The sequence below is a fragment of the Oreochromis aureus genome, linkage group 13, assembly GCF_013358895.1.
Source record: "Oreochromis aureus strain Israel breed Guangdong linkage group 13, ZZ_aureus, whole genome shotgun sequence".
NCBI classification, from domain to species: Eukaryota; Metazoa; Chordata; class Actinopteri; order Cichliformes; family Cichlidae; genus Oreochromis; species Oreochromis aureus.
This window is the reverse complement of record NC_052954.1, coordinates 1,473,090-1,607,105: the sequence shown is the minus strand read 5'-3', so window position 1 is coordinate 1,607,105 and position 134,016 is coordinate 1,473,090. Positions and strand designations below refer to the sequence as shown.

General features: G+C 40.8%; 2 protein-coding genes and 1 long non-coding RNA gene across 4 annotated transcripts; 2 read left to right on the top strand and 1 right to left on the bottom strand.

The window, feature by feature from the left end:
• The first annotated feature begins 28,678 nt into the window (after nt 1-28,678).
• Nucleotides 28,679-40,704, top strand: fgf8a (fibroblast growth factor 8a). Of its 2 annotated transcripts, none has more exons than XM_031727201.2 (5): nt 28,679-29,026; nt 29,130-29,166; nt 29,996-30,143; nt 31,883-31,989; nt 39,701-40,704. In XM_031727201.2, the coding sequence occupies exons 1-5, from the start codon at nt 28,995-28,997 to the stop codon at nt 39,965-39,967; spliced, it is 591 nt and encodes a 196-aa protein (XP_031583061.1). In that variant the 5' UTR covers nt 28,679-28,994; the 3' UTR covers nt 39,968-40,704. The 2 variants fall into 2 exon arrangements, with proteins under 2 accessions (XP_031583061.1, XP_039477968.1); XM_039622034.1 differs by having other exon boundaries at nt 29,963-30,143.
• Nucleotides 40,705-52,604: 11,900 nt separating this feature from the next.
• Nucleotides 52,605-109,534, top strand: fbxw4 (F-box and WD repeat domain containing 4). Its single transcript, XM_031727204.2, has 9 exons — nt 52,605-52,949; nt 55,563-55,658; nt 55,926-56,111; nt 57,051-57,183; nt 60,714-60,799; nt 87,473-87,538; nt 100,676-100,816; nt 108,704-108,845; nt 109,306-109,534. The coding sequence occupies exons 1-9, from the start codon at nt 52,765-52,767 to the stop codon at nt 109,438-109,440; spliced, it is 1,170 nt and encodes a 389-aa protein (XP_031583064.1). The 5' UTR covers nt 52,605-52,764; the 3' UTR covers nt 109,441-109,534.
• LOC120443325 lies at nt 83,778-84,493 on the bottom strand. Its single transcript, XR_005615351.1, has 3 exons — nt 84,456-84,493; nt 83,931-84,019; nt 83,778-83,836 (listed from the first exon to the last, which is right to left on the bottom strand). It is a non-coding gene; the product is annotated as an uncharacterized LOC120443325 (long non-coding RNA).
• Nucleotides 109,535-134,016: the final 24,482 nt, after the last annotated feature.

Sequence of the window (134,016 nt, the reverse complement as noted above, 5' to 3'; positions counted from 1 at the left end):
GAGCTAGAATACCTGAAACATCAGGTTTCAGGTATTCCCTGAGACAACACGATATTATCCAATTGGTTTCGAAGTCTATAGATTATCAGATGTTTCCCCATAGGTTTGGAGTGTTTTGAACTAGACCTTCAACAAGAAGAGCTTTTAAGTCCCATTTTAGAATTTCATATTAAGCTGATTTCTTTGCTGTTTTATTGCATTTAGGCACCAAAATCACATGGTTAGGTTCAGGAAATCTAAATCTGTAAACAGTCTATGTAAAAACAATTCCAGGCTCGAAAGGAGTGAAACAAAATGAGTCTTTCAAACAGACTTTGAGTCCAAATACTCAGTAACATTCAAATCAGTCTCTTGGAAAATGTTCTTGTGAACAGATAACAAAGTATCTGATCAGGATCCTGGGATGAAAGGCAATGAACAGCTGGTTCATAATCCAAATCAGCTGGGTATGGCTCACGTACAGCGCCAGGGTTCGGACAGGGCACAGGGCCACCAGACACTGAGCTGCCTGCCGGTCCAAGCCCTCAGTGGGAGCTGACCACAGCTTGACCAACTGGGAGAGGTGGAAGTCGGAAAGGGCTTTCAGCAAGAAGGCAGTGTTGAGCTGGAGGACCACCCTCTTCCCATCTAGCAACCACCTGCAGCAGTCGCTGTGGACTGACAGTGCCTGGATTTCACTAACCCTTCTGGCAGATGTTATGGCCAGTTGGAAGGCGGTTTTGAGTGATAGCCATTTTGAATCAGTGTCCTCCAGAGGCTCAAAGGCAGGGAGCTGAAGGGTGCCAAGGACCAGGGGACCCTGGCCTGTAAGCTGAAAACGGCTGAGCAAATGGAGTGACAAAAATGGCCACCGAGTTGGCCAGACAGGCCTAGGTTGCCCTGTACAGCCTCGCCATCACCCTAGCATCCCTGCTAGGACATGTGGCCCTCCTGAGAAAGGAGCCCGGGAGTGCGACCAGTGGGGCCAGGGCTGGATCCACCAGGGAGAGGGGACCGCAGGCAATTTGCTCCCAGCCATGCACAGCAACAAACCGTCTGCAGGTAGGGGGCCACCGGTGCAAGGCGGCAGGTGTATCTGATCCCCACCAGGTCTCAGAAATCAGGCAGCAATGGCACCTGCAACAGAGGACGCCTGCGGCTGCATGATGTCCTCAAGCCTAGAGGTCACTGTCGCAGGAACCTCGGGGAGGGCCAGATCTCATTTCAGAGAACCCACCTGACCCGACACCGTGCCTGGGGAGCCAGCCAGAGGCTGTCCACAGGAGAGGTAGGACTCATCAGAGAAGAGGACGGACCCAGCGTCAGCATCCTCCTCCTGATAGTCACCCTCCACCAGCCCAAGCCCAGAAGCAGGGCCAAGGGAGGGGTCGCTTAGGGAATGGCCTGGCGCCTCAGCAGGAGAGGGAATGAAGTCTGCCCACGGGTCTGGAAGCTCTACCATTGCCTGTGAGGCAGTCACTCTCCCTGCTTTAGCCTTAGGCACATCGGTGAGCAGGGTCCGGCACGCTTAGAGGCAAAAAACAGAGCACGGGTCTCTCCGGTCCCGACTGGCAAAATAAAACAGTTTAAGCAGGACTGTGGAGCTTCCCTGGCTACACTGTTAAAAGAAAAATCCTAGAAAAACAGTAATATTCCGGCAGCTGGGGCGCCAAAATAATACCAGAAAATAACAGAAAATAACTTTCTCATAAAAATACGGTTATTTTCAGTAATGACAATACAGTTTGTTGCCCTAATTTTACATGGGATTTTGCCTTTTTCAAGTGCTTTTAAACATTAAATTAGGAACATTTTAATGTGATTAAACAATGAAATTACCTATAAACAAGGTCAATGAATGTGGCAATATGAATGATAATACTTAAATGCACAGAAATATACAGTTAATAGTTGGTTTAAATGATAACAGATTGCATGCCCTGGGACAGAAGCAAGGCTGCCATATCGCACCATCCGCCCCTCACCAGTAGGTGGAGTGTGTTGACCAAGACCGTCTGAGCTGGGGCTTGAACCGGCAACCTTCTGATTACAAGGCGAACTGCCAACGCTTGAGCCATGATCGTCCTAAACAGCAATAATAGTGATAATTATTTGATGTTAAAAAAGTTTATAAGAATCATTTCATATATTTTTCCATAGCATTACATTTGAATTTAACAGTTCAATCTTTCAAATAATGGACAAATATTTGTGAAATCATGATACATTTGTGAATGTATTTTAACAATCTAAATATGCATATGTACAGACAGATACATTTAAAAAACAAGGAAATTATGTTTTATTACATTACAGTGATTTTACGTTAATTTACATTTGAAATGTGAAATCACAGTCTATTTATGTAAATTTAATGATATTCTAGAAGAACAGAACAAAACTGTAAAATACACAGTAACATACTTTTATATTAGGACTTTTTCTTACAGTGTAGTATGGCATGTTGAGAGCTCAGGCATAAAATGCATTTATCATGCCTGTCCTCCAATGGCATGGAAGTGCAGCACTCAACACAATTATGGCACTTTAGGGCCGCCATACTCTGGTGTAACACGGGGCAGGGCCAGCTAAATCCAGAAGAAAACAGGCACATGTATTATCACATGTATTAGCCTACATGTATCATCACAGCAGGGCTGCTGTACTTCGAATGACCAGTAGATGTCAGTACATCCAAATGAGTTGTCAAACAGGTGATTCCGAATGCCTGATTCAGAATCAGGAATCAGAATCAGAACTACAATACTTTATTAATCCCTAAGGAAATGATGTGGGTTACAGTTGCTCCAATACAATATAATACAATATGTTACAGAGTTCACTCAATTATAAATATCAAGAATACTGACAAAGAATATTACAGAGGTGAGAATATATTTGATTGGCATTTGACTCTAACCTGTGAACTTGTGGACTCATTTTCTATTTTAATGTAGAGCATGTGCAAAAAGGGTGTAACTATTGCAGGTGAGATGGAGGCATTGTAAAGGAGTTGGAGGAGTTTGGCAAAGCAATTGGCTGGAAAGATTCAACACATTCACAGGGCTTCATCACACCATCACTAGCAAGAACCAATAGGTGGAATCTATAAGCAGGCAGTGTCATGGTCCCTCAGTCCTACTTAGCTTCTGCTCTAGGTTTTTGTCTTCTATCTGTTTCTGACTTGTCTCTTGGCAACTGGTTCCCAGTAGTGATGATTCCCTTTCTCTTTCTCTCATCTATATGTCAGCAATCATTTGAATAAGAAAATATTCATTTAATTACAGTGGTTAATTGAATAGTCTACATTGGTCTTCACAATCCACAGTGAAAATAAATGAGATGGGGATTTAAATGTCTGGGACTCTCCACCATTTGGTTTTAACTAAGGAAGCTTCTCTGATGTGAGATGAAATGAAACTTGAAGTCCAGAACTTAAAGTTCTTTCCAAGTTCCCCAGACTGATACCAAAACATTAATTTGGCAATTACAAGGCCCAGCCCAAATGAGACTAATGACTAAATGAGTGGTGTATAAACAATTAGTGAGTAAGAATGAAACACTAAGTTCATTATGGAAAGCCCCAACATATACATGTTGGTCTGTATGTTATAGGTGCTGTTCTGCAAAACTCTGCGATGCATTGGATCTACAGTGAGTTGTGTTACCTTTCTGTTAACTGGTCCTGGTTCAGTTTTCAATGATAATCTGCACTGCCTTTGCCCCCGGGCTACAGACAGGGCTGACATGTTAACAAGGCTTCCCAATAAACATCTGAGGGCTGACTCCTTCACTACTCACATGTTTATTCTCCTGCATCATCAAAGGCAGTCGTATATTGACTGTAGCCTTTCATTCCTCAATGTGTATGTGTTAGGGCCTTGTTCTACCTGTTAGCTTTGATGTCTAGTGTTGTGAGAGTGAAGATGTAAGGTTATTGTCAGGGTCAGTTTAATGATTAACCATTTACTGGTTTCCCGAAAAAAAAAACTCCTGTTCTGCTTTCAAGTGTATCATTTGTCAGTTCTATTACACTGCTAATAAATAATTTACATAGAAATATTTGCAGGCCATAAAATTTGGCTTCATAAATTAGTTTAATTAATAAACTATTTCAGAAATAGTCCTAGATAACATTATTGGTCTTTTCAATCAAAATCAGTTCACATCCCCACGTGTGTTTATACTGCAACTGTGTTCTTAAGAAGGTTTTGTTAATTTCATTATATTTGCTAATCTAAAATGAATATATAAATATTTCCAAACATAAGTTCTCCAAGTGCCTAATGACGCTGTGGTTCAGTAGTGCAGAGTTGTAGCAAACTCCAAGGTGCAGTCACAGAAATCCTCAATCTGGCAAACAGCATTTCCTGTTAGCGATATCAACGTGTGGAAGTTCTTACGTATAAAACTGGACCCTGAATGAAAGTGAGATTTTCTTTAACCCCGTCATGAAAAAAACTGCTGTAACTTGTTTTATTGCACTCCAGTCAGTGTCCTGTGCTATTTTGTCTGTATATGTGTATTTATTTTATAGAGTGAATCTAAGGATGGGCATTGCAAAGCAGTTTAGAGTATGAATGCTGTCGAATGTGGCATGGTTCATTCAACACATGTCCCTAAACAAATAAAGTGTAAGAGGTTTACTGTGAAGCCTATTTCAGGAATGTTGTAAATATGAGTTTAATATTTGAATGTATATTTTTATAAGATACATACACTGTATTTTGACCAACACACATTTTTTCCAAATGCAAATAATTCAGTTCACAATAAGTAGTCTGCATTAAATATACTATTTTTGTATAATCATACTGAAGCTACTTTGGGTAATTACTGAACCCTAAAAAAGAAAACTCTATATATGAGCCACAACATTAAAGAAAGTGCTATTTGTCCAAACTTAGTCATCACCACAAACATAATTACATTATATATCCAAACTCTCACCCTGTATGTAGTGGTATAATGACTGGAGACAGAAAAAAGAGCTGACTTATCCTGAAGTACACCTCACTGCCACTAGAGGCCGTTAATGACACAGTGTGTGCTGCTAGGACAAAAGAGCAGCAGGTGGAAATGAAGCGTGTGACAACAACTACTCATCTTTACAGTTCAGTCATGCTGCTGGCCCATCCACACTTTCAACTAACTGCACCAGGCTCTCAGGCAGCTTCCCAGCATTAGTTCACGTCGTTATTGTCCTGCAGGGTCGCAAAAACATCACCAGAGCCACCTCCATTCACTCTTCTTTCACTAGTAAATGTGGCACAGACGTGCTATTATTTTGTTCGTTTACAGCATTAAAAACCCAGAGAACAACAAATCATCAATATACAGTTCAATACCCAAAGTGGCTGAGTGTCTGTGACTTGAAGTGTCTCAGCCCTCCTATTGTGCAAGGGGAGTTTGCTTTAAAGTGTATTTGAAGTCATTGTGCCCTTCAGCACTTCATTGTATTCTAAGTTCTCATCTCAACAAGTAGTAGTTCACAACTACCTGTAATGTTGGATCCCCCAACAGCCCTCAAAAAGAAGACCTGAGTGTCAGCCTCTATGAATAACAATACAGTTTCACAGTTGTGACCCCGTGTAAGGAATCCAGCAGTGGGTCTATTGGGCCCTCTGAGAGCTCTTTATGGTCACTAATACACAAAACACAACAATAGCAGCCTCTCTAGTTTCTGCTATGATGCATGTAAAAGTACACTTCCCTCCTTGGGTCGACGGGTGTTAACAGTGGCTTCTTTGCATGTTTAAGGCTAACATCTAAATGTTTAATATCACATTCAAACTCAACTAGTCAGCCTCATCACAACCTTCAAAGCAGATATAGTTCCAGATTTGTTTACACTCATGTACTGCAGCCTCGAAATGTTCAAAACTTTACCTGACAGATAAACCTGTCAACACACTGTGTTCATGACATTTACATAGTGAATGGTCTTCTCAGGACAAAGTCTGTGTGAAGTAAAATTACAGCAATTTCCACTGATGTGAGAATATTGCAGGTGAAAGCGCGTTGATGACAGGCAGAAGGTGGTGATGTTCGCAGTAGCTATGATGGTGTTTGACAGTACAGCTCTCACAAAAAACAAAAACATGAGCTCTTATTCAGGGACACTGCATTAATATGACATTTTTTAAGACACACACAAGAGTTTGTTGTCTAGAGAGAAATAGTCAAATGTAATATGAGCTCTATAGCTCTGAAGAAACTGCACAGCAGAGGACATTGAAGCTTAAATGAATAAAAATTCACTGGGTCTCATTTTGCAAGAATTCTACTTCGAGGCAGCTTTTTCCAGGAGTTTTAGTTGAGACTCTTGAGACAAATTATCAAAACTTAATAATAGTCAAATAATTTATTAACTTGTGTTTGTCAATGACATGGTCTGTACAACAGCACAACAAAGGCAAAAACAGTTTGTGTGGGTTTGGCCCGAAGCGCTGCGGTCAGAGGTGTGTCCGACCTTGTTGGGTGCAGCTCGGTCCACGTAAAGGCCAGCACAAACTGACCAGGTCTAACCTATGATTTCAACAATGGCCACATTCTGAACCTGGCCAAGATGATCTGTGAGCTTGACCTAGGTGAACTTTGAAGCCAGGATTCTATCATAAAAAAACAAAGTTTTTCTGGATGAGCTCCCAATGTATGCTCTGAGAAATGTGAGAAACATGAAATGAGGAACACAAACACCCGGTCAAACGCTCAGAAACAAATCAAATACACTGCTATGGACATCGGACTTGGCTGTAACTCCTGTTGTCGAACTGACTTGGATTTAATAACAGTGAAAACATTAAATACAGTAAAGTAACTTAGAAGGATGCATCCAGGAGACTGGTTAGATGACTTTTTATGATTGTGTCTCAGTTTGAGGAGTTTTTTCAGCAATAAAAACACCAAAGTGTTCAGCACAACTTCCATTAATTGGATGTTTGTTCATTAGTTGTCTTTGAATGTGATTTCTTCCAGTAATTTAAATGACACCCCCCCCCCCAGGTACTCAGGCGTCACCCTGTCACATGGCTGCACTTCAGCAGGAATCTATCCAAAAACAAGGACTTAAGTCTAAAATGACATTCTCGGTCGTTCGCTGACAAAAAAGATATTTCTCTTCCCTTTCTAGTCTATATTCTTTTTTCCTGATCCAGCTTCATGTGTTCCAACCAGTGTTTTTTACCCTTGGAAAAGAGAAGACATCTCATCACAATTTGTCCAAATCACAGCGCAGCCCTTGTGTAATGAGCAGGCCACCACAGCTATGATGATTACAGCGTCAGCAGAGGCTAGGAGGCCACAATAATGACTAGTGGGAGCTGGCAGGATTGGTAGGAAGAAAATGAGAGCAGAAGAGAATATGAAAGCTAAATGAAGGAAATGTGCTGCTTGTCACTGTATTTTCTATACTTTTGTAATAAAAATCCAGTGACATCATTGTTCATGTCATCAAGGCTAATGTAAGCTGGAAACCAAAGGTTACCACATGATGCCAGCAGTGGGAGGATGGAGTGGACAGCAGAGGGAAGATAAAGAACTGAATTAATGCTTTTTTCATTAATGCAGAATTCTTGTTTTCTGGTGCTGGAACGAATTCTTATGTGGCTTTGACCATTTTTAATCTGTCTTGTGCTTAGACTGCAATATGATGTCAGTCCAGTTTTCATTTACTTTGTGAAAGCAGTAACACCCGGCACTAAGTAGCAGTACTCCTTAATTGTACAATGAAATTCAAAGGCATGATTTAATTTTCCTCAAAATGTTTTTTACTGATTCATTATTGTTGCAAATAAATCAATAAAAAATGGCCAAAGTTGAAATACTCAAGGGACATATCTGAAGAGGAAGACCTGGTGAGTTATGGGAATGAAGATGAGCACACTGAGAGGCTGGCAGGGCTCTGCAGACGATGGCGGGGTTCCACAGACTGGAGACAAACAGCACAGTGCGGCTGCAGAGCAACACAAACACATGACCACACACACATATGTCTATGCAGCGTTTCCGACTCTACAAAACTGACATCACCTATTTCAACTATGTATGCTCTGACAGTCACACACAAGCACACACTTTCTGCTGATTTTCTTATGCACCGATTCACAATTCCACTTTGTTGACACACTGTGCCAATTCTATTCACTGTTATAAGCTATTGAAAAACCTTTTTCTCGCCATCAGAGGTGGACTTGCTGCTGTGTTTCAGATCTTGTCCCGCCCTACTCCTGCTATAAGGAGTAGAGATAACAAAGGTAGATGAATTTAAATACTTTAAAACAACTGACAGTAAATGGCATGAACCAGTACTTATATAGCACCTTTTTACTCAATCTAAGCTCTCACAGCACTTGCTACTACAGCAGTTTTATCTAACATTCATTCATACGCCAGTGGATACATCTGGGGCTACTCAGGCTTCATTTTCTTGCCCAAGAAGGATACAGGGATCAATCCACCAAACTTTTGATTGCTAGACAACCCACTCTACAACCTGAGCCACAGATGCCCGAAACTGCACACGAGAGGGGAAATAGAGAGTGTAGACAGCTTAAGTAGGTGGAGACAAGTGTCAGGGGTGATTTGTTACAGAAGGGTAGCAGTGAGATTGAAAGTGTGGTTTACAAGGTTGTGGTGAGACCTGCTATGATGTATAATTTGGAGATGATGGCATTGACAAAAAGGAGGCTGAGCTGTCAGTGGCAAATCTGAAGATGTTAAGATTTTCACTGGGAGTGAAACGATGGACAGGAATCAGAAATGAGTATATCAGACACAAAGCTCATTTTGAGTGTTTTGGAGACAGTTAGAGAACCAATGCTGAGGGGGTTGGGACATGTATGGGTAGTGGCTATACTGGACAAACAATATTAAATATGGAGCAGCCAGGCGGAAACGAGAAACACCAAGGTGGACATGAAAAGCGGTTGCTGTGACAGAAGAAGACAGGGGTAGGGTGAGATGGGTACAGTCATAAAAATGTTATGATCCACTGTGGCGACACTAAAGTGAGTAGCTGTAAAAGCACGGAGAATCATTTATAGAAAATGAATAGAATTTATTGAAATACAGAGTGTGAATAATACTTCAATGATGGTAGGAAGTAGGACACTGATGGTGGCAGAGGTGAAGTAGATAATTGCTATAAGGCTTGGATTAGGTGGATAGGAAGGAAGGGAAGAAGGCAGCATGCATGCATTGTTCTGTTCATCCTATAGCTGACTGATATATACACATCCTTCAAATATAGACCTTTGCTGGCTAATGGTTGTCCCCTAGAAGACCACTGTGTGTGTGTGTGTGTGTGTGTGTGTGTGTGTGTGTGTGTGTGTGTGTGTGTGTGTGTGTGTGTGTGTGTGTGTTTGTGGTGGGCTCAGACTCAGCTGGGGTTCTTTCAGTTCTCTGATGAGTTCTTTTTTACATATTCATTCTGCTGCAGTTCAACAAAAGGAATAGTTTGCCTCTCTCTCTCTGTTACTGCAGTGCAGTGTTTGTGTGTGTGTGTGTGTGTGTGTGTGTGTGTGTGTGTGTGTGTGTGTGTGTGTGTGTGTGTGTGTGTGTGTGTGTGTGTGTTAGAGAAACACACTGTGTAACACTTTTTTTAAAAACTGTGCAGTGTAACAGAGCCAAGGTAAAACAACTTCAACCCAGTTTGCAGTTTTTAGTGCTGTGATGTCGATGAAGAGTAAAACTTTTTCAAACCTGTACTGCAACGATAACGATTCTTTATGACTTCAAATCCTTGTGTGCAAAGACACAGGGATTTGAAAAGTTTTTTTTATTAATTCTATTATGACTTTGGGAACAAACAAAACTAAATATTGCCAAATATTGTGAGGCTACAGGTCAATTTAATTCTATTGTTTTAAATATGTACACAGATGAAGGAAACAGCCCAAAGATATATTTATGTTGGCTTCTCCTTTAACAACCATGCAGCTTTATGCACTCTCTGAGTGTTTGAGGGGTCTCTAATGAGATATGGTGGGAAAATAAAACTTTTCCCAGTATTGTGATTTAGCCTTTTCACATTTAGATTCATAACACTGAGAACAAAAAGACACATTTATTATGTCAGGCCCAGAGGGACACTGTCCCATCCCTGACTCATTTGCATCATTCTTCATGTCGGGCAGAGAGAGGGCTGACAGCTGTGTAGATAACAGGTCCCTAGTTGCTGTAGTCAAGGGATTTGATTGGCAGCTAGGGGGAGGGTTGATTGATAAGGACTATCCCCTGCTATTCCTGTGACAGCTCCTGTCAGAGACGACTCATCCCAAATCAAATGTATCAACTAGTACAGCCCACTTCCTTCCCCAACAAACACATATGAACACACACACACCAAGACAACAGCCAAAACATTTAGCTTACCATCACATAACAAATCCTTTATCTTCTGTCTTATAGTTATAGAAAGATCAGTGAAATCATTCCTACCTCTTTGCCAGAGCACGGGTGTCGTTAGTCAAACTTTGGATCAGGGAGGAACAATGTGGAACACTGGACCAGTTCTTCTTTTTTGAGAGATTGAGCGAGCTCGGTCCACATTTCATCCACCATTTATTACTTATTTATTACCATTCTTTGTCACCAATTTTGTTTATAATTTTTAGTTGTAATCATTTTTAGCCATAGCTGTAAAAAGTGAAAGGTTTGGTGGTCTTTTTGTTGGCTTCACCGAGGAACATCTTTCAGCTCATACCAAGAGTTTGGATGAGAATTAGAACCTCAAGGTCTGAAGCCATGGTTTTCAGCTGGAAAAGGGTGAAGTGTCCACTTGAGATTGGCAGAGATGTTGTACTGGTTTGTTGTGGTGAACAGAGAGCTTAGTGTAAAAGTAAAGCTGTCGATTTATGTTCCTACCATCACCTATGAATCACAGGCTGTTAATAGTGACCCAAAGATTGAGATTACAGATACAAGTGGTGGAAATGAGCTCGTAGTGAATGGGCTCAGCCTTAGAGATAAGGTGAGGTCGTTATCTAAGGGCTAGAGCTGCTACTCAACCACATAGAAAGGACACAGTTGGCGTGGTTTGAGCATCTGACTAGGATGCCTCCTGACCACCTCCTGGGTGAGGTGTGCGTATGGAAGGTGTCAAGGGCCAAAGTCTGGATCTAAATGCACATACAAAGGACAACATTTTCTTAAGAACAAGGGTTTAATTTAACTCTGGAATCTTAATGAGCAGAGTTTTGCAAGGAGCGAGTGCCAAAAATGATGAGTCTGCTGTAAGAGGGGAAAAGGTGGGTTAATCCAGTGAATGTGAACAGGAATGTCGAGGTGAGAATTTTCAGAGGAGTGAGAGAAACTGAATCACTTACTTCTAAAGGCAGAGAACAGTGACTGACTGAGTCAGAGGGAACAGAGTAGCCAAGAAATCTGACCTCTTCTGTTTCCACAGTCCAGATGATTGTTGTAATGATGAAGAGGGCAGACAGGTAAGTGTCCAGCAAGGAATGTGGAGACTGAGTCAGCCAGCACTGAAAGACCAGGCAAGGTCAGTACTGGTCAATACTATAGTAGTGTTGACCCAGTGAAGACACAAGGACATAACCACATTAGTACGAGGAGGAACAAGAGTGCTAACCAATATCATTAAACCCGATTTACCACCATGAGGAAGTAGACAATCTGGCAGAGACTGGAAGCTGCTTTATTGATCCACAATGGAAATTGATGTGTTACAGCAGCATGATACAGAGTGAAAACACTACAGCCTACAGTAAACAACAAATAAACAATACTGTTAAAAGTCCCAAAATGCCTAGTAAAGTCTTATACACACCAGTGATACAAAACAAAGAAAAGTACAAATCAATTTAGCTGCTATCTGTATTGGCCAGAACACTTCTGCCTCTAGATGTTGGGTCCTGGATCTCCTCCATGCCTGCTTCATGTCCTGGGGGGCAGGGCTATGGCTCTGCACACCTACCTACTACACTTACGTGGAGAAACCTTGTGAATACAGTACACACAGGTGTGCACTCTACTTTTCTCTACTTAACAGCACCAACGTTCTCCATGCCTGCTCAGCTTTCCAGCTGACTCTAACACTCTTTCCTGTCCTGGTGTCACTAATAAGGGAGTAAAGGAACAGCTGTCCCGTCAGCCTCGCTGGCCCTGCCCCTCGAGCCCACTGCTCCACCACTCCACATCCCTGCCACACACCGCCCGACTGAGGCAGGGGAGCCTCCCGGCCAAACCTAGTTAGGTGTGTGGAGCAGCTGCTCCCCACAGAGGGCCTTATACACTTGCACAAACACTGCCTGGCACTGCTCTGTCCACTGGACCAGATCCGGGGCACCATTAACTCATCAGCCTAGGGGCTGATCAGGTCCACAAAGCCAGGCATGAAACCCTGCCAGCCCAAGGAACCGCCTCACCTCTATTTTGGTCTTGGAACGCAGGCACGATGCGATGGTTGTCATTTTGACCATCTGTGGCCACACTTGCCCGCCTCCCAAGTGGTATCCTAGATACTGTACTTCCCTCCGTCCAACACTTCTTCAGGTTGGGAGTGAGCCCCGCCTGGACCGCAGCGGCCCACTGCTCATCCTCCCCACAGGTGTCACTATGGATGATCACATCATCCAGATAGGCGGCAGCATATGCAGTATGTGGACTCAGCACCCAGTCCATGAGTTGTGGCTGGAGTTTTAATCAAGCCAAACAGAAGTGTGACACATTGGTACAAACTGTATGGAGTGGAGAAAGCCATTTTTTCCTTGGACTCTGCAGCTAAGGCATCTGCCTGTAACCCTTGGTTATATCATGAAAAACTGCAGGAATGTTTGAATTTGGCACCTCCAGCCCCATCTCGTCTCTTTCCGTAACCAGGCTCACCAGAGAAGCGGTTTCAGCCTCTCTCCATGCTTTAAGAAGATTGAGGTGATTGAGTGGCTCCTCCAACTGTATTACCCCATAGTCGACATTGCATCCTCGCTATGTGACCATGAAGGTTCCTTGCCACTTGGCCAGTAATTTCAAGCTGGAAGAGGGAAGTAACACAAGCACTTTTTCTCCCAGTGAAAATTTCCCAAGTCTAGCCTTTGTGTTGTACAGGTGCTGCTGACGTTCCTCGGCCTGGAGCAAATTCTCTTTCAATGACAAAGTGTGTAACTTTGCTCTCAGGTCCAGACCGTATTGAATCTCATTTTTGGCTGTGCTTGGACCTTAATCCCAGTTTTTTTTTTTTAATCAGGTCCAACACCCCACATGGCTTCCTGCCAAACAGTAACTCAAAGGGAGAAAATCCCATGGAGGTCTGGGGTACCTCCTGCACTGCAAACAACAGAGGGCGTAACCAGCGACGTAACCAGAGACGACGCACTATGAGCAAGCACATGGTGACAGTGGGAAGGAAAAACTCCCTTTTAACAGGAAGAAACCCATGGCAGAACCAGGGTTCTGTGTCACCATGTACTGTGACACACTGGGGATGATGGGAAAAGAAGCTGTGGAAGACAGCCAGAGATTGATAATAACTAGAGATTGAATCCAAAGTAGTCTATAAAGATATGGAAAGTAAAAAGAGGTTTTCAGGGAGTTTGTAGGACAACCTGATAATAATGAATTACAATACTCCAGCCCAGAAATAATAAACACATGAAGTAATTTTTCAGCCACACACAGAATTTTGCAACAAAGTTTGTAAGAAAGCAGTCCTAATTATTTGTTTAATATACGTCTGGAAGGACATATCCTGGTCACAAATTACTCCAGTATTCCTCACAGTGTTACTGGAGGCCAAGGTAATGCCATACAGGGTAAGTATGTAGGTAGACACCATATTTCACAGAGCAGTTTGACATCTGATTTCTTGAATAGATAAAGCTGGGTATCATCTGCATAGCATTGAAAATGTATGCTATGCCTCCTTCCAGGGAAGGATGTATAATGTAAATAGAAATGGTCCTTGCAGGGAACTAGCGTAACCGTTTTTCCAAAGTATTGACTATAGGCTAAAATAGGCTCGGGGGTTCAGTCGTTGGACCTTCTTTCTGCAAAACAAGGTTATATTCTTAAAATTCATATGATAATAACAATAAGTAATTGATACTTTTATTAATATTTTATCAATATTCAATTATAATCAATATTTTAGATGAATTTAGACTAATTCATTTTTTTTTTTTTATTCGGTCCGGTTGGTTAGCCACCACCATTCTGTCCGTCTGTATCTGGAAGTCCCACAGGATCTTAGCTCGGTCATTCTCCACCACCCTTGGGGGCGTCTCCCATTTTGACCTCAGGACGTCCAGGCCATACTCGGCACAGATGTTCCTGTACACTATGCCGGCCACTTGGTTATGGTGTTCCATGTATGTCCTGCCTGCTAGCATCTTGCACCCTGCTGTTATGTGCTGGATTGTCTCAGGGGCATCTTTACACAGCCTGCACCTGGGGTCTTGCCTGGTGTGATAGAATACCTTTACTTTTCTTAAATGTAACTTATAAAACAAATAAAAGTACAAGTGTGTACAAGTTACAGACTTCCTCAGTAAATTTACACTCTTTCAGAGTGATTTTAATCCTGTGTTAAAGAAGATAGAGATTAGGCAGTAGAGGATGCACAGTCCATCATCACTGGACCACCAGCACCTGGACTACATGAAGTCCAGGTGCTGGTTTTCCTGTGTGGCTGTCTGATGCCACAAAGCTGACTCAGAGCTGTAACACCCTCCATGACTGTGGTATGGAACAGATGTGGGTGTGTCCTCATCTCCCAGAGGAGTCCAAACTATCATCAAACAGACCTACGGACACACAAAACATTTAAAAATGTTTAAATGTTTAAAAACAATCAGACTATCAGCAGTGATTTAGCTACTTTAAGACCTCTATGAAAATTATTTCAACAAAATATTTTTTTTAATTTGGAATTCAAAAATGGTTTTTGGAATTAGGTTTTTATTGAGAATTTAATTCTTTTTTGTGAAGTATTTATTAATGTATAATTCATTTTGAAAAATTGACTTAAAAATAGTGTTTTAATTTTAAATTAAATTATTAAATAATAAATTAATTAAGTAATGTTTGAATAAATAAAATGATTTAATAAATTTCTAAATAAATTTATATATATATAATTTATTTTACAATTCATTATTTAAGCACCAAATTCTTTATTTCGAATCATGTGGTCCTCTATATAGATGAGCCCGGGACAACAGAAACCATTGCTGAAATGGCTGCATATAGTTGCTGCTGCAGGGTGGTTGGTACCTGTTGTAGTGATAATCCTTGAACTAGGGGACACATGGCATGAAAATGGTTATCAAGCTGAAGAAAAAGCTAAACAATCGCTGTTAGCCTCTGGGAAACCAGAGGTGTGGGAGCTTGGTTTGTATGCTGGCAGGAAGTTACAATAATTCCAAGTACAATTCCAGCAGGAGCCAATTATGAACAGAAGTTTTAGGTGCTCCTCTCTGCTATTTGCAAATTATGTGGTGATTTTGGCTTCATCAGGCAGTGACCTCTAGCTCACACTGTGTCAGATGCAGCTGAGTGTGAAACAGTGGGAATGAGAATTAGCACTTAGCACCAAGTTTGAGGCCATAGTTCTGAGCAGGGAAAGGGTGGAGCAGCCACTCCAGGTTGGAATTGTCCCAAGTGGAGTAGTTTGGAAGATTGGAATGGGACATTTACAGACTCACTGTAGATTTACTGGTTAATTCCTGTGCTCACCTGTGACCACAAGCTTTTTTCCCCCTTATTAACAACTTGTGTTTTCCTTATTCACAAGCTGAAGGTCTAAAGTGGAAGTGATTGGGTGCCTTGGTATTGGGATCTTCCATGTCCTCGTCTTCATCTGGCTTCCCATTTGCACACTGGTAAACCATAGCTCTGAATCAATGAACAGTATATGTGCAGTTGAATTAATGGCTCTTTTAGTTTGATGTCTGTTTGAAATTGATGTCAATAAAGTGTATTTTACACTCTGAACCGCACCTCTGTGGTATATGGGAGCTGAGTAGTTTTTTTGGTAATTAGCATAGTTTTGAACTCTTTATTCTCTGGGTGACACCCAAAGGGTAGTGTTGTCAGGTTTTTCCTTGTAATCCAGTCATCACATCACCATTCTAGTGTATGTACATGTGCCTTCGCCACTGGTTTCTCCATTCTTTCCTCATCACCCCCCTCACTTTGCCACATGTGTAAGCCAGTTTTAGTTTTTATTCTGCCGGCTATAGCACCAGTGATGTTTAAACTTTAAGACTTAGGCTTAGTCTGCATGCAAATTTGACATCAGGCCAGCAAGTACAAATATCATAGGGTGTCCGCTTCACAATAAAATATTTATGCTTATGGAAAAGAACATTTTTATATTGTGAAATTGTTTGTTGCCTAAAGGAAGAAAATCAGGGAATAAATCTGTGCCTAAGAATCTTTCATTTTTACTCACGCTCATCAGAGAAACACAAAAAACTGTTATTAAAAAACCAGACCCTCTTACTATCCACATAAAGAGGTCTCAGATATATTGTGAATTGCTTGTTTATTAGATGGTCATTTCATACTTATTGATCTCTAATCTTGAACACAATCTGCTCTCATCAGGTCAGGTTAGGTCTGCAGCTTAAGTTGTCATGGTAAGAAATGAACTGCCTTCATAGTGAAAACCCAGGATTAACGCTGAAGTTATCTGGATAAGATGAAATCCTACTTCATCGTACACAAATAGCTCTTTTCCATTAGTGCCTACTCAGATCTCGACTCGGCTCGACTTGTTCTTCATTGCCATGGAGTACCACATTCATGTGGGTAGGTCATTATAGCAAGGCGACCTGAATGTCATGTGACGTCATTTGTACGCGACATGGAGGACATCTCCTGGTCAGTCTGTATGTTTTTCAGACTCAGAATAAAGGAAGAGAGCCAGAGAAGGGAGGGAGCAGTGAGACAAAACACTCTAAAAAAAGGTACAGGCGAGTTTGTGAAGCCATAGAATACTATCAAAGGCAAATGATGGTTAGCTAATGGTATCTTATGTTAGTTTGCTCTAATCAGTAGGGATGGGTACCGGTGTCCGGTGCCATGATGGCACCGGTTCTGACATAAACGGTAGTAACCAGAAAAGCAGCGCACATTTCGGTGCTTTATTTCGGTGCTTTTTTTTTCCTGACCCAATTCTAGCCAATCATTTTACGTTTCCAAGGATAGTAGGCGGGCCCAGGTACGTACGTTCTTTTAGAGCAGAGCTACAGACTAAAAATGCCCAAGGCGAAGCGGTCAAAGTCTGGCTGTACTTCACAGCAAAACATGCAAACTCAGCAGCCTGCAACAAGTGCTTTAAGCTGATACTGTGATACTGTCAAAGGAGGTAACACCTCAAATCTGATGAAACACCTGGCGACACATAGCGTTTTTTTTTTAAAGCCGAGAAATCCGCCGTGTTTGATAGCTTGCTGCGAGACCTCACACCGAGCACATCTACTGCGGGTGTGGTGCCTGTTATCGGACCCGGAGTTAGCAACATCCCCCAAAAACCCGAAGAGGAGAGTCCTGGCCCCTAGCCCTGTCAGTGTAGCAGAAATGATGAGGATGATGATGGCGGCAGCAGCCGTTCTTCTCTGCGTGAGTAGCTTAATGTTGTTCGTGTGTAACGTTGAGTAGGCTAACCACATTATTACATTAATGCATGTAAGGTGAACTAGCAAACACCGTCGTAGTTACATGCGGCTGTCTTCTTGTTTGATGGCAGATACTCCCTTCACCCTGGCCAAAAAGGCTAAAATGACCAAAGAAAAAGTGGAAAACAGTTAAACATGAGAGGTTTTTGGACAAAGTTTGTGTTTTTTCCATTTTTTAAGCACTGCTTCCAGCCAAGAGTGAGACCATATATCCCCTATAGCTGCAGAAAAGGCTAACATTGTTATCTTTTTACAAAAAAACAGCTAAACATGAGAGGTTTTTGGACCAATTTTGTGTTCTCCATTCTTTCAGCACCGGTTTGAGCACCGTTTAAGCACCGGCACCGTTTCAAAAGTACCGGTTTGGCACCGGTATCGGATAAAACCTAAACGATACCCATCCCTACTAATCATCATTTATGTCCTAAGTCCTGCATAGAAAGTTTAAGTGGCTGAAGGTTATTGGTATTTGGTGCTCTGTGTGTGTTTCAGATTGTTCTCTTGTTCTAAAATGATCACTGCAAACGATCGGTCTGGTCATCCAACCAAACTTCCAGTGGTGGGATGTTATTGTTCCAGTCTTCATTGACGCTCATTGGTTGCACAACTTCAGGATGTAAAGAAATCTTTAGCTTCTAGAAATCTCTGGCTTGACCTTCGGTGAGTGTGTGCATCTAAGGAACTGAGTGGTTGTTGCGCTATGGAGGCTTGCTACTGGCCCAGAATACAGAAGTATTGGATATCTTTTTGGAGTAAGCATCACAACTGTGTACAGGTCTGTGCAAGACAAGACTCAGTGGTCCTTCTTAACATCAATAAAACACAAGTTGTGGCATTTAATTTCTCTCCAGATCAGACACTATTATCAAAATTCAAGTTTAAATGGAAGGCAACTACTATTAAATACTTAGGAGTGTTTCTACCTGAAGACTTGTCACAACTATACGATGTTAATTACAGTCATACTAATAGAGAAATATACAGTGACATTAACATTTGGAGCCTGCTCCCTCTTGACTCCGGCAACAGGATGCAAATAATTAAAATGAGCATTCTTTCTAAACTACTGTATCTCTTTCTTGCTTTACCCATACCGATTCCTGAGAAGCAATTCTCATCAATGTATCTGGGATGTTTTGCAGAAGATTTAGTTACAGATGATGTTTATCTCCTGAGAATTCTTTTGGCATCTGTGAAAAAGGCTATAACAAAATGCTGGCTTTGTAAAGCTCCTCCCACTATAAGTTTTTTTATTTCCATTGTGGAAAACATCAGATTGATGGAATGTATGACTTTTACCCTGCGACTTCAGTGGGACTTGGGAAGGAGACGTTGGAGAAAATAGCTGGGTTTTATAAACTGTGGCAATATTCTTTAATTCATAGAACTCGCAATACTATAGTATGTATGTATGTATGTATGTATGTGCAGATGTATATGCGTGCATATATTTGTCTTCTCATGACCTCATAATATTTTGGGGTTTTTATTGTTTCCCCTTTTTTCCCTTTTGCTGTAAAAAAATGTTCCTAAATAAAAAGTATCACAAAAAACAAGACTCAGCAGTCCATCTGCATCTAAAGGTCAAAGGTCACTCTTTCGAGGATGCCAATGTTCACATTTTGGACAGAGAGGACAGATGGTTTGAAAGAGGAGTAAGGAAGCCATTTATGTCCACTGTGAGCGACCATCTTTGAACAGAGGCGGTGGTTTACGACACCACCTGTCTGCCATCTATAATCCAGTTTTGAGTTCCCTCCCCAGACGCCTTAACGCCCACTCACATCCTGGGCCATCTGACCTCAGGAAATCACATGATAGGGTGGGGCCAGGTTTCCCAATGAGCTCACCCGAAACCCTGGCTGATTGTGACCCACACCCGTTTTCACACCTTGGCTCATGTGATTAGGCAGAGGATCATTAGGGGGTCCATGACCCTCTCGGGGGGACACTCCCACAGGGCTTAAATCTGGGACTCTCCACCATTTGACCCTTAGAACTGAAGAAGCTTCTTGGATGAGACTTCTTCAAGCAACTTAAAGAAGTCCAGACGCTTTTCTTTCCAAGCTCCTTAGACTACAATGACCTGGATGACTGAGAACCTTCACAAACATGTCTGTGCAAGAGTTTTGTTGGTGCCAGAACAAATCTGTTTTCCTTTATAGGGGAGGCTCAGAGGAATAGCTATTTGCATCCACCCTTGTGCAGTCAGGATTTTGGAGGGCCATAAGCTACTCTTCACCTACAGCTGCTAGAACAAAAAGGCATAAGTGGACAAGGGATAAGAAAAAGGGAGATGCCAAAATGTTACTGAGCATTTAATCCCAGTGAAAGGGATCCATGAAGAGGATTTGGGACCTTTGGATTCTTTGATACCCAACATCCAGAGCAGCAACAGACATTCAGAGATTGTCGCTTCTGATTACACTCATAGGTCTGCTGGGGACTGTGCCTCTCCCTTATATACAACATTGCAGCCATTAAAGTGAGCATACAGAGAGAGACTGATGATTGTTAGCCAGGCTACTGTTAGCCTCTGTGCTAGTGTTACAGTGTAGCTTCATTTAGCAGATGTTAGCCAGTCCTAGGTACTCAGAGACAACTGTTAGCAGGCTTAATTCATCTGGGAGACAGCCTCATTTTACAAGCTGGAGCAAGCTGCAGCTCTCAGTACAGAGTGAGTCTTATAGTTACTGTCTAAATTTTCTGTCACACTGACACTTTAATCTTCACTCATCTGTAAGATTCTACTGAAAAATGCAAAAACTAGAAAATATTAGAACATCTTAATAGAACATTCTGATGCAGTCTGTTTAGTTGCAGACATATACATGCTTTCACTCTTTTATTGAAAGTTGTAGTGGGCAGAATGTGGATGGTTAATCCAATCTTCCCAACATTTCAGTCTTCTTTCCTAGCGGTTCATGTCCCTCAATGTGCTCGATGCAGGGTCTGCTATTTTGCATGCCTTCCTCCACTTCTTCCTATCCAGAGCATCTTCTGGTGTGACATTCACAACCTTCATATCAGCTTTGATTCAGTCCATCCAGCTCTTTTTTGGTCTTCCTTGTGGCCTGTTGCAGCCCCGGTCTAATTCTTTGGGCTGTTTTCGCAATGGAGTTCTTATTGCAACGGACAACATGGTCGAGGCCTCGACTCTCGCACCTTGTCCATGATCGGCACCACTCCCCATCGTTTCCCAACGGCTTCGTTCATCACTCAGTTGAGTCGTGTGAGACCAGGAGCCACCTCAGCATCTTCATCTCCATGGATGAAGAGCTTGCTCGTGCTTGGTCATTGCAAATTCTTAACCATCCACATTCTGCCTACAACAACTTTCAATATATTAAGTATTGGAGAAAAAACACATGCACTTCTAATGAAGTCATTATCTGCAATATTTGACTATTATTTATTACGTCTTGATGCATTCTCAATCATCCAGGAAAGTAAATCTCCAAAAGTTGAATCTGTTCATCTGGATGTAGCGTTTTGTGGGAGAAACGTTTTGTCACTCATCCAAGTGACTTCTTCAGTCTCAGCTGACTGCAGGTTTCCCCAAACCTTATAAACAGGACATTTGCATAATGACTGAAACCAGCCCACTGAAGGAACAATGGGCTGTGAATGGTACTCATGGCCATTGATCAGTGTTCTTTGATCAGTGGGTTTTGGTCAGTGATTGTTGATCAATGGTCATGGGAATTTGCATAATTATGATTAAGGAACTGACCTCACAGCCCATTGTTCCCTCAGTGGGCTGGTTTCAGTCATTATGCAAATGTACTGTTTATAAGGTTTGGGGAAACCTGCAGTCAGCTGAGACTGAAGAAGTCACTTGGATGAGTGACGAAACGTTTCTCCCACAAAACGCTACGTCCAGATGAACAGATTCAACTTTTGGAGATATTATTTATTACCTTTAATGGTAGTTTTTGCTCAGTGTCTAAATTGTTTCCATTCATGAAAATATTCATATTTTCCTCTGGTTATTATCATTAAACATTTGTTACATCAAGGTTGAAATTAGAGTTCTTTGGGTGTGTTTTAAAGCTAAAATTTATTTAATTTAATATTCTCGTCTTTAACAGAGGAACATCATAAAGAAAAGCACTCCCTTTCATCTGCTTGTGGGCACCTGCTCTTTGATTTATAGTTTTTACACATTTCTAAAAGGATGCACATTTATGTACTGAGGGTTAGGGTAAGCTTCATATTATTATTGGACTCCACTAGAGGATATTGTACACAATGTGTGGTGGCACTGAGACATCCAATAACTCATACATAATTATTATGCTGAAATAATTTGCATGAAATACCAATTTAAAGGTTTGTCTTCAGTAAACCAATTAAAATATGACTACAGTACCTGCTTTGGTTGAAATTGGTGGGGGTCTGGTTAGGTCAAGATTAGCAACCAAACTGGACGCAGTGATTATCATACAGTATGCAGTACAGGTAATAGCCTTGTTGCAGAGAATTTTTTTAATTAATTATATTGCTGAAGATATTCAGTCTGCGTTTTATATTACAGGACAAATCAGAATTTTGTTAAATCTGAAATTTGTGGAATTCTTGAAAATACATTTTTGAGTAAGTTTTGTGTTGGTAAATGAATTGATTCTTATATAACCTCTCTCCTCACAACGATAACAACAGAGTAGATTAATTAGAGGAGTGTAGTTGATGTGATTTGATCATTATTATTATTATTATTATTATTATTATTATTATTATTCAATTCTGCTTTTGCCCCTGCGGCAGACTGGCGACCTGTCCAGGGTGTACCCCGCCTCTCGCCCTATGACAGCTGGGATAGGCTCCAGCGCCCCCGCGACCCTGGAAAGGATAAGCGGAAGCGAATGGATGGATGGATGGAATTCTGCTTTTGCTTTCCTTCTGCTAAATTTTCTTAATAAAATGTCCTCCAATTAAAGTCTAAATTGTGGACTTTCACTTTTAACCATTTGGGAAACAGTAAAGGTAAAAATGGACCAGCAAAAAGAGAACAGTGAACCATGTGAATACCAACATAACACGGGAAGCAGGAGGTGACACCCCCGTCTATAACTCGTATAGACAATCAGAAAAAACAGCTTCAGTTCACAGTTAATAGAAGACAAATCTAACACAAGTGAGCTAAAATGTGCACAACCTTAATACACCAAATACACTTGTTATCTACGCAGATGCACTCCCTGGGTGCCCACCTGGGCCCGCTCTTCTGCACTTGTCTCTCTCGGGGGCTCAGCTTGATTTTTTCTTTCTAATTCTGAGTTCTGAGTTCTGCATTTGGGTCCTCAGCCTGCTCGCAACAAAATCACATGACCTGTGAGGAGCTGAGCTGTTTCCAGTGCTGTAGGTGGTTTAGTTAGGGCAACAAAGTGTGCAGTTTTAGAGAAGTGACTGACCATTGTGAGGATTACTGTTTCCAGCAAAGGGAGGCAGACCGGTCACAAAGTCGAGGGCAATGTGAGACCAGGGACGTCCCAGAGTTGGAACGGGTCTGAGCAGGCCTGTAGGAGGGGAATTGGAAGACTTATTGTGCACAGGTTAAACAAGCAGAGACGTACTCCCTAGTCTCCCTAATTGGCTTTGGACGCCAAAAGAGATGTTGCAGGAAAGTGACCTGAGGTCGTGGAGGCGCAGGAACGAAGAGCCAGCCAGGCGGGCTGTTACCCAATTCAGCTTCTGACCACTGGGGGTCAGGCTTAACGCTACAGGTACCGGGTCTGTTAATTGGAAACGGGTTTAAAAAATAAAAAATAAACAAGGCTCACTTGGCTTGTCAATCGTTAGCTGTCTGTAGGTAGGCTAGACACTCTAACTACCAGAAACCTCGAAGCACAGGCTGAGGGGGCGGTGTGGCAGCAATTTTTCACACCAGCCTATTAATCAACCAAAGACCCAGACAGACTTTTAATTCATTTGAAAGCCTGATGCTTAGCCTCGTCCACCCCAGCTGTAAAACTCAGAAACCAGTCTTACTTGTTATCATCTATCGTCCACCTGGGCCTTACACAGAGTTTCTCTCTGATTTCTCAGACTTTTTATCTGATTTAGTGCTCAGCTCAGATAAAATAATTATTGTGGGTGATTTTAACATCCATGTAGATGCTAAAAATGACAGCCTCAACATCACATTTAATCTGTTATTAGCAGAGATGGGCTGTAATCTGATTACTTTTTTCAAGTAACGAGTAATGTAAGGGATTACCATTGCAAAAACGGTAATTAGATTACCGTTACTTTCACGTAGGAACGCTGCGTTACTGCGTTACTAAAACCGTGATTTTTTTGTGAGAATGTCTCATGACAGTGACGTAAGCGAGTGCGACGTTCCTGACAACAGCTGTGTGCAGATCAACAATGGATAATATATCGAGTGCGGGAGAGAGTATGAGCGTGCAGCGTTTAAAGCGTGGAAGTACTGACCTTACTTTGAGTTTGATTCCATAAAAAGTGACAAAAACATTAGTGTCCGTTGTGCGTGGGAAGAAAACTTCTTTTTACAGCGAAAAACAGCCATAAACTTACTGTAGACTGGAATGGGAAATTCACAGAGAAACTCGCAGATTCTTCCACTGACCGCTGCGGCACACCTGCACCAGGGCAAACCTCCGCCTACCCCAGTCCTGCTTTACAGGTGAAAATAGAGCAACAGGACCGCTAGTCTTTGATTTTATTTATTTTCTGCTGTGTTTTACTTGCATCTATTTGAAAGAGTGAGTGTAAACACAAAAAAATATTTTATTTTATGTGCTGGAATGTGCAGAAAATAGGTTTAAATGTTAAACAAATTTCTTCCAGTCAGAGAATGTTGCATATAATTTAATTTTTGCTTGATGCATAATGTTAAAAGATTAAAACTAATAAAACAAGTTTTAAAAAGAGACTTTTCCATTTGATTACATTTTGTATGATGAATTATGCAGAAAAAGTAGAATTGGGCTGAAAGATCTATCGCTTTATCACCTATTCAGGTTGTAAATCGTGTTTTTAAAAAGTAAGTAAGTAACTAAGTAATTAATTACTTTTGAAAATAAGTAATCAGTAAAGTAACGGGATTACTTTTTGGGGGAAGTAATCAGTAAATAGTTAACTAACTAACTAACTAAGTTTAAGAATATAATCCACCCACTGTTATCATCTTCAATGCCCTGTACCAACACATAGCAGAGCAGCTACTTGAACGCTACTCCAACAGAGGTCGATTATCTTTTTAATAACTTTGCCTCCTCACTACATTTGACACTGGATACTGTAGCTCCTGTGAAAACTAAGGCCTCAAATCAGAAGTACTGGAATAGGTCTTGCATCCTCCGACACGCCCCCATATGATCATCAATCCTAATACATAAAGACATCAGAGAGTCGAAAGAGCAGGCAATTCTCTAACTACTAGTTCATCCTTTAATTTATCACACACGTTATTTGTGTGCTTAATTTGCTTGAGGTTTAACAGACAATGGGTATTTTTATCAAAAATACTCCCGAACTTAAAGAGAAACTCGTCATAGAGAATTGTTGTTCCAGTGGGGAGGCTGGGAGCAAAGGGAAGAAGTGGGGGATTAGCTGACGATGGTTTCAGGGCTTACCAGAACTGTGCACTGGTGAGCCTGTGTGATTGTGGTGAGTTTTCCATTTCATGCTAGCCGAGCTGAGCTTCATGGGCGACAAGAGCACAGCAGACTGGGTCAGAGACCGCTGAGTCCATTATTTAGCTGGATCATTCTGTCATGGATGCCAGGTAGGACCCAAACGCAGGACTTGAGACTTTCACAATTAGAAGTGCATTTATTTACAGTGCAACCACCAGGTCCTATATGCAACAGTGAGGGGGACACGGGGCTCCGGGGATCCAGGTAACAGGTAACAAGCATCCAGTCTCCAGCACTCTTCACCCTCACAGAACACACGCTCACCGCAGTCCAAGAGGGAAGGGAATAATCCAGGGAGAGGAAAAATGCGTTAGCACACAGAAGCACAACAATGAAAGCACGAGATGAGTACTGGAGCCGGGGCTACACTAACCAGAGTGAGTACAATGATGCAGCAAAGACTGCAGCTCAGCCATCACCTAAAGTAGTGGCCGCGATGATGAGGTCATGAGTTGCAGGTGGCTGATTGTCAGCGCACATGATTGCAGGTGCGTTGACCAAGACAACGACAGAGAGAACAAAAATAAACAAGGAGAAGACCAAGAGGGAGAGAGGACCAGAAGGATCAAACTCCGACAGGGAGCCGGGGAGGGCCATGAAACTATAGGCATATTACAGCATAACTAAGGGAGGATTCAGGGTCACCTGGTCCAGCCCTAACTATATGCTTTAGCAAAAAGGAAAGTTTGAAGCCTAATCTTGAAAGTAGAGATAGTGTCTGTCTCCTGAATCCAAACTGGAAGCTGGTTCCACAGAAGAGGGGCCTGAAAACTGAAGGCTCTGCCTCCCATTCTACTTTTAAATACTCTAGGAACAGCAAGTAGGCCTGCAGTGTGAGAGCGAAGTAATCCATTATTGTAAATTTAAATTTTATTAGTAAATGATCAGACAAAAGAGGGTTTTGGGGGAATATTGTTAAATGTTCTGTTTCTATGCCACATGTTAATTCTCACAGTTGGTAGGACTCAAGGGTAACCTGCTGTAAGGCAGAGTGAATCAGTATGTTGATCAACTATTAATTCATGTACTAACAAGGACTTACCTAATGTTAATGGTTGTTTTGTTTTGTTTTGTTTTGTTTTGTTTTGTTTTGTTTGTGATTTTGATAACTGATCCTGATCACCAATGTTAGAGGAAGTCAATCCACATAACGGAAAGATCCCTGCATATGTTGAACACAGACACTGATCTGATTACTGGAAGATGCTCAGGAAGGCACTCATCTGTCATGGCTGGTTAAATGTTGAAGGGAAGAAGAGAACAGGGATGCCACAAACTTTGGCAAATAATAGACAAAAGTTAACAACATCTAATAAAGGCAAATGTTTGGGAAGTGAAAAGGAGAGAGTGGATGATAGGGGGTCCTTGAAAAGCCTGAGACTTCCTCATCTTCTTTTTTGGGCTGTCTTCAGGGGTCACCACAGCATCTGCTGCCATCTCACCCTATCCCTAGCATCCTCCTCAGTCAGACCACTACCAGAGTTTCCCTCTTTTCTTCTTGGCCAGCAGCTCCATATTTCTCTGACCAAAATATTCGCTATCCCATCTTTGTACATGTTCAAACCATCTTCACCTTGGCTTTCTAATTTTGTCTCCAAACTCCTCAACCTCCCTTCTACATACTCGTTTTTTATCCTGTCCTCTCCGGTCTCTCCCAATAAAAATCTTAGCATTTCCAACTCCACCTTCTGTCTTTTGTTGGTGCTACTGTCTCCAAACCACAGCGCTTTCATAAATCCAATGGTGTATCTGTGATCACAAGTGGATGAAGAGGAGAGAGAGGAGGAGAAAAGGGGGAAGGGTGTTTGCCCCCTGCAGGGCTGCTGATGGATGCAGGGCCCCCAGGGTTAAGGGGAGGGCAACAGGACCCTGAGCCAGGGCACAGAATAGCAGCTACCTGCCACTCATCTAACACACACAGTGACACAAATACTCGTAAGGACACATGCAAAAAGTTTTATTACAGTTTTCAGCCATAATACACACATTACCTCACACACTGACCTACTTAATGTTTCACCATGTTTAACTTGTCACTTCACACAGATGTATGTCCACATGTGCGCACATCCACGGAGCAGAGGAGACTAATGAGAGGGAGGGGAGGAAACAGAAAAACAAACTATGTGCCAACATGAAGCCTGTCAGCAGAGCAGATAATAGATGAAATGTGACTCTCTTTTTAAACTGTCATTCAGTATAATGTCACTAAGAACACTGGGGGCAACTAGTGTTTTCCTACACCTAATAATTTCTGCTGCAGCACCCACTGGTGGCTTCAGTCTGTATGACACGCTTCACTGAAACCCTCTTCTTTCAATGGCTGGGGGGCTTTGGTTTAATGAGGTATAAGGGGGTTCTTAGCAAAACAAAGTATCAGAGCAAACCTGGACATTACTTATAGTCTAAAAAAAAGAATGAGTCCACCTGATCTAATTAACCTGCACCTCCTCATCGAACCACTTCTTTTCAGACATCAAAGCAATATGAAGTTCTCAATGGCCATTTTAAGTCTTTAAGGGCTTTTTTAAATATAACTTGGCGGCTGTGAGCTGTGAATGTCACATACTGCTGTCTGCTTTGCCTTAATGAGCCAATGTCTCCCTTTGTCATGAGATTAAGGCTTTAAAAGCCAGATAGTCAGTGTAGTTTAGTTAAATGTTGCTCTTATTATTGTGCGATCTCCTGTACAATATAAAGCGCCTTGAGGCGACTTTTGTTGTGATTTGGCGCTGTATAAATAAAATTGAATTGAATTGAAGAAAGGCTGTGGTCTTTATCAAATTTAGTTTTCTTTTTTATTTGTTTGTATTTGTATTTGGGTGTTTTTTTGTTTTTTGTTGTTTGTTTGTTTGTTTGATGTTTGCATCCCAGAACTGAAGAAACAACGCGAGCGTCGGTCATCAAATCGCCTTTGTGACAAACAGGTAAAGCCCTCAGAAAAGTGTTTATCACCGTGATGCCATTTTGTAATTTTCTGTATTTGTTTGGTCGTTTTAATTTTTCATGCAGTCCCTAGGGCAGCCCGGGCTCCTCCTCGCCTCTTTGTTCCTCAACAAAGTCCGGAGCGCTCCTCAGGTAAAGAGATGTTTCGCATCAAGGCAAGGGAGGGGAGAGTGGGGCTGGGGGTGTGGGGGGGCCGCTTTTGTTCTGTAGAAAAAGGGGGCTTGTTCTCAGTCTGCCATTTTTACCGGGGGTGTGTGAGCACTGAGCGAGAGGCTTTACACGGGAGCGTTGCGGGATGAGAGCAGAGAGAGGAGAGTCCTGTCTGTAGTCCAACCATAGCCGAGCGGAGCTGCAGCATCGAGCCAGTGCAACAACACTGAGAAAGCTCACTCTGCAAACACACCTGAAGGCCGTAGAGGACCCACGAGGATTTATAAAGCAGGAGGAATATAGTGACAGGGTGTACGTAGAAACAAGAAAAAAACTTCATCGCAGAGCTTTTCTTCTCCAAGTGTACTTTGCGTAGCTCTGTGACAGACGCGGGCAGCTATACCTTAATGACAAATTAACTGCCGTTTCAACTGAGCAAGATTTTGTCGGCGAAGGTCACAGATGTAATGAAGAATGTGTCCCTTGTGCTTTTTTAAACCTGTGTGTCAGCGCATCTGACCGTTTTCTGGTCTTTGAAATCTTTGGACTTGGTGGCTTATTTTGTAGATCGTGTGCTCTTATTAACGGATCCTAGTAAAAATTGACTTCATCCAACATGCGACCCATCCCATCCAGGCTCAGCTGTGTGTGAGTGCTGTCCTGCTTAACGTCGACTCTTTATGCACTATTAATGTTTTTCCACGCAGCCCCGTATTAAGTCACTGAATGCACGGTATTCTTTCTTTTGCAGGTTTCTGCACTTATTTGCATTGTTCTACTATGCGCAGGTATGTCATTCCAACAATTTGTCTTTAAAATACTGCTAATTATTTTAGTTGCAAAAATAAGAAATAGGTTAAAAACCATCAGTCGAAGCGAGCGCTGCGCAGCAATAATAAAGAGAGGGGGAAAGGTAACATAACATTTTGTAATACTACAGTATCGAATGGCTCCCACGGCGCGCGGCCTGCTGGCAGGTTGCTGATGAACATATTGGCCCTGGCACAAGATGCTCGGGCACAGATTGGGGTAGGGGGTTGAAAGATCCAACGTTTCCATTAGGCTACCTCCACTCATTCCATCACAGCGGAACGCGACGGAGAGAAAGTGCAGTGAAAGAAAAATACAAAGTCACATTAGGAACGAAGTTAAAGTAGTTTCATATTATTTCACGCCATGATGAATGAGTGGTCGAGCTTTTATTTCAATCATATGACGTCTCTTTTTTTTTTTCTTCTGGGCATTGCGGCGCACATTCTCCTGTAAGCACAACCTGTTATCACACCGTGCGTCTTTTTGGAACCTGTTAATTTCATCTGGCAGCCGCTCTTCTGGAACTTGTTACAGTCCCCCACCACCACCACCCGACCACCCCCCCCAAAAAAAACCAAAAAGAAAGAAAGAAAGAAAGAAAGAAAGAAAGAAAGAAAGAAAGAAAGAAAGAAAGAAGGGAGAAAAACACGCGTTTTCTCTCAGTTTCAAAGCGCTTCAGTCCCGTCAACAGCCCGAAGCCACGCGATCGACCTCACTCTCCCTTGTAAATTTTAAATAAATAAGTAAGTAATGCCGTCTAATTTCTGACAGGTAACCAATCAGTCCCCGCCTAATTTCACGCAGCATGTAAGCGAACAGAGCAAGGTGACGGACCGCACGAGCCGCAGGTTGATCCGGATCTACCAGCTTTACAGCCGGACCAGCGGCAAACATGTACAGGTCCTGCCCAACAAGAAGATCAACGCCATGGCGGAGGATGGAGATGTGCACGGTAAGAGAAACCCAGTAACTCCTTCTGTAATAACTGCACCTACAACTCTCCTCTGAAAATCGCTTTTACGCTCCACACAGCGCAGATACGGCGAAACCTGGTTTATTTGTGTTCATTTCGCTTATTTCAGAAATGCGGTTTTAAACATTACCATAATTTGTGCTTATCAAACTGTAGTCTTACAAATGTAACCTGGTTCACTCTTTTTTAAGCTTTCGAAGTATTTGGCGTATTTCACAATTGTTTGTTGTACTTCACTGTAATTCAAAGCCGGTATTTTAACCATATTAACAGTTAAAGGTGGACCACTATACTATATGGAAATTAAGAGAGAACATTAACATAGTTGCAAAATCACCCTTTGTATTTAAATGTTTGAAATTATTTTAATAGAGCAACATCTTTTAAACATGGACGATGATCCCAAACACACATTTGTCCGTAGAGTTCAGTTTGTTTCAATCACTAATGTGTATTTCTGTCCTGTCTGAAGATGCTTAAATTTCCAAAGAAAAGCAACGATATCAATATCATCTTCTCTCTTTTGTTCTCTCTTTTTTTAAACTCAGTCCTAAGTATCTTACTTATAGCCTCTTTGCACTCTGAATTCAGTCTGTCCTATTCGAGGGGAAGAGACCTAGAAAAATTGTCCAATTGGCTGTGGATGGTGCTGGAGGTGATCCTCTAGAGATCATGCAGATCTGGAAGAGCTATTAGAAGCCATCCTACTTATGCCTCCTGAACATTTCCTGCATAGTTCTTGCTCCCATGTCAGCCCCCACCTTTAACCCTTCTCTGTCCTGCCTCAGAATCTAATGGGCCTCATCGAGCTTTATAGTCTTTGTTTTATTTCGAGCACAGTCTTCCATTGAGCTGATCTACTCATTCTTTAAGGATCAATAGTGTTTAGTGTTCTTCTTACTAATGTCTGTACAGGAGCCTAAAATGTTGCTGCTGCAGAATGTACATGTGTGTGGTGCCTCAAACAGAGTGTCCGAACTAGGATCACCTAAAGTAAATTTCTGAATGAAAGAGAAAGTGAGAGAGGGGAAGTCTGTGTGCATCCTCTCTGCCCATTATTCAGCTCAGCTGTAACTGCTGATTCCCAATAGTTAATCTATTTAAAACAATGTGAGTGTTAAAATGTTATTTATTTAAGGTTATAGACAATCTGCTGTTGTCTTAAGGTGCTCTGAAATAATATCTGTGTGGATGTCAGATGAATGCTATGCAAACACAGGAGATATAAAAATACTGTGTACTGTCTAAACAGGAGAATTTACTAATATTTTTCGTATCTGGGTAAAAAGTACATAAATATGAAAATTCTGTATTTCTTATGTCTTTCAGTACTTTTCAGGATATAGAGATAAATGTGCCGCTCTATGCATGAGGTCAGTGCTGAATTATTTGAAAAGGAAGTCTTAATGAGACTGCCAGGATCGCCTCTTTAGGTTTCAAAGGCTCAGGAGACACGTGGTTTTATCATTTTGCAAAAATTCCAACTTGCATGAATCCCCAGGAATGGTCCCATAGGCTTCACTGTGAATGAGAGTATGAATGCTTGGAAATACATGCAAGCATTTCTATGTGTATTGTTGATTCATTTTTGTCTGTTTGCATACCCTGCAAAGACTTTTATTCAGAATTTAATGTTTAAGCAAAATTTCTAATAAAAGCCACAGAAACCGTCTCTGTGTTGTAGTTGCTGACTGAACTCTTTTGTCTGATCTCTGTAGCTAAACTCATTGTGGAAACAGATACTTTTGGAAGTCGAGTGCGCATCAGGGGAGCTGAGACTGGCCTATACATCTGCATGAACAAGAGAGGGAAGCTCATTGGCAAGGTGAGGCTCAAAGCTGATCTCAGCCAGCTCATGGTCCAAAGACTCACTAGCTGATTTTAAATGATAATGGATGTAGCAGTACAGCTCAAGAAAATACTGCTCCATCCACTGCTTTAAGCAGACCTCAAGTGAAATTTGCCGAGAACAGAGAAATCAAATCATAGATTTCTTTGGTGTGTCTTGAAAAGTCTTGAACTTCTATTTTGTAAAAGAATCCTACACAACCTTGACTACATGACTCAAAAGTGTCATGTATTCAGGGTCCAGATGGCCTAGCATGTCAGAGAATAAGTGATTTGTTTTTCGCATAAATGATTAAAATTAATCTATATTAGTGATGCTTTTTAATCAATAACATCAGCAACAGTCATTTTTGATTTACTCGTTTATTTAATCTTTTTTTTTCTGTGAATAAATCCCATTAAAAGCAAAACAAAACCTAAACCTGGAAACAGCTTCTTCCTCACACAAATGTCAGAAAATAAATAATATCATAATATTAATGGCACATTATAAAAAGTAATCATCATCATTTCCCATTTATATATTATACATTAAAGATCCCACAATATTAGAGAGACAACCCTAACAACCCCATTAGCAAGCACTTAGTGAGAGCAGGAAGGAAACTTTCCTTTAACAAAAAGAAACAGGCAGAACCAGGCTGCCTTGCCTTGCTGGGGGTGAGGGGAAAGACACCCCTGGTTTAAAATGAATCACTAATGATTAAATACAGTAGTGGTGTACAAACAAATGAAGAGTGAAAAAGAAACACTGCATCACGGGAAGCCCCCAGCAGCCGAGTCCCATTGCAGCATACTTAAGTGATGGTTCGGGCTCACCTCATCAAGCCCCGACTGTAAGCTTTATCAAAAAGAAAACTTTTAAGTGTACTCTTAAAAGTAGGGATGGTGTCTGTCAACCCAATCCAAACTGGGAGCTGGTTCCACTGGTTGGCTGGTTTAGGGAAAGGTTTAATAATCTGAGTTTTGGTCAAACAGTAGTCAAGAGTATTAAATGCTACAGGACGAGCACAGAAACAAACACTTCAGCCAGTCTAGTAGGAGTGGCATCTAAAGTCATTATTGAAGTTTACTCAGAAAGCTTAATCACAGAAAAGTGTTGATATCAATATGAGGAGTTTTTAAAAGTTGCTGTGCAGAATGATAAACCTGTGGGATAACTATGAATATGTTTTTTTAAAAGTGGTTCAAATTTCAATTGTGAAGAAATTCATTAACGGACTTTATGTGAGCCTGACTAAAGTGCTGAAAAGAAACCTGAAGTTATTCGTCAGGTTTCTTTTCAGCAGTGATGAAGATGTCCAGGCTTTACAAAAGGCTTTTTTCATAGATAATACATTATCTAAATATATACATTCATGTTAAACTATCATTATTGCATTTTTAAACATACTTTATTACATAATTTATAATTATTAAACAATTATAATGACACCGGCATTTAACAGCTGAAAATAGTCCAGACTGAAGACACTCGCACAGTGTTCCAGAAGTGTACACACAGTTATCATAAATGTTATGGTAAATTTGCTTTTAACGATTTCTTTGCACTGTTGATTTTCCAAAGTGGAATGAATGTACAGAATACACCTTCAATCATTTTAAAAAACAAGAATTGGGTTTGAATTTATTTGGGATTTTCTCCAATCCACACAGGGCCAAAAGTATACGTATGGGCTCAAATATATATGTACACTTATATCTTTCAATTTGACAAGGCCAAGGCCTTTTAACATCACATTAGTGATCCGGACTGACTACAGCTGGTAGTTTCTCTTTGCAGCATAAAAATGACTTGCTTGAGAGCAACGCTTGTAACAGTGTGTCTAAGGAACTCAGTGAAGATTTGCACAAAGTGGGAAAGGTCTCTTGGAGCCTTTTCTAAACAGTTGCAGATTCCATGATCATCTGTTCAAGCAATTATATGTAATTAGTTATTTAGATGTGTCATCATTCTGGAAGTCCTAGGAGAAACCCAAACTTTCTTCCTCAGATGGAAAACATTTGCTCAGGATATTCAGGAACAACCAGGACTCAAGCCTGCCATAAGTGAAAGCTGCTGCAATGCCAGCATCAGTGTCCATAATGAAACCAGGGTTACATTGCCATGGACTGAGACTGTGTCAACACCTTCAAGCTTAACTTGAAGCATGATTCACTGGGGCTGTTTTACTGCCAGTGATACTGGTACGTGGCACAAAATGGGTGAAATAAAGGAGAAGAGGATTACCTCCAAATTCTTTAACTTTACATCATATCGACAACTAGATGCTGGAAACTCAGTCACAACTGGGTGTTCCAACAGGACAATGATCCCAAACACACATAAAAACTGGTTTTGGAATAAATAAACTAGGCTGACATTAATATGGGCTATATATATATGGGCATGTGGACTATACTTAAAGTCAGGTGCATACCAGTAAACCAGCCAAATAAGAAAAGTGGTCAAATGTCCAACCAGAATTACATTAGAAGCTTGCTGATGGGCATCAAAAGCATTTTGGTCCTATTCCAGGAGACAGGTTTAGCTAACAACTCGGAGATGAGGAGAATTCTGGGTTCTCTGTTCCAGAACAAGAGTTAACTTTAACCCTGAGTCAGTTACCAGGGTAACAGACTCTGTGACATAACTTGCTCGCTGGCAGGTTCTCTTCTACACACTAGCTGTGTCCAAATTCATGGGCTGCATCCTCCTGAGGCCGCATTTGTAGACCGATTACGTCACAGCGACGCGCCGAAGGCTGTCCAAATTCGTAGACTCCTCCGAATGCAGCCGACAAATGCGTCCTCCTTTTCCCCGAATTTGAAGGATGGGTCGGGTGTGTCCTTCATGGCCCACCATATCCCAGAATTCATAGCGCGGCCCAGCCAAACTCCAGTTTCCAACAATGGCGGCTGCTACTAAGTTTTAAAATTACTCTTACTACTCTTTCTGGGTCACAAAATAAACTTTTAACATATTTTCAGGCGAGAAAGTAGCTGTGTAAACATCAAATATCTGCTCGGTTTATCAAGACATCGGTCGTGTCCAAATTCATGGGCTGCATCCTCCTGAGGACCCGGCCTTCGCGGTCTACGTGGGCCGGGTCCTCAGACGGTCGGGTAGGCCGGAGTAAACGGCAGTGAAATTGGACGGTCTAGCCTTCTGATTAACGTCACCGCTGTCTCGGTGGAGTTGAATAAACTCGGCTGTCTGCTCCTTGCTATGTAAAATATAACGGGACACTGGCGTAAACTCTCGACCGTCTCACACTTCTGTTTAATCAGTTTTCTGTTTGACGTTTAGTCAGCTGTATAAAAACCAAGGAGGAACCCACTCGGGGGATAAATAAAGTTTTATTTTATCTAATCTAATCTAATATCTTTAATCTCAGCCAAGCCGATTTACTCACGAACAAACAAAACACTGAAAAAAGCCAAACAATATCATTTTTAGGTTGTCTAAGTGACTTATATATTACGTTTAACCTGAGTAGCGAAAGTTCGCGGTGATCTGAAAATGATGTGCCGGGAGTTGTGCCGTTCTCGGCGGCTTCAGTGATCCTCGAGCTCTCGGCTAGCTATCAAGCTGGTGGGTAACAGACGTCTCCGAAAACGTCGAAGCACTTTTGCAAATATGCAATACCTTGATAAACCGAGCAGATATTTGATGTTTACACAGCTACATTCTCGCCTGAAAATATGTTAAAAGTTTATTTTGTGACCCAGAAAGATTAATAAAAGTAATTTTAAAACTTAGTAGCGGCCGCCATTGCCGGAAACTGCAGTTTGGCTGGGCCGCGCTATGAATTCTGGGATATGGTGGGCCACGAAGGACACACCGACCCATCCTTCAAATTCGGGAAAAGGAGGACGATTTGTCGGCTGCATTCGGAGGAGTTCACGATTTTGACAGCCTTCGCACGTCGCTGTGACGTAATCGGTCTACAAATGCGGCCTCAGGAGGATGCAGCCCATGAATTTGGACACGACCATCGCATATTTGCAAAAGTGCTTCGACGTTTTCGGAGACGTCTGTTACCCACCAGCTCGATAGGTAGCCGGGAGCTCGAGGGTCACCGAAGCCGCCGAGAACGGCACAACTCCCGGCACATCATTTTCAGATCACTGCGGACTTTCGCTACTCAGGTTAAATGTAATATATAAGTCACTTAGACAACCTAAAAATGTTATTGTTTTGCTTTTTTCAGTGTTTTATTTGTTCGTGAGTAAATCGGTTTGGCTGAGATTAAAGTTATTAGATTAGATTAGATTAGATAAAATAAAACTTTATTAATCCCCCGGGTGGGTTCCTCCTTGGTTTTTACACCACTGAATAAACGTCAAACAGAAAACTGATTAAACAGAAGTGTGAGACGGTCGAGAGTTTACGCCAGTGTCCTGTTATATTTTAGATAGCAAGGAGCAGACGGCCGAGTTTATTAAACTCCACCGAGACAGCGGTGACGTTAATCAGAAGGCTAGACCGTCCACTTTCCCCAGCCGTTTACTTCCGGCCTACCCGACCTCCTGAGGACCCGGCCCACGTAGACCGCGAAGGCCGGGTCCTCAGGAGGATGCAGCCCATGAATTTGGACACAGCTACTGAGTTTCTCTCTGACTCCTCCCCTCCTGCTGCACCTGCACCAGCCGGCTTAAAGTTGAGACTGAAGTCAATTCAAACTTTACAACTGAACTAAATGTGTTTTAAAGTAAGATTTTAGGACACAGATTAGAACGCAGATCTGGCGGTGGTACATGGCGTGTAGGGGCCTGTCATTCCATGATGGTTCCTGCTCTTACTCCTCTTCTTTCTGGGGTCTTGGAAGATGTCAGTGACTTCTCTGTCCTGCTTTGGCAAGTTTTTGGTGGTTGTGGCTTTCCTCTTCATGGTTTCCATTTGCCCATGGGATTCCCAGCTACTTGTAGCTGTCCTCAGTGTCTGCTTTCTGGTAGTGTAATCCACTCAGTTCTGATTACCTTCCCTCTCCTTGTTATTGCGTGACTACACTTCTCCGGTCTGAATGACATTCCGATGTTGTTGCTGTAGATCCTAGTTTGATCCATACAGCTTGATGTCATTCATGTAGAGGAGGCAGCTAAAGATTGCACCATTCCATAGTCAGTATCCATAGCCAGTCTCATTAATGATCTCACTGAGGCAGAACAGCAGTGGGGACGGGGCACCTCCTTTGTAAATCCCACACGTGATGGTGACTTGTGCAATTGGCTTAAGGTTGGCCTGTGGTGTTGTTCACCACACCCTCTTTGAATTCCTGATTAAGGTTCTTAGGGTCCTGTTGGTCTTACAGTTCAAGCCATTCCAAGATCCCTGTGTCAGGGATTGAGTCAAAGGCTTTCTTGTAGTAAATCTCGGTGATGCAGCGACTGGTCTTCTCTGCTCTGTCCTGAGGAGTCAGCTGAATTGGAAAAACAAGATCCAGGCAATCAGCACCAATGCCCTGCTGGTCATCAGATACTTTGCTGGAATAATAAGCTGGTCAGAGGAAGCGATAGCACCCTGTGACATTAAGACAAGAAAGCTCCTTACCATGCATGGAGGGTTTCTCCCCAAGTCCATCACCCTGAGACTGTACATTAAGTGGAAGGAAGGAGGCCAAGGACTAGTGCAGGGGTGGGCAATCCCAGTCCACGAGGGCCGGTGTCCTGCAGGTTTTACCAGAGGCCTGGTAACGAACTAATCATGTGATTCAGGTGTGTTGACCCAGGGTGAGATCTAAAACCTGCAGGGACACCGGCCCTCGTGGACTGAGATTGCCCACCCCTGGACTAGTGAGTGTCAAAACCACTAGGATAAAACAACAAAGATCAATGAGTACACCAGGAAGATGGCCACAACTGATTGTGTGCTTAGTGAATATGTCACGCAGCAAAAACCAGAGAAAGGAGAGGAGCAAGAACAGGAACCATCATAGAAGGACGAGCCCCTGCACGGCATGTACTACTGGCTAATACCGAAACATCCTACTAATGACTGAAGAAAGCTGGACTAAAAGAAAGCAACAGAGGCACTAATCATAACAGCACAAGAACAAACTATAAGCACAAGATCTATAGAGGCTGGAGCCTACCTCACCAGGCAAGAGCCCAGGAGCAGGCTGTGCAGACACCCCGGAGACAATCCAGCACATAACCACAGGATGCAAGACGCTAGCACACAGGGCATATACGGAACGCCATAACCAAGTAGCCGGTATAGTATACAGGAACATCTGTGCTTTTTTTCCTGATTCTGAACGACATGGCTTTAATCTGCTCATCTTTTGCAGATTTGTTTTACATGTGCCACTTCTTCTTTTATCCTCCACTTGTTCAGTTTCTTCAACTATTTCTTCACGCCATGTTGAGATATGCCAACGTTTCACTTAATAGCTCTTTGGGAATCACCTTGTTGGTGCAAAACTATAATTTTATGCCTCTCAAATTGTTATCTTTGGCATTTAGATTCAACAAAAGACATGGAAACAAACTATGTGTTTTTGTAAAAGGTTGCCAGTAACAACATGCTACAACTGAAAAACTGGTTCTTTTCGAAGGTGGCTGTTATTGTGTAGCTACAACGCTGGTTTATCCTTTGACTTTTTTATGCTTGTATTATTCATAGGTCAGTGTTAGGTGGCTCAACAGACAGACTGAAAATGACTGAAGAAGACCTTCAGAAAGCCCAGAGAACGATTACTTAGGACCACTTTATAAAGTTACAAAAGTCTGGCTCTTTGGAAGGGTTAGAAATACAGAAATGTGGGCTGGCTCAGGACTCTTCCACAATACTGCATTTAACGCTGTCATGTGAGATGTGTCTTAGTGGGTGACTGCCTGACCTCTCTCACTGTGATGGCTAATAAACCGAGCTGCCAGCCTTTCTGTAACCCTACCACACACACACACACACACACACACACACACACACACACACACACACACACTCCACCCACCCAGCACCCTACCTTGAACACCATCTGCCCGAAGCTACCGGCCCAGTCACCACCTACCTCACCCGCAGTATATGTGTGCGTGCATATGGGTGTGTGTGTGCTTGTGTTGAAGAATTAACAGAAAGTGTGTGTTTTCAGTGTGTGTACAAGAGTGTGCCAGGACTATTTTTAACACACCTTTTTCTCCAAAAATGTGGGAGCACTGTACAGTAGGCCAGGACTGCGTGCTAGTGCTGTTTCAGATAACTATACTGTACACTTTGTCTCATCTTTATTTACTTTATGATGTTACCAACTGGACATCACACGTTCATCCATACTCCACGCACCTTTCATATGCCTGCCTTTTATTGTCGTAAAGACCTGATATAGCCTGGAACTTAAGTTCAATGGGAACAACTGAACTCAGCAGACCTGGCGGTGGTGTATGTTTAAGCATCTAGTGATTGTTATTCTAGCTGACCAGAGCTAGGTTGTTAAATTTAACCACAAATGCAACAGGAAGTCAAACCTGGAATGAAAGTGACACTTAGGGTCTGATTAAGGCTTTATGACAGGAAGGTGTGCGCTGCTGCCACTTACCCACAAGGCTTGCTGGAGGTCTGTTGAAGGGGGAGAACAGTGATCCTCCTCAGTTTGATTTGTAATGACTGTAGCATACGCTGCACGTTTGAGGGGATGATTTTCATTCTGCAATCTTTAACATCTTTTGCAAATATCCTCTTTTTTCTGTCATTTGTGATTTTGCAGAAAAACGGACAAGGCCGTGACTGTATCTTCACCGAAATTGTTCTGGAGAACAACTACACGGCGCTGAAGAACGTCCGTTATGAGGGCTGGTACATGGCTTTCACTCGCCGGGGGCGTCCGCGGAAGGGCTCACGGACACGCCAGCACCAACGTGAAGTCCACTTCATGAAGAGGCTGCCAAAGGGGCACCAGCCCACCCATCCGAGCCACCACCAGCCTTTTGACTTCATCCACTACCCTTTCAGTCAAAGGACTAAGCGTACATGATACTCGTCAGAAAACTGAGGAGTGAAACGGACTGGATTTCTCTTCTCTCCCCAAAAACCTCTGGAGACATTTTTATACTGATAAATATCATACCTTGATAAGTAGTTTATTTTTTGTAAAGTAAAAAAAAGCCACACAAAGACAAAAAACATATATTTTTGTACTCCGGGCTTTTAGTACTGACTTATGTAAAAAAGTAAAGAAAAAGAAAAGTTTGTTTTTAAATCCTCATGACTCAGTGTTTGACTTTTTGGGGATTTCGTTTTCGTAGAGTGCCCTGTGTTGATTATTGTATGTTGTTTTTATCAGTGGAGTCATTTCTTGGACTCTTGCCTGCTGCTCAAGGAGACTTGAAGGACCCTGATTGACCTCACTGCCAGGCAACGCTATATTCAGACACACAAACTGTCTCGTAGTGTACAGGAGGCAACAAAGACTATAATAAGAACTATTTGTTGGTAACACTGCAGTCCATGCTTTTTGCTGGGCACTGCATCCTGACTGGGATCGCTCATTATCTCGCTTACACAGTTCAACCAAACAGACATTCACTAGCATTGAATGGAACAACATGGCAGCTATATTTGATATTCACAGGCTTGTGTTCTGACTGTTTTGTCTCGATGTGTACAAAATGCATTGAAGTGTAAGTGTAGTCCATGGACACATCCCCTAACCCTTTGTCTTCTCGTTGCCCTCTGAATGTCTGTTTTTATACATATATAAATATATTTTTATTTGAGGATGTGTAAAATAATTTTAAGGATGATTTATTTATTTAAAACGTGTAATAAATGCACATTAGAATACCGATTCTCGTCTTTGGTACATGCTTGGTTGGGAGCCATTTGTGAAACCCTTGAAAGTCAGACATGTTGCTGACCGGCCTCATCCCCTACAGCCACACACTTATCTGTGTACACACAGCCAAGTATGTACATCTGTACCAAACCTGTAAGGTGTCCCTATGCATTGTAATAATGTTGCAGAGTTTTTTCAGAATCTTTCTGAACATGAACACACACATCTCCAGCTTTAGCACATGTTACATTTACTTTTAGGTCTCTGTAAAGTGATAATACACTCATACTGAGTAATGGTGTAACATTAACTGAAAATAAATTATATATTCTGCTGTTGTTGGAAAAGAACCAGTTCCAGATGTTTACTACATGCTAGCAAATAGAAAATTGTTCCGAGTAATGAAGCTGACCTATTGCAGAGTGTGTGTGAGTGGTGTCTTCCAATGGCTCCATACGTATGGCATTAGAGTTCACTGAATAGGTTGATGAGCATAACAATAATGTCAACCAATTTGCCTTCACAGGAAGCAGAACTCCTAGGGGATGTTTTGTACCTTTCTGCATGTTCCACAGTGCTTTCCTCCACTGTTATTAGAATACAAACTGACAGAAGCTCTGTACATCCCCATAGTCGACCTATCTATGTTTTTTACTTTTTATTTTCCTCAAGCAAAAAACATAGATAAGTGAAATGATAAACAGATAAGTCACAACCCGCGCAAAGACAAGTCAAACAAGTAGCACTCTACTGTAGCGAGGGTAACATTGTTGCTTATGTTGGGTAAACATCACAGTTTGAAATCATCATTCATCCCTCAGGCTCATTCTGCTGGTCTGCAAGTCCATCCATCCATCCATCCATTCGCTTCTGCTTGTCCTTTTCAGGGTCACGGGGGGCGCTGGAGCCTATCCCAGCTGTCATAGGGCGAGAGGCGGGGTACACCCTGGACAGGTCGCCAGTCTGTCACAGGGCTAACACACAGGGACAGACACCATTCACACTCACATTCACTCCTATAGGCAATTTGGATTAATCAATTAACCTATCCCCACTAACTGCATATCTTTAGACTGCGGGAGGAAGCCGGAGTACTCGGACGGAACCCAAGCAAACACGGGGAGAACATGCAAACTCCGTGTGGAGTTTGCATGGTGGAATTGATGGTGGAATTGAACTCAGGACCTTCTTGCTATGCGACAACAGTGCTAACCACCGTGTGATTTCATTTGTTTTTTAGGGACTGGGAAACTTACGACCCTGGTTGAGTTGAAGGAGTAAGCCATGACAACTCACTTTGAATAGCTAGAACCAAAAAGATTCAGTTTCTTTTCACCCTTCTCCCCCAGCCACCCTGGGCATCCCTCCCCACATTATACTGCTATGGTTTGGCAGAACTGTGGTGAGGTTTTGTTCCTCTCTGTCTTCCACTTCTTTGTTAATTACTCTTAGGTGAAGTGGTTGGGCTGTTTTCCACCTCAGCCTTCTAGGGCGGAGCCATCCTTCCTACACCTTTCTGCAATAAATCAGGTAGCAAGTATATCAAGGTCATGTGGTGCCACAGTTCTCCACCAGACTGTCCCTGCAAACACGGTAATGCTTAATCATCCTTTTAATCTGTTTTGAATGAATTAGTGAGCTTACTTTGTGCATCTCCACTCTCTGTGTTTAGTACAAGTCTTTATCCCTGCAGCAGCAAGGCAACCACAAAAACAACTCTTTATTTCAGTTGAAATAGGGTGGTATTTTCCAGATAGCACCGTTTCAATGAAAAAATCTCTTCTCCCAACAAAAGTATCCATTGGTACTCGACAAAAAAAGTCAATAAATATACAACCAAATAACGTAAAGTTTGAGTAAAGATCAGAGCTGCTACCACTTGAAGTGCATGTTTTAGAATCTTGATAAGAAGCAGAAGAGACGGAAGAAGAACAGGATGAATTATTTATGTATTTATTTATTATGGTAATGAAAAATATTCCAAATGGGCCCCACCTGCACCCTCCAACACACACACACACACACACACACACACACACACACACACACACACACACACACACACACACACACACACAAACATGCAAAGTAATCGATTTCTCAGATTGTAATATTAAGTCATGTGAGTTTGTGGCTGAAGTGCAGATTTTCAGCTTTGATTCAACTGCTTTAACAAAACTATTGCATTAACTCTTAACTTGAGTTAATTAGGGATTACTGCTGATTTTATTCAAAGTCACTCATTTTCAGACGCTCATTATTTGGCTGAAGAGCTCAATTATGATGTCTTCATGGTGGAAAAGAATAAGACCCAAACCATACTGCAAAAGTAAAGCAGAGAGAAATACAAAAACAGCTCTTGTAAAGATCTGACATATTAAACTTGAGACTTTAGCTACTAAGTAATTGGAGGTTGTTAATCAGTTTCAGCTGTTTTGATGTTAATGACATTAACAACAGTTGCAATGCAGGGGCAGCAATGACACAACCCCCAAACAGGAAGGCCACTGACATGTTTTTCCTCTGCATCTTTTCTCACTGTTTGTTTGTCTTTTCCACTAATTTTACATTTGGCAATGGTCAGGTCACCACTGGCAGCATAAAGCGATACCCTACAGAGGTTTCACAGGTAGTCCATCTCCTCCAGGATGGTACATCGATGCATGACGTTGTCAGGAAATTTGCTGTGTCTCCCATGACACCTTTGCAAGGCCATGAGAAATATGGGTGCTGGGGATGCTGCAGCACCCTCTGTTGCAAAAGGCACACATCACAGCACCTCCTGCCAAATGCAACAAAACAGATAGATACATATGTTGAAACACTTTAAATACTATTCTTGTCATTATTTTTCTAAGAAATGTGTGATTTAGAAAGTTATGTTAAATAAGTAAAGATACTTTTTTTCCTAATTCGCACTGTGGTCAAATGACATCACATAGTCACCAGTAAAATAGAAGTGGTGCATTTTTTCCTTTTCTGTTAACTACCATGTTATACAAAGAGCACAGTAGAAAAGCATCAGATTAAGGAGCTTCATCCCCCTGAAAAATCTTGGAATTGTCCCCATGTTGGTCTCATCAACACATCGTTCTCTAACTTGTAATCCTCATTTAGGCATTTAGTAGAAAATGGCAAATGGCTTTAGTGTGAGTTTGGAGAAGGTCTCAGAGGCGACAGGCAGCAGCTTCCAGGCCAGGCAGATCCCCATGTACAAACGAGAGGTGAATTAATTGACAATGGGAGTGAGGCTGAGGCATGAAATTGAGAACAAACAGCTTGAACTGCAGAGGGGTCAAATATAGACAGAGAACCGCAAAGGGCACCGTTTAGGTGTGGTCCCACTCCTGAAATTTAGATAAATTATCTCCAATTAAAAACATTGTTACGAACCACCATGATGCAACAGAGACTCACACACCTGTCGTTGAAGAATTTCCTGTCAGACATTTTAACATAAGGACATTAGTTTCCCCCATGAGGAAAGCACCTAAACTTCTGAGTCACATTTGGAGCATTGGGATGCAGGATGCTGTGGTACCCATGCTGATTCAGTGTGCCTTTAGTTTTAAATAAATCCAAATGTGTCACCAGCAAAGATGTCTCGAGACCAAGACCGGTCTCGAGACATCCAACTCTACATCACACCTCCTCCTCCTCCATGCTTCATGGTGGGAACCATGCATGTAGAGACCAGGTGGAACCAAAGATCGCAGATTTGGACTCATCAGACCAAAGCACAGATGTCCACTGGTCTAATGTCCACTCCTTGTATTTCTTGGCCCAAACAAAGTCCTGGTTTCTCAGCAGCTATTTGACCATAAAGGCCTGATTCACACAGTCCCCTCTGAACATGCAGAGATGTGTCTGCTGCTGGAGCTCTGTGTGGCATCTATCTGGGCTCTAATCTAAAGAGCTGTGATTTCTGAGGCTGGTGACTCAGATGAATGTATCCTCAGCAGCAGAGGTGACTCTTGGTCTTCCTGGGGCGTCCTCATGTGAGCCAGTTTCATCATAGTGCTTGATGGTTTTTGAGACTGCATTTAGGGACATATTCAAAGTTTTGAATGTCTCCCTACTTTTGACTCGTAGTGTATTACCCAGTCCATATTAATATAGGTATATTTTTCCATTGAGATCTGGTGTATTTTCAAAGTGTTCCTTTTTAATTACAAATATCAGTTTGTCCAATTATTTTTCAGCTTTTGGAAATGGATGTGTCAGTGCTGTGAGGCCAAATAGTGAAACGGACCCAAAAGCAGAACCAACAAGCTCACAAGTAAATGTTCCACAGTCTTTATTTTCACTCACAGAATAGAGATAATTGTTGAGGAGCCACGAGATAAAGACTAGCGTTCTCTCCAGGTCAAAGGGGAAAGAGGTCACTGGGGAAAGAAGAGACAGGAATTAATCCAAGGGTCCTTGAACTACACAGAGAGGCTTTCCGGATCCAGGAGAGTTCTTTGTTTTTTTCCGAGAAGTTGGTCACCACTGGAGGGTGAACGGGCAGGTAAAGAGAAGGCAACGGATAATCCATAGATGGTCCTGAAAGTAAACCCAGCTTGCAAAAGAGATTGTCAAAGTGGTGAGGTACTGCTTTTCAGACAGCGAGGTGAACACTGTGGGGTCTTATACTTAACTTAACTCCCTTGAGGGAACTGTTGCTGTGATTTGGCTCTACATAAATAAAATTGAACTGAATTGAATTGAGCCACAGCTAACCAAGAATTAAAGGAGTATGTGGAGCTGAGGTGATATAAAAAGTCACATAATGTTAATGGCTGGCAGAGACAACTAGGTGGACTGGCACGGTCTGATAGGTAATTGTAACAAGGATGTGTCTGTTCAGAGCTGAGGCTGTGATGGGAATGGGGTGTGTCTGTGCAGGAACGTTTAGTTGTGTGGTGAGGTTTCCATCCAGGAGATTCTGCTCCGCCCCCAAATCGACCCGAGCTTGCAGGAGAAAAGAATCATGATCACAACAGATGACAGCAAAGAGAGTGAGGCAAGAAACACTGCTTGTGATGAGCCACTGACCAGTATCTCCATCTTTCCTGGCAGGCAGCAGGCTCTTTTGGCCACACCAGTTAGGCTGCAATAAAATGTCCCACTTTTCCCAAGTAACTATAATCTTTACAGAACATAATCCCCGGAACATCGCTTCTGTGGGGCCCGGGCTGACAGCTGGAGCGGGCTATGTCTCCATATCTTCCTGAGTTGCAAGAAAGAAGGGCCGGAAATCTCTGAGGATGGCATCTGAGGATGAATCAGGACACAGGCTTTTTTGTGAACTCCCTCAACTAACCAATTCACACATTCAAAACACTGGTTCATAATTACTAGTTGAGCACTACTTTGTTTTCAAGAAGACGGTTACTGTTGGAGGGTAAGCAAGAGGACAGAAGACGAGGCGCAATAATGCGTAATCAAGAGATCGTCCCGAAGGTAAGACCATCTCGGAAAAACAGGTTGTGAACTCCAGCTGCTTCCTAAAGATATACTATATGTTAGGTTACTGGTTACTCTAAATTGTGCATTGATATGTAAGAATGTGTGAATATGATTTGTAGTGTATAGCACTATAGCCAGTCCAGTTTCCATTTAATGCCTGAGAATATTATGAGACTGGTGACAGCTTACCCTAAGTGGGAAAAGTAAAGGGCTGCTCTCAGATATCAATAACATCTTGTTTACTTCGTCATTTCACCTCTTGACAAAAAAAAAACTACTTAAAAAAACTGTTGTCCCGTCACTAGCAAGACAGAGAGTGATTGCTGAGTTACTAGAATAAATAAAATAATAATAATACAAATTTACTGTACAAAAATCAATAGAACCAAAAATTCTAAACAGAAATTGCTGTTTGTTAAAAAATGAAATAAAATAAAACATATAGAAATAAAAAAAATTGCCAGTTCATTTCTATGAATCAGCTAACTTCTTAAATGGTTAAAAATCCATGTGAATTCATTCCATGTTTCAAATCAGATGTTTCCTCTTGTGGCATGGCTGGCTTGAAAGAGGACATGATCCTCTTCAATATTAAAGTTATAAGTTTGCCTGGGGTTTGCAGGGCTAAGCAGGTGACCCCATGACCAAAGGATAGGTGCACTGGCCCAGGTTTGAATCCGACCCGAGGCTCTTTGCTGCTCTTTGTCTTTCCCACTCACTTTCTGTTTTTCTGTATCTTGTTCACTAAAACACCTAATAGAGGTGAGAAAAGTCAGGAAAAATATTAACAGAAATTACTAGATACCCTGCTAAAAACTCTACATATATATTTTAACCTCCTCATCAAAGTTAAATTTGCAAAAATCAATATGTTCAGTGACAACGACCTGCCACGTCTTCAAGTACTTATAAAGTAAAGTACTTCACTCTCTGCTGGTTTACTTGTGGTTCCAGTGATATTTAAAAGTAGAATGGGAGACAGACACCCTCTCTACCTTTAACACTGGGCTTAAACTGACGTTTTTCTACAGAGCATATAGTTAGGGCTGGATCAAGTGACCCTGAACTGTCCCTTAGTTATGCTGCAGTAGGCTACTAGGAGTTTCCTGTGATGTTTCTTCTTCACTCACCTTTTCACTATGTGTTTATGCACCAGTTAACATTTAATCATTAGTTATTATTAATCTCTGGCTCCACAGCGTGTCTTTTATCCTTTTTATCCTCCCCTCACCTCCAGCCGGTCGCAGCAGATGGCCCCGCCCCTCTCTGAGCTTGGTTCTGGTGGAGGTTTTGTCCTGTTAAAAGGGAGTTTTTCCTTCCCACTGTCACCAAATAGTTGCTCTATGGGAGTTATCTGATTGTTGTGATTTGGTGCTATGTAAAGAAAATTGAACTGAATTGAAAACTGAATGTGAAGCAGTACTAATGCATAAAAATAGGGTAATATTGTCAGGTAAGATTTATGATGATGATGATGGTGATGGCATCCAGCTCACACTGGTGTGGGTCGCAGCCAAGTGTGAAGTGGCAGGAATGAAAACCAGCACCTCCAAATCTGAGGCCATGGTCCTCCACCGGAAAAGGGTGGAGAGCCCATTCCAGGTCAGGGACGAATTCCCATCCCTGTCAGGGGAGAAGGGAGCGGCAGATCAACAGACGGATTGGTGCTGCAGCTGCAGTGATGCGGATGCTCTGTCTGTCGTGGTGAAGAGAGACCTGAGCGTAAAAGTGAAGCTCTTAATTTACTTAAAACATCTCCATCCCTACCCTCACCTATGGTCACGAGCTCTGGGTGACCAAAAGCTTCCTTCGAAGGGTGTCTGGCCTCTCCCTTTGAGATAGGGTGAGGAGTTCGGCCATCAGGGAGGGGCTCAGAGTAGAGCCGCTGCTCCTCGACATCGAAAGGAGCCAGTTGATGTGGTCCCGGCATCCGACAAGGATGCCTCCTGGGCGTCTCCTGGCTGAGGTGTTCCAGGCATGTCGGACCGGGATGAGTCCCTGGGGCAGACCCAGGACACGCTGGAGAGATTATATCTCTTAGCTGGCCTGGGAACGTTTGGTGTTCCCCTGGACAGGCTGAAGGAGGTGGCTGAGGAGAGGGAGGGCTGGTCTTCTCTAGTTAAGCTGGTGCCCCCACGATCCAGCACCGGATAAGCGGAAGAAAATGGATAAATGGATGGATCATCATCCATAGCCCTAAATAAACAAACAGAGCTACTTTCTTCATTTGCGTAAGCACCAATTTAACCCCTGCCTCGATCTCCGCTATGTAGGGAGTAAAATAGCAGGGGTGATCATACAATGTCACCCTGTCCTTCCAAGCAGCCTCAAATGCCACAAGCCAATACACTCAATAAGATGAGGATTATCCCGGTGAGGAAACAGCCCTGTTTCTCTGGGCTAGAATGTTGCAACTTGCAAGTCTAATTTCAACTAAAAATAGTACTGCTATTTAGAGATACAGGGAATGTGGTAAGGGCAATAAATCCTATATTTATTCACTTTAAAACATTTAACTAGTTCTTTTTTGACACCCTTAGTTATTGTGAAAATTCACTAAATGCTGAAGCATTTGGAGATCAATGGAAACAAAAGACATGGTTCAGTAAGCAGGGTACACCCCAGACAACCTGAATCTATTACTTTAGAAAAACCTATTAACCTAGCCACAGTAACTGCATGTCTTTGGGAGGAAACTGGAGTACTTGAGTACTCACCCAGATGTGGAGAAAATGTGCATACCTGACACAGAAAGGCCCTGGCCAGATGCTGGCTACATACTCTGTGAGGCAACAGTGCTAACCACCATGCGCGGGTTTTCTGTCTTTCTGTGCTGGCCCTGTGACACTGGCAACCTGTGTGCTCCCTTCCTCCTGCAGCTTGATGGCTAGAATGGTGAAATCCTACGGCTTGATTTTTAATGGCTTAGCAAATCAGAGTAACATAAATATATTTTTAAATAGGCCTCTGTCTGAACTGTGAACAAATACAGAACCAGGAAAATGGATATGAGAAAAAAAAACAGATAGATTGAAAAAATTATCAGAATTTTATTAGTGACACCCTGAAGACTTCCTAAACATGTCAGCCTATTTTTAACAAGTATACACCGTCAGTCTCAAAATCTATTCTTAGTTTCTTAAGATTTCTCTCTATAACCCATTTGCAGATTTTACTTTTTTACATTATTACAGCAAGTAATGGTCCAAATTTAAAAATTAGTTCATTTGAAAAATGCATCTGTGAGATTATCAGTGTTGATTCCCTGTAATTAGGTGACTGCAATGTATATGTATTATGCAATGAGCACAAAAGCAGTAAGGTGGATTTCCTTCAGAAATGGCAGGCAGCCCATTAAGTTGCTAGCAAAAACCACCAGTTAGACCAGTCTGGATAACTGAAACCCACTCAGCTGATCACAGTAACTCTCTGGCTCAGCAGTTTTATTGCTTATGTACAGGCTTTACACAGGACCTGTTGACTTTTCCAATTGGAGCTGTAAACCTTTGTTTGTCTTTGCATTTCTAAGACAGAATGTCAGTATAATCTCAACAATTACCAGCTAAATGTGTTTGCCAGCTTTGGCAAAGCCCCCTCACTCTTTGCCGCCCTTTTGCTATCAAAGATCAAAAGAAAAGAAATCCCCCCCCTCACCCTTCAAACACCCCCACTGCAAACCCCATACATCCTTTCCACTCCATGTATCCCTCCTCCCAGCCTCTTCTCTTCTTTTTAGCCATGGTAGTTCAGCTGGAAAGCCAGCCATAAATGATTTTTTGACAGCTTAGTGTTTGGTACATCCTTTAGAGTGCAAAGCTTTTAACACGGGGACACATTTTTATGATGCAATCAATCATTTAATTACAAACAGCAATGTTCAGCTGATCAAAGAGCAAATTGTAAAATAATGTGAATGAGCACAAACTGATGCTACTGATGCTAAACAGCTAAGGTCAATGAACCTTTGGTAGTCATGTGACCATAACATAACCTTGGCAGTTTTAGTGGCTAAACTGCCCCAGGGTCTGCAGGCCAGGAGAGAAAAGCAGTAAAGACATTCAGATCAAACCAAACCTTTTGTTGCTCTGAAGTTATGTATCATATACTTTAGAAGTATCGGTCTCTAATTTATGGACATTAATTCACCTTCGTAAGAAACTGAACATAGCTTAGTGAAATAAAAATGTAACTAAAAAGTTTCTAGAGCTTCCATCCACAACTACAGAGGACGGAATTTATTCAAATTGTAAATTTGAAAATATACTCAGATCATTTGTTTAAAATAAATTAACTGTTGGTTTTAGCAAGAAATTTTCTGGACAAAAGCTGTTCTGAAAATGAAAAGTAACACATTTCCTTATTTTTAATTTAGGTTTTTAGCAAAAACAAGTAGGCAGTAATCAGGAAGCTGTAATGAACAATATAACAAGTCATTCATTAAAAACATCAATTAGGGCAAAATTAAACATTTTACCAACTAGAATTAGAATAATTATAAACTTGAAACTATGCAAATAAGTTGAGTTTTCTTATGATGAAACATCCTGAGCATATACATAAAACAATCCAGAACACATAGTTAGACGTTACAAAACTAAAAGTAAACTTATTCAGATTCTAGTTGGATTATCAGCTCTGTAAGTATATAGACAATGGCACAATGTAATTTTGCCTCTGCACATTCACAGATAAACTTCATTCAGTTTAATGGGGAATGGCTGTTTACTTCCTCCTGTGTGAAATGTCTGCTGACGTGGAAAGACGAAATGTTAACTGAGACCCACTCTGGCAGGACGATCCGAATTATGAAGCCCTTATCTGCAGTGAGTGTGTCACCTGGTTGTAGATATTGCAGTACTCCACAGTTATGGCTTTGTCTGACCATACATGATACAAGTTACAAAGGTTCTTAGGTAGTCCTATATATATATATATATATATATATATATATATATATATATATATATATATATATATATATATATATATATATATATATATATATATATATATGTACATATATATATATATATATGTACATATATATATATATATATGTCTGCTTAAAGTCCACTACCACACATTATTTGTGCATTATGATGTAAATTGTGGTCTATGTGATCACAAAAAACATGCAGGCACACGGATATTGAAGTGGACCCTCACACTCACCATCTGATAAAAAAATTCACATTGCAAATGTGGAAAATAATATCTCAGCCTAAGGCTGAGCCAGCTGCACTTTGGAGAAAACTCACTTTACTCACTTGGGTGCACAATTTCAACCTTTTGAATAAGATTTATGGCTCATTACCAAAGGTCCTCTTGTCCTCTTGTGCAATAAAAATAAAAGTAATGTCCATATCCGTGCTGGAGCCTGCACCACTATTCTCCTCCTCCGATACACAAACTGAAATCAGCTGATTGTGGAACCAATAAGCAAACAGACCAAAAATTCCAAGGAAGTGAACCACTGGGTACCAGTTCTCTATTCCCATCCTCAATTAGCAATTCTTAATTTGGTCATTAGTGTGTATCGTTTTCTCCTAGTCTGTGATTGACATTTGATCCTGTGTCCTGCTGCAGTCCCCCTTTAAATTGGATAAGCAATTTACAAAATTGATATAGTATGGGCACAGCTTTTGGTATAGCATAGAAAACAATGGCGGTTAGTTTTATATGTATTGTACTTTTCATGGAATTTTTCACAAATTGATATTAATTAATAAGTCCACCATTGTGATTTTAAAAAATCAACCAACAGTTAAAATTGCATTATCAAACCATGTGTAATAGAAAAGAGTTTTATTTTTACATGGGACGTCCATGTTGTTCCATATTAACTGGTAAACGCAGGAGTGGTCGGTATGGGGAAGGGGAGGTGAGGCACTAGGGGAGAGGAAAACAGAGTTAACTGGGGGGAAATATTCCATTGATGCAGACAAATGTATGAAAGGCTGGACAAAAACGTGGCTTACTTGCGAGCTGGAGTGAGTTAATCCTAGGAGGAGGTTGCCAAGAGAGTTTTCCACGGATTGGGGGTGTTTGAGGATGAGTTTATACAATATACATAATTATCACGTTCGTACAATATAATATTTATATTGTACGAACGTGATAATTATGCATATTGTAATAACGTGATATTATATTGTTCAAACGTCAAAAGTATATTGTACAAACATGAAAAGTATCTTGTTAGAACAATAAAATTTTCACGTTATAACGTGATATACTTTTTTTCTTTTGCCTGGGTGGCAGCTCTACGCTTCCGTAGAAATTTGACTTTTGCCAGGGGAGGCCAACAACGTATAGAGGCTAGCCTGAAACAGGAAAGCAACATTTTACGTCATGACGTACAGACACGTTGCGTGTCGTCATCAAGCGGTGGTTCATTGGAAGAATGGCTTCCTGTTTGATCTCTCTCCCTGCTCTGTGAGAGATGAAACCTTACTGCAGTGCTTAGCGCTTTAATACACAAACTAAACACGCAGAACCGGACATAGAGGGTTGGAGGGCGGCGCAGCGGTGCCCGAGGGCTCGCCATGCTGCTGTCTCAGCTCCCAGAGGATCTTCTCTATTATATCTTATCTTATTTGGACTACAGATCTCTCAGTCGCCTCTCTCAAGTTTGTAGAAGCCTTTACCGCTTTGTAAACCGGGACGCTGTTTGGAAGAAGATTGCTAAAGATCTTCTAAACACCGGCATTACTCGGGAGGGGAAGGACATGTAAGAAAACAGTCGCACACTTCTGAGCAAGCTGCTGGGTGTTTTTAGCTTAGCGTTAGCCTAACTGTGCGATTGTTGCATGCAGTGTTCATTGGCCCATGCTGCTGCTGCTCTGTCTCACTGAGTGACCCACTCTACACCTGTAGCTAGCTGGTAAAGCCTTCCCCGGGTCTCTTCGTGGCCGTAGTATGTTGTACTGCATTGTGATGTTTAACCATAAAGAGTCACGCTATGGTCCCAGTACATCATTTTACATAAACCAGTAAACAGACTTCATTTTACTTTAAATAAAAGTGATGTACTTTAAATCACTTTCAACGCTTTTAATTGAATGACTGTGATAAACGCGACTAAGTAGCTTTTAATAAAATCCAGTGTGAAATTCAGGCTGCACCATCACCTGCTTTGGGGAGGGGTTAAATGTACAAGTGTTAGCTTTACAATAGTAAGTGTTCCACGTCAATGACCACGTAACATTAAGACAGCTACCCCAATACTGCTTCTCAGTTAGCATTGCAGTGTTTGAATCAAAGGTTTCACCCCTGACCTGAAGTTCTGATCCTAGTATTTAGTTTAATGTGCAAAATGTGTAAAAGTCAAGAACCAAGGTAGGACTCATCATGATGTTGTCCTCATCTTGTCTTTATGCAGTCACCAACCACTTATGCAAATATCTAATTAGCCAATTACATGACAAGGTCAAGTATCAGAATGGAGAAGAAAGTGAGTTAAACATAAATGTTTGGTGACAGATGGCTGCTCAAAGTTTTTCAAAAGATGCTAGGTTTTCTAGAGAACGATCCAAAATGTCTATCAGTGCTGACCCATTGATACACACTGGGTCCTGGGTTCCTCGGGCAGTTCCTGGATGATGCTATTGATTGGTCCCTACACTTGCTCACTTCAATAGAACTCCTCCGACATTATGTGTTGGTCTATCCACTGCTGCAAGGCTGCCCCTCACACTGTTCAGGATCTTAATGATGCCCTGGTCCAGATCTGGGAGAAGATCACCCAGGTCACCGTTTGTCGCCTCGTTAGAAGCATGCCTGGATGTTGCATATAAGCATGCAGGAGCACAAAGCACATTTTGAGTTGCTGCAATGAAATTTGGAGTAGCCTGCCTCATCATTTTTTCACTTTGTTTATCCAGGTGTCTTTGAATTCAGCCCTGTATGATTTTCATGCAGGGCTGAATGATGTTGCATCCTTTCAGTCCTAACTCACTGCCCAGTCCATATGCAGGATGATTTTAGTTCCCATTGAGATCTGAAGTGTTCCTTTCATTGTTTTTGAACTTTAGATGCACTTCTTCCCTCGCCTGTATGTGAGCAGGCACAGTTTTTAAAGAGGACAGCCTGCATGAACAAACAAAGATGATAACCACGTCGTCATAGTGATCTCCAATTGTTTAGGCTAACATTAAATAAAACTGGTCATGTTGAATTTTCTTTGCAGTAAAATATCACTAAAACAGTTTGCATAGAGTCCCAGTAGGAATCTGAAAGAGAAAATTAATTTGTGTAAACTGAGGCTGCAGCTATCTATTTGTAATCTATCAATGAATCGAATAGCAAATACTTTATTCTTATTCATGAGCAATAACAAATATTCAAAAGAGAAAAAAACAGGTCTTTTAAAATGAATGCTCATTGGTTTCAATTTTAAATGTAACCACATACTAAACTAAACCCTTTGACTGTGTGTAAGTGCCATGTTAAAATTACATTTTTAAAAGAAAACATTTCTTAAATGTAAAAAGATGTATGAATCATCTCTAGTGTGGATGGAGCAGCTACAAAGTTCACGGTTTGTTGATCAGGTGCTTTGATGGACTCCTGCTAACGTTTTCCCAGTAAAGGTTTTGTGGTGATTACAGGAACAGCACTGGTGTTTCTTTCACGCTCCCTGAGCTCAGCTGTTGGTAACGGCTCCACGTCTTTGCTCTTCACGGTGTGTCAGCAGACTGTGCCAGGGTCATCATCACTGCTGCTGTAGTGTCATCAGTGGGCTGTCAGACTTTGTACTAATTCGCTGCTCCTACATGAGTTTCTATTGCAGGTCTGTTTTTAGTCGCACATGTGGGTGAATCGCTGGTGTTGACATCGTTTAACACAGTGGCACGCTACAGAGCCGTTTATAATCGAATTACTCGTTGAATGTTGCAGCCCTAGTGTAAAGTGACCATTTCAACAAGCTGTCACCAAGTCTGTATACAAATGTACTGTGGGGTTATATGTAAGTTCAGGCTTTACATCTTTCTGTAAACAGCTCCTAAGATTATTGATGCAGTATTATTGTAGGGTCTTGATTTTAATATTAAGAGCCTTGAGGGGACTTCTTGTGATTTGGCGCTATATAAATAAAATTGGATTGAAATTGTAACCATAGTTTTTTTGACAGATGTTTCAGAAGTTCTGAAAAAAAGTTTGCACGTCCCAGTTGTGCTAAAAACCAAACAAACCAGTTTTTCTGTGACACAACACTTTGTCTTAAATATGTATAGATTGATGAAAAGTGTCAAATATGCATCGTTTTTGCAGATAATACCACCAGTATTCAAAACCCACATAGATCAAAGTGTAGTCATCTTGGTTGTTGCTGTTCCTGCAGATATCCTCTCATACGGCTCAAGGACAGAGTGAAGATTGCTCAAAACTGGTACAATGGGATCTGCAGAAGAATAATTCCTCTCAGATGGAAAACTAAGTAAGTCCCCTGTTCTACCTTATTTCAATTCACATCATGCAGACATGTCAAAGTGTAAAACAAGAGAATGTACCATAAGAGTTTTGGATTTCAGTGCCGTAAAAGATTTAACTTTGTGATTGGTTTCACAGAAAAACTGTTAATCATGGATAACATAACAGAGCCTGATAAAGAGTCATTCGAGTTTTCTTCATTATCTGCATATTTTAAAGACGTTCACGCATGATTTTGAAATCACTTACATTTTATCTTGTATCTTGTTGTCAGACTGTTACCATGGTTACAGCTGGACGGGGACACTCTTTTTCTGTCTCAGGCTGCTGATATAAAAGTGTACCATATCCACAAAGACTCGGGGAGACTCCAGCGTAGTCCATATGAAGTCTACTCGGGACACAAGGGTGACGTCTGTCGCTTTGTTGTCACAGATTCTCTCCTGATCAGCGGTGGAAGGTAGCTGAAGGAAAACTGTTGGTTGTTCTTGAGCTAATCTGAAGGAAACATGAAGTTTGGAGGTCTGTAGAGATTGACACCTCTGCACACCTCAGCATCCGCTGACCCTGCTCTGTGATTCTTATGTGGCTTACCATTTGGTAGCTGAGTTGCTGTGTTTACCAGTCACTTCCACTTTGTTATAACACCACCAGCTGATACAGCTCTATCCCAGCCTCAATGCTTAGCCTTATTTTGGCGTATTTGATCCTAAATTCCTTACAGGGAGACAGAGTCTATATAAGCTTTAAACAGTCTTCTCAGAAGGGTCCACATTCAAAACGCACTCTGCAACTCCTTTATGAGCAATAATTAAGACCCCAAAACACAAGTACATCGAGCTAGGATTAAAAAAGGTTTTACATTTGCTAAATTTGAATACATTTGAAATGTGTACATATTTATTGAAAAAAGTGTGCAAAAACAAATGATGTGGGTTATTTGTGTGAGCCAGTTAGAGCAAGTCTGTGCTGGGAATAATTTTCACTGAAAGCATGTCTAAGGGAAACAATGCTTGTCCCAAAATGGCCACAATACAAGGTGGTTGCTAAATGTTTCTGGTCACGGGATGAAAGTAGTCGTGATGTGATGAGTGAGCAAAGAGAGCTTGAGACAGTGGCTCTGACTTGCTTTCACGCTTCCATACATCTGACTAGTTGAACTATGGATTGTTGTGGTAATTATAAATCATTTTATTCAGAGTTGATCTAAGCACTGGGTTACACTAATGTATAGACGTTTACTGTGTTCCTGTCAGCATAAGAGAGGTCAAGACATTTGATTTGTGGGTTCCAACCTATCAAAAAACTTAAGAGCTTCTGTTTATGTGAATACAGATTTACTTTGGACGGCTAAAATGTAAGACAAAGAAAGTCTAATGCTCTTCTTTATTGGTGTCAGTGATGGCAAGATCGTCGTCCACAGCAGGAGAAGTGATGTGCCGGTGGAGTTTTCAGGTCATAACCAGGAGGTGAACTGTGTGGATGCTAAAGACGGACTCATCATCAGTGGATCCAGAGACCGGACAGCCCGGGTCAGAACGACTCTACACTTTGGGTTTATTATGTGATGCACAGTAGCAGAGTGTTTACAGTCCCACTTCTAAGGCTACGTTCACACTGCAGGTCTTAATGCTCAATTCAGATTTTTTGATCAAATCTGATTTTTTTGTCTGCTTGTTCACACTACAAATAAAATGCGACAGCAAACGCGCTCCAGTGTGAACGCTCAAAGCGGCCCGCATGCGCAAAGGAAGATGTCACACACAACGCGCTCTGTTTAGACCCAGAGCAAACAGTATTGTTTGACTGATGGCCCTTAATATAAAGACTTCGGACTTTACGTTTCCCAATTTTTGCTTTAAGTTATTTTGTTATTTACATAATAATGTAAATAACCTAATAATGATCCTTATTGCTGTTTTAGAGGAGCGGTGCTTCAAAGGATAGTCGCAGATTTCTGTCAGAATCTGCAGATTATACAGTACAAATAAAATGTTCACGTTGTCTTCCCAACAGTTTCACTGACATCTACACTGGATGGCCAGGAAGCGTTCGCGATGTCTTCTCGGGCGCTGATAATTGGCGTCTGTCTTGTGTCAGTGATGTAAAAGACGGATTTAATGCGACCTGACCGTTCACACAGCAGTCGCTTTCTAAAACATCGGATATGTATCGGATTCAGTACCACATACCAAAGTGACCCAGATCGGATTTGTGCCGTTCACACTGTCATACCATGATCGGATATGGGTCGCATAGGGTCAGAAAAATCGGATTTGATGCGCTTTCGCCTGCAGTGTGAACGTAGCCTAAGACTTTGGGATGCTGTGCAAAATTTCATATCAATGATTTGCAAATCACTTTTGGACTGTGAGCCAATCGCAAGTCAAACGGTCCCTTCACTATTCAGCCAAATAACCGGGGGTGGCACAGCAACAGTCGTGGGTTCTGATCCAGTCTGAGGCCTTTCTGTGCACAGTTTGTATGTTCTCCCTGTAACTGCATTGGCTTGTTAGGTTAACTAGTGCAGTGTAGATGTGAGATTGAATGGTTGTTATTTGTATTAGCCCTGCAGTAGACTGGCAGCATGTCCAGGATGTACCTCACGTCTTGCCCCTTGACAGCTCCTGAGCTGGATAAGAGGAATAGAAATGGATGATGGAGAGATTGGGCGACTGCCTTAGGCCAGCTGAAAAGCACCAAGTCTGTTTTTATTTTTAAACATCAAGTTGTGATGCTTTCCTGACATTATATAGTTTAGATAAATACTGCATTCTTTGCAGTTTCAGGCCATTCTTAAACTCCAGAGCTCTTTGCACAACTTCCTAAAACTCGGCTTGTGTATAGATTCTTTACTTGCCCAATCATACACTGAGCTGTTTACAGTTAGCTCCATATATATTTGGACACTGACACAAGTTTGGACTTTTATCTGTTTACTGAAACATGTTTAGTTATATATAGTTATATAATGGACGTGGAGCTTAATGTGTAGACTGTCAGCTTTCGTTTGAGTGTATCAACATTCAAATTGGATGTTCAGCTTCTTAGCCTGTGCCACTGTGTTTTTAAAGGGACCAAAGGTAGGTGAAATGGACTCAAAGGCTATTTCATGGGCAGCTGTGGGCATGTCCCCAGTTATCAACCAAGCAGATAAAAGGTCTGGAGTTGATCTGAGGTGTGGTGCTTGCATTTGGAAGGTTTTGCTGTGAACAGACAAGATGTGGTCAAAGGAGCTGTCCATGCAGGTGAAACAAGCCATCCTTAAGCTGCAAAAACAAAAACAAAAAACATTTGAGAAATTGCTCAAACAGTAGGATTGGCAAAGTCTAGAGTTTGGTACATCCTGCGAACGAAAGCAAGCACTGGTGAACTCATCAATGCAAAAGTCCTGGACCTCCATGGAAGACAGCGGTGATGATTGCAGATGAAGAGAAGCCCCTTCACAACAGCCAGCCAGGTGAACAACACTCCTCCAGGAGGTCGGCCTATCGATATCTAAGCCTACCATAAAGAGAAGACTGCATGAAAGTAAACACAAAGGGTTCACTGCAAGGTGTTAGCCACTCATAAGCTTCAAGAATAGTAAGGCTAGATTGGACTGAAAAAACATCTAAAAAAGCCAGCACAGCTCTGGAAAAACATCTTTTGGACACATGAGACCGAGATCGCCCTCGACCAGAATGATGGCAAGAAAACAGAATGGAGAAGGTGTGGAACAGCTCATGATCCAGAGCACGCCACATCCTCTGTGAAACATGGGGGAGGCAGTGTGATGGCTGCCAGTGGCACTGTGACACCAGTGTTTATTGGTGATGTGACACAGGACAGAAGCATGTTGTCAGAGACAGACTGTCTGCTCACATGCAGCCACACTGATCAGGCAGCCTTTCATAATACAGATGGACAATGACATGTAGCCAAAGCAACCCAGGAGTTTATTAAAGCAAAGAAGTGGAATATTCTTAAATGCTAGCTCAGTCACCTGATCTTAACCCAACTGAGCATTTCACTTGTTAAGACTAAACTTCAGACAGAAAGGCCCGCAAACAAACAGCAGCTGCAGTAAAGACCTGGCAGAGCATTTAACCTGGTGATGTCCATGAGCTCAAGACTTCACGCTGTCAGCGCCAGCAAAGGGATTTATACTGAGTATTAGAAATGAACATTTCATTTACACTTCTTTAATTTGTCCAATGATTTTTGAGCTGCTGAAATGAAGGGATGGTGTTAAACATGCTTTAGTTCATCACATTTTTATGCAATCTTTTTGTTCAATCCACTGAATCAAAGCTGAAACTCTGCACTTCAGCTACATCTGAGTTTTCTTTGTTTAAAATTCATTGTGATGATGTACAGGACGAAATTAGGAAAAAGTTGTCCAAATATTTAAGGACATAACTGTAGTTTTTATACTTAACAGTGAAATCACTAGCAAGCATTTTTAAACACAGTGGATACACCTGGATGTAAATCTGCAAAAAAGCTTTTTAATATAGTTTAATTCAAAAGGAAAGCTTTCATATGCTATACTATATATTCAAAATGAAATACTTCTAATCTTTATTTTAATTTGGATGATTACGGTGCACAGCTCTTAAAATCAGGAAACTAGTATCTGGTAGAATAATCATTTATAAGCATTACAGAAGAACTTCACCAGATTAGATTCTGTTATACTGAAAAGTAACACGGTCCCTGTTTTCTGTTTGTGTACCGAACACATGAAGGTAGACATTAGTGCAAAAGTTAGTTCTGTGATTGACGACTTTTCTGATATCCGTCCTGTTCTTGCTGTGTCCCCGCCCCCAATGCTCAAATGAAATGTGTGCATTTTACAGAGCATCCTAACCTTCACATAGAGGGCTGTCCGCTCCATGTTTATAAGACTGAAGTTAACAAAACATTTACCCATATTTTTAACTAAACAAATGATACATTTCACTGTATATCTAAATCATCATGTGCTCAATTATTGCTATTACAATAATAATGTCATGTCCATATGATGTGATTTGTCATTTAATCCATAGATGATCTAATAAGGTTTTTCTTTCTTTAGATTTGGAATTTGACTTCCACCGCTCCCAGAGGTACAATTCCCATGCATGACAGAGTGTGGTCCGTGGCTATTAATCCCACACTGAGGTAGGAGTCACCCACTCACTTGTCTTTTTTCTCATTGTTATTTAAAGCACTTTTTCATAGTTCTTGTAGCTGCTGGACATGCTGCGTACCTCACCGCGACCTGGGGGCTGTTGTAGGTCTTACAACCCAGTTTTTTCAGCCCTTGTTATAGAGTATGAGCTTTCCTGCATCACTTATGTATAGTACTTAAGCCATGAATCGTTTACATGAATAAGCTGAATGCAGCATCGGCAACTAACTTTAACTCTTTGTTGCCATTGTGCAGTCATCATTTTTACAAGAGCACAAAACTGGAATACTGACCCACAGTGGTGCTAAAAGAAAGAAATGAAAGAAAGAAACTTCCATTATTAACTAATAATAAGTAAGAGTAAACAATGAGAAAACATTAATCATGCAGGTGTCAGTGCCATGTTATACCTACATGTTGCACAGGAATATCATCACGTGGTTTTATTTTCCTTCCAACCGTGTGCAGTGGTTCAGTACACAGTGAAGGAGACCACGGTGCCACACACACAGTAAATAACAGAAATCATGTGACCTTGAATCACCAGAGTGAAATATAAAAAACTTAATTTTGTTGTAGGATTCCACGAAATCTGGGAGATACAAAAAGGATTCCACGAAAAAAAGTTAAATGTGTTAAATAAAAGCTAATAAAGTAAAAGTAAATACTAATAAAAAAAGTATAAGTGTGAACAAATATGGATGTTAACAGCAACAGCATTAACACTGTGGCCTGGCTTGTTTCTTTTTTTTAACTTCTGTTACTTACATTTAATGTAAACTAATTTTCTGTCATGCTTACATTTGCATTATCATTTTTAGGTATACTTTATTTAAATCTAGTTTGTAATAAAGCAGCTGCCGGAGTCACTCTGCGACCAGCAGAGTGACTCTGACTGAATGGGCGTGAAACAGCAGAAGCAGATTCTTTGTCGGGGCGCTTTAGAAGTGCCTTTGATTTCTCAACCATGTTTTGGCTCAGAAACCTAATAACATATACTTACACATACTCACAGCTCTGGTGACTTCTACACAGACAGATGCAGACGTTTGTAACAGTATCCACTTCATCACCTGCTGGTCTGAGAGGCAGGTGATTGTCCATCTACAGAGACGCTTCATCTGCTGTAGATGTTTTTTAGGCGTGCCATTTCTTCTTTGTCCTCAAAGTTTCAAGTTTCCTCAATTTTTTTAAAGACACACTGTAAACCATGTCAGGAAATGCCTAGAATTTGGCTAATAACTCTTTATATGTCATGTTGGTGGTCGGTGCAGAAATGCACTTTTGTGCCCGTTAAACTGTCATAGATTCAGCTAAAGAAACGGGAACCAAATATGTTGTTTTACTATTAACAACCTCTGTACGAATAAGGTTTAAAATTGGTTCTTTATTTGTAGACACAGCACTGGTTCATATATTGAAAAATTCAATTACAGTTTTAATTGGCTTACAGAAGAAAAAACATGTCCTCTGACCGTTTTTCTCTGAAAATTCTCCGATACTGAAAATGTGTGAAAAAGCAGTCAAAGGAAAAGTGAGACAGACCTTCAGAAAACCCCAAGAACTATTTCTCAAGAACATTTCCCATTTATTTGACTGTAGCTGAGGTCATAGTTAATAAAATGCTGTGTTACAGAAGACTATGAAAATGATCACTGAGACCATAAACTCATTAGGAAAGTGTTTACCAGGGTGGGCAGCATGATGGTGTACTGGTTAGCTTTGTTGTGTGTGGTCTCCATTGTCTCCCAGTACCTTTTCATGCAGGTTTTCAAGCTTCCTTCCATAGTAAAAAAGAAAAAAAAAACATAATTGATGAGGTGCATAAAGTACTTAAAGTGTATAGAATAAATCATGTATTGATAAATGTGGCTTGTAGTCCAAAAAACTGTCTATCTACAGATGCAGTTGAGAATTAGGATCATTTTCTCAAAGACATCCGTGCACTCAGGAATGCTTTTGAAATCATTTTCAAAGCCCACACGTACACGGGTGTTTTTGAAAAGGCAGCTTTTTCTATGCGTTTGGGCCTTTTGTCCACACGTAAACGGCGTTTTCGATCACTGAAAACAGAGATTTAAAACTCCTGCCAGGGTGGAGATTTTCGATGGTGTGGACAAGGAAAACTGAGATTTAGTCACGTAACGTCAAAAGTATGTGCTGTTTTTGACATCACGCTGTGCTCATGTTATTGTTTACATCAGATACATTTCTACAATGGTGGATATAGACAAAATCCTGTTGCTGTTAATCTTAGTGTCTGCAGTTTTTACACGCTTACATATACACACACAGTTACTGTCCCTCCATTTAGAAAGACAGAGGTGTCAGAGTGAACATCAGACGTAGCTTCTACATTCAACACAGACGCTCTCACAACCGAAATCCCAACACCAACGTCATCATCGGTTTTGAATACATTTCTTTTTTTAAATTAAATTTATGCATGCTGTATGCATTTTGTCCATTCCAAAGTTGTGAGTCCACACCAACCAAAATACTGTTTTTGGTTATTGAAATGATGAAGGCACTTGAAAAGTAACACAAAATGATCTGCCTTCCCAGAAAAACACAAACTTTTCAGAAGTACTTAAGGTTTTGTGCAGGCACAAAACCCTGTTTACTCTTCCCCTCCCAGGCTTCTAGACTTCTGATTGGCCAACATTTCTACATGGTTAGGATCTGGCATGTTCTTGACAGCATTTGACTTTGTTTTTGGTGTTTACATGTGGACGGAGATATTTTTTCAAAACTGTACGTGCACAGACCAGCTGAACACAGGTTGTAACACAGGAGGAAGAGCAGGTCTACCAAAGTATTCTTAGGCAACATACTGAATCCCAAACTGGTCTCTGATGTCTTCACTGGATTGTGAAAGTGTGTGAATAGAAAGCCCTTAGGAATACAAAATGCTTGTAGGAACTGGTGAATACGTGAATGAGGCCTGTTGTATACAGTGCTCTGACTGCTTAAATAGAGTAGAATGGTACTATATAAGAATCAGAACCAATCCATACCAGGTCTGTGCAGGCAGATGGGCCATCCCTGGACTGGATAGCAAGCGCGCTAACTCTACTAGACCCTAAACCTTGCTTATCTCTGCACTAGAGCTGGGCGATATATCGAGTTTTTTAAAAATATCGATATATTTTTATACGAGATATAAGATGTGACAATATCCTTTATATCGATATAGTCTATGTTACGTTATAATTATAGTTGCGGAGCCGCAAGTTTGCCTCTCTTTCGTCCACTTTTGTCTCTACCCAACGTTACTCGACCTCGCCTCTCCTTCACTGAACACAACTCCCCCTCCTCCCCCATCGCTTCACCTGCAGGCAGCGACAAGATGGACACGGCAAATCTCCGTTAATGAGTTACTGCGCATCGCCCCGTGCGTGGGGCTGGACGGTTGTTAACGAGCTAGCCACGCTAACGCCATGCACGGCCTGAAATCCTTTCATTCTCTCAAAAGTTGACTGCGCGCCTTTTGTATGAATTCTGGTTGTGCTTACTGACCGCGAACCGATTTTATGTGATACACAGCGCTCAGCAATCTGTCAATAAATGTTTTAGTTCGACTTTGCTAAGCTACGGAGCTGCACCGCTTGATGGATTGTCGGAGCATTACGGCTACCGAGGAGCCTCGCGGAGTGATACGTACTGTGCTTCAACGTAATATTACCGTACTGTGTGTGTATAAGGACCATAAATGGCTCCTGTTCAGAGACATGGTTACGAAGCGGATTTCAAACTCCAGGCTGTCAGTCACGCAGTAGAAGTTGGGAACAGAGCAGCTGTGAAATCTGTCTTTGTTATTATGCTCAGCGTCTGTTAGTTTACATTTTGACTGCACAATTGTGAGCTCTTTGTTATGCACAAAACAACATAGTTTTATTTTATTTATAGAGCATCATTATTTAATAAATGCTCATAATTTATTTTTGAGTAGTTGTTTTCATGTACATCTATGCTGTATGTTAATAAAAGTGCCTGTGTGACATCTGGGACACAGCTTTGACTAAGAACTCTCTTTTTGTTCTTACTTTATGGCTTTAAAAAAATATTGAGATATATATCTTATATCACCATCCAGCTAAAAAATATCGAGATATGAATTTTGGGTCATATCGCCCAGCTCTACTCTGCACTCTACACTAAAGCCTGCTCACTCAAATCAACCTTTAACAGTTTGAAGGGCGGAGTCGAAAGGAAGAGGGATCCTAATCTTATTGGTTGCTTTGAAATCAGTGACGCCATATCGTGTGTGATGGAAAGATTCCCTTTTCTACGCAAACTGAGTCACACCGAAACGTTCTGTTAAACAGTGTTTGTTTATCATTTGGAAAATGAAGTTTGCCAAATGAACTATGAGCAGTTTGCTGTGTAGCAGTGGAAATACAGCTCTCACTGGATTACTTCAATGCTGAACTGTTTCTGAAGCGGGTGATTTTAACATCCATGTAGATGCTAAAAATGACAGCCTCAACATGGCATTTAATCTGTTATTAGACTCAATTGGCTTCTCTCAAAATGTAAAAGAACCCACCCACCACTTTAATCACACTCTAGATCTTGTTTTAACATACGACATAGAAACTGAACATTTAACAGTGTTTCCTGAAAACCCTCTGCTGTCTGATCATTTCCTGATAACATTCACATTTACAATAATTGATTACACAGCAGTGGAGAGTAGACTTTATCACAGTAGATGTCTTTCTGAAAGTGCTGTAACTAAGTTTAAGAATATAATCCACCCACTGTTATCATCTTCAATGCCCTGTACCAACATAGAGCAGAGCAGCTATCTGAACGCTACTCCAACAGAGGTCGATTATCTTGTTAATAATTTTACTGCTTCATCAGAAGTACTTGACTGCCTGGTATAACTCTCAAACGTGCACCTTAAAACAGATAACTCGTAAGCTGGAGAAGAAATGGTGTTTCACAAATTTAGAAGATCATCATTTAGCCTACATATATATATATATATATATATATATATATATATATATATATATATATATATATATACATATATATATATATATATATATATATACATATATACATATATATATATATATATATATATATATATATATATATATATATATATATATATATATATATACATATATATATATATATATATATATATATATATATATATATATATATATATATATGTATGTATATATGTATATATATATATATATATATGTATGTATGTATGTATGTATGTATATATATATATATATATATATATATATATATATATATATATATATATATATATATATATATATATATATATATATATATATATATATATATATATATATATATATATATATATATATATATATATATATATATATATATATATATATATATATATATATATATATATATATATATATATATATATATATATATATATATATATATATATATATATATATATATATATATATATATATATATATATATATGTTTTTGGTTTTTTTATACCATTTTAAATCCAGAAATGGTTATGTAGCCAAATCTCAGTATATGTGCAGTTGAAATGCTCGTCTGGGACCATCAACCGTTCTGTGCACAGAGTCACTTATTCTGATACACACTGATAAACAACTTCTATTGTAGCTCTCTCTCTTGCTGTATGTGTGTATGGAGCTAGGCAATGGGATTTCCGTTAGTTAGTAAGCGAATAGGTGACCAGGTATTTCGTGCAGTAACTAGTCTCAACCAAAGTGATGCTGATTAATATGACATGTTTTGTTTTTGTTTACATTTTTGTTAGCCCTGCACATAAAATAGATATATAATGAATCCATGTTACCTCTTTGTAACGATCAAAATTCTGATTAATGACTTTAATTTGATTGCAGTCAGCAGAACCTGTTCAGAGCAGCAGTTTTGACCTGAAATAGTAGGTAAACGCTGGTGTAACGGCATTAATGCAGTTCTTTCTGTTTAGGTGCAGAGCTGTGATTAATGTGAATAAGCTTATTTCTACTAATGTTTCATTGAAGTCACTTCACATAGTCAATTAAATGTATTTAAATTAATTTCAGCACAGCATAAGTAAATAAACTGAAAATGTTTCATTTTACAATTTTGGATCAGAATTTATTGTTATTATAAAACATTTTTGACATTTAAAGTAGTTTTAACATTTAACAAGCATTATGGCCTCTCCTGCATAACACGCTTTCATTCCTGCTCCAGCTCCAGTAGAGGCATGGATCCTACACAACATCTTAAGATTGTCATCAGTATTTGGCACCAAGAATGGGTTATTTTGGTCGTATAAATTGCCCCTAACCCTTCATAGGTCAGACAGAGATACTTGTAAAATAATGAATTATTTGGATCATCTCCCAGCAAGGTTATTATCGTTAACGAAAACTAACGAAATAACGAAAACTAGAAGTGAAAAAACATTTTCGTTAACGGAAATAAAAAAAAACAAAAAAGGAAAACTAACTAAAACTGTAATGAGTGTTCACAAAACTAACTAAAATTAACTGAATTTATAGCAAAAATGCGTTTAGTTTTCGTTGATGTGTGCGTGTCATACAATAGTCAAGGGTGAAAATGAAGTTTAGTTTCCAGGTTTTTTTCTTGCTGTGTCTCATTATGCCAGCAGGTGGCAGTACGTTAGTCGAGTCGTCTGTGTCGCTGCTCCGTCCACGCGCAGAATCATGTCAGGAAAAGTCTGGAGAAAGCGCCAGAGTCCAATTTGGGATTACTTTGAATATGACTGTGTTTTGGATAAAGCAAGTGTCTTGTAGTGGAACGAGACAAATTATGAGGGACATTTCTAAAGGGAAAAAAATCCCACAAACCTTAAAGTGCACTTGAAAAGCTCACACAAGAAGGCTAACCTAGCTTACCTGGAGAAGGTAAGGGAGCACGCCCAACCCTCATCCCCAGAAACAGAAGCTAACCCCAGGCAAGGCAGCGTGATGCATCCCGAGACAACAGGACTGGGATATCTACATAACTGTGTGAGTCAATTGCCTTCAAAAAGTTTATCAATTCACTTGAACCAAAATTACGAACACCCGGTGCTGCAAGAGTTAATAGTCTCATTGGGGCCAAGATATACATTTTATAGTTGCCTGGTATCAACGGTTGTTCATCTGCCTTTATTTATTTATTTATTTATTTAAAGAACCCATAGGTGGGAATGTGAGTTGTCTGTCTCTGCGTGTTAGCCCTGTGACAGACAGGCGACCTGTCCAGAGTGCAGGGTATGGTAGCAGGAATAGCAACATACCCAAGGATAAGCAGAAGAGCATGACTGATATGATGAAACTGGGATTTTGTTACACTTTATTGCAAACACAACTAAAACTATAACTGAAACTAATCAAAACTAAACTGAAACTAAGGATTTTCCAAAAAATAAAAACTAAACTAAACTAGCAAACAATTGGTAAAAACTAATTAAAACTAATATAAAATTGAAAATCTGAAGTCAAAACGAAATAAAAATAAAAACTAATGAAAACTGCAAAACTATTAAAACCCTGTCTCCCAGTGCTCATTGGCCCTGACACTTACACATTTGTGTGCGTGTGCAGTCTTGCTATGTCCATATAAAGAAAAAAAGAGTAATGTGGAATGTTAACTTTAAAATTCCCACAAAGAAGCATAGAGCCAGAAATGCCTTTACACTAAATCTTTACGGCCATGTGGTGGGTTTGGGCATGGAGGGTATGCCACACTGATCACTAATGTAGAGAAGAGGGGGTTGGCAGAACCTAATGAAGAAAGCAGCTACCCTGAAGAGAAGTGAGAACAGGCGGGAGGGGGGGGGGTAGAGTTGTTTTGTGTAGGATTCCTCAAGCACAACTACAAAGATGTTGCAGAGACCAAAAGCGCCTTTGAAAGTTTCAAAAAGAGGAACATGATTGTTGGGTAAACCATCTCTTGAACACTTCTCACCGCCACCAGGGAAGGAGGACCTTTGACCTCCAGTAAGTACAGGGTTAAGCCACAGCAGCCACCTAGCCATCCTGAACTGGCCCTCTCTGACTACTGCCCTCCACTGCCACCCAACCTCAGACACTCCAATTTCACTCCCACTGCTCTGCCTTACTCAACTGCAAGAAAAAGCTCGAAATTCATGTCTTTCTCTTTGGTCTCTTCTGAGCCGTTCCTGTGGCTCAGGAGTCAAGAATTCAATTAGTTAAAAAAAGAGAAGAAAAGATCGAAGCTGCAACAATACAGCGATAAGGGGGCAGAATGTGCGTTCCCACACACTAAATACAGGGCGCTTTTTCTGGGGCCCACAGAGCCAGAGAACCTACACCACAGGAGGCGAGAATAATCACAGCTCGCTCTAAACCCCCTCATTACAGACACACACACACACACACACACACACATGCACGCACCTTGCATTCCTTATGCACACAGATAGTTTCATTCAGACACATATTACAAGCAGACATTCCACCTAAGAGCGACACACCTTGCAGATCCCCCACACTTACCATGAATAAACATACACTCTGCAAAACAAACACACAAGTATTCCCATCAAAAACACACTTGGCACGTGAAAACCTGCTGCACTCATACAGGTGTTCTCCTGTCTTGAGTTTACAGCAAGTAGTGTTTTAGAGATGCTACACACTTAAACTGGCAACTTTGTAAACAGTTTCCAAGCAATTGATACTTAGTAATTACTGGAGCTATGCATAACTGAAATAGGTAGACAGATTTAAATTTTTGGTAGATCTGTAACTACTGCAAACAATGTGTTGTTGGTTATTAAGGATCGTTGTTTTGTCTATAGATTTTTTTTTTTTTTCTGGGAGTCCAGTGGTTAGCACTGTTGTCTCAAAGCAAGAAGGATTTTGGAAAAACACTATATAAATGGCAGTCCATTTCTATTTCCATCAGGAGGGGCATATTTTGGGTAATTATGTGCACTATAGTATCAATCAAACTTTCATTTTTATAGCAACTTTCCAGACAGTTCAAACTTTTTGAGGGATGACTGATAAGCTGATAATGAGGAAATAAAAATTGAAATGGCCTATAAGAAGAATAAAAGTACATCAAACACAGTTAATAAAAATTAGAAAATAGATTCAATAATACCCATATCTCAGTCATTTTCTTCCCCTTATCTGGGGTTCAGTTGCGGGAGAAGCAAGTAAGGACGCCCAGACCTCCCTCTCCCCAGCCACCTCTTCTAGCTTATCTGGTTCTACTCTAAGCACCTGTCGAATTGCTCAACTCCTCACCCTATCGCAAAGGGAGAGGCCCGCCACCCTTTGGAGAAAGCTAATTTCTGCCACTTGTATCCACAATCTTATAATTTCAGTCACTACCCAGAGCTTGTGACCATAGGTAACAGGAAGGGACTGGTAAACCAAGAGCGTCACTTTCATTCACAGATTTCATTACCACATTGAACACAGCATCCGCATCACTGCTGCTGTGGTCCCAATCCATCTGCTCCCTTCTCCCCTCACTCACATGAACAAGACCCTGAGATACTTAAACTGCTCCCCTGGGAGGCAGTAACCCGTCCCTGACCCAGAGTAGGCAGTTCACTCTTTTCTTGGCTTAGGACCATGACTTGGAGGTGACTTGAAGGTGCTCTTCACATTCAACTGCAATCCTCTCAAAGCTGAAGGCCACCATCTAATAAAACCAACAAAAACACATCATCAACAAAAAGCCTTCCGCCACCTGAGTACAGCTAGAAATTTTGTCCATAAAAACTATGAACCGCATCTGTGATAAGTGGCTCCCCTGGCAGAGTCCAGCATTTACCAAAAAGAGTCCGACATACTGCCACCAATGCGGATCAAGCTCCTGTAACGGTTATCCAGGGATTGAATGGCTGGTAGGAAGGGATCAGACATCCCATACTCCCAAAGCAATTCCCCACAGGATAGTCTGAGGAACGCAGTTGAATGCTTTCTTCAAGTCCACAAAAACAACCACATGTAGACTGGTTGGGTAAACTCCCATGCACCCTCAAATATCATTGTAAGGATAAAGATAAGGATTAAGGTCTTGCATCCAAGGTTCGACTAAAGACAGACAAACTGTCCTCTCCAGTACCCTTGAATAGGCCTTACCAGGGAGGCTTAGGAGTGTAATCCCCCTGTAGAGGATCAACAGATCCTCTGAGCCTCCCTCTGGGACCGCCACCACAGTGTGCCAGTCTAGAGGTTCCGCCCTAGACCTCTCCCCTTGTAATGGGAGAGTCATCCCGCTCATTCCCAGACGCTGCTTCCTCTGCAGAAGAAGTGTCAGTAGGATTAAGGAGGTCCACCCCCACTATCCAACATCTGAGTAGAGTACTACCTCTTCCCCAAGTCCCCAAGTCTGACAATTTGCCAGAATCACTTTGAGGCATACTGAAAATCATTTTCCATGGCCTCACCAAACTCCTCCCACAACTGAGTTTTTGCTTCAGCTACCACCTGAGCTGCGTTCCACTTGGCCTGCTGCTATTCTTCAGCTGCTTCCAAAGTCCCATAGGCTAACCAGGACTTCAGCCTAATGGCTCCTTTCACCTGTCCACCACCTTTCTTGAGGACTACCACCGTATCAGGCATCAACCACACTGTAGCCATAGCTCCTTGCTGCAGCCTCAGAAATGGAGGTGTGGAACATGGTCCATTAGAACTTAATGTCCCCAGTCTCCCTCCGAATGCTGTCAAAGTTCTGCCAGAGATGGGAGTTGAAGATCTCATGGATCAGGGCCTCTGTCAGGGATTCCCAGCACACCCTCCCAATACATTTAGATGTGCCAGGTCTGTCCAGCATCCTCCTCCACCACCTGATCCAACCTACCATGAGATAGTGATCAGTTGATAGCTGGGCTTCTCTTTTTACCCGAGTGTTTAGAACAGGGGTGGGCAATCTCAGTCCACGAGGGCCGGTGTCCCTGGAGGTTTTAGATCTCACCTTGGGTCAACACACCTGAATCACATGATTAGTTCATTACCAGGCCTCTGGAGAACTTCAGGACATGTTGAGGAGCTAATTTAGCCATTTAAATCAGCTGTGTTGGTTCGAGGACACATCTAAAACCTGCAGGGACACCGGCCCTCGTGGACTGAGATTGCCCACCCCTGCTTTAGAACATATGATCGCAGATCCAATGATATGTTTTCAAAATCGACCATTGACCTATGACCTAGGGTGTCCTGGTTTCCATTCCCCAAACACGCGGGGAAACAACCTTTTGTCCAGCGGCAAAGCTTCCAAATGTACAGGTAACAAACCAAGGGATACAAGAATACCCACCCCTCTTCACTGCCTCTTACTGAGGACAGCTCCAAACTGGAACAAAGTCATGCCCCTCTTCAGGAGACTGGTCCCAGAGCCCAACCTGTGTATGTAGGTGAGCCCAACTATATCTAATCGGTATCTGTCAACATTACACACAAGCTCAGGCTCCTTCCACACCAGAGAGGTGAAATTCCATGTCCCAGTAGTCAGCTTCAATAGCCTGGGATTGGACTGACATGGCCCCCATGCACCTGACCTCTACAGCACCTCCTGCGGGTGGTGGGCCTACAGGAGGGAAGGACAATGTAGCATCTTTGCACCCAGCCAGGCCCGATGGGCCCCAAGGCACTCTGCGTCAAGCTCCCTCCCCATCCCTAGCTCCAGGGTGATAACCTGTAAACTGATCCTGGGCAAGATACACAGGTTAATGGGTTGTTTTTTTATCACTCATAGGGGTCGAATTAAATAATATTAAACTAAAAGTATAGAAATGGAGTAAATTAACTAAGGCTAGTTAACAATGGTTAAAAAAAAAAAAAAAAAAAAAAAAAAGCTAAATTAAAACACTGGAGATTTTCCATGAGCTCCAGTTAGGAAAAATATATGTGATATGTAAAACAGTGGTGGAATTTCTAGTCATGTAGTCATTTAGCAAGAGATACACTGAACATCTTCTAACTCTAGCTCTATATGAAAATTTGTGGAAATCAGCTATGCAATTTTGTTTTGCTTCTTAGATGAAACAAGATGTTTGAAGATGCTAACTCAACCTATGGTGCATTGTAATGTGTGACTTTTTTGATTACATGATATCTGCGTTATGGTATGGCAGTTATTTGTTATATATGCAAAATGATCTTAAGTGTACAATCTCTCATCTTGTTACAGAGTAATTTAAGCAGAGTTCAGTGAGGTTTGCAGGCATTTGTTTATACACAGCTCTGCCACCGCATTTCAACATTGCAACATCTTGATTTGTTTGTTTTTTAGATATTCTGTTGTAGATTTGCTGCTGTGCTTGGGGTCATTGTCCTGTTGCATCACCCAATTTTGGCCATGATTTACTTGTTAGACAGGTGGGCTCACATTTGTCTCTAGAATTATTTGGTATACCCAGGAGTTTATGGTTTACTCAGTAACTACAAGGTGCCCAGGTCCTGTGGCTGCAAAACAAGCCTTTGGTATTGGGGTTTGCGCTGATATGCTCTGTTTGTTTTAAGCTAAATATAGTGCTGTGTATTATGGCCAATCCCACTTTGGGATTGTCTGTCCACAGTTTTGTTGTTTGTTATCGTTAGGTTTTATTTATTTATTACTATTATTAGATTTGCAGCTTTGCAAATCTAAGAATCCTAGAGATCAGATATGATACTTAGACGGCAGGCAGGATACCTGATAGATAACTGCCCAGCCTGACGTAGGGCAAACACAAAGAGACAGACAGCCATTTGCTCTCACATTGACACCTGGGCAATTTAGATTACATTTAACCCAATCTTACTAACTGCATGTCTTTGGACTGCGGGACGAAGCCGGAGTCTCCGGAGAGAAGCCACGCAACCACGGAGAGATAGGCAAACACAGAGTCTTTGGTTCTTGGTGTGAGGCAACAGTGCTAACCACCACGCAACCAAGCTGCCCGTTTCTGTTATTATTATTCTTAGTTTGGCAGCTTTGAAAATCTAAGAATCGTAGAGATCATAAAGCTATGATAATTAGTTCATTTTTGGGTTTAATCATATTTTCTTACACAACAATCTGCGAGTCAGTTATTCAGAATGTTGAGACATTTTAGCATGTAGTAGTTAGAAGTACAGATCTCTGTAATTTGTTTGGTGATTCAACAAGTCTATGTTAGATATAAGCTTAATAATAATGAGAAATAACCTCAGATCACTGAAATAACAGACAAAATGATATGTGGCATGTTTAAGAAAATCTACCACAATGATCTTTTCTCCTAATCATATTTGCTGTTGCAAATTTATTGCAAACGCAGTTTGTATAAAGCAGAGTACTTCCACGCTGATGTCCAGTGTGGAACTTTGCGTTAGGTCCTGGTCTATTCCACCCGGCTGAGCAGCCCCAGCTGAGGAATGTCCTGGTGACCCCACAGACATGAGACACAAACAGAAGCCAAAAGGGCCACAGGGGGTGGTGATGGGACAACAGGGTCCAGGCATGCGCGTGTGTGTGTCCCCATGCATAAGAGTGTCTATTTGTGAGAGAAAAAAGTGCATGCTTGTAGGCAGGCAAATGTTTGTCCATGCATGTCGTTGTGTAAAGGGGTAGGGGGCGAGGGAGAGAACCCTGGGAGTGAAAGAAAGAGAGGGAGTGTGCATAGGGGGTTTGGGGGTCAGCACTTGCACCCTTTGAGCATTGTTTCCCTCCCTGGCAATATAAAAGCATCATAACCCTTTGAGCCCAGACATATTTAGAAACCACATAAAAGCACTTTTTACAAACTAGATACACGTCGGTCACAAAGCCCGGGGTCAAGCGCAACAAATTAACAGCCCTATTTCTGACAGGGGGTGGGGGTGAGAGCTGGAAGCTTGGTGACAGGCTGAAGCTGAAATGCTGGAGCCCAGCTTCCCAGGGTGGTGAAGAGGGCTGCTTTCTTGCATTCATGTGTAATTGGTCTGAGAGGCTGAGTGAATGCTGACTTACTTTTGTTTCTATTATAATCCTCTTTATAGAAGACTTGCCTACCGTAACTCTAACAAAAGTCAAGACGGCTACTATGAAAGGCCAGAATCTTATTTGTCGCTTATTTGTTTCACACATTGAAACCCCCATCGCAATTTTTAATGTCTTAGAGAAGCCTTTATCAAATGCTGATGCATCTCAAAAAATGTAGGTTATCATGAAAACTTTATGTAATTCCAAAAGTTCAAATGTAATTATTTTTTCATTATTTAAGTATTTTCATACTGTTTCATATTACCACCCACTCTTACATATCCTTCTTTCTTCCACCTTGATGAGATTCCCAGCTCAAGATGCACTGAAGCATCCCTGCTGCATAATACTGCCACACACAGTGTTCTTTGGGTTGTACACTCCTTTCTCCATATGTAGGCAGCATCTCTGCGGCACACACGCTCTAGTTTCTACCAAAGGTCACATGTCCAGTGTCCATAATCTTTCTCCAGGTTGTCCTTAACATCCTTCTGTCTGTCTTCCACAGAAGAGGAGTTTCTGTTGAACTCTTGTGCAAGTTTCTAGTGATTGTCCTCGTTGAGACTACAGTTTCTGACCAGGCTGAGTCATTCACTGGTGTCCTGGCAGTCATTCTCTCACTTGTTGTTTTTCCATAGTCTTTAAAATCTTTTGCTTTCTCTACCTCTGCCAGGCTTGTTCTGTGCTGTTTGGCTCACTTTAGATTTCTTGGTGATACACCTCACTCCAGGGGTCCGTTCTTCGTACCTCGCTAAGTAAGTTAGCCGGATTTGATTGTTTTCGCGTGATCTTGGATCGTTCGGTTCTCCGAAGCTCATCTGGGACTTGCTGTCATAGCAACAGATCCGTAAGCGTAAACCTGCTCGGGAGCAGGCTTACTTTATGTAAACAGGATTAGATCGCGGCCTCTCAGGTATGTCCGCTGCAGTTATATGAAAGCAAGAGCGATATTTCGCCACTGTTTCTCCATAAATAAATATTATCAATGTAACTAAAGATAATGCAGCATTTGATTCTTTTATTGATTTCATACAGATACATACAGGTCATTTCCTAAAAAAAGGGAAATGTACTATTAATCATTCTATTACATGTAGTAGATCATGTCAGATGTAATTCATATTTTAGAGTAGTAATAGTAAATTACTACGTGTAATCAAGATGAGAGACCACGGCTAAAAAGCGAAGGTGGATTTGGGAAGTCTGTCGCAGCCATGTCCTGTCCGTTTGTACTGCGAGCAAGGAAGGTGCAAGATTGATAAGGAGAGTTTTCAGAATTCAGCGTATATTGCGGGATAGACAGGATCCTTTAGCTCAGCGCGACGGTGTGCTCATAGAGAGATATCGATTCTCCGTGAGGGTATTATTTACTTTCTTCTCTCTCTCTCTCTCTCTCTCTCTCTCTCTCTCTCTCTCTATATATATATATATATATATATATATATATATATATATATATATATATATATATATATATATATATACTTACTGTACTGTATATACTTACTCCCGACTTACTGTGCATGCTTCAGTCACCCCTTGCATGGGAACAGGTAAAAGTGATGGAGTGTTATGTCAAACTACACACAAAAACCCCACAATGTCAATAAATGTCACAGTACAAAAAGGGGTGTGACGAGGGGTGCAGGACCACCACCTGTCTTTATTTGCTCTGCCCTTTTCTTGGTTGCTGTTATAAACAAACAAACAGATTATTTCAGGGTCTCTTGTCATAGACTAAAAGCAATATAAGTGATAAATATTACCATTCTGTAGAATATTCTTATATTTCACTTTTACTTTTTCCCATGTTCTAGTGGGTCCTGTTGTGGCTCTAATGTGAAAGAGGATATGATGTAATATAATATAATGTGGTATAATATAATATCACATGATATAATGTAATATCATGGATCACTTACGAGTTTGATTTGTCAGCAACTTTCTGCCAGCCCTCTCTCCTTGCTTTTGCAGCCTTTGCAGTGTTCCCCTGCGTTTTAATTAAACTCTGAAACTCCTGATATCCCTCAATCAAGAGTTCTTGGTCTGCTGCCGTGAAATGCTGTGCGCGCTCCTTCGACATCTTCGCCGACCAATCACAGGGTTGCCGATCAATGTTTCTACTATCGATGCGTAGCCCCTTTTAAGCCACCCAGTGATCTCAGATCACTTCATCCAGCTATACTAATCGTCAACAACAGGTGTGTTCGGAGAACCGGATTAGCGAGCTCAAAGTTAGCGCGATGATTTGATCTTGGATGTGTCATTTGATCTTGGATGTAGTAAGCGAGGTACGAAGAACGGACCCCAGGTCTTCACACTTGGAAATCCTCCAAACAAATTTCTTTCATTTTTGGCATGGTCTGTGCTCTGGCTCAGTAAAAAGGTCAGTTTTTCACGGGCTAATAATATCCTCCCCAGTCATTTTTGTTTTTTCTGAAATAGTTCTGTTATTATTTGCAAATAAAAATAATTTGTTAATTCTAAAGAAGTATGTTTAGAAAATAAACATAATAACAATAATGGCATGGCTAATCATTTTGTCTTCATCAGTATTTACATACTGGCCTTCCTCTCAACTACACCCGATAGATAATTTTTTTTAGAATTCAGCTCAATCAAGGCTTGCTAATCAAGCACAGTCAACAAACTGTTTTGGAGTAGTTTTGTAACTGTAGGCAGAAATAAATTATAAATAATCACAGACTGCAGAAACTTCACACTAAACTTAAAACATTGTAAATTCTGTGGACATCTATCATGGCAGGAGTCTACTCCATGATTGTGATTGCATGTAATGAACTAGATAGAGACTTTTTCCCTCATTTCCCCACATTTGTAAGGATAATGCATTTGTGGGTTGAGCAGCAGAGAGTATGTGAGCTGAACCCACGAAAAACACCCATGTCAAATGTTCTGCCAGCCAGAGTGAGCCCTAGAAGGCCAATTCCACATAGTAGGGGATGTCAGACACAAGCTCCAAAGACAACATCTCAAGAAGATGGTTTAAGCACACCCTATCATCACTTATCATATTTCCAATAAAATTTATTCCAACCAGTGTTAACTGGATAGATGTGACTCTTATCAGCTGTTTGGGCTGCGTTTTATGGACTCGGTCTTTGAAAATGTGATCAAACAAATGAAGCTACCTCTTGGTGCTTTCACAAAAACGGGACAGTAGAAAACTACCAGAAAATGCTATCGATAGTACTATGTGCTTTCTATGAATTTAAGGTTTTCTACATGATATTCAGTTTTTGTTGTTTCTGTTGAAAGCAACAGCTTGTTTCAAGCAGCAGAGGACATCCTCTCACAGTTACCCCAAGATAAAAAAAAAGACAGATATTGTGACGTCGGAGTTTACATGAATGCAGCTCGTGTGCTGCACGTAGAACGAGCCAGTTCTGGTTTAAACCAGGACCTCCTTGCTGTGAGGCAACATTGCTAACCACTGCGTCACCGTGCTGCCTCAGATTGTATCATCAAGTAAAAATTACTTCTGCACATTTTTAGGTATAAATTCAACATGATGTAACAAAGTTGCAGGTGTATTAACACCAGTTTTAGTAACATAGATACATAAATTAAACAGCAAAGGTGATATACTAAGTTTAGCAGCAGACAACCTGAGTAGGCGGGCAAGACTGTGATCATTACTGCTATGGCCGTTAATTTATATGGACAGTGGAAATGGTGAGAATCATCAGTAGTTTTAAGCACAGTGCCAAATGAGACTCATACATAGGGCTGGGCCATATCATACCGTACACGGTAATAATGGTATAATGATGGACAATGATAAGAAAATGAAATATCGCAATAGAATATGGGTAAAACGCGCATGCCTTTGTTTACATACGCACATGGCGGAAAAAGCATGGCAGCGACGCAGAATGAGAAGAGCGAAAGTGGATCGTTAAATGAAACGGATGAACCAGAACTGGTTTGTAAAAATGCTGCAACTTCAGTGGTGTGGAACTGGTTTAGCTTTCGTCCGTCAGATACACAACAAAGCACTATTTTTGGTAGAGCATGCTAGCGGGCCGTCGTTATTACCGTGTTTTTGGAAAATACAGCACACTTAAAATCAATGCTTTGATTTTTCTGAAAATCGACAGTGCCCCTTATAATCCCGTGTGCCATCAGGGATCAGTCATGGTCCTGTCACTGATGAGATGACCATTCTAAGTGGCTGTGTCTGGTGCTGCCTGTGTTTTTGTATCAATGTGTATGAATGTGTGTTTGGAGAGATGAAAAATTGTTGTTTCTTTTTTTGCAGTTCTTTGTGTGGTGCTGATATGGCTGGTTCCCACTGAACGCACAGTTTGTGTGACACATGGGCCTTTAGATGATACAGCCAGCTGTTGAGGTTGGCCAGGGTGTTGCTAATGAGAGGTGATGTGATGGGGGAGCCACTGACTGAGCAGAGGAGAAGGACTCTGGTCAGAGATGGGGCTGAGTGTTTGTTTGCATGTGTTTAGGTAAAATTAGGCATGATAGAGGCTTTGACCTTAACAGCTATAATATCAGTCCATTGTTCTGACTCCAGATCAGATCTGGTTGGTAATTCACTTGGCTTAGGAAGCAGGAGAAACAAGAAGGAGTCATTCTTTGTGTAGGTGGTGTCCCCCTCCTCTCCTCTTGCTGTGATACAGCCAAGTCAGGGGTGAGTAATGTGAGTAATGGAGAGTAATAGGGTCCAGATAGCAAGTGTGACTATAACCCTGTTGTATCCTGTGTCAGGAAGGTCAGAGGTCACCCACTGTGCCTACTGGTCCCAGACCCATCTGGGTCATAAATGAGTTTACCCAACACTAATTACTGGGAACCTGCCAAAGGTCTGTGCTATGTGACGGGGCTGACAGCCGCCCGCATTACTGAGCGTGTGTTTTCCTGCAGACATGCACATCCTTTGTCGCTCCAGTTGAAAGTACATGTATGCCAACAGTATGGCTCAGTCGCAGCTCTGCTTGGTACGTTTTGCACCGCTGCAAGGCCTTTGTATGTAAGGCCCAAGTCCCGTTAGGTTTGGCAACACAGCCTCCAGGATGATAAATGTTCAGTGAAGTCAGTGCATGTGATTCCACCACAGTGCCACATTACTGCTCACAAGCAGCTTGTTTGTCTGTGGAGCTAAAAGTATATGCTGATTCAATTTGAGCTGTGTCAAGCAGAGGAGAGGGGAAGAAGGTCAGACAGAGGAACACAAGTGACAGAGCATGTGGCCCTTTCAACATAAGACACTAAACAGTCAGAGTCTGGTCCTGAGGAGGAACATGTAGGCTGGAATACAACTGCATCCTCGACATCTCACAGAACCTTGAATTTGTAGGTTTTGTTCTACAAATGTTCGTCAAGATTATGGACTTGACTCTTTATAGAAATAAGGAATGAGCAATATGCCATGTAAGAAAAAAAAACAAAAAAAAATGTAATAAAGCACAAGATGATGGTTATTGTGTTGGTTGGGTTCCAGTCCTGTCTTTCTATTCCCGCCTCGGTTTTCTCTTGTTTCCCCTCAACTCTCTAATACAGGTGTAGGCAAGTCCAGTGCCCTGCAGGCCTCAGTGCCCTGTGTCCTTGATCCAACACAACTAATGAACTAATCATGTGATTCAGGTGTGTTGACCCAGGGTGAGATCTAAAACCTGCAGGACACCGGCCCTCGAGGCCTGGAGTTGCCCACCCCTGATCTAATACATTAAATATAAAAATATCTTCTATTAAAGCTAGTTTAAGATAAAGCTCCCCCCATGTACCGTGCTACCTCATCACTTGCTCAAAATCTTGCTTTGAAGTTTTAGTTGGTTCTACTTTTATGTCATTTGGTGACATTAAAGTTCAAAGTTGACAGTGAGTGTCATCTTACCACAGATATGATGCTAAACATTAATAGGACATTAATAATCTTGAGAATTTACTCTGAATTAAAACAAACAATGCCAGGCAGTGAGTTTCAGTCAGTAATACAAAAAAAAGAGAGCAGACTTCTGTCAGCTTTGAACAGAAATCTGAACTCTGATGCTGGAAGGAGAGACTTTTTATTTCTATGTAGGCTGCAAATTAAAAAATGCACAGACTTAGCCACTGTTAGCACACTCTAAGAACTAAAACTGATAATTACTTAAATATTTTGGTGCAACACTTTTACACTCAAAAATAATGAGTAAATACAAAAACAATCACATCTCTTAAATACACCTTATTAATTGAGTAAATCCAACTAAAATGGAATAAGTTGTTATGAACAATTAAAGATGTTACAGTAACATACAAAATTGAGTAAATACAATTGAAAATGTAAGTTAAAACAACAGTAACCAAAAGTTCAAACTACATAAAATATTAATTAGGAAATGCTGAAATGCTTGGCACATATAACCTACACCATTACAATTATTTTTGTTTTAAATAATGGTTCAATTTACTTAATATTTTAAAGTTAACTTAAGCAAAAACGTTAATTACAATTAAGTGTTTATATATACACATATACATATATACACATATACATATACATACATATATATACATACATACACACACACACACACACACACACACACACACACACACACACACACACAGGAAAAAAAGAACCACGTCAGTTCAACATTGTTCACAATGATTTATTTTAACCAGCTTTTTTGTGAATCACACATTTAGCAGATTCCTTCTCTGAACACAGTGAGCTGAAATCTGTTCTACATTCAGTGGATAAAACTTGGATAAAATTTCAGTCACAACAGCCTTATATAATAAAATTGCATGCAAATTGGCATGCTTGATAAAACTCTGTAAAACTGGCATATTGATGCTAACAACAAGAAAAATGTACCTGCCATACAAAGAATAAAAGTGGCTCAAGTGAACGCAGTGCTTTACCTTTTCAGAAAAGGTCAAATGACAAAAATAAAATTAAGATCCCAAAAAAATATAAATCCTGAAAAGAAAAAAACATTTGCACTGTGACATAGTTTTTGAACATCTTATTTTGATTCCAAAAAATTGGGCAGATTATAACTAAAGAGTGACCAAAAAACATCCATAATTTAAATAAAAAGGTTTCAAAAGGATTGCGCTAAAAAAAAAAAAAAAAAAAAAAAAAAAAAAACCATACAGAAGATACTCTCCCATTTACACCTTAATGTGAATCTGGAAAGTTAATACAAAAACACAGTTTATGGTACAAACATTATTTATGAACAGGAATGTCAACACAATGTAATGCCGCAACTGAACCTTTTGATGAGCATTACATGTCACTTAACAAGTCTAACACTTTAAGAACAGCCCTGTGAAATTTTGTCTACAATGAACAGAGGTCATTTTTCAGTCTTTGAACCTTGACAGAAAGGTTTCCTGGATCCAGCTCCATGAACACTTTTTGAAATGCTTCAAATGTGCATTTGAGATTCTTGGGGTGTTTCAGATCCAGAGCATAGCACAGTCCCAAAAGATAGCAACAGGCTTTGCTCAGATTCCCAAGTTTGCCCAGAACAGTAACGCCTTCAATAACAATACCCACACATCAGTAGGTTCGCCTGACCTGTCTTGATTCTACAGCAGGTAAATCTTCATCACCTCCTCAGCCAAAGCCTCTTCAACAAAGACAGCATCAGCACCGTCCTTTAAAAAGAGAAACAACTGTTTTAAGCTCACGTGATTTCCAAACATTGAAACAAAAGTTTCATTTGTATGAGATCACCGGTACTCATAATATGTGGACACTGTGCTCCAAAATCTTTGAGCAAATGCTATTCTTTTGTATGCTTTGAAGTGTTTTTTTTTTTTCTTTAGAACAGTATCTTAAAACTTTTCTATGATCTCACAAGCTAAAATAAACTACTAATATTCCTAAAACAGATTTATTGCACCAACCTCAAAGGTTTTGATTAAGGCACTTGGATCCTCTCCCAGATGGTCAATGAGACATCTGATGATGACTTCGCTTTTTTCTCGATGGAATTTCCACTCTGTAAAACAGGAAGTCTCAACTGAGGCAAAATTTGTACATTTAAAACATGACTTACCATTTCTAGCTTAAACATAACTATTTTTTTTTTTTCTGTTGTTGACCTGTTTTCACACCCACCATCAAGGTAAGAACACCTGTGGAGCTAAAATATTGAACAGAAACCTCAGAAAAGCCGTTTTTAGTGGAAGGGCCTCTTCAATGCTGTGTTGGAACGTTTTTGTGGTTAGAAAATGCAATCTTCCTTACCTGAAGCAGAAGGTTTAACTGTGCCCTGTGGCGTTGTCCAGCAGCACCTTTCTTGGCTTGAAACAAGGACAGGAGTTTGGATGAATACAAGTCCAATGATGACATGAACTTTGGTTCAAGGTTCAGGGTCGTGATCCTATGAAACTCTGCACTGACCTGGATGGAGAGGACAAAAACCAAGGCCAAAAAATCTGAAGGCCAAAATTCTGATTCAATCAAAAAAAAAATCTTTAAGTGAAACTACCATTTTTTGCAACCTGGACCTTATTTTCTAACATGCAAAAGATTAATTTACTCATCCAGACATAAATCCATATAAGTGGAGTTGTTCAGTATGCAGACTAAAGCCTTAGTGGAAGATAATACTTTATGTTAAGCTTCTAAATTTTATGTTATGAATTGCTTGCACTATTTCCTGTGAGATTGTATAATGTTGGAGGGAAGAGGCGGAGCCAGGTTGCCCTCTGAACCATCGTCTGCCAGGCAGCGATGCGAGAGGAACACACCGCTGAAGTGGCGCACATATTCAGAATCGCGTCAGCGGCTTTACAGAGAAAGCCTTTCAGCTCCTCTGGCAGCTCTGCTTCCTCCACCTTCCTGGAGATGACAAATGCTAGCAAGGCAGTGTTGTTAGTCACTGCAGCTGACTGAACAGTGCATTGATGTGCGCGATCAGTGAACCTTGCTATCAGCTGGTCAAGTTTGGCGGGGTGGGCGGTCGCTGTCCAACGACCTTGGTCATTTTGGTGCCGAAAACTGAAGAGAGGCTCGGCTCTAGAGGGGAACAGGCGGAAAACTCCGGTCTGTGAAGCCCTCCGTTTCATGCGAACTGTGAGACCTAGACAAGTGTGAGCGTAAGGCACCCCATGTCTTAAAAGAGCAAGGACAATTCAAATGAAGACAGGGTATGGAATAGCCATGACCAAATGTACCATGTTTCACTCGATAATGTTTGAGTAGTGACACTTTTGATGACTCCTCATGTTTGCAGAGTTTACACTGCCATCTCATCACCTGTGACCTAAAATGTGAGAAAATATGTCTCACAGTATGAAGATGACAGAATGGTGTATAACCATATTTACAGTTTTTGTATGATTAACTGATTGAATAACCAATACTCACTACCAATTCAGGTGGAGGATACAACTTACAAATAAGTCAACATGGAACAAAGTACAATACTTAACCACATTGAAATAATCTGAATCACATCACCATGCTGTATAAATAAAAAGATAGTATGGTGACACTAGATGACAGACCATGAACTCATCAATATATTTACCGAACTGAAAAATTCTCAAAATTTAGATTTGGCATTTGTATGACTAAAATAACCCACCACAAAACCAGTATAAATATTTAGGTGGTATCACCATCCACTACTCAGCTTGTATAAAACAATATCATATCATTCCAAAATTTAACACATCAAGTCCTCTGAGTAAAATTACCTGCTTTACTTTGTAGTTGATGCAGATTTTTTTCTCCGGTGGTGAAGATGGTGCTGAAAAAATACAAATCAAAACTTTATCATTACAAAACATGTCACTGAGTAATCTGCCATAGCATCAATCTCTTATAAGAAATTTTAGCTTGGATTGAAATAAACATTTATTTATGTAAATTGGGAGTAACTATACTGGAAATGATGGTACTTTTGGCTTGACCCAAAGGACCAAAGCTTTTTTCATTATTTTCTGGGATCTGAAAGGAAGTAGGGCCCCGAGTCTAAATTTACTTAAGGCCCCATAGTACTTTGGACCAGCCCTGGATGAGGTAATCTGCTGACCCGGGCGGTCCTCTCACCGTTTCTCTCAAAAACTGGCCCTGTTCGGGACAAAGCTGAAAGCAGCGTCTTATATGCTCTGAAAGACCCCACATAGAACAAGAAAGCTAAGCAGCATGGTTGCTGCTATGAACTGTTCCGCGGGCAGGTCTTCTTAGTTACCAAAGCCATTGATGACGTCTGTTCATCTCCTCCTGAACAATCTGACAGAGTGAGTCAGGCCGCGTGACCACCGCAGCTCCCGCACCGCGACTCAACAGGGCCATTTTCAGAAATGTCTGAGCACACCTGCTTTCACGTGGTTCCTAAAATGCCCCGATTAAACGGTCAGGTCGCTGGTACCGGGACATTCCGGTCAAATTACCCGGAACGCAGATAGCGACTCAGAACGTAAAAAGGATAAAGGGCGCGGTTTCCGCCGCCTTGACTGGAAGACGGGTTGAAAACTTAAATTAACGTGCACAAACACGCTGCGAAAAGTGAGCCACCATGACAAACGCTTTCTTCAGAACATGTCATAAAAGAACGGTGTGGATAAAGACAGCTAATGTAAGAATTGGTCACTTACCTGAAAACGTTACCAAGTCTGCAGTGGATGTGTGTCTGTCTCGTTCAACGTGCAGAAAATCTCCCATGAGGCCATGCTCCTCGCGCGGTACACGCCAAAGGTCATTAGTCTTACTCAAAGTTTTAAGTTAGTATTGGGGACAAAATTATATTGATTTTGAACCATTAATAATTAAAGTTCAAGACAATGATAAGTATGAATACCAGTGTCTCAGTTATTTTGAGTACTTTCTATGAGATATATTGAGTAGATTTAAATAATGCACCCTGTGTTTCAAATACAGAATTTTTTCTTTTAAATAAACTTGAACAAAAGAGCTCAGTTCAACTCAGAAACTGGTGTTGAAAATTTAAGCATTCTTTTCAGTATTTTCAACTCAAGATAACACTTTTGTGATTTTCAAAGATTTAATCAAGGTCATCTAACTTAGAATTATAATGATATTTACTAAGCCCCTGAATAATTTTTTAGGGTGCATGACTCCATGGAGCCAACAGGAATCTGTCTAATCTAGTCATGCACCTTTAATCTGTGGCTGAATGGGAGGTTGAAAGCATGACAAGTGTAACTGACAAGTCTGTAGAAGTGATGCAGTATGATGTTTTCCAAATAACATTTTCACTTACTGCAGTACAGACGTGAGTACTCATTATTTTGATCTAAACATCTGTCAGTAGCTACCTCTGCATGTAAAAGGCAGGTCCTCCCCCTGTCTGTCAACCCTGTGGGAGGGCACTAAGCTCTGAGTCTCCACATCCAGCCCAGCCCTCCTAGTCAGCCTTCTCCCACAGTGCTCCTCCCCTCACCTTTTCCTCTCCCTAACCTCCCCACATGAGTGACATTCACTGTGCATAGCCAGGCTGCTAATTCCAACCTGCCTCTTGAGTCAAAGGGTCAAGCGGTCTTGTTGTTTTCTGCTCTTTTATTCTGCTGAGAAACAACATGTGGTGAATGTAAGACCAGAACAGAGAATCTGGTTATTTGTGATAATGAACATTTTCCTACCAGACTCCCCATTTCTCTCCATTCTGGTCAGTGTTAGACATACCCTACATGTGCTGTGTACACTTACTGTATGCATACAGCTTTGCTACGCTCTTATGGGGAAAGCTGGCAACAGAGCAAAATACATTCTTATTCAAACTGAACCTTTTTATGTGATGAGAGAACATTTTTTATAACAATTGTTAACTGAAGTCAAGAAATCAAGTGCATAGTGGGCCTTGATAAATCCTCTAAGGATCCTTTACAGCTGGTGCTCTGTACAGACAACAGTCTCGAACCTGCGGTCACAGTTTGGACCTTTAACAGTGCAAAACTGTCTTTTTCAGACACACTGTATATACTGTGCACTCACATGTGCTCCCACAGAACACAGAATCCAGCTTGTCAAATTGCATTAAATCACTTTTAATTTCACTCAAAGTAAACACTTAAAATGTTTTTAAAAGGGAGTTTATTGTGTATCTTTTGCTACTTTGTAACATGTGATCCAGACGTTCTGGGATAATCTCTTTATGCACTTTGGGAGCATCTTGAGCCCAATTGTTGTCTCCTCATACTTGTCCCTCTGTGGTTCATGCTGGATCCCCTCCACTGTTTCAAACTGTGTCCATTCATCTGGATGTTCAGATGAAGCCACAGGGAAGCAAATATAAAAAAGAATAATTATTTGAAATAATAAGATTTCCAGAACTCAGCATCATTTATAAAATGTCTTCTGTGCATTTTGGAAAGTACGCTGCTTAATCTTCCTTTGGAAAACAGGAAATGTTGGAATGACTGGTTCCTTTTACGTATGAATACATAATGAATGGGTTAAATGCAGAGAGGAATTTCCCCACGGGGATCAATAAAGTATACATCATTATCATTATTATTATTATTATAAGGTTAATTTTCATCCACTGTAATTGTTGTTAATATATCTTTCCACATAAGACAATAAGATACATAGCCAGCTGATAAAAATTAAAAGTAAAAATTAAATAAATCATTTTGGGTAGATTCCTACTGTCTGTTTTTTTTTTTTACCCTGTTTTCATTTGTGTCAGTACATACATGTACATGTTTGTTCACCTTGTTTACGGACATGTTCTGCCTCTTGTCTACAGTTCCTTCGTAACAGGCACTGCATGCTGCGAGAACTTCTCCCCTCTCCGCATCTGGGATGCTGAACGGTAAGTCAGAAATCTACTCTATCACGCTATAACAACGTTATATGGAGCAACATATCATTAACCTATTGTTAGCCATACAACACAAACTTCCACAAGTCTCCTGCTGAATGATTGCCCTGGTTTGGCTTGTTTTTTGTCATGTAAATGTTTAAATAATTATTAGCTCAGCTAAAAACTTTTAGCTTTTTGATAATGAGCAGAGGCAGCTTCTCTGACTGTTTTGCAGCATTGCTGCCCCATGCTTCACATGACAGAAGTGCAACACGATGAGCTGACAGAAGATTCCCTGCAAACATGTAACTTGTGTTTGTGCGACAGTGTTTCTGTACAACACAATATACAACATACACAAGTTCAGTTAGTATGTTCAATCTTCTAAATTGTCATTTTTTCCTGTAAAAGGTTACACAGTCCTGAAATTAGTATAATAAGCACATTTTATGTTATTGTAAGGATAGAAGAAAGGATTAGCCATGTGTAATGAGCTGGAATCAAAACTCATCAACAGTCTCCCATTCTTTAATTTACCAGATAATCTTTCTTCCTATTTAGTTTTTTGTTGATTTTCCATCTTAATAACAAATCTGCATCAGTTTGAAATCTCCATGGAGCAAGTCTTGAGCATTGTCAGTCCAAAGTGAGGAACCTTTGAAAATTCCTTTCATGTGAAGCCTGACATATCCCAAGGCTTCTGTCATTCCCAGCTTCACTTGGGCCAGTGAGAACAGACTGACACCGTACAACGACCGGAGAATAATAATTGTTTTTGTTCTGTTTGGCTTTTCTCCCGGCTGAACAGGAAACACTACCCTGATATGAAATTAATTTGATTATTTAAAGAGAGATGACCTTGAACAGCATTTATATATTTAAAAGATATTGAAATTTTATCACAAAAGCCTTGTTTCCCAAAGAGTTTGGACCTTGGAAAAAAAAAAGCTATAAATAATTTCAAGTATTTAACCTTTAAATCTCAGAAGGAGCTGACATCAGGCCGGACGTAACTTTTAGGAGCTGTAGAGACCAAATGCAGGTGAACGAAGGAGCATCCAGTCATGCTATGCAAACACCTGTAGATCTTAGGAAGAGTCCATGTGGATGGACGTTCACTCCTCACACCTCCCAATTACAAGACAACCTTCTGTACCTTTTGAGAGGGAGAGCAGCTGAGAAACAAGTACAAAATCATTTTCTGAACAAATATTATCAGTTAACTCGACCATGCAAAGAAATGAGTGTCAGAAATGGCAGCCCTCTATACGCTCAGTGACCTCGTCCCGAACACAGCTTGAAAAGTGTCCAGTCTTCTGTCAGTCATAGAGGACGCCTTCCTAATCAGTTTATTCAGTGTGTTGTCAGCATACGTACCACAGCAAAGTACTCCATCACTCTACACACTGAAGGATTTCAGCTTCCACAGGAAACAAAACCTGCTTGTCACCTTTTTCTCTATTTCAGTTTCTTTCCAGTCCCAGGATAGATACGGGTCATGTAGCCGTGCTACAATGGTTATATCTCTGCAGGGCTCGCAAATTGCTAGCCCGACGTCCCGGGGCTAGCGATTTTTCCAGTCGGGCTACCAAAATCTATCTCAGCCCTGCCCGTCGGGCTATCATAGGAAGGAGAATATGTGTCAATGCTTTTGCATTCTTTCGCAAATGTTGCTGAGTAATTATGTCATTGGCATCGATGAGCCACTGCCAATATGTGACATATTGAAATCACGTTTGAATTTGCGCTTGTTTTTTGCTTTCACTTTCACTTTGTGATCGCACAAAGTGTGCATAGGGAGCGGCAGAGGGTCACAGATTAATTGCGCACCAATTCCTCTGACATCGTCTTATCACTCATTAGCTTACTATTCAAACGTGACAAGTGAAATCTCCCACAGCAAGCTTAAACACGTGAGAGGTTGATTGCGCAGAGAATCGCTGACCGTTATGTAAAACGTGTGTAAAAGCAGCAGGATTTACGCCGGTATTTTAGTTCTGCTGAGCCAAATAAGACAGGTCAGGGGTGAAGAAGGGCAGCCAAATAAAAGCCGACCACAAAACGGAAAAGTTATGACAAATCAGACTATGAGGCAAAAAGAAAGCTCAGCTTTTTTGGTTTCATGGACAAAAGAATTTCTGTGGCTGGAATATGACGAGCTAAATAACATCATGTTCTGCCAGGTGTGTTGTGAGTTTCATTTCATTTGAGTCGACAAGCGCCTTTGTAACTGGGACCAGTAATTTTAAGAAAGACCCCATCAGAACCCATGAGAAATGCAAGAAATGCATTATTGCTCAGTCTGCAATATCTTTCCCAGAACAAACAGCAATTGGAAAAAACATACTAAAAATAAACCAAGCACAAGCAGAAGTCCTGAAAAATCTTTCAAAAGCGTACTATGTTGCAAAGAGTGAACTACCATTGTCAAAATGTAGCAGTTTTTGCAAACTTCAAAAAGCAAATGGCCTCGATCTTGGTTCCCCTTACCTCTTACCCTTGACTTCAGTGGAAATTTCAGATTCAGGATCTGACACAGACTGATTCATGTTCTACACAGTTCTTGCAAGTTCATAGAAATTTCTGTTCAATTAGAAACAAGTATTTGAGTTGATGACTGTGATTTTTATACAGTTGTTGTGATTTGTGTTTTAACAAATTTTTGATTGATGTTTTGTGTACTTTACAATATTATATTTGTATATTATGTATAATGTATATTACTGTAAAGGAAACAAAACATCAATCAAAAAATTGTTGTCTTTTTTTATTCAGGCTACTTAAATTTATTTTGGGCTGCCAAAAACCGAAGAGTGCCTGCCCGAAGGGCTACCAGGGATTTTGAAATTTTGCGAGCCCTGCTCTGGTATTATTTAATGTGTGGGCGTTAATAAATTATCGGGTGGTTGTAGCTCAGGAGGTCGAACAGGTCATCTGCTAATTGGAAGATTGGTGGTTTGATCTGTGGCTGCTCCCCAGTTTGAGTTTCCTCGGATGCCTGAACCCAAAGTTGTGCTCTGATACGTTCATCGCAGTAGAAAACACTCAGGTGTAGAAAAACTGCTCTATGTGACAACCATGTTTCCTCCCAGACAACAAAATCCTGATTGTGTGCCTCTTGGCCCTGACTAACACGTTCAACCTGAATCCTCAGAGTATTTCTGTAGGTGCCTCGACCTGGACTTTGCTGTTCCTAAATATAGATACTAGGACCACTACAATATCATCAGAATATCATAAACAATTATGTTCCCAGCTCTGATCACTAAATCCAGTGGATCTAAAACTATAGTTGATGATGGGGCACAACCATGGTTCCCATAGAAACACTGAAAAAATCTGACATTAGCCCATTTGCAATACAGCCGCTCCAGGATCGCACTAGTGAAATACTTTGTTACTCTATGGTTTTTCAGGTACTTGAGTATTTATTTTTCTGACACTTTTTTACTTTTAAATACCAGGTTACATAGATACACGTTTAATCCCTGCATACATAAGATGTAAGAGGCAAAACCACATCATTTATAATCTATATTTTTTATTATATATATTTTCAGTTTTTCTCTAGTTATATAATAACAACTAATCCGTTCTGTGTCGATGTAATCCAATAGAAAGGGAGCCAAATCCTTTGAAGTTATAATGCAGCAGGAAACCGTCAAATCCTTGGATGTTCCAACACGGCACAAAAATATAAATGCAATATAAAGCATGATTAACTGTTAGTAAAATCACATATAAATAAACTGTTTTAACACTTTGTATCACTTTAGCCATAAACAGCTGGATGTTGAGTCCTTTTATTCCAATTTTGGGTAAAGATTAGCCGATGGATCTCAATCTCTGTTCATCTGGACTGACTGAAAACTCTACATCCAGATGAACAGAACCAACTTTTTGGGATTTGCTTACCTGGGTGACTTAGCATGCATCAAAACAGTTTCTGTGTTATTTATTTATATAATGTAAATTTCTTTATTTTACAGCTAAACATGGGTATACATGCATTTTTTAATTCCTCATTTTTGAAGAAATATAATGTGCAAATACACTATACCTGGAATTTTGTGAATACTTTCAGACAGTGCAAAACCTTCCATCAAACACTCTCCAGCATCAACCTCAGACTCTGTACATATCAGAACAAAAGCCTGTTACACCAAACCGAACATCAGCTGCTGCAGCCAGTTTAGAGAAGACCAAACCACAAGCTTCCAGCAAGGAAACTTCCTTTGGCTTTGGTTTGGATTGAACCGTTTTTCTTTCTCACCCTCTTCAAGTCGATTTTGTCTTTTTTCTCATCTCAGAGGGACAAAGAAGTCTTATGATCACCCATATAGAGGTGCATCCCACACAAGGGGCAACCCAACATTTCACACTGTCTTCACTCATGGTTAAACACAGAGAAGGGGAAAAACACATCAAAGAAAAACCACCCCGACCATCACTCCCAACACCCAACGTTACCCTCGGCTCATTCCCAAAGAAGGCGCTTCTTTTAACAATCAAACGGCTGGGCTGGGATTCCTCACATTCCTGAATCTGAAAGGAGCGGGGTTAAATGACTGAATCGGAGCAGAAGCTCTGTTATACAAATGGCAGACGCACATGTGTATGTGACATTTGGAAGGTGTTTGTTCATTGATGTGGTCCCAACACCCACCTCCACTGACTCTGCCAGGAGTCGTGCAGTTGTGGAGCAGCGAGTGCAGAGATGTGGGTAAATTGGGTGGACGGGCAGCAGGTTGCACGGCTCCCCTCTGTTTGTTTTAGTGACTAAAAACCTCAGCGTGGCTCCTTTTCTCTACCTGTGTGATTGCTTTTGACAGGAGGCCTGTTTCCCAGCACATCCCCAGGATCCAGTTTTGGACTTAACTTTATAAGAGCCTCCAATCACTCCTGTCACAAAAACACACAAATATACACACACACCACTATTCTACAGCTGCCACATACTGAAGGATAATCAGCCTTTCTTAGTTTTTTTTTTTTTCGACATTGTCAATTCATTAGTAATTCCTTTCACTGCTTGCTTGTGTGTGGCCCACTAAAGCCAACCTGACTCCTACAATAAGGCCAGACAGGCTTAAATCAAGACAGACCCTGTGTGTCACGCAGCCAGAAGTCTCTTCATAACAAATACTAAGCCTGTAGCCCCCCCCACACCCACCCAGGGCACCAGGCTGCCCATCTCATAAAATAGCTTCCCAAGTGCAGCTTGGATCGCTTAATCTGAAGAAATGGAATTATTTTTCTAACAAAGTTGCATTTACATGTGAATCTTTAGGATCAGTCCATTTTAACTCAGCCAGTTTCTAGAACATGTCCTGATCAACCATCCCCAATTCTGATAAAAATGTTATGGTGCAAAGTTTGAACATATTTAGTGTTGTGAAATTTTAGCTTCATATAGAAAATCACTTTTCATTTTTTCACACTGAGTGAAACACGAGGTTGAACATGGATATTTTCACTGGTCTGTCACATCAAAATAAACCAGAGTCTGTAATCTGGACAGAGTGTCTGACTGCACACTGCTTAAAATATGAAGAAATAACAAATATATTCAAGCTGTCCCATAAACTCTCATATTAGGGAACACACCAATATAAAAAAAGACAAGTAGTTCCCCTTTCGAACTGTATATAAATATATTTTACAATAATCCAAAACTAGTCCGAATACTTTACAACTAGAAATTTTAGTAACAAAATGAAGAAAATGCTATTTTTATTCAACTTTAATGCTGGAACAAGCAAACAAAAGTATCACAAAAACAAAAAATATCAGTAGAAAAACATTCTGGAGGTCCTCTAATTATAACTGACAAGATAATTTTGTTAACTATATGCACGTTTTGCCTCTCGGAATATTTTAATATGAATTATTAGTAATTCCAGGTCAATAGGTCTCAAAATAGTAGGTCTAGAAAATAAAAAATACTCACATATTTAACAAAATGATTTCCTCAGTTATCATTAGAATATGATCTGGAAACTCCAGAATTTTCTTCCATTCAGGATAGACCAGGGGTGGGCAATCTCAGTCCACGAGGGCCGGTGTCCCTGCAGGTTTTAGATCTCACCTTGGGTCAACACACCTGAATCACATGATTAGTTCGTTACCAGGCCTCTGGAGAACTTCAGGACATGTTGAGGAGCTAATTTAGCCATTTAAATCAGCTGTGTTGGTTCGAGGACACATCTAAAACCTGCAGGGACACCGGCCCTCGTGGACTGAGATTGCCCACCCCTGGGATAGACTGTACTTTCAGAAATCATCACTACTGCTCTTTTGCAGTTTGTTTGTTTGGGACTTTGCAGGATTTTGTTTCATGTTTTAACTTTCCAATACTATTGTTGATGTATCTGCCCCAAATTACAGATTCTGATTCATTTTATGGCGACAAAGACCAATGAAAATTTCAAGCTTTTGTCTTTAATATTCCGTTCATGTTAAATCATTGCATCAGGCCTGAAAGTGGGTTGACCGACCTTGTTTTAATGATCTTGATATATTTGATATGAAGTTACATTTCACAGCAATTATTATAAATGTTACACAAATCAGAGAAGGTTGAGCAGAAGTCTTAACAGTTTCACAGTTTCCACACATCTGTCTTTTGTTTTTCAGGGATGTGTCTGGATGTGTTTCAGTTTCTTTGGTGATGACTTGTATCACAGTTTAGGTTATTGAGAAAAGGCTGCTGGTCACATGAGAGCAGATTTTGACAGATTGTATGGTTATACCTCTGTTTTGTGAACACACGACCCATAAAAGCCAGTGGCCTACCAGTTTGAGATTCCCTGCTGTTTTTTGCTGTGCTTCAGTTCATTTCATGGTGCTCTTACGGCCTTTAAGATCGCTGAACAAATATCAGGTCTTTGTGATGAAAGTCTTGTTTTTCTTTTCCTCTTTTATTAGCTCATTTTTAAGAACAAGATCATGTTAACAGGATTCCAATAGCTGGGGTTATGAATTGTTGATCTTTTAGTTAGTGGTAGTACTGTGATGGAGACATCATTATTTAGTTATGAATAGACAGGCTTGTATCCCTTTGGCTTAAATGAGTTTCCTTTTGTGGCATATGCTAAGCTCCTTGGTTTTGGTGGTAAGGGGAAAATGAGGGGTCACTACCTCACAACCACCTCACAGAGACACAAACTCTTAGTCATGAGACCCTAGCAATGAGAAAGCTCTCACCCAATAAGGCACCCTGTAGGGAAAGCCCTGGCCCAATAAAAAGGTTCCCTGAGGTAAGGCTAGGGGATTACCATCCCAAGGCTACGGATAGAGCTCCAGGTTTAGGGAGGGGGACATTGGCTGAGGCGTAGGGCCGCTCGGTTGCTATGGCCGGCAGTCTCCTTTAAATGGTTGCTATGAGGCAGGTATCAAACATGCGAGAGTTGCACACAGTCACGGTCATGGAGGGTATTAAATGGCAACAATGAGACAGTTATTCTCTAATAATCCATCCTGCTGAGTGCAAGTTATTCTTCAGTAATCAAGAGCTGAGGAGCAAGTGGAATGGAGCTGTGATCATAAGAGTGTGGGGCTGCACAGAGGTAGACTCCAGGGACACACTACATCTGCTCGGACACACAAACTTTATCTTTCAGTCGCTCATTCTGATAATTTAGCTGTCTCGCTACCCCCATGCTCAGAGAGACACTGTAGGGACAAGGTGTGGCTGTGGCCCCTTGGGGGGGGGGGGGCAGGTCATCTACTTATCTGTAGGTAGGTTGGAAGCTTGGCTGTTTTGGAAGATACTGAACCCCTGGTTGATCTACAACACATTAACTGGAGCGTGAACGTTAGATAGAAAAGCACATAGGCATAGGAAAAAAAAGGTGGTTGTATGAATGGGTGTAAGAGGCAAGTTGTATAAAGCGCTTTGAGTACTCCAGTAGAGTAGAAAAGCACTATATAGGAACCAGTCCATTTACCAGTTAGTCCCAGTGCTGGTCCCATGCCTGGATAAATGAGGGTTACATCGGGAAGGGCTTTTGGCATTAAAGCTGTGCTAAATCAAAACATATTCCCCAAATATATAGCGAATCCTCAGGAAATATGGAACAGCTGAAAGCACCTTCATGTATATTAAAATAACTATCATACAAACTGATCTAAGTAGCAACACATTGTGTATTCTAAGAGGGAAACTTTCTTTTTTTCAAGTAGTATCTGGTAGCTTTGACCATGAGACTGGTTTCAGTTCCTTCACAAAAAGCTGTCAATCAGCAGCTTTTCAGTGATTATTATTGATACCTAAAACATTTTGCTGCTGACTGTCCTCTGTTATTCTTCCTGGTTTGAAGTTTCTAACAGTCTTTTTCTGTGTCTAGATTTAAATCTGAGTGGCCACATTTTCATCGCTCTGATCTAAGGCAAAAGCACCTGGATATGGGATGTAGGAAGATGCCTGTTTAGCAACAGCACCCATAACTGAAAATAAAAATAAATAAATTTTAAACTAGGACTAGTTTGTATTTATAGAGAAGCTTACTAAAATTTCATGGATATACTCCCAATAAACTACATGATGCATGGGCAATATTTGGCAAAAGAACTAAAAGTTCCATAAGCAGTTCATTGTTTTCATAAGGGGATTTTATGAAAATACTCTTGATATTGCTACAGTGTTTCAGATGTCCCTGTGATCTCAGGCTTCTACCGTTGTATCTGTATACACACACATATATATATATATGTATGTATTAGGGCTGCACGATATTAGGAAAACCTGCGATGTGCGATAACTGTGATCAATATTGCGATAACGATATGACTTGCGATAAAATAAATAGCAAAAAAACCCCAAAACGAATACATAATTTCCGTTTTACTGCAACAGTTTTATTTAAAGAAAGCTGCTGTATTAGCAGTGTAACAACAACGTGCACTTTAACATTGAAACATTGCCCCCATAAAAAAAATTTCTGAGGCTTGAATTCTGAAAGACATCTTTCCCGGTCTCTATAATTAGTTTTAAATAAACATAACTTAAATTATACTGCAAATGATCTCAATGCAGTTGTTCATCATTTTACCACTCACCAAGGAGTTATGATGTAAGTCAAAACTGGAGAGGAAACTTTACTGTAGTGCTTGTGCAGTTTTCAGCTTGGCTCAGTTCAAACATGACGGTCTTGCGGCATGTTTCGTACATTTGTGGAATGGCGACATGGGAAAAGTAGTTTTGTGAGGGGATGCGGTATCTCCGGTCCACTTTATGTATCAGACTGGTGAAGCTCTCTCTGCTAACTGTATTTATAGGCATCATGTCTTTAGCCAAAAAATGTGTAATGGCCTCTGTTATTTCTTTGTAGCACTTTGACGTTTTCTCATAAGGAGTTCCACTTGAAAAACTCTGATACAGAGACGGCTGTTGGACTGCTGTTTTTTAGCCACGAGTTCATAGTCAGTAGCGTTCTCGTCATGCGTCTCGCTCTCAGCCATTACAACTCTGACTCGTTGCTGCAGCGTTGTTCGCTCCCTGCCTACGTAGGAGGCGGGACTCTAATCCATTTGATTGGTTAATGCCGTGAAGGGCTCTATTCGACTGGTCAAATGTGTAAAGGGGTTTCTTTGATTGGTAAATTCTTTAAAGCACGTGTGTAAACATTCTAAGGTACCCAATTATGCAGTTTACGCAGTCTTTTGCGATGGGCCCATCGCACAGGCTGATATCGCGATGACAATAAATTTTCGATTTATTGTGCAGGCCTAATATGTATATACATATACATATATATATATAGATATATACACACACACACACACACACACATATATATATATATGTTAAGAGATTTTTTAGGATATAAATATATATATATATATGTGTGTGTGTGTGTGTATTATATACATTGCATATGTAATCGCACATCTGTTTATAACATCTCTTCTAGTTCCACGTTGAACTTCAAACAATATTCTTTCTGCTTAAACTTCCAGAAAGTAATCTTTGGGTCTTGATTCTTTTTGTTAATTTTTAGTCACCCTACATTCAACCATCTAATACTGCCTAGCAACATTCTTCCCTGACATCACATGTTGGGTTGCAGCTTCTGCATAAACCATGAAAAAAATAGACTAAACATAGTCCATGGCATGTTCCTGCACTCATATATTTCTCCCTTCTCTTCCCGTCACCTACACGTCCACTGAAATCCATTCTCGTCACCTCTCTCTCTTATCTGTGCATGCTCTCTACCACTTCATCCAACTTACTCCAGAATAAGTCTTTCTCTTCTAACATGCAATTGATAACATTCAGTATGACTCCTTTGATTCCCAGCTTCAAACTCAATTTCTTCTTCATCTGCTCAACACTTTTCATTTATTCTATTCCTCTTCCTATGTTCACTACGGTAGAATAGTTTGAATTCCCCTCTGATGTCCCTGTGTTTCAAATTTTTACCCTCACATATACACTCATAATCTTCTTTCTCTCTCACAACCTCAAAACATGTGTTCTCCTCCTCTTCCTCCAACTCCTCTGTCTTCAGCCAACAGTAGCACAGTTTCCACCGGCACCATCCTGGCTAACAGCACTGGTGACAGTCGTTGTTAACCTGGGCCACGCCCAATACAGTATGGACATTTTGTTGGTGATCTTCATGTTTAATCTGGCAAAGTTCTTATGTTGGATGCCTTTCCTGATGCAGTCCTCTGCATTTATCCATGCTTAGGACTGGCACTAAGAATGCTCTAGCTTGACGGCCCATTGTGGGTTTATTAAAGCGATGACAGATGTGGAGTGAGCCGTAGCTTTTTTTTTTTTTTTCCAATATATTTTTATTGATTTTATAATTGGACAGTATACAACAACCACCTTCAAGAGAACACAATAGAAGGTGGACAGCAAGTCAACAAGGTGGTAACACAGCATATATAAATGTTAAAACAGAGTACATTTCACTTAAGTTTATCCATCAGGCTAATGACTGGTTGCCAAATCTTATAAAACACTCTTTCTCGGTTAGACAAGGTGAACCTGATTTTCTCCACATGGAGTACATTTCCATATTCCCTCTACCACATTTCGAAGGTAGGAGGTTTATCAGACTTCCAGCAGAGAAGTATCAGCTTCCTAGCCACAAGTGTAGTCATTGACACAACCTGCGTCCCTGTCTTGTCCCTTGCCCATCCCGGTTCAGACACCCCGAACAATGCTGCAAAGGGGGTACATGGGACCTCCCTGCCAATGGCTTTGGTCAGAAAATCAAACAGATGATTCCAAAAAAGCTGCAGTTTTCGGCATTGAAAGAAAAGGTGAGATAAAGTTCCTCGATCACTTGAACACTTAACACAGAGGGCTGAAACGTTCTTATATATTTTTTCCACTTTAGTGGGAGAAAAATGCAACCTATACACAACCTTAAATTGGATCAGATTATGTCTAGCATTTATAGAACTGCAATATATATTTTTAATGCACTCCTGCCAAACATCATCAGTAACATCCACCCCCAGTTCTTCCTGCCACTGCTCCCTAAAAGTATCAGATGAAGGACTGTATATATCTAGTAAGGCCCTGTAAAAGCGAGACACAGCACCTCCAGTGTAGGGCTCAACTGACACGAAGCTGTCAAGCACTGAGTTTCGAGGAATCAAATCATATTGTGGAACAGATGCTTTGATGAAATGTCTCAACTGTAAAAATCTGAAAAAATGTGAATTAGGAAGATTAAATTTCACCCTCAATTGCTGAAAAGATGGAAAATGCCCATCAATGTAAATATCTTTGAGGGAACAAATCCCTCTTCCTTGCCATGTCACAAACGTGATGTCCTCCAGCCCAGGTCTGAAGGCATGATTGTTACAAATGGGAGCATCCAGATACATTTTAGGAGCCTTTACTGTGCCCAATAGTTGGTTCCAGACCTTAATTGAATTTTGAATTACAGGATTTCTGCCATATAGTGTATTCTTCACTTTTATCGGGCTATTAAGCAGGGCTGGAAGACAAGTTTGTCTACAAGACAGGTGTTCCATCATCAACCATGAAGGCTGTCCTTCCAAATCAGCACCTGGAGTACACCTTCGCCAAAATGAAAAAATATTTAAGTTTGCAGCCATATACTATAATCTAAAATTTGGGAGTCCAAGGCCACCACAAGTCTTATGTTTAACAAGATGTTTTTTGGAAATTCTAGGAACCTTACCCGACCACACAAAGGAGGATACAATAGAATCCAGCTTTTTAAAATATGACTGGGGAATGCACACTGGGATTGACTGAAAGAGGTACAAAAATCTGGGCAAAACTACCATTTTGATGGCATTAATCCGCCCCACCATGGAAATTGGCAATGTGATCCAAAACTCAATATTCTTCTCCAACTGATTAACTTTTCTATCCCAATTTTGCTTTAAAAGTTGTGACACCTTACGTGTGACTGTGATACCGAGACATTCAAATTTATCTAGCGCTATTCTAAATGGAGTATTATGCAGATAAGCCATGTCCACCCCATCCGACAGAGGCATAAGTTCACTTTTCGTCCAATTTATCTTATACCCTGAGAGAGAGCCAAATTCGTCAATAAGCTGCAATAGTGGACTGATCGAGGTCTTAGGTTTTGATATGAATAAAACTACGTCATCAGCATAAGCAGAGAACTTATGAGGAATACCCTGATGTATAATCGGTAGTATATCAGAACTTAGCCGTATACGAGCTGCTAAAGGTTCTAGGGCCAGGGCAAATATCTTGGTCTCAACAGAAAGGAGAGATATAGGCCGATAGGACGAGACAGACATAGGATCGCGATCTTTTTTAAGAATCAATGAGATTACACCATGATACAATGGACTTGGCAAAGAGCCAGACACTTTTGAATAGTTAAACATACGCAAAATCAGAGGGGCTAGCAATGAGGTGTAAGCTTTATAAAACTCTGCTCCAAAACCATCTGGCCCAGGGGCCTTATTATTTGACATCTGTTGAATAGCTGTCCTAATCTCATCTAACGTGAAGTCCGCCTCCAAATCTGCAACTGCGTCATCATCTAATTTTGGGAGATTACACTTTTCCAGAAAGTCCTCAATCAATGACTGACTCGCAGAACTTTTAGAGCTATAAAGATTACATTTACCACTCCTTCATCATCTCCTTATGCTTTCCTTCTTTACTAGATCAATATGCTTGTGCGCTCTGGGCTCAGAGTTTCGTCGTGGTGCTGGTGTGTTGGATATCAGGTTTGAGTCTCCGTTCCAGCTCTTCACCTGTGGCTATGATACCTTTATTCGACTGTGGGACCTTCGACTCTGCCCAAGGTATGCCACCATTTTTCTCTTGCTAGGTTTGGTTTTAAAGTCAGTGTTTCTCTGGAGTTTGTTTCCTAAAAAGTTGTGTTGCTGTATAAATTTAAAGAAACACTGAGTTCAGTGAATCATAAATTGGTTGAACTGGTGTGATTCCAGTTAGAGACACAGAGACCCAAGTCCTCTTTGGGGTTCCATCAGGAAATCTTGCTTAAAACTCTGCCAAGTCAAACATGGATTGCTATCCGCTAGCAAAGCTTCATCTTTGATGGTGCTTTAACAATGTTAAAAATGCCAATTCGACTGGGTCAAAGCCAACACTGCAGTTCTTGTGTAGTAATTCTGTCCTGCCGTGGTGTGCATCTATCAGAACTGGTCCAAGGAACAAACAGTAGTGAACCAGCAACAGGGTCATTGGCATCCAAGGCATATTGATGCATATGGGGACCGAAGATTGGCCCTTGTCGGCTAATCGAATCGACAAGCTCCTGTAGCTCAAACTGCAGAAAAAGTTAAAGCTGGTTTAGAATGGAAGGTGTCAGAATACACACTGCAGTGCAGTTTGTTGTATATGGACTGCATAGCTGCAGACCACAGGGTGCACATGCTGACCCCTGTTCACTGTCAAAAGCACCAACAATGGGCACGTGAGTATCAAAACTGGAGCAATGGAAGAAGATGGCGTAGTCTAAAGAATCACATTTTCTTTTATGTCACGTGGATGGCAAGATACATGTGTGTGAGACTTTCCTGGGGAACACCTTTGAGAACAACTCTGCTAAGGCAGAGTGATGCTTTGGGCATTGTTCTGTTGGGAAACCTTAGGTCCTGCTATCCATATTATTTTGACTATTTTGACTACTACAGCACAGCTACTGAAGTCTAGTGGAGTCCAATCCTCAATGGGTCAATGCTGTTTTGACTGGAAAAGGGGGCTCAACACAATATTAGGCAGGGGGTCATAATGTAAGCCTGATTCATGCATATTGCAGATGATGAAATATTCAAAGTTTTTGGAATTGACAAACAAATTTGACAAACCTCTGCCTATCTTTACTTTTGAGGAAAGCTGGCTCATATAGACGGTCTCTTTTATATTCAGTCATGTTACCAGCCTGTTACCAAAACTAAACCTAATTAAGCTGCAAATTGTTCTTCTTGGTGTTTTGTTTTGTTTTTGTTTTTTTGAGACATACTGCTGCCATATTTTCATGAAATGGCAACATTCATCTCCTCTCAGTTTTGGAAATCATTGCATTCAGCTTTTAGTTTACACTTTGCACAGTGTCTCAACTGTTTTTGGAATTATGGAAAACACTTTTTTAACTGGTGGTCCAGCCATTGTGTGAGATGGTGAATGTATAATTTGATTTTAAATATTGACACACTACACTGTGGTTCCTCTGCTGTATAGTGCTACATTAACTTTGTGCTTGAGACCAGTAGCTCTGTCTCCGTACACTGATTAATATTTTAGCTGGATTAAATTATGGACAGTTTGTTGGATTGGTTGTCACAACATATCCTTAAAATCTGACCCACTCAGGATGTATAAACCTGTATGCTGTGCAATTACTATAATCCTTAAGCAGTATCCATCTTACTTTTAGAGGGATACAGCATATAATTTACATATTTATTAGCAGCATGTATTGGAAGACAAATGTGGCATTGCCTTTCACTGTCCCTTAAGAATTATGAATGTCATAAAGAAGAAAATACACCACAAGAGGACATTGACATTCTTACTTTACCTGAAATTAAATCATCTCTGCTCAGCCTTGCCAGTAGCTAGTGAATAGTCAATTAGTTGACTTTTAGTTAATACCATCACCCCGGAAGGTGAAGGTCCTTCGTTCAAAGACAGCCTGGGTTCTTTCTGTATGGAGTTTACACGTTCCCATGCATGGGCTCTGAGTCTGCATGGCTCCTTCCACAATTCAAAGACATGAATGGGGTTGAGTTTAATTGGTGATTTAAAAAATGCTGTAGATGTGAGTGTGATGGTTGTCAGTCTCTAGGCGTTAGCCCTGAGATACACTGGCGACCTGTGCAGAATGTACTCTGTCTTTAGTCCTACGACAGCAGGCTCCGCCCCCCTCCTCCCACAACCTCTGAGTGGATAAGAAGAAGAAAATAGATTCATGCGGTATGTGCATTACAAACTGCCATCAAAGTTGGAATGCTTGCATGAAGTTGGCACAATTTCTTTGAAGCAGGGGATGCTCTTACAGAAAGGCAAACACGCCTCGCACCAATTCTCTCCGATCAGTGTAAAGTCACAGATCAGCAGTTTGTCCGCAGTGCGTACTCATAAATCACGAGATACAAGCTGCAGTCATTGTCAATGTTAGACCGACATGCCCTCAGAGACAGAATACACTTTGCTATGAGATGAAATAAGCGCAGGTTTCAGCGACAATAGATGACTGCGGCCACAAGATGGCAGTAGTGTAAAAGCTGGATGCACATATTGACATCCGAGGGGCTTTATGACAGCGCTGTCTTAGATGAAAAGAGACAGATCGCTTAATTTGGAACATTTTATATCTATTTTTAGAGTTTAAAACAAACACTGCTTGCATGCTTGTCCTGACCTAACACCATTATTTTATGACCAGTGCAGGCAGCTAACCAGCAATTCTGTATATAATGGCATTATTTTGGATCAAAAGGGTTATAAGGAGTTTCAGTCTCTGTTTCTCAGGGATCAGTCAAGTAAGACAAATCTGATCTGATTGGCAGATCTCTCTAGGGACTATAAAAGAAGTTGGGTTTGGAGAATGGCTGGCACAAGAGGGGGTCCCTCTTTAGATATCAATAATTCATATGCACAAACCTAACAAGACTTAAAAGACTTCTGTGGCCATGCTGAAGCTGCACTTTGTCTGAGGTTCAGCGGAAAATGCACTGTGATCAAACAAGAAATAAAACAAAAGAACAAAACTAATACACATTTTACATGATCCCATGTTGCTTATAAGATCCAGTGTGGAATCAGTGGCCCTCAGTTACTAACAGTGCATACACACACATATCTGCATAAATCATCCTTACAAATTTCATACGGAAATCATCCTCATATTCTTCAGTATCTTCATACTTGGACTTGTTTGTACCTTACGAAAAAAATAAAATGCAATTGCCTCTGACCATGTGTGCCAACAAATGAAGGTCTGGTCATTTTAGGAAATTTAAAATAACTATAATCATTTCTATCACTCCTAAGCCTGGTTGAACAGGGAGGTTTGGAATGGCATCCAGCGTACAGACTTGGCCATATCAAATATCAAATGGACTAACATTTACCACGGTTCTTATATAGCGCTTTTCTGTTCTATGTGAGCGCTCAAAGCACATGCACAACATGCCTCATTCACCCATTCATAGAAGCATCCTATGCTTTTGTGTTTGTATCTAACATTCATATACATTCACACTCCAATGGTTGCCTTTGGGAATAACTTATCTTGCCCAAGAATATTTGGCATGCAGACTGGAGCAGCCAGGGATTGAACCACCAACCTTCCGATTAGTAGATGACCTGCTTTACCTGTTCTCCTGTGGTCAAGCCACCCCTACATCATATTGGTTTATGGACTATGACTAGTAAGAGAGAGAGCTGGTTGACATGAGGAGAGAAGTAAGATTGTGTGTGCACAAGACCAGGTGGAGGAGACCAGGAAGAGCATGTGAATAGTGTTGTGTAGATAATGAGAGTGTTAGACAGGATCATGAATTTGAATCTGAAAGTCAAAGGGGTTGAATGTTGAATGTTTTCAGTGCATATGCACCCCAGGTTGGATGTCAGAAAAGAAAGTGCAGTGAGCTGGTTCAAGTTGGTTCAAGTGGTAGAGGGGAGGGATTGGTGACTGGAGCAGACGTTAATAGTCATGTAGGTGAAGAGGAGGTACTGGGTAGGAATGGTGTTGAGGAGAGAAATACCTGTAATACCGACAGCATGTTCTAATCGCTCTAATAGGATATTCAATTCAATTCAATTTTATTTATATAGCGCCAAATCACAACAAAAGTCGCCTCAAGGCGCTTTATATTGTACAGTAGATAGCACAATAATACATACAGAAAAACCCAACAATCATATGACCCCTATGAGCAAGCACTTTGGCGACAGTGGGAAGGAAAACTCCCTTTAACAGGAAGAAACCTCCGGCAGAACCAGGCTCAGGGAGGGCGGGGCCATCTGCTGCGACCGGTTGGGGTGAGAGAAGGAAGACAGGATAAAGACATGCTGTGGAAGAGAGACAGAGATTAATAACAGATATGATTCGATGCAGAGAGGTCTATTAACACATAGTGAGTGAGAAAGGTGACTGGAAGGGAAAAACTCAATGCATCATGGGAATCCCCGGCAGCCTACGTCTATTGCAGCATAACTAAGGGAGGATTCAGGGTCACCTGGTCCAGCCCTAACTATATGCTTTAGCAATATAGTTAGGGCTTGTCAATAATCTCACTGAGGGGGTTCATGCCTATGCTTGATGGTCCCCATAACCACTTAAGGGCAAGCTAGAATAGACACATTATCAGTAAGTAAAGTTGCCTTGAGGAAAGTTGAGAAGCAAGACATGTAAAATTAAAAAGAGAGCCAGTTTTTTACTCATTTGACCTCAAATTTATCTTTATCATTATTCACCTGAAGATCATAAACATTCAGGATATTTCGCAGTGCCTCCGATATCTTCCCAGTGTGTGCTGCCTTCTGTCTGTATAGGGTCATAAGTCATGGTGTGTGTCTGTCAAGTTCAGCATAGAACTGATTCCATAGGTTGATGTTTGTGACTCGGTAGACCTCCACACTTGATTGAGAAATCTTATTTTTAAAGAGGAATTTCCCAATTTGTGTGCAGTCTACTTGTAAATGTTGTTCTATTAACATTTTTAAGAATGGGTACTGAACCTTTGCAGCACTACCTGTATCACAAAGCTGAAATATATTTATTTATTTATTTATTCATTTAATTTTAGAAAGAGGGGCAATACATATTAATGAACATTTTAATAAATGTAAATATGCCAGATTATAGCCTTGGGCTAATTTCCATCTGCAGACCCTCTGGCAGGTTGGTGTTAAACACAATATATTTTTCAGCCTTCATTTATTCCATTGAGTTCCATGAAAATTTACCTTTTCAACATAGTTCAGTGTGATAAGGATGTGTCGTGATTAAAAAAACAATTTTCTTCCAACCTACAAATTGTAGGTTACAAATATTTTATGGGCTCGCAGAGAGGAGCCCAAAGTGGACCACCTTGGAAAAACGGTCAATTATGGTAAGGATGGTTGTGTTACCTGATGAAGGTTGGAGGCCAGTGACAGAGTCCAAGGCAATGTGAGACCTCGGCCTCTTTGCAGGTCGAATCAGGCCAGCGGGACGAGTATTTGGCACCTTGTGTTGTCCGCAAACCGAGCAAACCGCTACATATTCATGTGTGTCTCTCACTAAAGGCCAACAAAACAGATGCTGGAGAAACTGACGTGTGATTCTTACCTGGGTGGCAGGCAAATCTGGCTGTGTGTGCCCAGTGGATGACCTTGCCTCAGACCCCCGTGGGAACCATCTGGCCTGAAGGGCGTTCGGCTGCTTGTCAGTATGCCAGATTCTTGTAGTCAGTCCAAAATTAACATGGGACCACTTCCCTCCAGCCAATGCCACTTGCTGGGAAAGGACCACCCCACGCCTCAGTCAGAGGCGTCCACTTCCACCATGAAGAGTTTGTTGAGGTCCACTTGAACCAGGATAGAAGCGGAGGAGAACAGCTGGTTGAAAGCCTATTGAGCAGAGGGAGACCACTGAAACAACACTTCAGGAGCGGCAAGTTGTGTGAGGGATGTTACCACTTTGACAAAGTCTCTGATAAACCGCCTGTAAAAGTTTGTGAATCCCTCAACCTCTGCAGCTCCTTCCAATTCTTCGGCTTGGGTCACTTCAAGCCGAAGCTGCCCCTGCTCCACTATGAAATCCCGGGAGGACACTGTTTGCATGTGGACTTCACATTTTTGGCTGGAAACCTTGTCAAAAACAGCAACAATTTAGCCAAAAAGTCATTATATGTGATATCAGGATGCGTTCTCAGTACCACTTGTGCCTACTTCAGCACTCGCCCCGCTTCCATGACAAACTCTGATCCCAACTCCTGGTGAAGAAACACACATTTATCAACAAGGCAATCCAAACACACAGAAAGTTTTCATAAGCTATCCACCGCTGTACTGACGAGTAAACTCAACGATCCAGCGTCGAGTGAAGCTCAGCCACACAATTAAGTAGGGAGGCTGCTGACGATGACAGTCAGCTGTAGCTGGCAAAGGATGGTGAGCAGCAGGTGTAGCTGGCTTCAGCACAGGAACACTTCCAGGTCAGATGACACTTGAAACCGGACTTCCGGAAACACACACACACACATCATCACAAAGAAACACACAAACAGGGAAATAGGAGACCGGGAGAGGAGCCGAAACAAAAACAAAACACAACACATGAACACAACAGGCAGGTCGACTGGCGAGGACTGGCAGACCATGACAAAACTTAATACAGTCCCGATCAAAGGTTTAAGACCATTTTAAAAAAATTGCAAAAAATCATATTTTCCATGTTTGGATCTTAACAAGTTTCCAAGTCGAGCTTCAACATGCAAAAAAAAAAAAGAAATGGGACAAAACATCTTTCTGAGCATGCAGTTTATTGAAAACAATGCTTCAACTGAAACAGGCTGTAGTACCTGTAGATAATATTAGGAGCTGGTAATGGAGCCATTGTGACCAAATAATTTCCTTTGGGGTTAATAAAGTATTTCTGATTGTGATTTCCCTTGTTTATGTATCTCACTTTCAGAATCCAGTAGGTCAGCTCCCCATAGAGGTTAGCTCTGTGTGTGTGCGTGCACACTTCCTTACACCAATGTCTGTCCTGGTGTCACTCCATCACTTATTGATGAGGCTGCACTAATGGAGGATTGATGTCTATTGACAGAAAAAACTCATCCCCACAGCATATAAGCCTTGCTCTGCTGCTTAACAACCCAAGAACACACCTTTGACACACTTGTGTCCAATTGTGTTTACATCACTTGTGAGGTTATTACTCAGACTTGCATTCTTAATTTCAGGATATTAAATTAAGAATTTAACGTTGACAAATTCATGTTTATTATATCCTGGCATTAAATATATGAGCTGTGCTAACAGGTCTGTCTGTGTAACTTGAAAAATGCACATGAACACATGAATTTAGAGAAATGGAAAGAAATAATTAGTTCCACAAGGACTGTGATGTGCCACAAATTTTAGACACCCACCATGTTCGACTTTGTTGTTTAACTTCGTCCTAAGTTTTCAAATGTTGGCAAAGATGAAGAAGGGAAGACTATGACTCCAATCGGACTCTTTTCACCATGTCATGTTTGCTTACTGCGACGTTATTGTAGTTAAATGATTGTTTTTGGATAACAACAAGTTGGGACAAAGCCCAAACAACAACTTTGACGTGAGGTTGTTAAGATATGGTCCTAAGTTTTAGTCTGCTTCATAATCACTGAATTTTATTGGCTGGCTCATCATACGGTGCTTTGAAGTTAGTACAAGAAATCCAACAGTATATCATTTTTGAAAAATGGTACATATGATTTAAACGCTGTGGGCACTAACACACCTCAGCAAGCTTGTCAAAAGGTTTGACACGTTTTTGCCATATTTTGGGACAAGCAGAGAATCTGACATGAAGAGTAAACTACAATTATGCTCTTATAAATCCACAGTTTACAAACATATATACTTATATTTACAAGTCATACAAATTATTATATTAACAAATTTGATAATAATAATATTTCTTTCATATCAGTATGCATTAAGTCTCTCATCCTTTCTTACAGGAAGTGTGCAATGGAGTGGGAGGAGCCTCATGATAGCGCGCTGTACTGCATCCAGACAGATGGAAATCACATGATAGCCAGCGGTTCCTCATATTATGGTGTTGTACGTCTTTGGGACAAACGGCGGACTGAATGTCTGCAGGTAAGTACAGAAAAAGGGCTGAACTGAAATATACCAAACACAGTATCTTACACGCCTAAAAGATTTCTTTAGAAGAACACAAAAACTATTCATTTATCCCAAAAGTTGGGCAATTATGTGTTACAGCAATCAACAAAGTTTAAAGAAAAGTGACTTTTTTATTCAATAAAACTAAATATTACACAATAAAAAGGTTAAAATGAATGTAGGTGTAGAAAGTTTTCAGCTGCATGTCCATATGTGGTGGAGGAGGTGGTGAGGATCCATTAATTCTACACAGTCATTTGGAGGACCTCTTTGTCAGATGATTGAGGAATTATCTAACAAATGAATTTCAATACTCAGGCCACAGGAACACCTCCACACAGCAACATGTCCAGGATCTGATGTGATAGAATATAAATGTCAGCCGTGGCACTCGATGCTGTTCTTTACATCTGGAGTTTTGTCTTTTCTGCAGTTTTTCCAGTTGAGCTCGGACCCTGTGAGCAGCCCGGTGTACTGCCTGAGGTTCAACAGCTCTCACCTGTATGCAGCCTTGGCCACTGCTGTGCATTCGCTGGACTTCAGACAGAATGGCACCCAGATTAGATGATACACACAGACGCTGCTTTTAGTTTCATCATTTCCATAAATATAATATCTATTTTCTCAATGAATATTGCAAATGTGGAATAAAATAAGATAAAATGAAAGAGCACATGACTCTATTCTTTTGACACTGGTGTCAAATCGGTCAGTTAGACAAAGTGCTGTTGCCTGTCAAGTGAATGGTGTAGAGGGTGGTTAGGATTACTCATGATGAAGAACAAGTGGCTTCAGTGTTCACTGACTTCCTCCAAGTGTCTGGTTTGCAGCCAATCACAGAGCCAGTGTTCCTAATCATGTATTCAGCCTGTTGGTGTCATCACGTATCAAAGGATGTGATCAGGAGGTAGAGCAGGTCACCTAGTAGTAGGAAGGTTGATGGATCGATCGGGTAGAGTAGAAACGTGCTATACAAGAACCAGTCCATTTACTAGGTCTGATGCTGCTTTCCAGCAGAGTGGCCACAACTGACAAATCTGAAACCCGGGCACTGTAGCAACATTACTGCATTGACAAAATCTGTTGAAAGAGAGTTCCTGCCATAATCTTAACCCTAAACAGACAAAATAATATACGCATGTGCCTCTCCCTCAGTCACATGTATAGTGGTGCCAGATCACACTGGGCTCCACGTTTGGCAAACCTACAGTGCAGTGCTTGTTGAAGTACACCACATGTGAGCAGCTGGACTTTGGGTTTGTGTCATCAGTCCTGAACTGGCTCTGGCTTCTGAGTCACAGGTGGAATTACAAATCCACAGTGGTTTACAAAATAAATCATATTTTATATATATATTATAGTGTATATGTATATATATATATATATATATATATATATATATATATATATATATATATATATATATATAATATTATTTAAATAACTGAACAGTTTACTATATACATTGATTACAAGTAATTTAGAATACTTTTTTAGCAACTACTTAGTCTCTCATTAGTTTTTTAATAAATAGTTCATGGCATTTACTGTCCATAGTACAGATTCTACATTAGATTTATAACTATTTCAAAATTTAAGAAAGTTGGTTATTGTTACCTTTAGCCCTCATTTTCACTATAATACATTTCAGTGATCAGATTACGATTCAATTCAGTTTTATTTACATCGTCCCAAATCACAACAACAGTCGCCTCAAGACACTTTATATTGTACTCTACAATAATACAAAGAAACTACAGAAAATCCTAACAATCATATCATATGACCCCCTATGAGCCAGTGCTTTGGCGACAGTGAGAAGGAAAATCTTCTTTTTAACAGAAAAAAACCAACAGAACCAGGCTCAGGGAGGGGCGGGGCCATCTGCGTCGAACGGTTTGGGGTGAGAGAAGGAAGACAGGATAAAGACATGCTGTGGAAGAGAGACAGAGGTTAATAACTAACAATTCAATGCAAAGTGCTATATAAATACATGGCGAGTGAAAAAAGTGACTTAAGAAGAAACACCCAGTGCATCATGGGAATCCCCGGCAGCCTATGTCTATTGCAGCATAACTAAGGGAGGATTCAGGGTCACCTGGTCCAGCCCTAACTATATGCTTTAGCAAAAAGGAAAGTTTGAAGCCTGATCTTGAAAGTAGAGATAGTGTCTGTCTCCTGAATCCAAACTGGAAGCTGGTTCCACAGAAGAGGGGCCTGAAAACTGAAGGCTCTGCCTCCCATTCTACTTTTAAATACTCTAGGAACAACAAGTAGGCCTGCAGTGTGAGAGCGAAGTGCTCTAATAGGGTGATATGGTACTACAAGGTCATTAAGATAAGATGGGGCCTGATTATTTAAGACCTTGTATGTGAGGAGCAGGATTTTGAATTCTGGATTTAACAGGAAGCCAATGAAGGGAAGCCAAAACAGGAGAAATCTGCTCTCTCTTTCTAGTCCCTGTCAGGACTCTTGCTGCAGCATTTTGGATCAGCTGAAGGCTTTTCAGCGAGTTTTTAGGACATCCTGATAATAAAGAATTACAGTAGTCCAGCCTGGAAGTAATAAATGCATGAACTAGTTTTTCAGCATCACTCTGAGACAGGATATTTCTAACTTTAGAGATGTTGCACAAATGGAAGAAAGCAGTCTTACATATTTGTTTAATATGTGCATTGAAGGACATGTCCTGGTCAAAAATGACTCCAAAGTTCCTCACAGCATTACTGGAGGCCAAGGTAATGCCATCCAGAGTAAGAATCTGCTTAGATACCATATTTCTAAGATTTTCAGGGCCGAGTACAATAACCTCAGTTTGATCTGAATTAAGAAGCAGAAAGTTAGCGGCCATCCAGGTCTTTATGTCTTTAAGACATTCCTGCAGTTTAACTAATTGGTGTGTGTTACCTGGCTTCATGGACAGATAGAGCTGCATGTCATCTGCATAGCAGTGAAAATGTATGCTATGTCTTCTAATGATGCTGCCTAAGGGAAGCATGTATAATGTAAATAGAATTGGTCCTAGCACTGAACCCTGTGGAACACCATAATTGACCTTAGTGGGTGGAGAGGACTCTCCATTTACTTGAACAAATTGGAGTCTATTAGATAGATATGATACAAACCACTGCAGTGCAGTACCTGTAATACCTACAGCATGTTCTAATCGCTCTAATAGGATATTATGGTCGACAGTATCGAACACTGCACTGAGGTCTAGCAGGACAAGCACAGAGATGAGTCCACTGTCAGAGGCCATAAGAAGATCATTTGTAACCTTCACTAAAGCTGTTTCTGTGCTGTGATGAGCTCTGAAACCTGACTGAAACTCTTCAAATAAGCCATTCCTCTGCAGATGATCTGTTAGCTGTTTGACAACTACTCTTTCAAGGATGTTTGATATGAAAGGAAGGTTGGAGATTGGCCTATAATTAGCTAAGACTGCTGGGTCTAGAGATGCTTTTTAAGTAAAGGTTTAACTACAGCCAGCTTGAAGGCCTGTGGTACATAGCCGATTATTAGAGATAGGTTGATCATATTTAAGATCGAAGAATTAATTATTGAAGTTAACTCAGAAAGATCAATTGGAGAAAAAGAGTCTAACTTAACATCGATGGTACTAAAAGTAACTGTAGATAATATTACATCTGTGGGATGATTATTGGTAATTTTTTCTCTAATGATAAGAATTTTATTTGTGAAGAAGTTCATGAAGTCATTACTAGTTAACGTTAAAGGGATGGTTGGCTCAGTAGAGCTCTGACTGTTTGTCAGCCTGGCTACAGTGCTGAAGAGAAACCTGGGGTTGTTCTTATTTTCTTCAATCAGTGACGAATAGTAAGATGTTCTGGCTTTGCGGAGGGCTTTCTTATAAAGCAGCAAACTATTGAACTATACTCCAGGCTGAATGAACACTGCATTTCTACAGTGAGAGACAGTGTTTGCACATGATTGTATGTGTTGAGCATTTGCCTGCACATTGCCTCAAGCTCTAATGGATAAGGAATTTACTGGCAGGCTCAGGCATGCTTTCTATGTCCAACAAGGTAGTTTTGTTTGTTTTGCTTTTACTATTTTACATTATCTTCACATGTTTTTAGTCATTATCATCCACATCCATAGAAAGAACAATACAGTATCTACATCTGAACCAAAGAGTAAAACAGTGAAATGTGGATTATTAAATATTAGGTCTCTCTCCTCCAAGTCTCTGTTAGTACATGACTTAATAATTGATCAACAAATCGATTTACTCTGCCTTACAGAAACCTGGTTGCAGCAGGATGAGTATGTTAGTTTAAATGAATCAACACCCCCGAGTCATTCTAACTACCAGAAACCTCGAAGCACAGGCCGAGGGGGCGGTGTGGCAGCAATTTTTCACACCAGTCTATTAATTAACGAAAGACCCAGACAGACTTTTAATTCATTTGAAAGCCTGATGCTTAGCCTCGTCCACCCCAGCTGTAAAACTCAGAAACCAGTCTTACTTGTTATCATCTATCGTCCACCTGGGCCTTACACAGAGTTTCTCTCTGATTTCTCAGACTTTTTATCTGATTTAGTGCTCAGCTCAGATAAAATCATTACTGTGGGTGATTTTAACATCCATGTAGATGCTAAAAATGACAGCCTCAACATGGCATTTAATCTGTTATTAGACTCAATTGGCTTCTCTCAGAATGTAAAAGAACCCACCCACCACTTTAATCACACTCTAGATCTTGTTTTAACATATGGCATAGAAACTGAACATTTAACAGTTTCCTGAAAACCCTCTGCTGTCTGATCATTTCCTGATAACATTTACATTTACAATAATTGATTACACAGCAGTGGAGAGTAGACTTTATCAAAGTAGATGTCTTTCTGAAAGTGCTGTAACTAAGTTTAAGAATATAATCCACCCTCTGTTATCATCTTCAATGCCCTGTACCAACATAGAGCAGAGCAGCTATCTGAACGCTACTCCAACAGAGGTCGATTATCTTGTTAATAATTTTACCTCCTCACTACGTACGACTCTGGATACTGTAGCTCCTGTGAAAACTAAGGCCTCAAATCAGAAGTACCTGACTCCGTGGTATAATTCTCAAACACGTAGCCTAAAGCAGATAACTCGTAAGCTGGAGAGGAAATGGCGTGTCACAAATTTAGAGGATCATCATTTAGCCTGGAGAAATAGTTTGCTGCTTTATAAGAAAGCCCTCCGCAAAGCCAGAACATCTTACTATTCATCACTGATTGAAGAAAATAAGAACAACCCCAGGTTTCTCTTCAGCACTGTAGCCAGGCTGACAAACAGTCAGAGCTCTACTGAGCCAACCATCCCTTTAACGTTAACTAGTAATGACTTCATGAACTTCTTCACAAATAAAATTTTTATCATTAGAGAAAAAATTACCAATAATCATCCCACAGATGTAATATTATCTACAGCTACTTTTAGTACCATTGATGTTAAGTTAGACTCTTTTTCTCCAATTGATCTTTCTGAGTTAACTTCAATAATTACTTCCTCCAAACCATCAACGTGTCTTTTAGACCCCATTCCTACAAAACTGCTCAAAGAAGTCCTGCCATTAATTAATTCTTCGATCTTAAGTATGATCAACCTATCTCTAATAATCGGCTATGTACCACAGGCCTTCAAGCTGGCTGTAGTTAAACCTTTACTTAAAAAGCATCTCTAGATCCAGCTGTCTTAGCTAATTATAGGCCAATCTCCAACCTTCCTTTCATATCAAACATCCTTGAAAGAGTAGTTGTCAAACAGCTAACAGATCATCTGCAGAGGAATGGCTTATTTGAAGAGTTTCAGTCAGGTTTCAGAGCTCATCACAGCACAGAAACAGCTTTAGTGAAGGTTACAAATGATCTTCTTATGGCCTCTGACAGTGGACTCATCTCTGTGTTTGTCCTGCTAGACCTCAGTGCAGCGTTCGATACTGTTGACCATAATATCCTATTAGAGCGATTAGAACATGCTGTAGGTATTACAGGTACTGCACTGCAGTGGTTTGTATCATATCTATCTAATAGACTCCAATTTGTACATGTAAATGGAGAGTCCTCTTCACACACTAAGGTCAATTATGGTGTTCCACAGGGTTCAGTGCTAGGACCAATTCTGTTTACATTATACATGCTTCCCTTAGGCAGCATCATTAGAAGACATAGCATACATTTTCACTGCTATGCAGATGACATGCAGCTCTATCTGTCCATGAAGCCAGGTAACACACACCAATTAGTTAAACTGCAGGAATGTCTTAAAGACATAAAGACCTGGATGGCCGCTAACTTTCTGCTTCTTAATTCAGATCAAACTGAGGTTATTGTACTCGGCCCTGAAAATCTTAGAAATATGGTATCTAAGCAGATTCTTACTCTGGATGGCATTACCTTGGCCTCCAGTAACGCTGTGAGGAACCTTGAGTCATTTTTGACCAGGACATGTCCTTCAACGCACATATTAAACAAATATGTAAGACTGCTTTCTTCCATTTGTGCAACATCTCTAAAATTAGAAATATCCTGTCTCAGAGTGATGCTGAAAAACTAGTTCATGCATTTATTACTTCCAGGCTGGACTACTGTAATTCATTATTATCAGGATGTCCTAAAAACTCCCTGAAAAGTCTTCAGCTGATCCAAAATGCTGCAGCAAGAGTCCTGACAGGGACTAGAAAGAGAGAGCAGATTTCTCCTGTTTTGGCTTCCTTCATTGGCTTCCTGTTAAATCCAGAATTCAAAATCCTGCTCCTCACATACAAGGTCTTAAATAATCAGGCCCCATCTTATCTTAATGACCTTGTAGTACCATATCACCCTATTAGAGCACTTCGCTCTCACACTGCAGGCCTACTTGTTGTCCCTAGAGTATTTAAAAGTAGAATGGGAGGCAGAGCCTTCAGTTTTCAGGCCCCTCTTCTGTGGAACCAGCTTCCAGTTTGGATTCGGGAGACAGACACTATCTCTACTTTCAAGATTAGGCTTCAAACTTTCCTTTTGCTAAAGCATATAGTTAGGGCTGGACCAGGTGACCCTGAATCCTCCCTTAGTTATGCTGCAATAGACGAGGCTGCCGGGGATTCCCATGATGCATTGAGTTTTTCCTTTCCAGTCACCTTTCTCACTCACTATGTGTTAATAGACCTCTCTGCATCGAATCATATCTGTTATTAATCTCTGTCTCTCTTCCACAGCATGTCTTTATCCTGTTTTCCTTCTTTCACCCCAACCGGTCGCAGCAGATGGCCCCGCCCCTCCCTGAGCCTGGTTCTGCCGGAGGTTTCTTCCTGTTAAAAGGGAGTTTTTCCTTCCCACTGTCGCCAAAGTGCTTGCTCATAGGGGTCATATGATTGTTGGGTTTTTCTCTCTATTTATTATTGCACGATCTACTGTACAATATAAAGCGCTTTGAGGCGCCTGTTTTTGTGATTTGGCGCTATATAAATAAAATTGAATTGAATTGAATTGAATTGAATTTAACTGAATTTAACTCTGCACAGGAATGAATCCCCTCAGTGAGATCACTGGCTACAGTTACCGACTATGCAGTGGATCATCAGCTACTTCCTCTATATGGATGACATCAAGCTGTATGCCAAGAGTGAACAAGAAATTGATTCACTGACCCACACTAATAGTATCTACAGCAACAACATCAGAATCTCATTCAGACAGGGGAAGTGTAGTCAGATGGTAACAAAGAGAGGGAAGGTAATCAGAACTGAGTGGATTGTACTACCAGAAGGCAACTTTGCAGACATCAAAGACATCTAGTATCTGGGAATCCCACAGGCAAATGGGACCATGAGCTACAGCCACCAAATACCTGCAGAGAGTAAGGTAAGTCCTGAGGAGTCAGCTGAATGGGAAGAACAAGATTTGGACAATCAACCCCTACACCCTGTATCGACCCCTACACCCGATCAGGGTTTAGATAAGCTGCTGGGATAATCAGCTGGCCAAAGGAGGAGATAGAAGCCACTGACATCAAGACAAGGAAGGATGGAGGACTCCAAGCTAGAGTTGGATGTCTCAAGACCGGTCTTGGTCTCGAGACCACTTTTACATGGTCTTGGTCTCGTCTTGGTCTCGACAGACTTTTGTCTTGGTCTTGTCTTGGTCTCGATGGACTTTGGTCTCGGTCTTGGTCTCGCTGTCTCGGTCTTGCTTTCTCATATCGACAGTGTTCGGGAGATTTGGAGTCAACCATCGGCGGAGTGGGGATGTGGCTTACTGGGCTTAAGCCCAGGTAATTTTTTCAGAAGCATGGGGTCTTTTGGAGTGTAATTTGTTTCATAGTTAGATGCCTGACTGACAACTGTATAAAACAAAAACTACACACAATATTCGAAGCACATAGCGCACCGTCGTAAATTCCCCCTAATTTTGGTATGATCCGAGCTCAGGCACTAGGCGACTGAGCACAGCACTTACACCTGTGAGCGAAAGGAGAGAAGCTGCTACCTGCGAGTTTGCTGCAGACAGAGGAGAGCTTAAGTTTGACCAGGTACCAAAGCAAATCATTCGTACTGTACAAATAATGTAAATATGACGGTGTATCACAAAAGATTGATATCAAACTGATCACTTGACCCATATTACGTTACTTGCTCTTCGAGTGAATCAACAAATGGCGAAATGAAAAGCCGAACAACAACAATGCTGTTTTACCCTCCACGGCTAAACAAACTCTCTAAATCGGTTTCAGTTATGTACTGATGAACACAACAATGGACATAAGGAGCTTCTTTCAAAGGAAAAACTCAGGTTCAGTATATTTCTATGCAAAACACGAGGAATTTCAATACACAGCAGTATATTCACAGTTGAAACTGGATGTTTACAAACACTTTAGGGAGAAAACATAAAAACATTTTTTTTTTTTTACTGTTAAACATCAATTTAAAGTAAACTTGTTTTGTTTTAGATAAATATTGAAATATCTTTTGAATTAGTTAAATGTCAGAATAAAAAGAGGGAGCTGTCTATTTTTTATCACTTTCATCAAATCTAGGAGTACATATACACTAAGTTTTTTGTTAATTAATAATAAAACTCCAGACGATTCCATTCTGAGCTGAAGAAGCTTCTGATAGGTTAGTAGAGTCCATGTGAGTAAATTGGTGGCACACCTGTGGATGCATATAAGGCAAAACACAGAGCCTGTTTCTGTGAAATGGGAAAATCAAGAAATGTCAGCCGAAACACCAGCAAAAGAATTGTGGAGCTCCATAAGTGTGGCTCAATTTTGAATACAATTTGGTGCCATTTGCAATTAAGAAATACAGATAGTTTCTCTCTTTACTCTTAAAGTTAACAAATGTGTTTTTATATTTATCAATCTAAAAAAAATAAACATTTAGTCTGATTTGATGTTACAATTAAAAAGTGTGTTTTTATCTGAAGAGTTTGTAAATATCTGGTTTCAACTGTATATTTGATGATGTTGGTGTTTGGCTTGATTGTCAGCACAAAGAGGGAGAGAGAGGAACAGAGAGGGAGAGAGAGGAGCAGAGAGGGAGAGAGGAACAGAGAGGGAGGAACAGAGAGGGAGAGAGGAACAGAGAGGGAGATGGAGAATGAGGACAGAACAGAGATGGAACAAGAGCAGGTGAGACACACATGTTAGTCAAATGGTTGTTTGCCAAAACTCATCAGAACATGTATCTAGTGCCTAGTGTAACTTTTTAGATACCATTTGTTAATTTTCAAATTCTATATTTATTAAATTTTGCAGGCTTGTTTGCACAACAAGGCTAAATAATTATATAAACTTAATCTAAATAGTGTACTTTGGTAGAATTAAAAAATAAGTGTAGTGCAGGTCTATGATGATTTTTAGTGCTACTATCATCTACTTTTGATTCTGGTTCTATTTTGGTTAAATCCTAAGTAGTCCTGATTTTGAACTGTTGTAGTCCTGTTTTAATTCCGGATCAGTTCTGGGTCTGGTTGAATTGGGGTTTAGTCCCTGTGTCTTGATACAGCCCCGACTTTGTTCTGCCTTGCTGCTTAATTAAAAAGTAGTTTAAGGTGTCCTGCATATGTGATATTTATTTTTTTCCTATATGAAGTCATTCTTTTTTGAACAAAACTCAAAACAGAGCCAATTAATCTTTCAGTCATTTCTACCCTCACGTAATTTCCTCTCGCTGCTCAGCTCTCACACAGTGGCTCAGCTATGCTCCAATCCAGGGGTGCCCAATCCCAGTCCTCGAGAGCTACTGCCCTGCAGCTTTTAGATGCGTCCTTGTTCCAGCACACCTGAATCAAATGAATGGCTCGTTATCAGGCCTTTGCCAGACTTGATGGCATGCCGAATTGGTAATCCAACTATTTGATTCAGCTGTGTTGGAGTAGGGATGCATCTAAAAGCTGCAGGACAGTAGCTCTCGAGGACTGGGATTGGGCACCCCTGCTCCAATCCCTCCATATTGTGGCCAATCACATGCGAGGATATAGGATAATATCATTGTGTGAAAAACAGAGAGGGTGATGGACGTGACAGTCAAGTGGAGCGTGCGTCTGTCCTCTCAGTAAGTGAGTGAGACAGTAGACAGCTGTGAGGAGGGCTCTGCGAGTGCATCACAAAAACACATAAATATGCCTGACACCCGTAAACGAAGCAGCATCTGGCTGCAGTTTAAAGACTTTTTTGTCTTGGTCTTGGTCTTGGTCTCATCTCGACTTGGTCTTGGTCTTGTCTTGGTCTCGATACCCTCTGGTCTTGGTCTTGTCTTGGTCTTGGTTTAGGCGGTCTTGACTACAAGTCTACTCCAAGCCAAATCCAGCTGTTACGGCCCTGGGCCTCGGAGGGAGTGAGACTGCCTATTTGTGTTCATGCAAATTTAAGTGTGCTAGGACTCGTGGATGACTGGCTGCTGGGAGTCCTGTGCCAGCCTTCTTTTATGCAGATCGCAGTGTGCCAGACCTCGCGGACGATTGGCTGCCTGGAGATCCCATGACCACTCCAAGACCAATTGACTGGCTGATTGTCTGCACCTGGGAGTATAAAAGGCTGAAGATCCTTCACTCTATGGGGAACTGCTGCTCTGAAGTGAACACGCAGTGGCCTCCTCGTCTGCGTTGCATGTGAAGCTCGTTTGTTAAAACCTGTTCGCTGTGTTGCTCTGTTTAAACCTGACATACAGCTGAACTTAATTTCATTAGAGTTTTGTGATGCTGACTTGCCTTAGTTACCCTTAGCTTTTATTTTGTGTGCCGCCAGCTTGCCTTAGTTAACCCTTAGCTTTTACGCTTGACTGTTTTCTTCGTTATGTAATAATTGTTTGCCCAGTGGTCTGTTGAACAGCCCTGTCGGTTTTTGGTTTAAAGTTTGAAATTAAAACCCTTTTACGTTACTCAGTTTGTGTGGGGGCTTGTGTATGTTACTCCTCCCCTGACGCCTAGCAGAGGGGGTCGTAACATCAGCATCCTGAGATTGTACACTAAGCAAATGGAAAGAGGCCGAGGACTAGTGAGTTTCAGAGTGTTAGTTGTATAGTCCTCTGTCCAGGACTATGAGTACATCAGGAAGATGACTACAACTGACTGTGTGCTTAGTGAACACCTCATGCAACAGAAACCTGAGAAGAAATCATGTAAGGACAGGACCTGTGCATGGTATGTACCTACCAGCAGATAGAACAAGTGGCTGGACAAAGCTGGGCTTAAAGACAGCACAGAGGCACCAATCATGGCAGCACAGGAACAAGCTCTGAGCACCAGAGCCATGACAGAATTATATTACCATACTTTAGTATAGGGTAAGGTAAGTCAAACTCAACTCATTCTTCTTTTTCCTCCACTTCTGTACCATTGATTCATTAATGCCTTATTCTATCACAGCTGCTCTATTCCCATGTTGTTGCAGTATATTAATGACTAACCTGGTATTGTGGATGGATTATCTCAGTTGTTCTCCTGACTGAAGTTTGGTCCGTTTACAGCATCCTGCCATGCGATTGGATTTGTCCCTAACCATCGGGAACCCTCACGTTAACTTTTATCGAGTGGAAAAGTGTTAGTGTTCATCCTCCAGCTTCACTGTGTTTATGCTATGCTAACATAGCTGTGTAGCTAGCAATCACGTAGCACATCATTATATAGCAGCTAGCCCAACTTCAGTAACCCTAAAAACGTCACTGCTGTTTAGTTTCCTGTCTTCATTTATTTTGGAAGTGATAGCAGAGCTGTACCTTTGAATTTTTTTCTGAAATCTCTCAGTCAGAACATGCTATACCATGCTTGGGTGGAAGCTAGCGAGCTAACTTCCTGCTAACTTCTAACTCTGTTAAATGTAATAAATTCTATTTTCATGGATGCCTGGATGTTAAACTTAATTGTTACACCTGGTAAAGCAGCAACGCTGATCATTTTATTAAAGACGAAAGAATTTAGACAGTTTTTAACTCTCAGTGATGCTGCAGTGATCGTGTGACTTTGGGACCTGAAGGACGGAGTTTAGGACCCAGATTACCTCGCGAGGCTCCTGACTACGGTAGCCGTAATGCTCCGACAATCCATCAAGCGGTGCGGCTTCGTAGCTTACCAAAGTCATACTAAAACATTTTTGACAGATTCTTGTGTGCCGTGTACCACATAAAATCAGTTCGAGGTCAGTGACCACAACCATAATTCATACATAACGCGCACCAGATTATAAGGCGCACTGTCGATTTTTGAGAAAATTAAAGGATTTTAAGTGCACCCTATAGAGCAGAAAATACAGTATAAAAATAATTTTTATATTATTACATTTGCTAACTTGCCAACAATGACACACAGGCTGTCTCATAATTAAAAAAGAAAATCTTCATGTCCCTAAGGTGCCTAAGGTTGACCGAGCTAAGGTGTTTTCTGCTATAGAAAAAAAAAAAATCAGCAGATGTGCGATTAGACATTTGTGATGACTCACTCCACGTGGTTAACCTTCCAGCCTGTTTATATAAATATTTATATTAGAAATATTTAATATAATTTATATATTATATATCTATTATTTTATCTATTATTATATAATAGATAAAGATTGTTATATAATAGATAAAAGCCCTCAGAGCTCGTCTGCCATGTGCCTCTCCTCCCTGAGATGCCCTTCTTGGATTTTGACTTGGGAATACAAACAACATTGCATATCACTTGTACACTCATCTACACTGCTGATTGTACTGACTACACACCCCATGGCCTGTTTGAATTCCTCTTTTGCTTTCTTTTTAATTAAAATAAACGGTTTGTTTTTTTTAATTGGCATCTTGTGTGTACATCTCCCGTGTTGTCATACTGTGTGTCCCTATTTGTGAAACCATTTACCCAAAAACTGGTTAAACAAGACAGAAATAGAGATGGACTATTACAAAAAAACAAAAAACAATGTATGAGTTGTGCTTGTGTGTCAGCACACATATGGCAAGGTGTCTACTGAGAGCCTGTGCCTTAATGGCATATATTAGAACATATGCTGTCCAATAAATAATATACCAGGGCCGTAAGAGCCATGACCAGGGTGTGTGCAGACATTACATGCAGGACACGTGACACTCAGGGACTTCTGACAGTTGAATTAATCATACAGGCCAGGAGGAGACTTTTGTTGTGATTTGGGGCCATATAAATCAGACTGATTTGAATGAGGAGTTTCCACAACAACATATCTTTTCTGGGTCACAAAAAAATCACTATTGTTATTACTAGGACTAGTATTCTGCCTAAAACAAAAATCACCCATAAATGGAGATTAAAGGAAAAAAATTGGAAAAAACTGGAAAAAGTTCAATTTAATTGAATTTCATGACATGATAATTCTAGTCTTCCTATTTCTTTTATAAAGGCAGTATAGTTGAAATGTAGATCTAGATGGATAGATGTACAACAGCAACATGTGGAACCCTGGTGCTACAGCAAAAATGTAGATTCAAATAGAAGTACGGTGCAGTTTTGAAGATGTTCACGGCAACCCACTCTATATACACTGGTCAATTAAAGGAATAGTTTTAATCAGAGTACATCATCAAGTCAGTTAAACCTCTGGGATACTTGGATACTTGGGTTGTTCATCAGTTTCAGCTGCTCTGATAATAATGAAATTAACAGCAGGTGCAATAGAGGGGCAGCAATGAGGCAACCCCAAAACAGGACTGGTTTTACTGGTGGAGGCGTTTTTCCCTTATATTCTATTAAAGTTATTATGTTACATGCCTCATGTGTCATGGTTGTGGGTCTTTGACCCAGCTTTTAATAATAATAATAATAATGCATTGGATTTATATAGCGCTTTTCAAGGCACCCAAAGCACTTTACAATGACATTATTCATTCACGCACTGGTGGAGACAAGCTAGGGTTGTAGCCACAGCTGCCCTGGGGCAGACTGACAGAAGCGAGGCTGCCATATCGCACCATCGGCCCCTCTGGCCAACACCAGTAGGCGGTAGGGTAAAGTGTCTTGCCCAAGGACACAACGACCAGGACAGAGAGGCCAGGGATAGAACCGGCGACCTTCCGGTTACAGGTGCCCTTCCCAACCCCCTGAGCCACGGTCGCCCTTTTGAGTTTCCTTTGCGATTTTTGATTCTTTACTTTAATGTTTTTAGGTTTTAGGTTTGAATTTTGGTTCTTTGATGTCGTTGAGTTTATATTTTATGTTGTGTTTGCTCGCCAGCTGTGTGTCTTGTCTCCTTGAATTGTTTCCATGCTTCCCTCCTCGTCTCCCCTGTCTGGCATGCGTGTTCTCTCCCAGCCCATCATGTCTCTCGCCCTCTCTCTCCCTCTGATCCCTGGGTTTTATCAGTCTGAGTCTCACTGGTGTCGTGTTCAGTTTAGCTCCTCTCTTGCTCATTAGTTGATTTTGTTCACCTGTGCCAGCTGTGTCATGTTCCCTGATGGTCTTGTGTGTATTTAATCCCTCTGTTTTCCTCAGCTCCTTGTTGTGATCTCACTCATTTCCCAGCTGTGTGCTCTGCCTGTTTGTTTAGTTCCAGTTCTTTCCAGTTTGGTGTTTTTTGTATCACTTAAGTTTAGTTTTGTTTGAGAGTCTGCATTTTGGGTCCTTCATCCTGCCCACTTTACATCACCTTATGACATCATGTGGCTACATGAGACATTCGATTTTGGCTTCATCTGACTACAACACACTCTCCCAAGCCTCCTCTAATTCCTTACATGTTAACTATTTCCTCGACAGGCCAGGTGTACCGAGGCACGCAATCAGCTGGTAAAGCAGATGTTTGCAAAATTCCATCAGCGCTATTTTAGCCAATAAAATATTTTTTTTTCCAAGCACAACCTGACAGTTTCCAAGTTACTATGTGAACATCACACTGCAAACACAACTATGTTTCTTATTGAAACACAATTGAAAACTGACCATGGCACCAGTCCAACACAGTGCTTTAGTTTAAACGTGCCACTGACCATGACACTATAAATTCTGCATAAATTACAAGTTTTTGCCTCTTTCATCTCTTTGTATGCAATAACCTCCAATAGGATTGTTTGTCATGTGTTACTGTTTTGACTTCGGTTTGACGTTTGAAGGCACACAGTGATGACAAATAACTCCCCTCAAATGTCTTAAACCAAAAGTAATAAGCATGTTTTGAAAATGTAAGTAGTACAAGTACAGATGTGTTTTAAAAATTAGGGAGTAAAAGTAAAAGGGAGTTAAAAATAAATAAATAAATACTTGAGTAACGTATAAATACCTGAAAAGTCTACCTAAGTACAGTCACTGCCAACTCTGGCCATTACAATTTCCAAATTTAGTGAATAGAAAAGATTTTCTATATCAGATCTTAAAAGAGTTGAAAGAACCTCCTACTGGAAACACTGCAGCAGTTTCAACTAAACATAACATGCCCAAGCACTAAATCTAGACCCCGACTCCTCTGGTGGAAATCAAAATCAGTGATACTTTTCTTTTTTCCTTAAGTGAGGTTTTTTTTTATTGTTTTATTCACCTGAGAGACAGCTTAATCAAAAATCATAACCAGGTCATTTAGTGAATGAAGCCACACTTTACTATGCAGATAATCTGACAAGGATTCTTTTTTCTTGGAAAGAATAACAGGATAAAGAAACACAAACTGTAGAAAATATTTTCCTTTTCCTCATGCCTTATTCTACATGATATATAATGAAGTATACATACACCTCATCCATTCCTTGCCCACCTGCACAGTGGATGGGGGGGTGGACTAGTGAGTGTCAGAACCACCGTCCATGATGAGACAACAAACATCCATGAGTTCATGAGGAAGAGGACCACAACTGTGCTTAGTGAACATGTCAGGCAGCAGAAACGAGAAGAAGGATCATGGAAGGACAGGACCTGTGTGCAGGACGTATAGATAAGAGGCAGGCAAGACCCCCGCTTAGACTTAAAACATTCCTTTATAATAAAGCATATAGTTTCACTCACCATTTTCACTCATGTGTTATGATTTTGGTGTTGCATAAATAACATTGAATTGTATTTCAAAATTGTATTCAACTGAATATAAAATATACAGGTATCAGTTTTCATATTGGTTATGAAAAGAGATGCTGTCAGGACCTTACCAATACCTCTAAGGCTTACTAATGAACTATTTTTTATACAGAGTAAGCTTTTGGAGGTGCTGATGGTGTCAGCACCATGAAGAGTGTCACCTATGATCGCTGAGAAAACACTGTTCCTGTTCAGTTGCTTTGCCTGTGCAACCACAAAGAACCCTAATCTTGTATGAACTGCTCTGGCTCATGTCACAAAGGCTCACACACACATTGTTAATTTACATGGTTTAAATTTACCCCTCAGAGCACAGCTGTTTCCACCAACCATCTACGTGCTAATCTAGGCTTCACAACAGCTCTGTGGGCTTTTTATCCCACACAGCTGAAGATCTCACATTCCTTTAACCAGACTTATTCTGTAACAATCATACCTACAAATATCAGAATCATCACAATCAGAATCCTTTATTAATGCCTGAGGAAGATACGTGGTCACAGTTGCTCCACGACAGTAAAAACAGTAATTGACTAACTGACTAAACTAAATAATACAACATATTACAAAGTTACAAAATAACAAAATGTCTTTAATATATACAAATAGAACAACTATAAATATCCCAGTATATAACACAAATTGAAATTGAGGTTCCCCTCTTATCAAACTGTAAAACTTTGTTATTTCTCTGTAGAGGATGTGCAGATATTAACTGTTTGTACTGTGTATTAGAGGGAGGGATTGTGCAGTGACATATCCACTGGCAGGAGTGATTTCCTGTGTGGTTCAATGGTGCATTTGGGTAATCTCAATGTCTCACTGAGTGTGCTCCTGTGACTGGCCAACATGTCATGGAGTGGGTGGGAGGTGCTGTCCAACATTACCGGCCTTGTGGATTAGTGTATTGAGTCTGTTGGTAACCCTCAACCTGCTGCCCCAGCATGCAGCAGCATAGAGGATGGCACTGGCCACAACAAGCTCATAGAAAATCCTGATCATCGTCTGAGAGATATTAAAAGACCTCAGCCGCCTCAGAACATAAAGACGGCTCTAGACCTTCCTGTAGAGTGCAGCAGTGTTTTTAACCCAGTCCAGTTTATTATCTGTGTGTACTCCAAGGTATTTATAGTCCTCCACAATGTCCACATCGACCCTCTGGATTGAAACAGGGGTCACTGGTTTCCTGGTCCTTCTAAGGTCCACAAGCAATTCCTTGGTCTTTGTTACACTGAGCTGCAGAAGATGCTGCTCGCACCACAGCCTTGTACATGCTCTCATCACCCTAACTGATGCATCCTACCACCACAGAGTCATCAGAAAACTTCTGTGGAGTGGCTGACGTCTGTGGTGTAGAGGGTGAAGAGGAAAGAGGAGAGGACGGTACTTGTGGTGACCTTGTGTTGCTGATCTTCCACAGCACTGGGACCCTCTGCAGACTCATCATGAACAGTTTATGAAAGACTCCACGAAGCTGGGGGCCACAGGCCTCGAGGACACGGGGACTCACCCCGTCTGGTCCAGCAGCCTTGCCTGAGTGGTGTCTCCTCCGTGACTCCACACCTTTCTCATGCTGGAGTTTCCACTCCAGCTTTCTCCTGTAATTGTCCTTAGCCTCACTGATCTTGCCTCTCAATAACACCTGAGCCGTTCTCACCTCCTCTCTATTGTCTGCACTGAAGGCCCTCTTCTTGTCCTTGAGGAGGGCTTGGATTAAAAAAATATTGTTTTATCAGTCAGGCACGTGCAGAGGGGGGGGCGGAAGGGGCTTGAGCACCCGCCCCTTTCCTGATGGGTGCCCAAAGTGCCCTTTTGTTGAGGCAATTTTTTTTAAAATTTTTAATTATTTTTTTTTAATGTGTGTGTGTGCGGAGTCCTGTCTGTGCCCCTCAACAATAATATTTAACTATTAATCACATTTTTGCTAAATAAAAGGATCTGGCTTGCATCAGTCACATGATCACCATTAACCAATGATCGCCCTTGACGGCAGAACGCGCTGGTTACGAGCTGGGAACGAGCTCACAAAGTGCACGCGCATTTTTTGCGGTCCGGAGCTGTAGGAGAAACACAAATTACCTCAGAGACACAGACTGATGCGACAAAACCAGTAAGTAGGTGTACAGCGCACACTGTAGTCTGCAGCACACAGCAGTATTAGCTTATCACGTACACGCTGGTAAGCTGTCTTGTGGCAACTGACGAACTGAAACAAATGAGCGTGCTGTGTGTGCAACAGCGCGACAAACTTTACCTGTCCTTTTATTAACTGCACAAGTAGTGCTGGTCATAGCTGCTGGCTCACTGGGTAAGGCTGTCATGGGTCTGTAGCTCTGTCACCGTTTTAGGGAACATATTTAGTTTTAAAGTAAGTTACAGGGCTTTTCCTGCCTTTCTGGAGGGCTTATATTTCACTTAAAACGATCTAATATGCATGTCCACATAATAATGGATTATTATAATTATAATATTTAAAAAAACACGCTGTATTTTAAAGAACATACATTAAGAAACAGATTATATTAGATTTATATTTTAAATAAGACAAAATGCTGATTTTACAGCAGCAAAATTATTGTATCTCTACAGTTTAAAAATGTAATAAGCTTTCTGCCTGCACAGAGTGGATAGTGAAACAAATGGAATCATCATAAATACATTATTATAAATTTATTACTTTTTTCCCCTCATTGCTTTATTATTGTAGCTCTAGTAATAAATAATAAGGGAAGGATTCTGGATCAGCACCATGATGGAAACGTGCCCACAGTATATACAGTATTCTGAAGAAGGTCTAAAATGTCACTGTGTGTGCATGCATGTGTGTGTTTTATGTATATGGATCTTTTAAATTATTACTCATAATATAACATTGTCCAGACATGGCTGGTAAGGACATGAGGAGGAAACAGTAGCAGCTGTGTGAGGCTACTAAAGGCAGTGGATCCCTCAGCAGCTGGATTACAAAGAGCACAGGTAACATTAACACATGTACCAGTTGTTGGAGAGGTATCCCAGTATAAAAATAATAATAAGCACAACTGAAATGTTTTGCTTCTATAACATTTTTCTGTCATCATTTTATTATAGATTAAGTGTAAGAGTTGTTAGGTGTGGATAATTAAATAATAGTTTATTGCAATAGCAAGTTGTGCCTTGTTCTCAGATGGACAGCAAGTGGAGAGTGATAGAAGAGATGAGGGGATGGAAGGAGGAAGAGAGGCAAAGAGTGAATCACAGGCAGGGTCTAGTTTATTTCTCAGTTTTTTGTTGCCTTATGGTTCCAAGCTCTGTCACCAATCTTTGCATTTTGTTATTATCTCATGACACTTGTTTAATCAGCTCCCATCTCTCCTGTGGACTTTTTAATGTCTACAGTCTCAGATCAACACAGCCCTGCCCTCCAGCACTATCAGCAGCAGGAGCAGCAGCAACCCCTCAACAGCAACATTGTACCCATCAGGTAAAACATAGGCTACGTTTGCTTTGCCTCACAACAGTGATATAGTATGATGCGATCCCATATTAGATTCTTGATGAATGTGTGTTGTTGTTATTCAGCCTTGTTCAATGTGCCCCTTTTTAGCTTTGAACACCCGCCCCTTTGAACGTCTCTGCACGGCCCTGTTATCAGTCATAGACAATCTGGCAACATCAAGCTGTGTATGATTATTCACAAAAAGGTTAAAGGTTTCATTTAGAAAAGTTTACCAGGAGAAAGAATAAAATATAATGATGCTTTGAAATATGAAAACATTGGTCTTGGTGGGTATTTTCATCAGGAACAAAGTGCTACAGTCACTCAGAATGTCTCTGTCAGGGACCCCGGAGTTTCTCAGGCCCATAGGTTACCATTTGATTAACCCTGACCTCTGAGTGCTCCTCCATCTAGCCTAAACAAACACAGAGTAACTACTGCAGCCACCTGTCACTCATGGAATGCCACCATCTTTTTTGGTGCCGTAGATAACCTGTAGTTTACCTCCAGTACTTAAGAAAACATGACTGTAATACAATGAGATTTGAGGAGTCAGCTGCTGTTTTCTTGGCCAAGTCCAGTGGAGCTAAATGGAACTTGTTTTCACTGGATGAGAGGCTTGTCTCCCTCAATTCTGAAGCCAAGAGAAGCTGTCCCAGGTTAATGACAGCACCTCAGTGTTTCAATTATCAAGGTCTGTGAGCAGCATTTTATCTCTGACCTGACCACAGAGTCTCTTATTATGAAGGGTCCTGCTAAGGACATACCTGTGCCAATGGGGCCCTCTGGTGTCGGTGAGGCAAAAGTCACGCTGATCACAGCGGTTAAAAAGTGCAACAAGCAACATTAAAAATTTTTTATTTGCACATTGGTTCAGTATTTTTCTTCATTTTTCTTTATTTTTTTCATTATTTTTTTCTTATTCAAATGCACAAGCAGAGGAAGAACATGCAAACATAGAAAAATCTTTACTAACTAACAAGGTTATTATAGTTGACTAAAACCACGCAAAAAAATAAAACTAGATGTTAGTTAGCTAAAATACAAATAATCAATCAATCAATCAATCAATCAATCAATCTTTATTTATAAAGCACTTTTCATACAAACTGTAGCACAAAGTGCTTTACATGGTTAAAAGCAGCCCACCCCACCCTCCCACTCATTCCCCGCACTGTCATTAACAGAAGCGGTCATGATACACACATAAAAAACTAACCGAGATGATTCTGTGAACTAAGTAAAATAAAATACAAACAGAGGAAATATCTTTCATTTTTGTAGTTTTTGTTACTCTGCACCACCACCATTTTGAGTCCATAACAATGAAAGAAGCAGCAGCTAACAAAAAAAATGTCCCAAGCTGAATGTAGTAAAACCTGTGTCAGCACTCGCCTCCCAGGTGGTCTGTCTGAGAATCACTGCTTTCTACGACCATAACAAAGAACATCTACTAACTAGCCGAGCAGAGTATGTCATTGTGTAATGAAAACTACTGGCGTATTTCCAGAGGCCAGATGCATATATCCACATTTCACACCCTCCTCGCTTTTATCTCTCACCTGTCAGTCATTCCATGGCTCCTGGTGCTTCAGGGGCTACAGACCTGTCAGAACTCCAACGCCCCATCAAAGAAAAATCCTTACTTCCATCCCAACCCCTACATTACCCCATCCTCTTAGACCTGCCAAACAAAAATAAAGTAACAATGAAGAAAGAGTGGCCAGTGCTCCTGCTTTGCAGAACAGTCGGTGGATATCCAATTGTCACTCACAGTGTTAGGCCTTTAATCCTATTGTTTCTCTGACAGGATTACTCTCTGTGGTCCCTCTCTCCCTGTGGCTGCACACAGGAGAAAGGCCAGATTAAGGAGATTAGTGTCTATCCTCCTGACTTGTCAAACCAGGATGTAAGGAACCATTGACTCTCTTAGAAACCCTGAATGAGGAGAGGCATAGAGTTGCCTAAAGAAGTCATGAAAGGCAGTGAACAAGCCAAAATCCCTGAAAGGACGATGTGATTTGTTTGCTTTTGTTCCCTTCAACTGAACTGAAAGGTTCAAAGAGATGGCCATGGGGAGAACAGCAAGCCAGCAGAGAAGGAAGGACACAGAGGAGGAAATTCAGAGTTTGACCAATTAGACTATGTCACTCTAAAGAAAATTATGATGGTCAGTTGAAGCAGTTGAAGCCCAGTTGTTGACAGGGCCTATTATACTGGATCAAGGTCTACACTTAGCACTGGATATTATAGAGAAGACTATTCCTCCATTTATTCTCAGCCCCGTCAGAACTAAACTGTGAGGCCAGTGTCTCCATGTCTTTATTCAGAGAGAACTGACATTTTCTTTGAAACAATAATTGAAATCATACTGCACTAAAGGTGACATGTGTATTACACAATCTTGGCTGGAAAGAGTCCTGTTTTATATTATTTTAATGGTCTACGTACATTAAAGCCTTTCTTTTTCTTGCTTATTTACATGGTGTAGTAGTGGTTGGGGGCGGGGCTCAGAACGTTAGTATGTGAAACCTTTTTTTTCATTTTCACATATGGTGGAATTTTAATGCCGATGCAAATCTTGGAAATGCTTCAGCTATGTGCCCTTTGATATTTCTATGCTCAAAATGAATGGGACCTATACTATGAGAGAAATGATGTAACTCTCCCACCTTGCAACACTGGCGACAGAAGTCACGAACAGCAAGGAAAGTGACAAAACAAAGATCCAATCCCGGTTGGGAAAACAGGGGCAGACCAATGGCATCATGTAGGACCACTCTATGGAAAGAATCGCTGAAGTTGGGCTGGGCTTGTTTCGTTTTGGCTAACCCTACCGGGCGACGCTTTGTTGACAAGGCCACTGTTAAGTGCCAGTTCAGTTATTAATAATACTGAAGGTAATTGGGTCACTGAAGCTCAACGCTGGACAGAAAAGGCCACCAACGTCCATCACAGTGACAGAGGTAGTAGCCAACATAAAGTCAACCGACTTTTTTCAGCAGCTTTAATGAGTTTATTGCGTAGCTAAAACGACGAAGAACGGCTAGCTACAAGTTAGTCGTTCATTTTGAAAACTGTGTCCTTTGAAGGCTAGTTTTTGTAACGTTGACACTAACAGTGCTGTTAAAGTACAATTGGTTCAGACTTACTTGCGAAATATTTGCAGATAAAAGCAGTAGCACTAGTAATCATCACAGCACAAGGAGTTATCTGATGATCTGTTGTAATGATGGGCTAGAAATTTATGATCCTATCTTATGTCTCATTTAAAAAAAGTGAAAATAGTTGACATTCCTTATCGTGTGAGCAGGCGTAAAGTCAGGAAGAGCGTTATTGTTGCTTTCATTTCCTTGAAGCATTTTTCACTCATATTGTCTGCAGCATGACCATATTTGTCCTGACAGATCAGTCAGCGTCACATAAATAAAATAAAAGTACACACTGGGATCTGAATATACCACCTGATTTAGCTGTATTAAATATTATAGAACACTGCAGCCTCCACACTAACTCTATATTTGCTGAGTATTAGTTCGTTTCTGGTAGTATGTTACTTTAATGCAGTGGTGTTTGGGAACAAACAGACAGAAGTGAGACAGGTCGAATCGTCTTGGGTTTCACGCATGCGCAGTACTGGAACGTAAGCGTTTTCGGCCGTTTCAATGTGGACGCACAACTCTGTGAAAATGACTGAAAACGACAGTGTGGACACGAAGCGTTTTCAGACAAAAACGTTTTCAAATTTATCTGGGCTAGTGTGGACGTAGCCTCAGGAGAACAGAACTTTAATTGAAACAAAAAGCGAGCCTTTATTTGGCTGATGGCAGATGGAAACATGAAAACTATGAAGAAACTGTGAAACTATGACAGACTATGATAAACGATGATTCGAAAAACAGACTATGATTAACTATGACGTGGATAACAGATGACCCGACGCTGAAAACAGGAACACTGAGGACTTGAATACACACATGAGGTGATCAGGGGTAGTGGATACACATGAGGACACAGCTGACTAGAATGAAATATAATGACAACACAGGGGGGAGTAAAACTAAACACATGAACACAAGACCTATTTCAAAATAAAACAGGAAACTAGGCTTGTGTTGTCATGTCTAACAGACCTAAAACACATGATAAACTAGACAAGAATCTAAACATAGAAACCAAGGAAACAATAAATAATGGCTGCATCTAACCTCAACTAAAAACTAAATAGAAATAATACATGAACTATCACAAAGCTAACATGAGACGAATACCAAATTATACTCAGAGCGCTGGGTCAGAGACCCAGCCTGTGACAATTATTCTGTGTAGTTTTGTTTTTACTGTCTAAGAATATTCTATAAAGCCATTTTTCAAAAAATGCCTCTCTGTGCAAAATGGGTTTAAAAACATGAACAGCTGTGGGACACTGTTTATCCGTGATTTGGACAGCCCAGCACGTGCTCCCGACGCTGGGAAAACAAATTCTGTCGGGGAGGCCTACCTTGGCACCACCATTGTGCAGGTGAAGCCAAAGGCAAGATATGCTTCATCATATTTTCTAGTCTTTGGCTTGGAAGCATATTTGGCAATGCTTCATCTTCTGCTTTGCGTTTGTGTGGAAGACCCGTCAAAAAGCCTGTCCATTATGCTAGCAGTGTCCAAGCAATCTTTTTTTAATTCATACCACGCCCCCTGCGCCCCTCACTTTGGGAACCACTGTGTTAGTGTGTCAGCACATGGCTGCTCCTCTGTGTGCCCGTGTTGTGCCAAAAAGTGATCGTCTGCCAGAAAGTGATTGCCGTTCTCGGGAGCGCGTGCAGCTGCTTAAAGCTGTAGCGCCCAGATTACTTACATAGACAGCTACTTCTGGGATCAAACTGATATAACCTGCAAAAAAACACATTCATGCCTTTGTTATTAGGCAAAGGCATGTATTTATGGAACTTTAACATTTCTTGTAACTGAATTATGATGCTTGTCAGAAGTTTGTAGTATATAGCACAGTCACCAATGACTACAGGCAGCACGATTTTATAATTAATGCCTACAGGTTTAGTGTGTCTACTGTTGTTGTTTATATTGGTTAAAAAATAATGACTGAGAACATGAAGTTTTCAAGCTGCCAAAAAGTGATTGCAGCTTGTAACTTGTGACTGAAATAGT

What these genes read in the sequence shown, in the direction of transcription:
- fgf8a (XM_039622034.1), top strand. Translation starts at nt 28,995, where the DNA reads ATGCGACCCATCCCATCCAGGCTCAGCTGTGT. An exon ending in CATTGTTCTACTATGCGCAG is followed by an intron (nt 29,167 to 29,962) that starts GTATGTCATTCC and finishes AATTTCTGACAG; the next exon opens with GTAACCAATCAGTCCCCGCC. An exon ending in GGAGGATGGAGATGTGCACG is followed by an intron (nt 30,144 to 31,882) that starts GTAAGAGAAACC and finishes TGATCTCTGTAG; the next exon opens with CTAAACTCATTGTGGAAACA.
- fbxw4 (XM_031727204.2), top strand. Translation starts at nt 52,765, where the DNA reads ATGCTGCTGTCTCAGCTCCCAGAGGATCTTCTCTATTATATCTTATCT. An exon ending in ACTCGGGAGGGGAAGGACAT is followed by an intron (nt 52,950 to 55,562) that starts GTAAGAAAACAG and finishes CTGTTCCTGCAG; the next exon opens with ATATCCTCTCATACGGCTCA. An exon ending in GACCTTCGACTCTGCCCAAG is followed by an intron (nt 100,817 to 108,703) that starts GTATGCCACCAT and finishes CCTTTCTTACAG; the next exon opens with GAAGTGTGCAATGGAGTGGG.